We start from the raw sequence: 144179 nt of genomic DNA, 5'->3' as shown, positions 1-144179 counted from the left end.
CTGGGCTTAGGGATCAGACAGACCTGGGTTCAAATTCTACTTCTGATATTACTTGCTACATGATCATAAGCAAGTCACTAAACTTTTCTGAGCCTCTTTTGTTTGAAAAAATTTTTTTTTAAAAACCAGATCAGACTTTTATGTTTTTGAGTGACAGACTTAAATGAGGTGTGTTTTAAAAGCCTTATTTGTTTAGTGATGTCTCGTTTCTTTGTGATCCCATTTTGGGGTTTTCTTGGCATTTCCTTCTCCAGCTCATTTTATAGATGAGGAAACTGAGGCAAACAGGGTGAAGTGACTTGTCCAAGGTCACACAGCAGAAGAATCTGAGGCTGGATTCGAACCTAGGTCTTCCTAACTCTAGGCCCCACGTACTAATTACTATATAACATTAATCAGAGAACCACAGATTTAGAGCTAGAAGAAGACCTTGAGCCAATTCCCAGCTGAGGAAGGGTATCATGGCTCTGAGCTACCATTGCTTCAATACTATCACTAGCCTTCATTTAGAGCTTTTTTTCCTTCCTCCCTGCCCCAAGAGATCCAGTTCCCCTTTGATGACCAAGTCCCCACTCAATCCACAATCTTTCCTTCTCTGGTCTCTCTTTCCCACCAAAATCTTCTTCTCTGATCCACCTTTCTCTCCTTGCTTCAATAGTTAAACCATTTGGTAAATTAATGCTAAGGGGCTAATTAGTGATAAATGTAATTTTATTTCTTATGAAGCAGAACTGATGAAATGATGTTACGATAAGAGTATTTAGACTTAAGAGACCTTGGTTCTAATGGCTATGTGACCTTGAATGAGTCATTGAATCATAGATTTAGAGTTGGAAGGGACCTTAAAGGTCATTAAGTTCAAGCCTGTCATTTTACAGATGAGGAAACAGACCCAGAGAAATTTAGTGACTGATCCAGGACTTAACAAATTAACAAGTGTCTGAGACCAAATTCAAATATTAGATTTTCCTGATTTCAAGACCAACATTCTACCTACAACACCATCCTGCCTCTTCATTTCTTAGAGCCTCAGTTTCCTCATCTGTAAAGTGAATATGATAATAGTCACTATTCCCCATAAGGGTATTATGGAGGAAGGGAAGATACTTTATCAATCTTAAAAAAAAAAAACAACTATAGCAGGGGCAGCCAGGTGGCACAGTAGATAGAACACTGGCTCAGGAGTCAGGAGGACCTGAGTTCAAATATGGTCTCAGACACTTAATCATTGCCTAGTTGTGTGACCTTGGGCAAGTCATTTAACCCCATTGACTTAAATAGCTTAAAAAAATTTTTTTAAAAACTATAGAGGGCCCTAAAAAAAACTATAGAGGGGCAGCTAGGTGGTGTAGTGGATAAAGCACCAGCCTTGGAGTCAGGAGTACCTGGGTTCAAATCCAGTCTCAGACACTTAATAATTACCTAGCTGTGTGGCCTTGGGCAAGCCACTTAACCCCATTTGCCTTGCAAAAAAACCCTAAAAAAAAACTATAGAAATGGGAGCTATAATTATCCCTGAAAGTAACATGCATACATCATCCCATGAGCTGATCAGTGCCTTAACCCAAAGAGGTGACTAAAATAAAAATTAATGTAGAGAGAAGTTGAAACAGCTTGAAGAAGGGAAAAAAAGAACTGGAGGGATACAGGAAGAATGACTCGGTTCAGTTGTCCTTTGTTCTCCAGGAGGACTAATGACATTGCTATGTTAGAGGCAAGTCACAGTGTCCAACAGTGACTGATCAAACCAATACAAGCTCGGAATGCTCTCCCACAGATTGGGCACAAATAGGCCATGCAAACATTTGGGATGGATTCTCTAAATTTGCGCAAATGTTGATAGATGAGTAAAAACCCAGAAGGGGACACAGAATGAGCATTGCCTAGAGGAAAAGTTTAGATTTCTGGTCACCTCATTTTACTTTCCTAAAGCTCTGTTACCATTTATTAGAGTTTCTCCCCATTAACTCTCCATGGTTGGGCTTGGAGTTATCATCCTGCCTTATGGTAAAGGAATTTTGGAATCAGGAAGACTCATCTTACTAGCCTCAGATATGTAGTGGCTATGTGACCCTGAGGACGTCATTTAACTCTATTTGCCTCAATTTCCTCATCTGTAAAATGAACTGGAGAAGAAAATGGAAAATCAGTTCAGTATCTTTGCCAAGAAAACCAAAAAATGAGTTCACAAAGAGTTGGATATGACTAACAACAGCAAAAAAAAAGCCATAGGAGAGAAAACTTAGGAGGGGCATGAAGTAAGAAGAGATTTAAACTTGATATGAAGCTATCTGTATAAAAGAAACCTGTCTATAACTAAGAAAGCTGTGTGACTCTGGGCTAGCTTACCTCTCAATCTGTTTCCTTGCCTTTAACAATAATAATAACAAGCAGGAAGAGGAGGAGGAGGAAGAGAAGAAGAAAAGAAGGAAAAAGAGAGGAGAAAAAGGAGGAGGAGAGGAGCAGGAGGAAAAAGGAGGTGGAGGAAGAGAAAGAGGAGGAAGAGGAAGAGGAGAAGAAAAGAAGGAAAAGGAGAGAAGGAGGAAGAGGAGGGAGGAGGAAGGTGAAGGAGGAGGAGAAGAATAAGAACAAGAGAGGATTCTGGAAGAAGACAATCTAGCTTGTCCCAATACATTCAGGCTATTTGAAAGCATGTTCAATTAAAGAACCAGTGATGTTGAACCTAGAAGAGAGGACCTCGTACATGTCAGAGCTACCTTCAAATATTTGACAGATTAATAATAGCATGAATTTGTATAGCTCTTAAAGATTTGCAAAACTTTACAATTATCTCATTTGATCCACACAACCCTGGGAGGTAGGTGCTATTGCTGTCATCTCCATTTATAGATGAAGAAACTGTGACAGAGAGTAATTGAGTGATTTGCCCAGTATCACACAAATAATCAGTTTCTGAACCAGATTCCAGCAAAGATTTTTCTGAAGAGAAGACTTGGACTAACTTTTGGCCTATCAAACAGAAGAGGGATCAATTCTTTCTGCTTGGTCCCAAGGGGAAGAACTAAGGATAATGGAAATTTAAAAAAAAAAAAGTAAATTTTAGTCTTGGGGTCAGAAAAACTTTTCTAACTATAAGAGCTGTCCAGAATGAAGTAGGCTCCCCTTCCTTGGAAATTCCCAAGCAGAGGTTGAGGGTCTTACAGGAGAGATTCCTGCTCCAGTTGGGTCCATGGCTCTTGAGATCCTTCCTACCTTCAGCACTTGATGAAAACATTGGTGTTCTCTTATCATAGAAATTACAGATCCTAGGGAGAAGGAGAAGAGAAGAAGAGGATAGGGGAGCCCATGCAAGGCAACCTCATCTTAAAGAGGAAAATGAGGGGCAGCTAGGTGGCACAGTGGATAGAACACCAGCCCTGGAATCACAAGTAGCTGAGTTCAAATCCTGCCTCAGACACCTAATAATTACCTAGCTGTGTGGTCTTGGGTAAACCACTTAACCCCACTGCCTTGCAAAAAAATAAAAATAAAAATAAATAAAGAGGAAAATGAGGCTAAAGGAAGAAACTTACCCAGATAGTAAATGACAGATCTCAATTTGAATACAGGTCTTTGGACTGTCAAGTCCTGCAGGAAGGATTGTTGGGGCTTCTCATACCAAGCCCTATAAATGATCACCTATCCTGCCTACACCTAGGACCCATACTTTAACATCCAGGAAGGGTACAGTAAAAAGAGAACTGGGGGTCATTACCCATGTGAACTCAGGCAAGTCACTTAACCTCCCCCTGCCTCACTTTCCTCATCTGTAAAATGTGGAGGTTGAACCAGATGCCTTCAGAGGTACCATCCACATTCAGATCTGTGAGCCAACCTGTAATGACCTTATGGGCAAGCCACTTCAATGCCCTGTGCCTCAGTTTCCCCAATTGTAAAATGAGGGGTTTAGACTAGAGGGACTCTAAGGTCCTTTCCAACTTGTAAATCTAGGATTCTGGGGGCAGCTGGGTGGCACAGTGGATAAAGCACCAGCCCTGGAGTCAGGAGTACCTGGGTTCAAATCTGGTCTCAGACACTTAATAATTACCTAGCTGTGTGGCCTTGGGCAAGCCACTTAACTCTGTTTGCCTTGCAAAAACCTAAAATAAATAAAATAAAATAAAATAAAATAAAATAAAATAAAATAAAATAAAATAAAATAAAATAAGATAAGATAAAATAAAATAAAATCTAGGATTCTGAGTCTATGATTGCTACCCCCTTTAAGACCCTAGCAACACCCCAGCATGTAGTTTATCAGGAAAAGAAATCTTGAAGTCATACTGCCATCTTGTGGGCATTCCAGAGGAGGACAGTACATCCAATTTACAGTATAGGGAACTGAGGAGTCTGCCATATTTTTAAGTCTTTGAGAAACTATGGGTCACGTTTCTGATAATGACTAGATTGTGGTGATTTTTAGCCTCCTTCAACCAAAAATGGACTTTCCACTTGGGGAAAACAGTTTAAATCTTTTAAATCTAATAAAAAAGACTGCTGACTAAATGCCTTGACCAATGCTGTATGGTGCTGCCAGTCAGTCAGGTCTCCGCTGAAAGATGAGACCTCTAACCTAGCCCCAGCAGGCAACTGGTCAAGGGTTGAAGCAGATGTGTGACTGAAGCTAGCCCCAGACAATGCTTTGGGAATGAGTGGTCGGGGGCTCTGAGGGAGCCGGTGAAAGGGATAGAGGGCACTGTTAAGATGGGGAAAATTTATCAGTCTCAGAGTTAGGAAGAAAGATCTAGACCGGGGGCCTTAGCTGGTCACAAATGCTCACACCATGTTAACATTCAAGCTTAATGTACAACCCTACTTAGTCAATCAGCAAATAATGATTAAGTCTTCACTATGTGTTAGCCCTGTGCTAAGTCAAAGGGATAATAATAGCAACAGCAAGAACCAATTTATAGCCATTTCTATGAGCCAAGACCTGTAGGGCTAAGATTCAAAACCAAGAAGGGGAAAAAAACACTTCCTACCCTTAAGGAGTTTACAATCTAAGGGCTGTAGTTTATATTCTTTGAGTCAGAAATTCAATTCACTATCTATTAGATCTAATAAACATTGTTAAGTCTCCTATAGAATCAGAGCCAAAAAAGAAATGGTCCATGACTTTAGGAGCCTGGATTCTATTGCATGGAATACAAATAATTTCAGGGATAAGGAGAAGTGTTAAGAAGACAAGCTAGGTGAGGAAGGGTCTTATGCTCTTGGATCCAGCGCTGACTGGGATCTCAGAAGACCCCTCTTGTCTGGGCTCTCAATTTACAGATAGGAGAACCAAGCAGCACATAAATGAAGCTAAGGATCCTAGGGAAGGAGACAAGGAGAAGCATTTCTGGAATGTGGAATAGCCAGGGCAATAGCAAAAACTAGAAGGCAAGGGGGTGTAAGTGTGGAAAGATGGGTTTCAGGGCTTTGAATGTACTTTATCCAAAAAACAATAGAGAGGCATTGGAATTTCTTGAGAAGGGGAGTGACATGGTTACAGCCATGTTTGGCACCAAGATGATCACCTCAGGGTCCAAATGTACAGGTTCTATGATTTCACTTGCCCATGGCTACACACTACTAAATATCACAGGTCAAGATTTGAATTCAAGTCTTCCCAGCTACTCTTGGAAGATCAGTCCTCTTTTCCCATGCCACACTGCCTCTCAAGGATTTTATTAAAAGGGAGGAAGAAGGCCCCTTTGTGTTAAACCTTCGTTGTGACTTTATTTGCAGTAATGAAAAACTAGAAACCACACCCATGTACAATTATTAGAGAATGGCTGAATACACTGTGGTTTAGCAACCTAATGGAATATTATTGTGCCCTAAGGAATGCCAAAGGATCTAATGGAAAGCCCTCAAAACACTGGGGGAGGGGACCCCCCACTGAGGATTCATGGAAGGACAGCGACACAGTATACAAATTCACATTGTTTACTCTTTGTCCCATTAGAGAGGGTCCTAGGTCTGTGAAAAACCTGAAGGAAGCAATGATGGCTATTTCTCTAGTCCTTAAAGATTGTAAAGCACTTCTTTTGCAACAATCCTATGAAGCAAGGACTACAAATATGTTTATTTTTTCTTTTTACAGATAAAAATGCTGTTTCAGAGGGAGGATTTGCCCATGATCAAATTGCTAAGTATCAGAGATGATAAGTTTGGAAGCTCACTTTCTAAACTCAGTCTGATGCTAGGCCATGTCTCAGAGAATGATGTGGCACCCCCTTGTCAGAGAAGAAGGCAGGCCTCGAACTCTCCACCAAGAAAGTAGCAGCACCCCCACTTGTCTCTCCCACTGTCACTGACACTTCAGGAGTTTCTCTTTCACGGGCCCTCATGGGAATTGGATGCAGCATATGACTTAGTGCCATTAGAAAGCAAATATGACGGCCAGGGTCATTAAGAGACCGGAACAGGACTCAGAGGCCAGTCGTTTATATTTGATCTCCAGATGTGAAGCAGCTGAAAGCTAATTAGCTCGACTTAGATCCTTGAAGGTTCCTTCTTTTCCCCAGATGCTTCAACCCGGCGAGTGTGAAAATGTGTCGGCCTGCTCAAGAGTGTGCTTTGATTGGGAGCCCCTCCGGAATGAGGCCACACTCCAGAGGAGGAAAGAGCGCCAGCACATGGAGCATCTGGAAAAAGACTTCTCCAGTACTTGACCCCCCAGTGGGAAATTTAGTGGTATCCTTTAATGAGGGAGCCATTTCCATCCTCCCAAGGAAGCAAGGAACATTGTACAGGCCTTGTGCTTCTGAGGACCAGACCGTGATTAACTTCAAACCTCAGTGGTCAGGAGCTACTGAATGTGGATTCTGTGGCTACTAATGAAAAAGCAATTACAATGCATTATGTTGTCGAGCTGTTTATGAAGGAGAAGCAAGAAGAGAATTGAATAATCAGCCAGTGGAGTGGAAAGAACCAGTCCTTGTATCAGGAAAGCCGAGTTCGAATGCTGACCCTCTCAGCTTCAGTTTCATCAACTGGAAAATGGGAATAATAAATTTGTAACCTTGACCTCAAAGGTCATGGAAGGATCCTAGAAACCATTTAGTAAAACTTTCACATTTTATAGATGAGTAAATGAAAGTCCAGAATAGATATGGTGACTAACATGAGATGGGAAAGAAAGTCTTGGATTTGAAATAAGAGACATGCAGTCCATTCCACCCGTGTGTTACTGACCACCTTTTGTGGTCCCCTGCAAGTCTTAGTTTCCTCCCTGATAAAATAAGGAGTCTAGGAAAGTTTTGTAAAGTGATACAGAGCAAAGAAAACAGAGCCAAAGGAACAATATACACAATGACTGTGATAATGCACAGGATAACACTAGAAACAGTCTATTGGGCTCTGATGAATTGGAGTGAATGATATCCAACCTAGAGAGTTGAAAACGAAATACTAAGAGGAAGTTTTCTTAGTAGAGACCTGAGGGACTATAGATGCAGAATGTGAAATATATAATCACACAAGGGTGCTGGGTTAATTGAGTGTATTTGAAGGTCTTGTTCATTGCAAAAAAGGTTTTGCTGGGGTGGCTAGGTGGCACAGTGGATAGAGCACCAGCCCTGGAGTCAGGAAGACCTGGGTTCAAATCCAGCCTCTGACACTTAATAATTACCTAGCTGTGTGGCCTTGGGCAAGTCACTTAACCCCATTTGCCTTGCAAAAACCTTAAAAAAAAAGGTTTTGCTATAGGTGGTGTTAAGAAGAAAGTATTGTGATGATAAAACACAAAGTAACTGTAAATATTTTAAATAAAATAAAAATGAATGTTGGGCTAGATGATTCTAACTTCCTTCTAGCTCAAAATCTATGATCCTGTGTCATTGTTGAGCCCTTCTGGGGTCCCTTCCCTAATATTGTCTAGAAGGCACCTGACTGCTTTTATCCTTGGGGTTCTTTGGAATGTAGAGTTTCTAGTGCCTCTGTTCATGAACCCCCACTAGTGTACTTCCCATTTCAATTAGCCAGTAAATATCAATTAGAAAAGAAGATTCACTAAAGTGGGGATAGCTAGGTGGTACAGTGGATAGAGCACTGGCCTTGGAATCCAGAGGACATGAGTTTGAATCCAGTCTTAGACTCACTAGTTGTGTGACTGGGCAAGTCACTTAGCCCTGAGTGACTCCCCACCAGGACATCTCCAGTCATCCTGATTCATATTTGGCCACTGGATCCAGATGACTCCAGAGGAGCTTAGCACAGCCCCCCCCCCCCACCTCGCTCAAATCCTATTCACATGCTCGTCATGACATCACCTCCCTGATGTCATGGTCTTTTTCGAAAAAGAAGGAAAATGTCTATGAAAATGAACTGGAGAAGAAAATGCCAAGCCACTCCAAAAAAAAAACCCAAATGGGGTCATGAAGAGTCAGGCATGATGAAATACAACTGGGCAACTCCAGCAACATTTACTAAGGTGATATAGTAAAAACATTTGGTACAATACCTCCCCCCCCCAAAAAAGCATGGAGGATATTCTTCTAAAAGTACATAGGTCCTCTTTCTTGAAATTATAGTCAGCATTCCTCTTTGGTACATGAGATCACACACTTTGAAGCTGCTTCTTTATTTCTGTTCTTTTCATTATCTTTGTTTGTCCTCAGCATGTCTCCTTCTGCTAATGTGTATTCTCCTACTTCTCTCATCTTTCTAATACTATGGTTGGGAGAAAAGGAGGCAGGGAAGTAGAGAGGAAACTCTTCTCCCCACTTATGAGCATTTCCCTCTGAGCTTAGAGTCCTTTCCACTAGACTTTTTCATTGCTGGACTAAGTCAACTGCTGAATATTTTTCTATATTTACAGTCCTCCAAAGATGTCATTATCTTATTTGGTTAGTTAATCAATTATTCCCTTCTTGACCTAATTAAAAGATTCCCATTTCATAACAGAACAAACACAAGGTGCAAAATACTTTGTTTATGCATTTAAAATATCAATATGCTTGAATACTCATACTTAACATATTAAAATTACATTAATTGGGGAATAGAATCCCACACATACCATCATTGTGCCATCTCCTGCATTTGAAAATTCAAGAGTTTTTCCTCTATATGTATTCAAAATTCTCCAATGGATCTATGATCTCATTGATATGGCTATAACTCATCCATGCATCATGAAGATATAGTGGAGCACTCAGCTATCAGCTGCCACCCCCACTCCCAACTCCTGTCAAATAACCAGCCCATCCTCTTTTCCTATCATACATCTTCCTGATGATATCTGCCTCCTGCTCTTTTTCAAAATCCCTTCCTGGTTATGTGTTACAGACTGCTCATCTCCACCACTTGACTCTCCATTGCCCTCTGTGTGATATTCATTTTCAATTCTTCAGAGACTATTGTATTCTGTGTCTCACAGCCGTACAACAACACCGGTAGAATATTGATCTCTCCTATAATAGGTATTAAATGAACTTAAGAATCTAACTTGGCTATATTATGAAACACAAATAGGTTCATTTTTTTCATTAAGTAATGTCTATAGTACATTAAAACTTCAATATTAATTCAGTCTCCACTAACATTGTATAATGATGTCTCAATAGAAGGACTGCATGGTGAATTAGGGAGAGTGATAATTCCACCATCCTCATCAGGCCATGCCTGGCATGTTGCTTCCAGTTCTGGGAACCATGTTTTTAAAGGAGACATTGACAAACTGGTGCACATCTGGAATAGGATCATAGAATTTAGAGCTGGCAAGGACCTCACAGATCAGCTAGGACAACCCCTTGGATTTTACAGATGAAGAAACTGAAGCCCAGAAGGGGGATGGGTGGAAAAAATCAAGATGTTGGGCTTGAAGAGAAGATTTAGAGGGGGAATGCTCATTGTCACATAGAAAAGGGATGAAATTTGTTCTTCCTGGCTCCCTATGACATAAACAGAGCCAGTTGGGTGAAAGGCACATGAATTTTAGCTCCATAGTACAAAGAACATTCATACAATCAGAGTTGTCTAAGAAGAAGAAAAATGGGTCATATCATGTGTGAGTGAACTCCCCAACTTTGTAGGTGTTACAGCAGAGATAGGAAGACAATATTTTGTCAAAAGGATTTCTCTTTCAGATAAAAGTATGACTATGGCACCAGCCCTGGAGTCAGGAGTACCTGAGTTCAAATCCAGATTCAGATACTTAATAATTACCTAGCTGTGTGGCCTTGGGTAACCCCACTGCCTTGCCAAAAAACCTAAAAAAAAAAGTATGACCATGGCCTCTGAGGTCCCTGAAACTCAATTTAATTTCATAAGAAATTGTCCTGAGATAGACATCAGTTATATAAAACCAAAATGAAAACATCTTCTGCCCTGATTCATAACTGGCCACTGGACCCAGATGACTCTGGAGGAGAAAGTGAGGCAGCAACCCCTCACTCCAATCCAATTCACATGCTTGGCATCACCCCCTGATGTTATGGTCTTCTTCAAAAATGAAGGACACCTAAAAAAAAACTTGGGGGAAGCTAGGTGGTGCAGTGGCTAAAGCACCGGCCCTGGAGTCAGGAGTACCTGGGTTCAAATCCGGTCTCAGACACTTAATAATTACCTAGCTGTGTGGCCTTGGGCAAGCCACTTAACCCCTTTAACCTTGCAAAAACCTTTAAAAAAATGAAGGACAAACATTATTTCTTTGGGGAAAAGGGCAGAATACAACATATAACCAAGTTTGTATAAAGTGCACCAAAGTAGAAGGGAAAAGATTCTAGATATAGCAGGTTTACTTGGACAATGTCAGGGAGGAAGGAGAAGGGAATGACAGGTTTGGAGAATAACTAGCTGATAGCTTGAAGTGGAAATTCCATGAAGGAAAGTGATAGTACATAAAATTGGAAAAGCAGGTGGAAATCAGATTGTGGGAGGTTTTAAATGCCAGAATGAGGACTTTGTATTTCTTTCCAAAGGCAATGACATAGCTAGATAGATCATTTTGGAATATCAATTTAGCAGCCATATGGAGGAAGAATGGGAGAGGGGAACGTTTGGAAGCAGAAAGATCTCTTAGGGGGTGGTTCCAGACAAGAGGTGATGAAGACTAATATATAGTTCATATGAGTGGAGTGATGAAAATTTACTCAAGGGAATGTTATGGGAGAAAAACTGGCAAGACTTAAAAACTGTTTGGATATGGATACTGAGAAAGAGAAAGGGTCAAGGATGACTCCAAGGTTGCAAAACTGGGTGACTGTGAGTATGGTGATGCTGTCAACAGAAATGGGAAAGTTTGAAGGAGGGATGAGTTTTAGGGCAAATAAAACAAGTTACATTTTGAATGTGTTGAGTTTGAAATGTCTCTAGAGTATCAAAGTAGACCTATCTGGCAGGTACTGAACCCATCATACTGGCTTTAAAAGAGATTTGAGCTAGATGGATAGGTGGAACAGAGAGTGATGCCCCAATCCTTATAAACAAACATGGGGTGCTTTACCTGATTTGAATTCTCTCAGGGATTTTGAGTATACATCTGGTTACCACATAGTCAAGAAAAGACCTTTTGAATGGTTACTGAGCCAGAAATAAGTGAAACCTTCATAAGAAAGCTAACCAGTCAAAGAAATTTTTTTTTTCCTTCCCCTGCTGTGTTCAAGTGAGGAAGATGAATTGCTATAGGTCTCCAGGTGGTGGAGTGGACTCAGGCTCTTCTGATGTCATTCTTTCTAGGTTTTTTTGTTTTGTTTTGTTTTTTGTAAGTCAAACGGGGTTAAGTGGCTTGCCCAAGGCCACACAGCTAGGTAATTGTTAAGTGTCTGAGACCGGATTCGAACCTAGGTACTCCTGACTCCAGGGCTGGTGCTTTATCCACTACGCCACCTAGCGGCCCCAATCTCATTCTTTCTTAGGAGAATGAGTATTGACTATGAGATAGACAAGTACACAATTTTGTGAGAATTTAAACGGTTAAGGAACTGAAATCCAAAAACAGAGTTTGTTGGCCATTGAATAAGGAAGGCTCTAAGACAAACCTCAGGAGTGACCTACTTACTCTTGGACATCTTGGACATATTCTTCTGTAGTAAGCCAGGAAGGGTGTATAGCATAAGTTCATATAAGTCTTCACAGGTTTGTCTAAATTCCTTCATCATTTTTTATAACACAGTAGTATTCCAACTCAATCATATATCACAATTCATAGTCATTCCCCAGTTGAAGAGCATACCTTCAATTTCCAATTCTTTGACAAAAATGTGAGTGTTCAAAGTAGGACTGAATTTGCCCTGGATACCTCAGCTAGGAATAGTGGAACAGGACCCTGGTTCTATTTTGTTGGTTTTTCAGAACTGGAATCATGATTAAGAGGGGCAGCTTGGGGGCATTAGTATTATGACCAACACAAGATGGACTAGAGTGAAAGCATCTGCCAAGAATGCTTTCATTAATCGAGAACAAAAGTCAGAATTCAGACACTCAGATACCGTTGTAGTTCCAACCATAAACAATGTTGATTAGTGATCTGGTGGCGTTATTCCCATGACCCACCAAGCAACTTCTGGGAAACCAAAGTCTTTGGGGTCTGGGGAGATTATGGTTGCAGGCATGGGAGGAAAGGTCATTCTGACAATTAGACCATTGTGAATCAGATTTGGTTGTACCATGCTGTCACAGTCCAGCCTTGCTGGTGCACTGTAGAACCCACTGATACAGGAGGGATACTACATTCAAAAAGTCAAGGCTGGGCAGCTAGGTGGTACAATGAATAGAGCACTGGCCCTGGAGTCAAGAGGAACTGAGTTCAAATGAGGCCACAGACACTTACTAATTACCTAGCTGTACCACCCTGGTCAAGTCAATTAACCCCATTGCCTTGCCAAAAAAAAAAAGTCAAGGTCTCCCACAGCATCCAAACATCATCAGAAGTCAGAAGTCCTATTTCCTATCAATCAGACCATAGGATAATAACAGTTCTGGTAAAGGCAGTGAGAAGACTGTCTTTGCAAAACACTCTTCAAACACAAAGTACAACAACTACTATTCTTTAACACCACAAAAAAGAGCTGCTATCAATATTATAGAAACATAGATAGATAGATAGATAGATAGATAGATAGATAGATAGATGATAGATAGATAGATGATAGACAGATAATGCCTTTTTCCCTTTTCTTTGATATCTTTGGGACCTAGTATTGGCCTTGATGAATCAAAGTTTTATGCACTGTTTTATAACCTTTTGGGCATAATTTCAAATAATTCTCTAAAATAATTAGATAAGTTCACAATGCCAACAACAATGCATTAGTGTTCCAATTTTTCTACATCTCTTCCTGTATTTATCATTTTCCTTTTTCTATCATATTAGCTAATGTGATGGATTGGTACCTCAGAGTTGCTTTAATTTCTACTTCTCTAATAATTAGTAATTTAGGATATTTCTCATAAATCTATTGATAGTTTTGGTTCTTTCTTCTGAAAATTGCCTGTTTATATCCTTTGATCTTTTATCAATTGGGGAAAATGTCCCCTTACTAAAGGTTAATTGATATAACTGGTTAAGTGATAGATACTGATATTCTATCACCAAGTCAATCAGTTTTATTTGAGAAAGACTAACTTTAAATAGAAGTGGGTCTCAAATTGATGGCATTAGAAAGATTCTCCTGATTGTCTGGGTGCCCCTAGCATTCTGAGGGGTAAATAAACATACTATGAGGACCCAGCTTGCCAGTGGGAATAAGAGTTGGCATAAGGACCCCAAGAATTCATATGAACCATATAGCTTTAGGAGTTATCTGCCATAGGGAAAATAACTAAACCCTTAAGAGACAATAAGATCACCAAGAAATAGAATGAAAAAAAGAGAAAAGAAGACCCTGACAGATCCAGGAAGGGTCCTACAATTCTATGATGCTATGATGCAATGTAATGGGAACCCTCCAAAATGAACTTTGTGCAGATTTCCTTTAGATTAGAAGGTAATAAAAATACTGGAACATATGTAATACCATAGTCACAGACTTCATACCCAAGTGACCAACCTATTGGTTATAATACTCTCTCTATTCAATAAGGTTTATCCTCAATAAACAGATATTGTATGGACCTCAAACTGGCTAGTGCTTGTCCTCAGGTAGTATAGCCTTCAAGAACCCAGTGTCACTGGAACACAGAGGCATCCAAGTGGAATTTTCCAAAGGGTCCACATATATACACACACATATACACACACACATACATATATATAATATATATATATATATATATATATATATATATATATATATATCAAGAAGAAAAAAATTGCTTTCAGGGGTTTTTTAATGATGTTGACACCCCACAATAGTTTTTCATGTGGATTAAGATGAAAGTAGATTTAAATTAATGAAAAATCACAGTAACAGAATTTTTTAAACTCACCTTTCCAGGTTGAACTAATGGTGCTCTTTTTCAAACCTTCGTTCTAATAGAATGCTATAACTAGCTCTATTTTCTCCAAGCTGTCCCACCCCTGTGTCTCATACATGCTGTCCTCATGCTTTTCTTTTTTGATGAACAACAGCTCCTTAAGGAACAGGTCAGCTGTGGGTTTCAAAGGAGTTCCACTCAAAATTGCAATCCCAGCATTGAGGTATGTGTATGTGTTTATATGTCTATGTCTATGTGTGGGTCTATGTTTGTATGTCTATGTAACTGTGTGTGTCTGTGTGTTGTAAGGGGGGTTGTGGGAGGAAGATGGAGAGCAAGGTTAACACTACTCCTTGAGGGTCAGGCCAAAGAAGAGAGATAAGCCATATCATCTATGAAACAACTGCTGTTTCTGTCTGTTAGCCAGGTGCCTGAAGGTCTTGGAAGGGAGGAGCCTAGGAAGATGGAAGAACATGGTTCAGGTTTGAACAAAAGATGGTATATGGAGGTAATAGAGATGAGGAACTGGGAATGCCCCCTTGGGAAAAGGAAAGAGGATCTGGGAAGGACTGAGAATAGTTCTGCTTGGGCTCTCTGATGATTCCCTATCCATAATAGCAGCATGTTTCCTCTCAAACTGGGGGCAACTCCATTTTTTAAGAGCATGTCATGAAGCTTCTAGGTGGTTCAGTGGATAGAGCACCAGCCCTGGAGTCAGGAGGACCTGAGTTCAAATCCAGCCTCAGACACTTAATAATTACATAGCTGTGTGGCCTTGGGCAAACCACTTAACCCCATTGCCTTGCAAAAAAATCCTTAAAAAAAAAGAGCATGCCATGGAGTTTTCTTAAAGGTTTTTCAAAATTCTAAATAAATTAGTGTCTCCTGATTTCCTTTTTTTAAATCTCTGGTTAAAAAAATAAATAATAAACAAAAATTCTTAAGAGATGAATCAACATGACTAGAGACCAAACAGGCCTCTAAAAAGTTTATTTTAGAGCAAACCGTGTGCCAGGTCACTAGCATAGTAACTTCAGGTTACCCTGGAATTCATTCAGTCTTAACAAGCCTGAAGATACCTGCCAGGAGCCCTTTCATGTCTCCTCCACACCTGAAGGCCTTACTATACTTATACATATAAATATATATGGATACATATCCATATTCATATATCCATTTATATAATATATATATTATATAAACATATATATATATATATGTATCTTTATCAAAGCCAACCCTTCAGTTGGAGTATTATAAGTAGTTTAGGGATAGAAGGGAGCCCAGAGGCCATCACCCCCTATTTTTCCAATTGAGAAACTAGACACAGAAAAGTTAAGGGATTTGTCCAGGGTCTTCCAGCTACACAATGTCAAGGGCAGGATTTGAACACATAGTTTTTTCCTCCAAGTCTAGTAGTTGAACCTTAGACATGGTCTCAGTTCAAATCTTACTTCAAAACTAGCTGTGGGGCTATGAGTAAGGCATGCGTCCTCTTTGCTTCATGTATAGGTATATCATAATAGAATGCATTTCATAAGGTTGTTGGGAGAACAAATGAGGTCATGTATAGAAATCTCTTTCCTTTAATCACGGTGGCTACTAATGATCTATTATTTCCTAGGGACCTAGCTCTTATCAGTCATTACTTCTTTCTCTCTCATCTTCAGTCTTTCCCTTTCCACTGGCTGAGTCCCATCACACAGCCAGTTGTTAGGAGACTCTCTTAATTGATGGAGATAAATATCTTGGCCTTTTGTGAAGGATAGAACTGAGTTATTGAGAGGCTGGAGCTTCAATTCTCAGCCAGTCCCACTTTGGGACCCTCCAAGTAAGAATAGACAGTAAGGTGCTGTAGTGGATAGAGGGCCAGGCCTGGAAATCAGAATATCTGAGTTCAAATATAGTCTCAGACACTTCCCAGCTGTGTGACCCTGAGCAAGTCACTTCACCCTGTTTGCCTCAGCATCTTCGTCTGTAAAATGACCTAGAGAGGGGCAGCTAGGTGGCATAGTGGATAGAGCACTGCCCTGGAGTCAGGAGTACCTGAGTTCAAATCCGTCCTCAGACACTTAATAATTACCTAGCTGTGTGGCCTTAGGCAAGCCCCATTTACCTTGCAAAACTCTAAAAAAAAAAAAAAAATGACCTAGAGAATGAAATGGCAAACCACTCCAGTATCTTTGACAAGAAAATCCCAAGGTTTCCAGGTTTGATGCCAACTTCACATAAAATTACTGAAGAAAAAGTCCCTGGGAAGACATAAGAGGAGCCAACAGTCTCTAAGATGTCACTATTCCCAAGTTTGCCCTTGGGTGAAACCCAGGAACCTCTTCCTTGGCTGTGCTGATTTACCTTGCTCCCAAAGGGAAAGCTACATCATTCTGTATTGTCTGGTATATAGTTGCCTATGAATAACTTCTGTGACTTCTGTTCTGCTTTTTTGACTTGGATAAATGATTTTCTTTACTATTTTCTATCTGCGTTCAATATGGAACTGGCTCTTGGTCAAGCCTTGGATATAGAGCTTGAGGTTCCTCCTTCCCTCCAAAATGACAAAGTGATCACAAGTTAGTCTAAAGCTGATCATAGCCCTTTGAATAAGACTATTGAAAAGAACAGAAAGATTCTAATTCGGGTACTCCTTTCAGAGGAGAACAGAGTAGTGGCCTCCTATTTACCCTTTTTTACATGAACTAATTAGGGAAGAGTGAGGAAAGAAGATATTGGAGATGTATATTCTGCCTTCCTTTGAGCCACATAAAAGGCCAACTCCTCAAAACATACAGAACTTCACTATACACCTGGGGCCCCACTCCTCTTCCTTATTTAAAAAAAAAACTCCTTGACCCTTGATGCCCAGGGCTAGTTTAATGCTGGAACTACCTCTGACCTTCCAAAAGGACTAGTCTCTAAAGTCCCTTTGATCTCACTTCTGCCCCTACCCTTTTACTGAAATGCTCTCTCCAAGATCACCAATTTCCTTTCAATTGCCAAATCACAAAATCATAGAAATTCAAAATTCCATAGGAGCTCAGTGGTCACTTAGTTCAATTACCTGAAAAAAAATCAATCAATAAGCAAATATTTATCAAGAGCCTACAATGGATCAGAGGCTATTTGTCTTCTTTTTTTAGGAACTTTGAGAAAACAAATGTAAAAGGGAAAATGGTCCCTGCCCTTCAAGTATAGAAGATGCAAAGAATTCAATTTACATTTGATGTCAGAAAAAGCTTCCTAAATGTAAGAAATGTCAGAATAATAGATATGCTTATTAGTAACTGTGACTACAAAAAATAATTTAACCTTTTTGAGCCTCATGTTCTTCACCTATAAAGGAGTTGTACTAGATGAGGGGTTCTTAGTTATTTGAGGATCTTACACCCTTTTGGCAATCTGTTGAAGTTTGTGGATTTTTCAGAATGGATTTACATATATGTAAATATACTAGACATGTGTGTGTGTGTGTGTGTGTGGATGTAAATGTGAATAAAGCACTTAAGTGCCTACTATGTGAAAAGTCGGGATACAAATTAAAAAATTATATACATATGTTATATATAATATACACTCATACATGTCTATATATAAAAGTAAATAAAACACTTATGTACCTACTATGTGAAAAGTTGGGATACAAATTTAAAAATTATATACATATAATATGTTATATATAATATACACTCATACATGTCTATATATAAAAGTGAATAAAACACTTATTTGCCTACTATGTGAAAAGTTGGGATACAAATTAAAAAATTATATATATATACACATGTTATATATAATATACACTCATACATGTGTAATATGTGTGTGTGAATAAAACACCTAAGTGCTTACTATGTGAAAATCTAGGAATATAAATAAAAATATTATATAATGTATATATACATCTATTATATATACATATTCTATAACTAAATACACACTACATATTCACACACACACATACACACAGTCCCTGCTCTCAAGAAGCTCACATTCTGATGGAGGAGAAACATATATGAACAATTTCAGCTGAAAGTTAGAGGAAAACACCTATGATGCTAAGTAGATGGGAATGTCTCTTCTTGAATATCATCACTGCTAAGGTCCTATCAGTTTCTGATGTTGGACCATTTTGACAGTGTTAAGGACCTTACTTCCTTTTTGGAATCTTCAGTAGCAATAGTTGTATTTGGACTATAATTGTAGGAAATAATTTTAATTAAATGTTAATAAAGAGGGGTGGCTAGGTGGCACAGTGGATAGAGCACCAGTCCTGGAGTCAGGAGTACCTGGGTTCAAATCCAGTCTCAGACACTTAATAATTACCTAGCTGTGTGGCCTTGGGCCAGCCACTTAACCCCATTTGTCTTGCAAAAATCTAAAAAAAAAAGTTAATAAAGATAAAAATGTCAATTTTTTTCCTGTCCAGTATCATGGACCTTCTGAAATCTATCCAGAGGCCTATGAAGTTCAGAATGAGAACCCCTGGACTAGATAGAGGACCCCAAAGATTCCTCTCAGTTCTGCATCCATGACCTGGCATCTAACTAGAACTTGATTGATGCCCCCTGCTGTTGGCTGTTGGTTGTTGTCAATTTTTCCCAATCAAAGGAGAATTGGAGCTAGAGCTGAAAGGGGAGTCAGAGATCATCTGGTGCAGGCCCTTCATTTTCTGGTTGAAGAAACTGAGGTCCAGAGAGATGAAGAATGACTTACCCAAGATCACACAATCATGTCAAAGGTAGAATTTGGGCCCAGGCTTCTATCCCACTTTTTAGTTGCCACTCCTTTTGGTCCCTGAAGTTATTCAGAACCTTCCTCAAACTGGGACAATTAGAGCGCCTCCCTCAAAAAAAAAATCATCCCAACTATCCTTGACTATCTCATAGAATCAGCCTGTCAAAATGAACATTTTCTTTTTGGTTGAGGTCTGTGATTTCCATCAGTTTGGGAACACATGGTATAGAAAATATAGCATTGGTATAGATCAACAATTTGCCTGTAACCTACAGTGTTAGAGATCTGTCTTGGAGGGTAAGAAATTCAGTAACCTACACATTGTTTCATTGTCTTCTTGACTTTAAGTCCTCTCCGCCCACATGGGAAGGGCCCTTCCCATTTAGAATATTGGTGCTAGAAGGGATCTTAAAACTTCAAATGTCAGAGCTAGGCAGGATCTTGAAAGTCAGAATGGGGAAGAAACCTTAAAACATAGAATGTTAGAACACAAGATGCCAGAATTGAGAAGAATCTTGGAATAAAAGAGAGTTAAAGATGGAAAGGGTCTTAGAACATAAAATGTTAGATCATAAATGTCAGAGTTAGAGAGAACCCCAGGCAGAGAATGTAAGGAGCATTGAATTTTAGACTTGGGTGGGAATTCAGGGAGCTAGTTCAAATCACTTCCTTTATAGACAAGGAAGCTGCTGCTTAAAGTGTATTTTTCAAATAGGATCTTAAACTCAGGATGATGTGTATATTTACCTACATTTTTTTAAAAATTAGCACAGAGAAATCTTAGTGAGAAAAATGCCTATACCAATATAGATGAGTAGCTGCTATGCAACTTAGCTGCCTGGGGGTGATCATAATGATGATGATGATGATATTTGTCTTTCATTCTTGAGGAAGACCTCAAAGAGAGATGATGCCATGACATGCATGTGTATCGGATTTGAGTGAGAGGATGCTGTGCTAAGTCACCAGCCTCACTTTCTTCTCCAGAGTCATCTGCCCCAGTAGCCAAATATGAATCAAGATGACTGCAGATAGCCCTGAATATGAAGCAATCAGAGTGAAGTGATTTGCCCAAGGTCACACCGCTAGTAAATGTCTGAGGCCAGATTTGAACTCAGGTCCTCCTAACTTCAGGGCTGGCACATTGCCTAATTCACCCTAGAGAGCACAAATGACCTAAACAGGATCAAATAGCCAGTGTGTGTACAAAGGAGAATTTGAACCCAGGTGATCCTGAGCTCACAACTCTGTATGATATGCCAGAAAATTAAGTATGACTCATTACATTAGATTGTAAACTCTTTGAAGGTAAGGACTGTCTTTTGCCTCTTTTTGTATCCCCATTGCTTAGTAGATACATAGTAGACACTCAATAAATGTTTATTGATTGATTGATTGATTGATCTGATTACCACTCTGAAACCATCACCTATAAAATTGCAAGGAATTGTCTCCCTGTCTTCTCAATTTCCACTCTATCCCTTCCTCCTTGATGTATGAGGAGAGTCTCAAATAATATATGTCTGAAGGAATCCCAGGAGACTTTTTAAAAGAAAATCCCTTATGAAAGTATTTTTTCATAAAGAGCTATTTTTTGGATGCTTGAGTTATAAGTCTCTTCATTATATGAGCTTGTATTGTCTGAACTCAATTCTTTAAGATTTTCAAAGAGATTTAACATATATTATTTCATTTGATCTTCAAAGAGGGGAAGATAGTGTTACTGTGTCCCCATTTTACAAATGAAGAACTGATGCCCAGAGACATTAAGTGACTGGTCTGGGGCCACACAGCTAGCAAATGTTGTTGATGGAAGATTCACATTCAGGTCTTCCTGACTCCAACTCAGAGATCCATTCACTATACCACTCAGCTGCTAAGTGATGTTCCATCACTTAGGATCTAGGACCAAAATTTAAATTCTAGTGCTCTTCCAGAAGAGTACCACAAGGGGGCGTCAAACAGTTGCAATCCTACTACCTTCCATTTTTCCACAGAATCATTTTTACAGGTTATTTCTAACTCGTTTTTTCTCCCTAAACACTTAGTTCTCTGACACTCTTCCTACATCCACCCTGTCACAGAAGTCCCTGCTTCCTCACCCTCTGTGACCTTTGTTCACACAATTACCTGACTCTGGTACACACAGAATCATTCTAGTTTAACTCTTCTCTCAGGTTCAGGGATATAAAAGGTTTTCAGGTTTCAGCCTGAATAGTCACTCACCAGTGACGACTATTAGATCTCAGTCTCCTCTTTCTTCTTAAATTACCTATTAAAATACAATACCAAGAACATTCTAGTCTAAAATCAAGTCATCCTATTCTTTCATCTTTGAAAATTGTCTCTGTGGGACTAGGTCCCCTTGGAAAGTATGTTAATGGGGGTGATGGGGTGAGGAGAAGTGGTATAGAGACTGGCAAGAGGGTCCATGTGTGAAATCACTGCAGCTGAAAGGGGCTGAGATTGGCGGATCTCTTGAGTTAGGGAGTTCTGAGCGGAAGAAGGGCTAAAGCAAATTTGGATGCCCACACTTAATCTGTTACCAATATGGTGAGCCTCTAGGAGCAGAGTCCACCATGCTGCCTAAGGAGAGGGTCAATGTTTGAGCTGCTTGATTATTCCAACCTGTCTTGGTTTGCTATTCTTTTTTTCTTTTTTCTTTTTTCTTTTTGGGGTTGTTTTTTTTTTTTTTGGTTTTTGCTAGGCAATGGGGTTAAGTGACTTGCACAGGGCCTCACAGCTAGGTAATTATTAAGTGTCAGGCCAAATTTGAACTCAGGTTCTCCTGACTCCAGGGCTGGTGCTCTATCCACTGTGCCATCTGGTCACAATTCATTACTCTTTAGTCTATCTGATAGACCCCTGTACCAGATCAGGTTAGAAAAAAGAAACAGATCAAAGTTTCCAGGATAATAAATATTCATCTGTGAGTGACAACTGCAGTTCCAGGCTGGAAATGGGAAGAACCAGTCTCTATCAAAAAGAAAATGGGGGGATAAATGAAACATATAAAGGAAGGAAAGAAGGGAGAGAGGGAAGGAAGGAGAGAGAGAGAGGAAGAAAGGAAAGGATAAAGAAAGATAAGAGGGAGGAAGAAAGAGGGGCAGAGAGAGAGAGAGAGAGAGAGAGAGAGAGAGAGAGAGAGAAAGTATGGCCCAAACCAATGTGCTGGCTAGCAGTAAATACTGAGGTCTGTGTGTTTGTGTGTGTGTGTGTGTGTGTGTGTGTGTGTGTGAGAGAGAGAGAGAGAGAGAGAGAGAGAGAGAGAGAGAGAGAGAGAGAGAGAAAGTATGGCCCAAACCAATATGCTGGCTAGCAGTGAATACCAAAGACCAGTGGATGGACTATTATCTCAGAGACAGATTATGACATCCAGGTAGATACAGATTTCTAAGCCAATTTCTAAAATAGGATCAAGGGCACTTGCAGCTGATCTTTCTTACATGAGGCTTGACATATAGGGCAATCTCATGAAGAAGACAGTCATTACAGCCATAAAGGGAGATGGGAAATCATGAGTTCATTCAAATTCATTTGTAAATAGTAGCTAAATTCTATATAATAATTTGATATGATCATGTGATCATATATTTCATGTCAAGCTAATCTAACATTTATTAAGCACCTATTATGTCCCAGGACTGTACTTAACAATAGGGATACAAAGGGAGGTTATATGAACATTGGAATTTAACTGAGACTTGAAGGAAATAAAGAGTTGGAGAAGAAGAGGGAGATAGTTCTAGACAAAAGGAACTACCAATGGCAACGCCTAGAGGCAGAAGGTGGAGCTAGATGCCACCACATCCATATTCTCATTTATAATAGACTAATCTTCAAAACGTTAAGTTGCCCAAAGTCATACAGGTAATTACAGGCAGTATTTGAACAGGGTTCTCTGATTCTAGAACCAGTCTTCTTTCCACTATTAAGTATGTAGACCTTTACAATGGATAGTTTCTTTTCTAACTTTCATAATTTTATTCTTAATATTTTTCTCTATTCTTCTTCCATTGTAAATAAAAACTTTTGAAAAAACACACACTGGTCCTTGAATATAGCAACAGAGGAGAAAGGAAAGAAGCTATGGACATTAGAATCTGTCATCCCTGATGTGATGGGCTGAAAGCCAGTCAATCACCCAATTTATATTTGTTAAGCACCAACAATATATCAGGTCCTTTCCTAAGTGCTGAGGATACAAAGAATCCAAGAGTAAATTGAACTTTCTTGGAAAGGAGAGATTCTTCTTCATTAGAGGTCTGCAAACAAAAGCTAGAGGATGACTGTATATCTCAAGTCAAATCAATAATCATTTAGTAAGTGCCTACTATATGTGAGGCACTAAGTGTCAGCAATACAAAGAAAGGCAAAAGGTCATTCTGGCCCTCACAGAGTTCACAGTCTAATGGGGAGACCACAAGAAAACAACGGTATATGACTAATTTCTGAATGTAAGGAGACAACTATAAGGATCACAGAGAAAGAGACTCAGTAACGCCACCTACCATGGGTGAGAGATCAGCAAGTTTTAGAATATATTAAAAGAAAAAAGATTAGTTGATGTTTGCCTAGGACTTTAAAGTCAACAAACTATATTCCAGTCATCATCTCATTTGATCCTCACCATAAACTTGTGAGGCAAAAACTGTTATCCCTGTTTTATAGATGAGGAACCTGAGACTCCCAGAAATGATTGGACCTGCCCAAGGTCATAGAACTAAATAAATGTCAGAGGCAAAACTTGAACCCAGGGTATTCCTGGTTGAATCTAAGTCCAGTACTTGGCCCACCAGGCTACCCTTTACTCTCAGACTATGGGCCAGCTGCCTCTCCCTGCCTCTCCAGCTCTGCTAAGGAACTGAATTCTCAGGAAGCTATTGGGATTAGTTCAGAGTGGAGGGGGTAGGGAGACACCCCTTACTAGGGGGCTACAACCTTCATATAAACTAAGGAGAGAGAGAGAGAAGCTAGATGGCACAATAGATAGAGCACCAGCCCTGGAGTCAGGAGTACCTGAATTCAAATCCAGCCTCAGATACTTAATAATTGCCTAGCTGTGTGATCTTGAGCAAGTCATTTAACCACATTGCCTTAAATAAAATTTAAAAATAAATAAATAAACTAAGGAGTGGGGAGGGGAAAGGAAGTGGGAGGAGAGGAGGGATGGGGGGTTACACAACTGGCCAGCAATGGGCAGCTCCTAAGACTCAAAACAACCTTTGTGAGAAGTAGAAGCCACATAGGTGATCACTAAGTGGAAGGCTATTTTTATTTTCCTTATCATTATTTATCTATTGACTCCTCTGCTGTCATTTCTCAGAAAATGGATTTTGAATCTAACTCTTTTTGAATGGAGAAGAATTCCGGGGAGGGTATTGAATTAATCCAGGCATAACTCCTCAGGACAAACTATTCCCAGTGGGACAGGCCCATTGTACTATAATGCATCATGCAGCTGCTGATGTCTGATTGACTGCTATCCAGGGGCAACTTGGGTCTTGAATTCTCTAATAGGTTTAAAAGCTATAGGACTTAGTTCTCTTCAGAGGATCAGACTGACAGGTATAAAGACAGATGCTGTACTAAAACTCATGATGATACTTGTCCTTCTTGAAGAAGTCTATGCTGTCATGACAGCATGTTAACTTCCATGACAAGCACAAGAATTAGATTTGAGTTTGGGGGGGGGGGGCTGGCTACTCCAGAACCATCTGGGTCCAGTGGCCAGGAATGAATCAGGATGCCTGGAGATGGCCCTGGATGCAAGGCAATCAGGGTGAAAGTCACCTGCCCAATGTCATACAACTATGAGGCTGGATTCAAACTCCTGTCCTCTAGACTCCAAGATACTGTGTCACCTAAGTAATCTATACAAAGACTACTTACCAAAAAAATAAACTGGCAAAAATTTTGAACAGCACATGCTGCTGTGAAATATTACTTGACAGTGGCAACTTTAAAATCTGGGACCCAAATAGAAAGGAAACCCTTATCTTTTGGGGTGGGGTTAGGAGAAGGATATTTTTGAATGCAAGGAAGGATGGTTTAGAAAGGACTAAAACAGAAAGGAAACATTTAGTAGGCACAAACAAAATTAATGAAAGTAAAATTAGAAGAGAAACAGTGAACTGGGGACAAAATCTTTGAGGTAAATTTCTCTGATAAAAGATCTGATGTCCAAAATACATAGGAAATTAATACAAACAGAAAAGAACAAGGGTCATTCCCAATTAGAAAATATCCAAAGGATATGAATAGGTAGTTTTAAAAGAAGAAAAACATACTATCGATGACCATTTTAAAAATGCACCATTTGGGGGCAGCTGGGTGGCACAATGGATAGGAGCTCTGGCCCTGGAGTCAAGAGTACCTGAGTTCAAATCTGGCCTCAGACACTTAATAATTACCTAGCTGTGTGGCCTTGGGCAAGCCACTTAACCCCATTGCCTTGCAAAAAAAAAATGCACCATTGAATTAATCATTGAAGTGAAAATTAAAGTAACTCTGAGATTCCACTTCATATCTATCAGATCGACAAAGATGACAAAAAAGGGAAAGATAAGAGATGGGGGGGGTGCTATAGAAAGATAGACACTGTTGATGAAGCACTGATTTGATCCAACCATTATGGAAAATAATTTGGAATTATTCCAAAAGACGTTATTAAATTATATATGTCCTTTGACCCATGATGACATCATTAAGCATATACCCCAAAAGGACCATAGACAGGGAATGAATCTATGTATAAAAAATTTATAGCAGAGCTTTTTGTTGCAGCTAGAACCAGAAACAAAGTAAGTATTCACTAATTGGGGAATATCTGAGCAAATTGGAAATCCTTCCATAATAAATGTGGTTTTCCAATAAAAATTAGGTGATATTAATAGGGGCAGCTAGGTGTGCAGTGAATAGAGCACAGGCCCTGGAGTCAGGAATACCTGAGTTCAAATCTGACCTCAGATACGTAATAATTACCTAGCTGTGTGACCTTAAGCAAGTCACTTAACCCTACTGCCTTACAAAAAAAACTAAAAAAAAGAAAAACGATATTAATAAAAGCTGGCTGCCAAGTTGTTGCAGTGAATAGAGCTCTAGTCCTAGAGGTAGGAAGAGCTTAATTTAAATCTGGTCTCAGATATTTCCTAGCTATATGACCCTGAGCAAGTCACTTCAACCTGTGAGTCTCAGTTTCCTCATCTGAAGAAGGAAATGATAAATCATTCCAGTATCTTAGCCAAAAAAATTCTAAATTAGGTTATGAAGAATTGGAAATGAAATGACTGAGATTCTGTGATACTATAAGAACACTTTGAATTCTTCAACCCCTAGAAAGTCATCTAACACAAGACATTTGGCCAAGGTGGATGTGGTCATTGGCAAGAAGATCTTCACCAGAGTTTTTGGCTGATTCTAGAGCCAGCTCTTCAAACGTTAGCATGAAGATAGTATTACCAAATGTAAAAACCATATTTTAATTGTGCTTGCAACATGAGAAGGCAAAAAAAGGGACCAAGTGTTCCAAAGTATTCTATATGGTTTATAAGTTTAATATGCAGGAGCAAAGAAAAGCAGGATCTGTAGTTTGGAGAGAGCTGGGGTTAGATTCTACTTCTGATCCTAGAATCTATGTGTTCACAGTAAGGCAAGGCATATAATCCTTCTGAGTCTCAGTTTCTTCACCTATAAAATACAAGATGACTTGTTTCCACAATCATTGGGGAAGAACTATTAAGATAATGTGGTTATTTGTTTTTTTTTAATGCTTTTGAAAGTATCACTGCAAGTGCTATCTAATGTCAGTCATTATCATTACTGCTACAGTGGATAGAATCTTGGGTTTGGAGTCAGGAAGACCTGAATTCAAATCTGCCTTCAGACAATTACTAGCTGTGGGATCCTGAGCAAGTCATTTAACCTCTGTTCATTTTAGTTTCCTCATTCATAATTGTACTGCCTCTCTCCCAGGATTATTGTGGGGTTATTATAAAGGTTTTAGTGTCATATCTGGCACATAGGAAGCACTGTGTGTTTGCTATTATTATTTCTATGATTATTATTATTATTATTGAAATAGATACCAAAGGAAGGACCTCAGTACTCCCACATATTTCACCTTGGTAGCTTTCCCAAAGCTGCTTCTCTCAAGACAAGTAAGATTTAGAATATAAGAGCACATATTTTGAAGCTGAAGAGAACTTGGAGGTCATTGAATTCAGTCCCCTCATTTTACAGATGAGAAAACAGACCCAGAGAGGTTAAATGACTTGCCCAGAGTCACACAACCAGTGTATATATGAGGCAGGATCTGAACCCAGGTTTTACTGACTTAAAGTTCAGCCAGATACTCTACTTACTAGGTCAAAGAAGGATTTGGTCAGTCTCAAATCATCTGTAAAATAAATTATACTGGGGGGGCGGCTAGGCGGCATAGTAGATAAAGCACCAGCCTTGGAGTCAGGAGTACCTGGGTTCAAATCCGGTCTCAGACACTTAATAATTACCTAGCTGTATGGCCTTGGGCAAGCCACTTAACCCCATTTGCCTTGCCAAAAACCTAAAAAAAAAATAAAAAATAAAAAAATAAATTATACTGGTTAACATTTAGATAGTGATATAAAGTTTGCAAAACACTGTACATAGGTTATTTCATTTAATCCTCACTATAACTTTTTGAGGTAGGTATCATTATTATACACATTTTATGGAAGAGAAGACTGAGGCTGAGAGAAGTCTAGGGACTTACTCAGGGTCATACATCTAGGAAGTGATTGAGGCAGAAATTGAACTCAGGTCTTCCTGACTCCAAGTTCAGGGTTCTTACCCATGGATGATGATGATGATGATGATGATGATGATGAAGGAAGAAAAGTAAGTATAGGAAAAGAAGAATAAGAATGAGTACTTTTAGCTGGAAATGATCTGATTAAACTTATTTCTGATAAGGTGTGAATTACTGATAATGTGTTAACTCTTCCAAGAGTGTTGGCCTTATTTTTTCCCCTTTCAGTGCTAATCATTCTGAGTTTGTATTATCTTGAGGATTAAAACATGCAAAATACTTTCCATGTTTATCCTGAGGAGAAAAGTGGGAATACTCTTAAAATATCAGGTCCTTGTAGACAGTGTAAACAGCTAGTTTTGTATATAATGGTTAAAATATTAGACTTGGAGCTAGGAAGGGCAAGGTTCAAATATGCTCTCTGATATTTTCTGGTAGTGTGATCATGGAAAAATCATTTAAATCATCTTGACCCCAGTTTTCTCACCTTTAATAAGGAAATAATACCTATCATACCTACCTAATGCAGGTGACATGAGGTTTAATGAGATAACACATATAAGGTGCTTTGCAAATTCTAAATAGTGGTATAAAAAATAATTATTGTTAAAAAATGTCAATATTATCTCAATAATTACATTATTAAGAAAGAAAGCACAATCAAGATTCCAAAAATCTCTTGAGTCTCTATGTTGTTCTTCATTCCTACTGTTTAATATTGGCCCTTAACTTGTCCTAGAGATGATAGACAACTATTTAAGCATTCTAATCATGTTAGCATTAATTATGCTAAGATTAATTATACTGCCAATGCCTCAAGTCAACTAGCATTTATTGACTACCTACAATGTGCCAGGGATTCAAACCTCTAGGGATATAAAGAAAGAAAAAGACTTTCCCTGCTCCCAAGAAGTTCACAATCTAATGGAAACCCCATGCGAACAACTTGCACAAAGAAACCATAGACAGGATGAACTGGACATGATCAACTGGCATTGAGGGGATCCAGGGAAGGCTTCTTGCAGAAAATAGATTGAAAGTGGACTTAAAAGGAAGCCAGGGAGCCAGAAGATGAAGGCAGGACAGAATTCCAGATGAGGAAGTCAGCCAATGAAAATGCAAGGAATTGAGTGCCAGGTATAAAGACGAGCAAGGAGCCTAGTGCCACTGGATTACAGGTTAGATGGAGGGAAACTAAAATGCTGGAAGAATAGAAAGATAGGAAGGGTCCACTTTATGAAGGACTTGAAAAGTCAAATAGAAAACTTTTATATTTGATCCTGAATGTGACAGGGAGCCACTGGAATATACTGAATGAGAGGCAGGAGAGAGATGTGATATGGTCAGACCTGAAGGTTAAGATCATTTTGACATCTGAGTGAAGGATAGATTGGAATGGAGAGAAACTTGCCTCAAAGAACTGTTAGGAAAAAACTGAGTGTGACCCATACCCAAAATTCACCAGCATGGGATTGTCTCCTTATTGGTGGAAATGAACACTTTGTCCTGTATGAAAGGCTAACTGGAATTGGCAAGCACAGGGGGGCTGAAGCTCTCTTCAGCCTTCTTCAGAACTCTACAAGCATCAGATTGGTTCAGGCATTTCTGGCTTTCAACTTCAAGAGAGAAGATGGAAGATACCAACCCTACTTCAAGTCATTGACTCTGAGAAAACAGGAGAGGAACCTACAGTTTCTACCATATCTCACAATCCAGCCTTCTATACTAGAGACTTTGGGGAGTTTTCCCTTGGATGAAATCCAAGACTCTTTCTTGGTTGAACTGAGTTATCTCACCCCCAATGGGAGAGTTCCTTCATTTTGTATTGTCTGGTTTATATTCTCCTAAAGATTCTTTCTCTGATTTCTATTTTGCTTTGACTTGGATTAATGGTTTTATTTGCTATTCTTTATTTTTTTAGGTTTTTGCAAGGCAATGGGGTTAAGTGACTTGCCCAAGGTCACACAACTAGGTAATTAGTAAGTGACTGAGGTTGGATTTGAACTCAGGACCTCCTGACTCCAGGGCTGGAGTTCTATTCATTGTACCCACCTCGCTGCCCCCTCTTTATGTGTATTCATTGTGAATCAGGTATTTGGTGGGGAAAGGGTCAAGTCTTTGATAGATAGCTTAGGGTCCCCTTTCCCCCTAAAAAATAGAAATCAGAGGTTAGTCCAAACCTGGTCATATTCATTACACTAGAAATATTTGAGGGAGCAGATATATAGATATATATATAGATAGATAGATAGATATAGATATAGATATAGATATAGATAAATATTTTTTTTAACCTAGTTCCCCATCTCTGGCCTCCAGCCCCACCTCCCTGCTGAAAGGAATGGACATCTCTCTTAGAAAGGAGAGGGGATGAAGAAACTAGAGATGTCTACTCTGCCTTCCTTCATACAAGGATACCCCATGCTAGGGGACTAACTCTCACAACACCTGAGGCCTTGAAACACAACAGGGGAATCTCATTCCATTAGCACATTGTAAAGGCACTGTTAGTACTGAGAACCATTTTCCCCTGAATAGCCACACTAGACTCTTAAGAAGTATTAGTCCTTCCCATTCCTATATGTGCCTCATAACCATGACAGATAAAACTTCACATTACTTTCCTGCATAAAAATATACAATTTTATTAGCCTCAAATCCCAACATTTCTGCTTGGAAATTCAAGGCCTTACTTAACTAGCTTTTTCCTCTTCCTTCTCTCTAAACCCCCATCAATCTTATTTCCTTTACCATCTGGCAAGTCTAGAATGCCAGGTCTGGAGTCAAGTAGACTCATTTTTCTCAGTCCTAATCTGGTCTCAGACACTTACTAGACTCTATATAAGTCACTTAACCCTGTTTACCTCAGTTCCCTTATGTATAAAAAGAGCTGGAGAAGGAAGTGGCAAGCCATTCCAGTCTCTTTGCCAAGAGAACCCCAATTGGAGTCATGAAGAGTCAGATACAAGTGAAAAACGACTGAACAAAACATACTGGTTAGAAAACTCTACTTATAGCCGGAAAAATAAAACCTAGTCAATCATTTTATGCAGGAGTCTAGTTGAACAAAAGTCAAAGTGGTCTATGTAATTGAAAATTGTAATAAAGTAAGATAGAGGTTACAAGAGAGATAAGCCAGATGTTCAAACTTAAAAGTGAAATCACCAGTAAGAAGACCAAGATGATTATTCTGAACCACTTTGCAACATGAGTCTCAAAACCTAGCACTCAGTAGAATGGTTTCAACGCCACCCAATTGCCTGCTGGACCAGTCTGAGCTTACAATTGTCTCCAGACACCCTACCTTTTCCCCAAAACTCATTTACATTGCCCCTAGGCTTATGGTTTCTAAGCTTTTGCTGACACTAATCTCAGAACCTAAAGTGCCACTCTTCCCAAAGGGAACTTGAAGGACCCTTAGGAATCATTCATTCCAAAGCTCACTTTATGGAAGAGGAAACTGAGGCTTAGGGAGGAGATACCTTGCTGTAAGGATTTGAATTGAAATTTCAGATTAGGTCCTGTGAATCTTTCCACCACAAGTCCTCTTCTTCACTTGATAAATGCCTACTTATCCTTTATCAATCATATGTTAATGCAAAGAGACAAGTAAAATATCCCCTCAAGGAGCAGGGAAGCAGAGTTGGTCATAGATCTGGGCATGCATTTCAGGCTATTGCTGGTGGCCATTCAGAAGCAAGAGTTTATGGTCCACCCTCATGTGTAACTGTGATAAGGGACTGAGTTAAAGATAATTAATTCCTGATCCAGGGAAAAAAATTTGTTCCCTAGGTGGGTTATACAAACTGTAGAAAAAGCTCCATGGCTCTCTCTTGAGAGGTGTTTATTGTATAGCATTATATTTTATTTTACTGTATGTACAAAACACAAAGAAATAAACAATGAGCTGGTTGAAATTGTGGAATCAAATATTTGGAAGAGAAAAGAGAATAATTCAGTTAAACTCCTAAGAAGGAATGACACATCACACACACACACACACACACACACACACACACACACAGACAATCTCTCTCTCTCTCTCTCTCTCTCTCTCTCTCTCTCTCTCTCTCTCTCTCTCTCTCCCCCCAATGGAGCCTTGTAAACTTCAAAGAGAGATGGAGTATTTTGTGGTTCAATAGATAGCGCTCAGAACCTGAAGTCAGGAATAGCTAAATCCAATCTTGACCTCAGATATTTATTGGCTATGTGGCTCTGGCCAAGTCACTTCAGCTTTGTCTGCCTCAGTTTCCCCATTGTAAAATGGTGATAACTTTGACCTCAAAGGGTTGTTACTAGGATTAAATGAGATAATATTTATAAATCACATAGCCCAGGGGCTGCCACATAAAACACACTGAATAAATGCTTATTCCCTTCCCCTTTTTCCTGGACATCCTAATAAATGACAGCAGCGTTTGCATTGAGAGTCAAGGATGGATCAGATTGATGAGGAAAGTAGATTGAAGGTTCTAGAAAGAGTCTAGCAGACCTTATCTAAGGGATAATCTTAAAACTTCCAACAAATAAGCACCAACATGGCTTTACAACACGGCTCTCTAAGCTTGAGTCTACCTTGCCCTGAACTCTAGTTATGTGGGAGAGTGTAACCTGGACTTTTGGAGGGAATATTTATACCAACTACACCATCTTAGTAAAAAATGCTTTTGAGAAGCTAATTGAAAGTGGTTGACTAATCTCTATCACTAGTAGGGGCTTCTCAGTTATAGTATTAGAAAACCATCCCCAACTTCTCCAGAATGCTCTGGAGATTCAACTTGGGAGGGTAACTGAGGAATTGGAGAGTAATTTCAGAGAATATTACATTTGTTATTTTTATTTCTCTTCCCTTCCAGCAACAATGGCAACTGAAAATACATGGTGGAGAGAATATGTGCTTGTCTAGGCAAAGATGAAACAGTATCTCATGTCCCTAATTACCACTTCTGTTTGGTGATGGTGAACCCAGGTCACCATGCCATGATTGCCAAAGGAAAACTGGTGTACAGAGAGATTTCCCCTCCTTCTTTGTCAGAACTGCAAGACAGAACAGCCAGAGTTTGAGGTTTACACAAGAATTTTTCTATATTATCCTTTTAAATCCTTATGAGGGCAGCCCTGTTTGTGGTGGCAAAGAATTGGAAATCAAGTAAATGTCCTTCAATTGGGGAATGGCTTAGCAAACTGCGGTATATGTATGTCATGGAACACTATTATTCTATTAGAAACCAGGAGGGATGGGAATTCAGGGAAGCCTGGAAGGATCTGCATGAACTGATGCTGAGTGAGATGAGCAGAACCAGAAAAACATTATACACCCTAACAGCAATATAGAGGTGATGATCAACCTTGAAGGACTCACTCATTCCATCAGTGCAACAATCGGGAGTAATCTTGGGCTGTCTGCAAAAGAGAGTGCCATCTGTATCCAGATAAGGAGCTGTGGAGTTTGAACAAAGTTCAAGGACTATTCCCTTTAATTTAGAAAAAAACAGATATCTTATTGTCTGATCTTGTTACCTCTTAGAATTTTTGTCTCTTCTCTAAGGATATGATTTCTCTCTCATCACACCCAATTTGGATCAAGGTACAACATGGAAACAAAGTAAAGACTGACAGATTTCTTTCCATGGGGGGGGTGGGGGGAGGGAAGTAAGATTGGGGGGGAAATTTTAAAACTCAAATAATATCTTTAATAAAAATTAATTTTAAAAAAAGAAGCTATAAGACCTTACTCTGCAAAAAAAAAAATCCTTATGAGGGGATGGCTCTCCCTGGCTCACTGGACAATTATCTTTGACATTCTCAAGACATGGGGACAAATGGGAACCAATCAGAAGCAGTTGGTCAAACATGGCCTTTAGTAAGAATCCAGAATATACAGCTTACCAAAAGGGGCCAGAGGATAACCCTAGTTTGATTGGAAGTGTTCAAATCCAATCTCTGCTACACATTCTATAGGGGAGTCTGCCTTGTTCATATAAACACAAAAAAAAATAAATACAAATCATTTTGGGATAGAGACAGGAATGTTCTGGTAAATATTTAACAACCTGGTCTTTGAGGGGAACTGGACACACTTCTGAGTTTAATCTGCTGCATTAACAAATTCTACCTGACCAGAGATGGTGAAGTATAAAACTTGTGCCAAATGTACACAATTAAAAGCATCAACCACCCTTATTGCATTTTAGGATATTATAAGAACCAACATATCTGGGGAACTTGGATGTATCGACTTTCTAACTCTGGGAAAAGATGGTAAAACTATTTCATATCTTACTGATTGTCTATTTCATCAGAAACTAGAAATCAAAATGTTATAGGAAAATTTTTTCCAATATATGGATTTCATACTCAGAAAAGAGAACTGGAAATAAGCTATTCAAGCAAAACCTGGCATTGCAGGTATCAGAAAAGTCTAGAACTATTCCTTGCCATCCAATACAGTTGAACATTGCTATCACACACTATTTACTGAACATGACAATTAACCTAAGACAAGAATGACAAGCTCAGTAGGGTCAACATGTGTCATTTCGAATATATGCATACAATTCCAGCAGGAATGATGTTATAGGCTTGACACAATATTATCGATCATGTTTGGGCAAGATCACAACTATTATTGACTTGCATTTTGAAACTTTGGATAAAGGAAGTCATTACACTTAGGCTCAAACTCAATGCAGTTCTCACTTCAGAGAAAAACTGAAAGAAACCTTTTGTTACTACTCTGAGGTAGAAAGCACATACCTGGCAAGCAGCCTCACTAAACTTCCACATGGGTCCCCGGTGTATGCTCCCAGGACTGGGCTTTCATTGTATCAACCTCTAAGAGTTTGGCCTTAATAAAGACAAAGCAGAATTAGGCTAACATATATGTTTATTGAGTTCAACAGGCTTATGGTTCATTCATGAATGGGAGCCAATTAGAAAACTGGTCTCCAAGTAAGAAATTTGAGCAAAATTATTTATAGGAATTAGACAAAGTCCCATAAAATTATTTGCAGCAACGAATGAAGTTACAGCATAGTTTATAGCTTCCTTCCCTGATTTCAGGATGTCTGCTTCATGTCACAACTGCAGATTTCACTGAGGGAGAAAGAATTTTTTTATCTGGACTTGAGATATTCCTCCTCATCATAGATGTACATAAAACATGAGATTCTCTCTCTCCCCTTCCAAGATATCTGTGCTATCTTGTGATTATTTATGCAGTGGAAGGATTTATAGTTGTTATTACAAAGATAACCAGGCAAGTCTCTTGTTTTCTAAAGAGAAAGTTGGCATTTTCACATAGAAAGTTGACATCTCTACATCAGATTTATCATTCTTATTAGAGAGAAAAGCAGACGAAAATCTGTACTTTATGTTCTCGATTTTTGTGTGTCTCAGTTATTTCTCATAATAAAGTAAAAACTCTTAGAAGGGTGCACTCTTTTAATATGGAACATATTACTCATAAATATTAACTGAACAAAATTCATTTTAAAGCAACTTTAGCAATCAATGAGGTTAGGATAAAGCAAAGAAGCATGAAATTATGAAATTATAGAAAGAGCCTTGGATTTGAGTTCAGGAAGACCTAAGCTTAAATCTTAAAACTTGGAAACCATAGATAAAACACTCCCTCTCTTAGACCTTCAGTTTTGCCAACTATAAAATGAAGGGGTTCAACTGATAAACTCCCAGGTCCCTTTCAGCTCTTCTATGGTCTATATCCCTTTCAGTCCTGACATCTTGATACTAGAGCCTTTTTCGGCTCTGATATTCGAAGTTTGGGGATGACTCCACAGAGCAAAAAGATTGAAAAAAATAACAGATCCTGTCCTTAAGACACTTACAATGTAAGGGAGGAGCCGCTGCAAACAACTCTGAAAAACAAGGTCTACTATGATTGCTTTCATTTCACAGTGATTTCATTCATTTTCTATTCTGAGGTTCGTCCAACTCTGACGTTCTATGATCCTGTGACTTTTTTTTTTTGCTGATTTTAGGATTTTTTTCTAATATTCTTTATTTTTCTTTCTTGAACCTCGATCCTTCTCAAAACACCTCTGCTCACACAGCCTCGGTCGATTCCCTCCGCGCCTGCGCGAAGCCTACTCTTCCCCTCCCCCATCTCAGTTCTCGTTCTCTTCTCAGTGTAGGTTTGCCTCGGGGGCGGGGTCTCGGGCAGGGGCGGGCTTCCACTTCAGGAAATTGCGTCACTGACGTAAGAGCGTGAGACCGGATGTTGTCGAAGTCGTTTCCTTAAGTTTTCCGGAAGTCGGCGGAAGAGGAGGAAGATTCGCAGGGATGGCGTCGGGAGTGGAAACTGAGGTAGGGGGATGCTGACAGCGGGGTCGGGGGGAGTTAGGGGCGGAGGCCCAGAGGCTCGGGGTGGCGCCGCGGACGCGGGAGGGAGCCGAGTCCGGCTGACCGCCCCTTCCGCCGTGTAGGCCCGTGCGGAGACCCGGGAGGACGAAGAGGAAGAGGAGGAGGAGGACGAGGAGGAAGAAGAAGAAGAGGAGGAGGAGGAGCAGCAGCAGCAGCTGACCGCGGCCGAGGCGCGGGCCGCCCAGAAGCGAGAGGAGAGACTGAGGAAGTTCCGGGAGCTGCACATGAAGAGGGTAAGGGAGGCCCGGGCTCTGCTGGGGCGGCCTTTTATCGTGTAAGGGTCGCGATGGGCAGAGCCCTGGGCCTGGGGGCGCCCGGACACCTCGGCCTCAGTCTGCTCTGTAAAACGGGGGTGAACATGGAAACAATGTAGAGACTGACAAATTGCCTTCTGTGGGGGTGAGGGGAGGGAAACAAAATTAGGGGGAAAATTGTAAAACTCAAAATAAAAAAAAAGCGAGGGGTGAGCATCGTCCCCCCAGAGAACCTTTAAGTTACTATTGTTGTTATCATTATTTACGAGAATAATAAACCGTTTTTAAGTAGTTAATGCAGAGGCATTATTAGAGTCAAAAAGGCCTGAGCCCCTCAGTTTCCCCATCCGTCAGATGGAGAGATAGCGCAGAGGGTTGTTCAGACTTCAAATCTGTGATCCTCTTAAGCTTAGTCATCATGACTAGCATTTATGTAGCCATTTAAGATTTTCAAAGTAACGTGCATAGTACTGAATTTTATTTGTCCAACTACCCTGTGAGGGAGAGTGCTCTTTGTCCCCGGTTCATTGAGGAAGAAACAGGTTAAGTGAGGAATTTTTTAAGAAGCAAGGATGCTCTCTTAAGAGTGACCGTAGGGGCAGCTAGGTGGCACAGTGGATAAAGCAGGCCTTGGAGTCAGGAGTACCTGGGTTCAAATCTGGTCTCAGACAATAATTACCTAGTTGTGTGGCCTTGGGCAAGCCACTTAACCCCATTGCCTTGCAAAAAAAAACCAAAAAACCTAAAAACATTTTTTAAAAGGTGACCATAACTATCTCTTGTTCAATTTGCCATTTCTTTTTTTTTTTTGCAAGGCAATGGGGTTAGGTGGCTTGCTCAAGGCCACACAGCTAGGTAATTATTGAGTGTCTGAGGCCAGATTTGAATTCAGATGCTCCTGACTCCAGGGCCGGTGCTCTATCCACTGCGCCACCTAGCTGCCCTGCTTGCCATTTCTTTTTTGTTAGGAGATATCAAAATATCCTACTGTAGGGGCAGCTTAAAAGCAAAATGTCTCTTCTATATCTCCTTCCTAATTGATTTGGCTACAAAGGAGAAATCAGAGGACCTTGATAGTTCCAGAATGTTGTCACCTCTTTATCCTATCTGATAAAGCACATTGACTGCAGATGGACCAACTATAAAGAAAACATGTTTCCTTTGACTTGTGTAAATGACTATGCTAACAAAGACACCTGCCTTCCTTGTAATAAGGGATAACCATCCTCTTACTGTAGTAAGTACCTGCATAAGTGCACATGTAAGTAAATTAGAAATATATAAAATAAAAGTTTTATGTAGGAAAGGAAGGCACTGGGTGCTAGGAAATTAGAATAGGTCTCTTATTGTCCAGCACTTGGAAAGTGTTTAATAGATGCTTGATTGACATTTGAAATGTGCCTTGAAGAATTTAGGATATCAGGGAATATCTATAGTATCTTCATTTGGTAATCATTTACAAATGGCTGATTCCAGGGCGCAAAAAAAAAAAATAATAGGCTTAAGCATAAGCTTAGGTCTTAGTCTCTTTGCCAAAAAACTAAGAGATAGAGATGAGGTTAGTATGAAGTCTAATTCTAGGAGGGGCCAAGGAAAGAGGCAGCCAGGGCAAAGGTACTGAGAATGAAGAGATTGTATGGATGAGCTGCTGGGCCAATGAGGCTTGAAAATGAAAATGCAGAATTAGCTTGGAAAGGTAGGCTAAAGCCTGATTACAAAGAATTTTAACTGTCAAAGAAGATTGTATTGTGTCCTAAAGGCAGTAGGGAGCCTCTTATTCTGTTTTTTTTTTTTGTTTTTAGATTTTTGCAAGGCAGTGGGGTCAAGCAGCTTGCTCAAGGCCACACAGCTAGGCAGTCACTAAGTGTCTGAGGCCGGATCTGAACTTAGGTACTCCTGACTCCAGGGCTGATGCTCCATCCACTGTGCCACCCAGCCGTCCCACCTCTTCATTCTTTTTTGAGACTTTAAGAAGTAGGCTATTAAAGCTGGAAGAATGCTCACAAAATGCACTGTCAGAGCTGAGAAGGATCTGAGAACCCTGAAACATCTCAATGTCAGAATTGGGACCTTTGAGTGGTACATTCTAGTTTCCTCATTTTAAATGAGGTTCATGGAAAGGGGGTAGTGACATGTTCTGGATCATACAGCTATATAATGGCAGTAGAACTCAGGTCTAATGAGAAAGAGGACACATTGACCATTCACCTTAACATCAGCCCAGTCTTGTGTTTTTGTCAGGATAGTGATAGGAGCTACATCTACTGATGAAAGTTAAGAGTCTTAGAGAACTGCCCAAGGCCTTAAAAAGTTGTGACTGCCTCTGGATCACAAAGCCAGTGTGTGTCAGAAGTAGGATTTAAACCTAGGTCTCCAAAACTCAACTGCACCTCCTCTGCTTTAGAAATAGAGATAACACATCCTTGTTCCCAAAGAACTTAAAACTAATCTTATGTAATGGTGATACATTTTTGTTTTTAGAATGAGGCCCGAAAATTAAATCATCAAGAAGTTGTGGAGGAAGATAAAAGACTCAAGCTGCCAGCAAACTGGGAGGCTAAGAAGGCTCGTTTGGAATGGGAACTGCAAGTTGAAGAAAAGAAGAAGGTAAGTACATCATTCTATACTTCAAAATGAGGGAGTATGGTACCATGGAGAGGGTGCTGAATTCAGAGTCAGGGTGAGCAGCCTCTGTTAGGATAGTCAGAACCTCTCTGAGCTTCAGTTGTAAAATGATGATTTCCAGTCAAATGCCAGCTTTAAATCTGTGATTTTGTGTGGAAATCGGGTTTCTTTTTAAAGCTGATTCTTTAATCTTAAAACTTAGCCTACTGTAAGAAAGTACTATGGAAATGTATTGAAGTCATTGTTTTTAAACCAGGTCATTAAATCATAGGATTTAGATCTGTAAAGGAACTTGGAGGTGACCTCTTATTCTGATTATATAGAGAACACATTAGATCCAGGGATGGAGGTGACTAATGCTTCAAGACACCAAAAAACTGAGACCCCAGGTCAGGATCATGGGATCATAAGATATTTAGTTGAGAGGGACTTGGAGTGGAAGAAAGCAATCACCTGTTTAGAACTTCAATCTAGGAAAATCCCTTTGGTAGGTGTGTAGAGGATGTATTAGAATGGCAATAGGGTTGAAGTAGGAGATTATAGGAGATAGTTGTGGTTGTATGGTGTGTGTTAAGATAACAGATCTAGAATGTTAGATATGTGGCCTAAAGAAAAATGAAGAAGGGCAGCTGGGTGGCGCAATGGATAGAGCACTGGCCCTGGAGTCAGGAATACCTGAGTTCAAATCCAGACTCAGACACTTAATAATTACCTAGCTGTATGGTCCTGGGCAAGCCACTTAACCCCATTGCCTTGCAAAAATCTAAAAAGAAAAAAAAATGTCCAGAAGGCAGTTGATGATGTGGTACTGGAGTTCAGGAGAGACATGGAAAGATAATAATTGAACCCTTGAAAAAAAAAGGTTTGAGTCCCATCACCATCATTCAGTAACTCTAATATTAGCTCATTTCTCTGAACTTCACGTGCCTCGTGCAAAATGGGGTGATGATATTTGTCCAATGGAGAACCAGTTTGTTATAGTGGATCACTGAATCCAGAGTCAGTAATTTTTAAGTCGTGTGCAACTCTTCTTGAACTCATTTGTGATTTTTTTGCCAAAGATAGCTACTAGAGTGGTTTGTCATTTCCTTATCCAAAGAGAGATCATCATATTGCAGATGAGGAAACTAAGGGTCATATAGCTTATATATGTCTGAGGCCAGATTGCAACTCAGGAGGGTGATACTTTCCATCTCCTCCAGGTCTGTCACTATCCACTGGTGCCACCTAACTGCCCTGGAGTCAAGAAAACCCGAGATCAAATTCCACCTTAGACACTTCCTACCTGGTATAGGACAAATCACTGTATCTCTTGCTCTGAATTCCTCATCCTTCAAATGAGGAAGTTGGACTTCATAGTCTTTGTGGTCCCTCTCATCTCTCAGTCTCTGATCCTTTCATTTAATATCATGTGGGAAACCTTTTGTAGCCAAAACTATCAAACCACAATATAGTAAGCTATTAAATTATTTTTTAAACAGAACTTTGATCTTTTAGGAATGTGCTGCAAGGGGGGAAGACTATGAACGAGTAAAGCTACTAGAGATCAGTGCTGAAGATGCAGAAAGATGGGAGAGAAAGAAGAAGAGGAAGAACCCAGACCTGGGCTTTTCAGGTAAATCCTTTTCATTGAACAGCTTTGCTATAGAATGACATCCAGCAATTCCAGAGAAGAGTAGACCTTCAGAGAGTAAGTTGATAAGAACTTGTCCCGTCAGCAATATACTTAGAATGATGCATGAAGCTCATAGCTCATCCATGCTACTTGTCATGTACTCTATAAAGGATTTGACCAATTTGTTCAAGGCGTCCATCAAAGCTCTTCTCATTTCAGGACTGCCATTGCAGTGTGGAGGCTGGCTATCACTATGCAGTCTACTTGCTTCTCTTGGCAGGCAGACCCTTCCTTCTTCACTACCTTTCATGTGGGTCATCTTTAGTAACATGCCACAGCCAGTTTACTCTCATCTTATGTCTCTTCATTGACCTTCGGGTCAACCACAATTTTGTTTTTTTTTCAGATATAGTTATGTTCTATAGCAACACCAGGAGAATGTTGCCATTAAAAAGATGGATGTGTGTGTAAGAACAGCTTGTGGTGGTTGAAAAACCTTGTATAACTAAAATGTAATTCTGCCAGCAGTCAAAAATGGCAGCATTTTTGTACCCAAGAGGTAAAAGATAGGTCCTTAAAAGATGGGTGTTTTTCACTGTTTGAAACCAGAAACATTAAAGCTTATATCAGTTTCCCAATGATAGAAATGGTACCCAGAACCCTGTTGTTTTCAGATAATTCTTTCAAGAAAACTTTGGGTTTTTACTCGCCTAATGATTACCATCTCTACTCCATCCCTGCCTCCCTTCTTTCCGTCCCTCCCAAATTAAAGTCATCTTCATAGCATGGAGGTGGGCCTCGTTCTATACCAGCAGAGTTCAAATTGTTTGACATCTGCCAATCTGACTAGCTTAGGTAAGGATAGAAAAACCCATGAGCAGGGTAAACTAGTTCTTTGTCAGTGAATGGGGCTGTTGAAGGAGAACTCTTCATCCATAAAAGTAACTGGAGGGTTTTGCCACCTTTCAAGACTAGTCAGAACAGAATTCACAGGGTTTAAGTGTTGGAGGCAGGGTCTGAAAATTTCAAAGTTAAGAATGTCCAGACAGTAAGTCAAAAAACACTGACCTGAGCAGAATAATGCTTTAGCTGCTGTAGCTTCTCAGCTGTTTGCAGTATTTTTGAAAACCAAACTAGCCATTCTACCCCTTTCTTCTCTGAGCCTGTAAACTCTTCAAACGATCTCAGGTTTGGAAGGGATCTTAGAATACATCCAGTCCAACTTATACTATATCCTGTGCTTTCACCCTGACTCCTTATCTCCCCAAGTTGGGAGTGTTCAAGGCCTTAGAAAGCTTTTTTTCTTACATCCTACTGTAGGTATTTGGTCAAAGCAACTGATGAAGCAAATTTCCTAAAGCATGGAGGGGTTGCCATCTGTCATGGTGTGTGGTGCCCTTGCCTTGTTGATCTGCTCACTGTTGTTGCTTAAAGACTCTTAACAGATAAATTAATAATTACTGTCTCCATAATCAGTTTTCCATTTTATATAAAGACTATGCAGCTGCTCAGTTACGCCAATATCATCGGTTGACGAAGCAGATCAAACCTGATATGGAATCATATGAAAAACTCAGAGAAAAGCAGTAAGTATGGGACCCAGGATCAATCAGCCTTTGTTTCTTTTCCTTAAACACCATCTGTCCCATTACTACAATCTGTGTAGTCCCTAACACAGTACATGCCCAGAGCATGATTCCATGAGGAGGCTCACTCCCCCCACACACACCTGGAGCAGTTGAACTCAAAAGTACATGGTGGAGTGACTACACTTTACATGGTCTTTGGACAGGTGGGAGCAGAAGAGGAAATCCAGCTTAGGGCAGGGAGGAAGGGATCTTAAGCTAAAAGGATCATGTGAACCTGGGTGCAGACCCAGGGAGGCCTTGGCCCCAGAGCCAAAAACTAAGACTTGTAAGTGGAATTGGATGGGCAAAATTACCAATCAGAACTCTACAAAAAAAGGGGAAAAAGTAGGATCTCCAGCTTCTTAAGGTAATCTGACTCCCATCTACGGGAGTAGGCTACATGTGGGACATCTCTGCTCCAGCCCAGTTGTAAACCAGAATGGGAATCCCCTCTACAGGGTACTGACCAGGGGTCATCGAGCCTCTGCCAGAGCACCTTTGGAAATGCTTTCGGCAGACTGTTCACCTGGGGGTCTGTGAGGACTTGGTTCCTGCTGCACTAAGTGACAGAGGAGAGTGTGCCAACTTGGAATCAGGACCTTTACTAGCTTTGTGATCCTGGGCGAGTCGCCCTACTTCTCCCTGCCTCCATTTCTTAATCTGTAAATGAGGATAATGCTTCCTTCTTAGATGATATATGTATAGTGCTTAATATAGTGTCCAGCACACATAGGTCCTTAATAAATATTGAATCCCTTCATCCCCTCATACAGCATCTGCTGTGGAGAGTGGGCTGCCAGCAAGCATCATGGGAAGATGTACCTAACTTGGGGATTCTGGAATTTTGTGGCCTGCCTACTAATCTCCTTCAGGCTTTTTTTAAATCACACATCCCACTTTCTTAGATCTAAAATAGGGAGGGGGACACCTGGAGGAAAGTTGAGCTGGACAGTCTCTAAAGTCCCTTCAAGGTTTAACGTTTTGGGGGATTCTATTTAATGCTAAATTTAGTGCTTCAAAGGAAATCCTTTTATTCCTATCACTCAGCATTTGTGACAAAACGTGTTCATGTTATAATTTTGATCTCTTGCAGTGGAGAAGAATTCTACCCAACATCCAACAGTCTTCTTCATGGAACCCATGTACCTTCTTCAGAGGAAATTGATAGAATGGTTATAGATCTAGAAAAACAGTAAGTACTTAGCATAAGGCTTAGATTGTATTGATTTTCATGCAGACTACCATTAGTTATCCTAACTTCTTGCATTTTCTTAACTTGTTTTATTACATCAATGCATTTCTGATCTCTCAGAGGCAGCTACTTCTGCAGGGGTGCAAACTGTAACCCCCTCCATGCCTACTGTCCTTGTTCTCCTGTAATGGCTACACAGAGAGGGTCTACCTAACATGCTAAAAATCTTTAGCTCGGGCGGCTAGGTGGCCCAGTGGATAAAGCACTGGCCCTGGAGTCAGGAGTACAGTACCTGGGTTCAAATCGAGTCTCAGACACTTAATTACCTAGCTGTGTGGTCCTGGGTAAGCCACTTAACCCCATTTGCCTTGCAAAGGCCAAAAAAAAAAAATCTTTAGCTCTCTTAACTTTTCATGTCATATACAGATGTCTCATATAATAATTAATTTTGTACTTGTTATTTCCATCAGGGTTATATAAAGTTGAATTTCAGTAGTATTTTAAAGACATCTAAGCAAGGTGTGAATTGAAACTATTGTAATCATTGAAAGAGTAAGTTCTGAATTAAATTGTTCCCATTTTTACTTTGCAACATCATGGGTAAATTGTTGTATTTGAGTTTTTTGTGTTGCTTAATTTAATACACATAAGCAGTTGAGAAGTTAGAAGAGATTGGGAGTGAAAATTCACATTTTTTGTGTATGTGCAGGCATTGAGTCCCTGCCTTCAAGGAGCTTAGTGTCTAGTAAAGAAGAAAGGACTTGAATGTTGAGCAAACGTAGGACTTTTTCTACACTAGGGTCAGTAAACATTTAATTTGAGAGGTTGCAGGGTTTGGAGTGGTTGATTGGTCAATTAGACATTTATTAATCAATATATGCTAAGTCCTGGAGAGAAAAAGAAAGGCAAAAAACCAGTACCTGTTCTCAAAGTTCCAATGATTTAATAGGGAAGGCAGCATGCAAACAACTATGTACAAACAAGATGTGCATGTGGTAAACTTGGGATTGTTTCACTGGGTAGGCAACTCGTATTAAGGGAGATCAGGAAAAGCTACTTGTTGGAGCTGAAGAATGCCCAGAGGCAATGATGAGAAACTTTCAGTGGGGGATGAAGGCAGAGTACTCCCCATGTCAGGAGGATGGAGCATCTTGTAAAAGAAATACCAAGGAGACCAAAGTCTGTGTGAAGGGGAGGAAAGTATAAGCAGACTAGAGGATTAGGAGAGGACCAGGTTTTGAAGGACTTTAATCCTGGAGTTTAATGAATTGGGAAAGATGAATTTGAAAGCCAAGTGGAAAGTGGATTGTAGAGGGCAGAGATGAGGCAGGCACAGCCACCCACAGCTGTTGTTTTATGAGATAATGAAGACCTGCACTAAGGTGGAGGTAATGTCCAAGGGGAAAAGAGATAGTGAGTAATTGGATGGGGTGAGTGTTGCATCAGGAGTCCTAGTGAATGCTGAGATTTTAAACCTGAAGAACTGTGAGTGTGGAAATAGTAATAGAGATGTTAGAGAGTGTGGGAAGGTTTTGGAGAGAAAAAATGTTGTTAGACATGTTGAGTTTAAGACGTTTTGGGGATATCTAGTTCAAAATCAATAGGTCTTTGGAGTTTGAGGGAAATTAAGGTTGGACAAATGGATCTGAGAATCATCTGCATTGAGATAATTGAATCCATGGGGGCAAATTAGATCACCAAGTAAAACAGTCTAGAGGGAGTAGGAAAGAAGCAGCTTTAGGGGAATATTCTTAATAAGTACTAATTGTGGGCCTTATGTGAGGATCCTGCAAGAGTCTAAGGAGTGGTTAGACAGGTAGAAAGAGAAAAGAGAACCAAGAGAGTCCTCAAAAGAGAAATGAAAAGAGGAGGCTAGGTGGTGCAGTGGATAGAGCACCAGCCCTGGAATCAGGAGGACCTGAGTTCAAATCCGACCTCAGACACTTAATTATGACCTAGCTGTGTGGCTTTGGGCAAGCCACTTAACCCCAGTGCCTTGCAAAAACTTTAAAAAAGAGAGAGAAGAGGGTGATTGTATAGTTAAAAGAGGCTACAGATAGAAAAGAATGGTTGAGAAAAGACTATTAGATTTGGTGATTGAGAGTTCATTAGTTACCTTGGAGAGAATACTTTTGGAATAAAATGAAGTGGAAAACTAAAACACAGACTTAAGGAGAGTAAAAGGAAAAGAAATGGAGGCCTTTGAGGAGTTTAGCCTTGAAAGGGAAGAACAATATGCAAAGACAGCTAGCAGAAGGGCAGGCCAGTGCACAGGGAGAAATTGAAGATTGTGAGAATTGGGATAAGTGTCAGAGAAAATGAAATAAAATAGAATCACTTGGGCAAATAGACTTCAAGAAGGGCCATATCATTATGTGAGATAGAAGAGGATCTCTCAGAAAAAGATCTCAGAAGAGGATCTCTCAGAAAAAGATCTCAATTTTTTTTTTTTTTGGCTTTTGCAAGGCAAATGGGGTTAAAGTGGCTTGCCCAAGGCCACACAGCTAGGTCATTATTAAGTGTCTGAGGTCGGATTTGAAACCAGGTACTGACTCCTGGTCCCGTGCTTTATCCACTTTGCCACCTAGTTGCCCCTGATCTCAATTTTTTCAATGAAATAAAAGGCCAGGGTTCTCACCTGGGATGGGCTGGAATGTTTGAGGAAGGATGAATTAGAAAAGCCAATGTGGTAGGTGGAATAGTGAATTGATTAGGCCTAGATGAAATGATGCAAAAATATCAACTCATTTAGCACAATTTCATGATTTTCTTCAGCTTCATTCAGTAGTACATGAGTAGAAGTAAAGACAGATGACAGGAGTAATCCAAAGCTGAGAATTTTAAGCCCAAGTTTATCTTTTAACTCTCATAATTATGCATTCTAATTTCCAGAAGACCAAAAAATTTAATCTTTATAAACTTTTTTCAGAATTGAGAAACGAGAAAAATATAGTCGACGACGACCTTATAATGATGACTCTGATATTGACTACATTAATGAAAGAAATGCCAAATTCAACAAGAAAGCAGAGAGATTCTATGGAAAATATACAGCTGAAATCAAACAGAATTTGGAGAGAGGAACAGCTGTCTAAACTTCAATGGTATAGTCACAATTGCTATCAGTGAACTCTACAAATAAAAGATGATTTATACTCAACTGTTATTTAACACTCAGATGCATTTATAAGTTTGTGTATTTTCCTAATTCAAAGTAACTATTTTAGGAAAAAAATACAACTTGTAAAGATTTGATCTATCTTGGTAAGGAAACTTTTCCCTATGTCTTACCAGACTAGAACGCCATGGATAAAATCATTGAAGCCCACATTTCTAGTTGTAAAATGGGGATAAATGAACTAGTTCCTACTTGCAGGACTGTTGTGAGGTGAAAACAAGAATGTATCCGAGATGTTTTGTAAATTTTATACATAAAGTACTACAATCCAGTCATCATCTTTTAAGTGTTGAGTGTTACTAGGGGTGGGGACATAACTGCCTTTCTTGGGCTTAAGTGAATCAGTAGAAATCTTGAGGCCATCTCCTTCCTTCACCCTGAATCCCTTTCCAACATAGCCAGTAGTCATCCAGCCTTTGCTGCAAATTTGGCAGAACATTTATTTGGGTCCCAATATGTCTAGTGATCATTTTAGCAAGTAAGATTGTAAACCTTGGCTTTTTTTTGTTCCTACTCAGCTAATAGTTCAAAAATTGTTTTCTTCCTTTTTGTGAATGACCAAACATAGGAGTTTAAAGGCTGCTAAGTTAAAAATCACTTCTTAGTGGAAGATACTAGAACGAATAGGGCCAAGCTGTATTCCAGGTGTCAGTAAAGGTAGAAACCAGATCAAAGGAAAATTTGAAATTTTTGTGGTCTTCAATTGTTTGACTTTGTTAATAGAGTGGTTTGCCATTTCTTCAACTCATTTTACAGATGAGGAATTGAGGCAAACAGGGTAAGTGATTACAGTTATCTGGAGGCTGAACTTGAACCAGGTTTTCCTGAATCCTGGCACAGGGCTCTTATTCCCTGTGCCATTTAGTTGCCCAGAAAAGCTAAATTTAGCTTCGTTTTTATTTTTCCCATTTACAGTGGTGATTTAAGTAGATTAAAGGTGACATTATAAAGGTAGCATTGAGGACCTCAAAATAAAGGCCTTTTTAGGACATAATTATATGCAGGCCCACAAGAATTATTTCCAATACTAGAGTGAAGTCATCTCTAAGTGACTAAATTTTTTAAATGACTCAGTGCCATCTTGAATGACAAAAATATTCCCATAATTTGTTTTCAGTCTTGAGCTTATCCAGCTCAACTCTTCATTAACCTCTGCCTCCAATTAACCAAAAACAGGGCAACACTGAACCTGGCAAGAAAATTTAAATGTGAGAATTATGTCTGATATATCATACCCATGGTACCTGTCTAGAAAGAGAACTCTCTCTCCCTCCCCCAAAAAATGGGGAAAGGAGCTCTTTTATTTGTAATTATAACCAGCATAGAGAAATGTATAGAACCAGAAGAACATCATACACACTAACAATATGGGAAGTTGATCAGGGCAACAACTTGTGATGGAGAAAACCATCTGCCTCCAGAAAACGGTGGAGTTTAAACATTTCAAAGCTTGTTATCTTTAATTTTTAAAAGCTGTCTTATGTATTTTATAATTTTGCTACCTGTTTTTCTTCCTTGTTTTCCTGATTCTGAATGTCATTGTATCAAGTTTTGAGGGTGTTCTCAAGAATCAGTTTATGATGGGGCAGCTAGGTGGCACAGTGAATTAGAGACCCAGCCCCTGGAGTCAGGAGGACCTGAGTTCAAATGTGACTTAATGTACTTTACTATGTGACCTTGGACAAATCCCTTAACCCCACTGCCTTGCAAAAAAAAATCATTTGACTTCTCAAGAGAAACCTTCAAAAGACAGCTCTTTTCCACTGATCAATGCTCAGTTCACATTCACAGAATAGTGGAAATGCCATATTTAGATACAATGTAATGGGAAATTATACAAGCAGAGTAGCAAAGGAGGCTGTATATACATACTACACAGGACCTGGAAGATAGCTCTGCTCTGAAAAAAAATCCTTTTCACAAAATCCTGTGACAAGTTTTGGAATTTTTCAAAGTAAACAGTCAAGTCCCAGAACAAGAAATAGTCTTTTTATCTTCATTTACACATGCTACTTCAAACCAGTGTTCAAGGATTAGGCCTATGTTTCCAGTCTCTGAAGTATTTGTTAAAAAGAAGAGAGAGATAGAGAGAGCGCACAAGGACACTCAAAACTATTAACAATTTAGGCAGGCTCCACTTCTCTCAATCATTAATTCAGGCAGAAACTACAGAAAAATGAAAATTAGACTTTATTAACAAATCAAAATATATACAAACATCAACTTACAAATGTTTAGTTACTGTTTTAAAAGTTAGCACTGGCTATATTTAACCCCCTGTAACACCACAAATATTTACAATATCTACATATACAAAAAAATCCCACCTGTGATTTCTGGTCCATTTGTGTTCATTTCACTTATCTGGAAGAGAAATCTAAGATATGATACATTTTAAAATATGATACATCTTTTCATGCTACAATTTCAAACTGTCTTTATAGCTACTTCTGCTACTCATGGTTCATGAGAAAAGGGGATGTTCTTAGTACTAGAATTTGAAAGAGAGTGCCATTTTAGAACTTAAAAGTAAACTATTTTCCTCTTTCTTGACAGGAACCCACTGTCCATAGGTATTCTGGCTTTTCTCATCTTCTTTAGGGGATTCTGCAGTCTCTTTAGCTGTTTTTTGAAGTACTGAATTTGCTACAGAGTTCTGCAAAAAGAAAAATCAAGCACTGAGTTAATCTTTAATATTTAGTATATTTAAAGAGACAGTAGTAAATCCTAAAAACTTTTATCCAAAACAACTTTGAAATAACTATCAAATTCTTATGGTCTACTTATTTATGTCCAATTCTAAGTTAATTTTTTTTCATGTTATGTTTGAAAAGTGGCTGTCCAACCAACCTTTTTATGGAAAAAAAGGAAACCAACCCAGAGTGGGATATTAGCATTCCCAAGGTCACACTGCTAACAGGAAACTGGATCCTAGATAAAATGTCAGGAATGTGACCTAAATTTTCCAGCTCTTTAGTCCAATGTTCTTTACACTACCAAAGAACCAAAATGAAAATCACTCACACCATACTTACACTAGAGCTGAAAGGTAGGCTTCTCTGCTGAGCAGAACTTTCATTTGCGGTTTTAATTAAATCCTCATTTAATCTTCCTGACAGCTATAAAATGGATTGAAAAAAATAATTTTTTTAAGCTGAGAAAACTGATGACCACTCTATAAAACTTTATATGTATACCAATTTAGTTGGAAATATTTATAAACAAGTTTGATCTACTCAAAAAACTAGTAAGATCAGGCCCCAAGAAGAGCATGCTCTGTTGAGGATTAACCCTAAAAAAATAATTCAATATAAAGCTCAAAAATAGCAATCTTTTCCAAGTTAACCAAAAGGCTTCTTTTACTTACACCTCACTGAGGTAAAAACCAAATCTTTTTTAAATTCAAATTCATATGGATATATAAAACCTGTAAAACATACATACCAGGTTGAGTAAAAATCTCATGTTTAATTTCACTGTTTCCCATCCTTCATCAAAAGTTAAGGCTACTTGAAAAGCTTAAATTTTGTCACCTATGAAATCTGCATTAAGAGTCAAACTAGGGTAATTAAGTCACCAAATCATTAATACTTTTGTCTAAAACAAGTTTTAAGAAATTGGGTTCACCTGGATGGCATTTCTCATGTATACTATATAAACCTATTTACATATTAAAATATTGAATATTTTAAGTGTTTTTAAGAATATATTTTAAAATCTGACATGAATTAAAGGATTTAAATTAGCAACATATACTTTTATTCACTTACATAAAATAAACTAGACAATGACCAAGGTTTGTATTCAATAGATCCCAAAGTCTATCTATAAACCACCCATACTTTATTTTCTTGAATATAAAAACTAGATGTAAAAGTTTTGATTTTTATAATAATGTAATGAGAAATTAAAGCACATTGCATTTGACTGATTCAAGTGCACATTGTCCTGCAGAGCTCTGGAGAATGACAATAAACTTATCTGCAAGTGAAGCAGGCCTCTTCTTCTGTTATCTCTCAAACATCTGGAATATATTGCATACATTATGAAAGGGACATCTATAACACAGATGCCTCCCCAAACCACAAAGTGTACTTGTAGGGTTATTACTGAAATGCAATTTTAGGTACTTCCTCTGAAGTGCAGCTAAGTTTGCATCTGTCCAAGTTCTAACATGCAGATATTCTACCACCACAAAACTAAAATTTCCACTTTGTGAAAGTTAACTTTCAAGTTATGTAAACCTCTCTCACAGCAGCTTTAGCCCATGTATCAATTACCAAGAGATTTTCTTCATCAATGTCTGGAGACCACATTCATGATTTCTATAAGACAGAAATAAAGCAAGTGAACTATACTGAAAGATGGGAGTACAGAGTTTGTGGGAACAATTTGTTGAAAATGAAAGTTAATGAATAGTTTGTACAGAATTTAATAATCTAAATCAAGTTGGGTTTTTTTTAAGAAAAAAACCTTGAGAATTACATAGAAGTGCTTGAGGTATCAGCTACACTTTTTAAGAGTTTGGAGTTAAGATAAATTAGTATTCCTTGATATGTAGAGCACTTCACCCAAAACAATATCATTACTTTCCCATCTTCACTGTATGTTATAAATTTGACTTCCAATTCTCATAGAAAAGTAAACAAAGGCATTTTTGAAAACAAGTCTATATATTTTAGGTTCATCTTGAAAGTAGTTTATTTCTGAAGTGTTCTTTGTTTAAATGAAGAACTTAAAACACCTGGCCTGATAATACTTACCTCAAGTTTTGCAGTATCACCCTGTATTTGTCTTCCATAGTTTGTGTCTTTAGATAATGAACCAGTTCTGAGACTAGCTGGCAAGTCAATATTGGCTGTTCCTAAAGCTTTGGCTGCATTAGCCTTTGCTATTTCTAAAAGTTCCATCCTATCTGGAAAAGAAAAGAACAAAATAATTATTAATACTTAAAAGCTAATTTTCTATCAAGGAAATAACCATTGTTATTATGCAGGGATAAAAACATGCTTTAAAAAAAACTATTCTTTTCATGCACTGTGGCACAGAATTCTGATCCAGAGGAGAGAAACACCAATGGCATATGACTGAGTCAGTTCAGGATGACTATTTTTAATACCTGGCCTGACCAGGATATTTTCCTGGGGAGTAACAAATGTCTGGACATATCCAGAAGCAGGGTACATATATTCTGGACTGTACAACTTAAAGAGATAGGCGATCAATAAATAGATAATGTGAGATGTAATGATGGCACCTGGGGGTCTTGTTAAGGAAAAACTGAGTTAGCATGGACTTGCAAGGAAAGTACAGAAATGGCCATTTACAATAAGAAATTTAAAGAAACATCACTAGATGTATTAGCTATTCCTGGGGTTGGTCCAATGACACAAAATCAGGGATTTATTTTGATCAATTTTGGAGCCAGAAGACCTATCTAAAAACATTGGTATAAAAACTTGCCAGTGGGGGTTGCTAGGTGACACAGTAGATAGAGCACCAACCCTGGCCTCAGACATTTAATAATTGCCTACCTATGTGACCTTGGGCAAATCACTCCAACCCCACTGCCTTAAATAAAAATTTAAAAACTTGCCAGTAGAAGCAGTTACAGTAACTTTGGAAATGTTGTCATGATGATTATATGGCTTATTTAGAAAGGACACTTGAAAGTAAAGATAAATAGTATTATCTATTTGTTGGAAACCAGTTAACTAATGTTCCTGGAAGGCTAACCAGCACTAAAGGAACATTATTGGATTTGTGGGACTACTGCCTACACCCATTTGTCCAAAGGCTGGTCAGGGAGTTGCTATATAGGGTTGGTAAAGCCAAACCTTTTCTTTGCCTACAGAAGAAGAGCAGTTGAGGGTAAGGTTATATGATGACTTAAGTGAAGATTAAAGAAATGTGGAAACCTCATTAACTAAGACTGCAGATGCTAATGGATGGGGAGACGCATGGCCCCTAGAAAGAATTATCCAGACTTATGGACCTGCTACCTAGGCACAGGATGGGGGTTAGAGCTATGGAACCCCAATTTATATCCCGATTAGATTCTAAGCTGTAGTGGAAACAATTATCAATTAGACAGCTAGGGCCCTCGGACTTGCTGGCTGGCTAAACCATGCAACAAGTCTGTGGATTGGAGGAGGAGGAATTTGTGGTAAAGTGAAGCTATCAAGTTGCTAACTAAAGATAGATGACAATAGGCAAGTAGTAAAACAAAAAAAAAATCAGAAAGTTGACGTGCTCCTGCACAAATCTCCTATCAGAGACATGTAAAAATCTTGATAGAAGAAAAAGTCAGTTATGTCAATAACAAGGATTCAAGAAAGAAAACACTAATATGGTGTTGGAACCCCCAAATTATTCTTATAAAAGGGGGGGGAATTGTGAGGAATATGGGGGGGGGGTTGGGTTCCACAAATGTGAAGGGAGGATTGTTAGTTTACATTACAAAGACTGGGCTCTGCCTATATTGTTGCCTTATAGGCAGGTGACCTCAATCTGAACAAAAACTGATGAGATCAGGGCAGCTAGGTGGTGCAGTGAATAGAGCACCGGCCCTGGAGTCAGGAGTACCTGAGTTCAAATCCGAATTCAGACACTTAATAATTACCTAGCTGTGTGGCCTTGGGCAAGCCACTTAACCCCATTTGCCTTGCAAAAAAAAAAAACTGATGAGATTGTTTTTAAATTTTTAAATGAGCCTAATTTTGACCTCCTTTGTGCATGCTTAAGACAGATAGTTATCTCATTAGTATGAGCAGGGTGGGGAAAATGTATAGGAACCAATGCATCCAATTTAGATTGTGACCCATCTTACAACTGGCATGAGGGGGCAGGAATAAATGCTTTCTTCTAAGTGCATAAAAGACCTTGCATTATGGGATTTCCTCTAGCTTCTCTCTCTCTCTCTCTCTCTCTCTCTCTCTCTCTCTCTGAGGGAGGTGTGTTATTTTGTTAATCTGAACCAAAAAATAACTATCCATTTCTCCCAAAACTCCTTTAATAGATGACATTTATATAGTGTTTTTAAGTTGTACAAGAACCTTGTAATGTAGCTATTACACTATTACAGTCATTTTTTATTGTTGCTGTTCAGTTATGTCAGATTCTTCATGATCCCCTTTGGGTTTTCTTGACAAAGATATTGGAGTGGTTTGCCATTTCCTTTCTCCAGCTCATATAGATGAGGAAATAAGGCAGACAAAGGTGAAGTAACATGTCCAGTCACACAGCAGTGTCTGAGATGAGATTTGAACTCAGGAAGATGAGTCCAAGGTCCAGCATTCCATCCACTTCACACCTAACTACCCTACAGCCATTATTAGTCATCCCCATTTCATAGACAAATATATAAAGTGATCTTCTCTTTAAATGTCAAGCATCAGAGTTTGAGCCCAAGGCTCTTCTAAGGGAAGCAAGCCTTATGGTGTAATAGGAAGTACTGACTATTGCCAGACTGTCACTAACGCAACAACTGGAATTTAGATATACAATAAGTAACTTAAAGAAAAGTTACACATAGGTAAATTCTCTGTTCTATAACCAATTTGGTTTATTTATTGTCAAAAGTTCATGGGAGGAGCGGCTAGGTGGTACAGTGGATAAGAGTATTGGCCCCGGAGTCAAGAGTACCTGGGTTCAAATCTGGCCTCAGACACTTAATAATTACCTAGCTGCGTGGCCTTGGGCAAGCCACTTAACCCCACTGCCTAGCAAAAAAAAAAAAAAACCTTAAAAAAACTCAAAAGTTCATGAGATCAGCAAGGTGGCAGTGTAGAGCACTGGACTGAGTCAGGAGAACCTGAGTTCAAATCCAACCTCACACACTTAATTAAGCTGTGTGACCTTGGGCAAATCACTTAACCCTATTACCTTGCAAAAACAAAACAAATATTCTTTGGATCACTTGGGAGTTTAGGCATGACTGAACAATTCAAAAGATTAATTATGAATATAGAATTCCCTACAGCTACAAAAGTGAAGTATTTGGGTTTTCTTTTTTTCTTTGCAAAAAGCCAAAGATAAACTCTGTGTGTGTGTGTGTGTGTGTGTGTGTGTGTGTGCACTTATTTAAAAAAACCCTTGCTTGTTACTTTGTTCAATAAATCCAATTCAAATCAAAACATAATTGTTGATTTAAATTCAGTTTCAGTTAAGAGAAAAGAGGAAAAACCTGGGAGAGAAAATAAAGTAACCAGGAAGAGCAAGGTTAACAAACAGGAACTGAAGTGTTTGATAATTTGTTCCCATACCCAGCAATTAACGTAGTGGCTAAGTCCAGAGTTACTAGTCCCCACTGCAAGAATCTCAAGCGCTAATTAGCTAGCAAAGCTGTGGAGATGCCTTTTAAAGACTCCACACTGCACTCAACAGTCGTGAAGGAAAAAATTATTTTCTGAATGACCTAGAGTGGGTTCTGGAGCCCCAATGAGCAAGATCACTGTCTCCAAACTCTACCCACTGCCTCCACATGGGGTCCATTTCAAAAAGGTTCCAGTTCATTTGACTAACTCGTTCCTAGAACCACACAGGGATTCCCGCAAGCCTTCATCAAGCCTAAGGTAAACAAGAAGTACTTCCCTATTCGAAGTGTCATCGAACAAACCAGCCAGACTTCAATACTAACTTTGGAGAAAATTCGACTTCCCCGTCACTGGTTTCCATTCAATTTAGGAAAAAACCCGCTCCATAAAGTGGAGTTCTAGTCCCGAGAGATTCCGGCACCCACTTGAAGGGAGACCCTGGCACGGAGCTGGCGGCTTCCCGGGGCCCACCTACCCTTTTCACTGAGCCGCAGCGGCGTTCGGCTGCGGGATCTGGACCGAGACCGGTGCCTCCAGCTCTTGTGGGCCTCCGGATACACGGTTCTGCCGAAGCCGTAGTACCTGCGTTCCCGGGCTCCCAGGTAGGCCCTCCGGTAGTACGAGCGCCCGCGGGACCGGGACCTGCCCCGGGAGGGCGGTCGGTAACTCCTCCGGGGGCCCCGAGGCGGGAGCGTCTCCCGGGGCCGGCGGCCGCGGGACCTCGAGCGGCTCCGGGAGTAGGAGCGCGAGTAGCGGCGGAACTTGCGCTGGTGGCGCCGGCGGGAGCGGGGCCGAGAGGGGCTCCGCCGGGGCCCGCCGCGGCTGCGGGACGACGAGCGGCTCGAGGCGGAGGACGACGAGCTGCGCGACCGCGACGAGAGGCGGCTGGCGCGGCCCGGCCCCGGGCCCCGGGCGGCGCCGGGCCACAGGCCGCTCGCGTAGCTCGCCATGGCCGCGCCGCGCCGCGCCTGCAACGACAGGCCCCGGAAGCGCTCAGCCAGCCCGCCCTCCCGGAAGCGCCGGGCCCCGCCCGGGGCGGCCGGGCCGCGCTCGCCGCGAGGGGGCCGCCCCACCGCCGCTCCGGGCCCGCGCATGCGCGCGCCCCGCCCGGCCCCGACGGCCGGCCTCCTCTCCCGCTCCCGCCCGGCCGGCCGCGGGCCAGAGCCCTCCCGCACACGGGCCACTTACGCGAAACCGGCACTCGGGGCCGCGCGAGGAAGCAGCGGCCGCAGCCGGCGCCCTTTTCCAGCCGAGAAGCGGCTCCGAGGGCGCCCCGTCCACACCCAGCCGTCGGTTCCGCCTTCTGAAGGCGCCCACCGAAAGGACCCGAAGCCCGCCCCGTCGCGCATGCGCGGCGGCCGAAGGCGGGGCGAGGGGCGGCTCTGGCCGGGCTGCGCACGCGCATCCCCAACTCCCACATCCGGGCTTCAGGCCGGGCTCCTCAGGGCGGGGTCGGCGGAGCTGCGGCGGAGCGAGGACGGACTGCCGGGCGTGGGACTGACGGCCACCGGGTCCGCGCCGCTGCCAAGGGCCGAGGGCCGGTAAGTGCCGGGCTCCCGGAGCGCCCGCAGCCTGCCCTCCCCACTCCCGCTTCCGCTCCTGGGGCCGAGGGGGCAGGGGAGGGAGGAGCGCGAGCCCCGCCCTGGGTGGGCGGGCCCTGGGACCGGGACCGGGACCGGGACCCGGCCTTGCCCTTGACCTAGGCCTAGCAGGGGCGGGGCGGCCGGGAAGGAGCGCAGAGTTCTCGGTCTTCTTGTCTCGCCCGAATTCTCTCGGGATTCGCTCCCGCTCCGTTCCCGGGGAGCCGCGCCTCGGTCCCCCCGACTCGTGGCGCCGCGGGGCCGGGCTGCCTCCCCCGAGCGCGGCCCCGGGCCGAGCCAGCCCTGTTAGGAGCCCGGGCTGCCGGGCCCGTTGTAAACAGAGCCGCAGCCGTGACCGCGCTGGGGAAGAGAATAATCGAGACGCGGCTCCTCTGCCCGCCCTCCCTAGTGTGGACCCATCTTGTTTGCCTTGTTTTAGAGGCTTGTTCAAACTAAGCAGGGAAGGCAAGGTTAGATGTTGGAAAGAACTTCCAGTCAGAAGACCACTTTGAGGAGTGCCTCAGTTTACCCATCCGTAAAATAGGGATAATAACGCTTACCAAAGGGTTACAATAAAGAAAGCACTTTATTATAAAGAGCACTGTATAAATACAGGTTTCTTAGTAAAAATAGGAACCTAGCACCATTAGATGTATGAGAAATGTTAAAAAGAAAGCGAAAACATTTTTTTTAGATTTAATGTTTTTTCATGGATAGCCAAAATCATTAGGTGCTCTGCCTCATGTGTGAAAACCTAGACTCTGGGACAGCTAGGTGGCACAGTGGATAAAGCACCGGCCCTGGAGTCAGGAGTACCTGGGTTCCAATCTGGCCTCAGATACTTAATAATTACCTAAGCTGTGTGGCCTTGGGCAAACCATTAACCCCATTTGCCTTGCAAAAAGAAAAAAGAAAAGAAAAACCTAGACTCTGACCAGTAAAACCAGAGCAGCTGGTCCCCTGGATTAACAAATTACTACCTTTTTTTAGATACTAAAATACCATAAATGACTCATACTGAGACCAATAGAACTTGCTAGCTCAGGTCTGCCAGAGGCATCCTAACATAATAAACAAGCTCTACTCTATTGTTTGCCTCTGTGCAGACTGTTGAAACCTAGCTTGTTAAAGTCAGAGGTAAGTATAATAAAGTGATTAATAGTAATATTAACAATTAGCTTTTCAATAGCTTTACCTAAGTTATCTTATTTGCGCTTTACAACAATCCTGGGAGGTAAGTGCCAAAAGAGGAAGCTTGATGCTAAGAGGTTGAGCGACTTGCCCAGGGTCACATAACAACTAAGTGTTCAACTCAGTTCTTCCAAACTTCAGGTCCAGAATGTAATCCGCCATGCTCTTATTTCTAAATGTGAGAAAAGAAAGGAGGAAGCACAGAATGATGATACAGAATATTTAAGTGGAATGAGAAGCTAAAAATGGTTTGGGAGGAAATGAGAACAGAAAAAAGACATAACCCTTAAGAAATTAAGAAGTTTGAAGAAACAATGATTATAATGAAGATTTGAAAGAATGTAATAGCTATAAGAAAATATTTTCTGAAAAAAAAAATCCTCAAATACCTGAAATGTAGACACAATCTCCAAGGTGGAGGGGCCCTCTCAGGCTATCTGTTCTAACACAGGTGAAGAAAAATGCCATCTACATTTTACCTGACTAATCAGTCTAGCCATTGATGAAAGACTTCCAGCAAGGGCAATACAAGAGCCTCTTTTCCTCCCTCTGATTGTCAGGGAATATATTTTTACATCAAGCCAAAATTTTCTTTACTGCTACTTTTGCCCTTTCTTACTATGTCTTGGCCTTTGAGACCAAGAAAAAAATTTATTTTCTGTAGATAACAATCCTTCAGATGTTTGAAAGCAACTCTTCTGTTCTCCCAAACTAAATATCCCCTCCTTTGAATGATCCTCATATAACATAAATTCAAGGCTCTTCATTATCCTTCTTATCCCACTCTTGGTTATGTTTTTTTATTTTGGGGTAGCAGTGGGGTTGAGTGACTTGCCTAAGGTCACACAGCTATCAAGTGTCTGAGGCAGGATTGGAACTCGGGTCCTCCTAACTCTAGGACTGGTGCTCTATTGGGTCACCTAACTGCTCCCTGGATATCTTTCTAACTCGGGTTCTTCGGGGATCCGTGAACTTGTTATTTTTATATAATTGTATTTCAATATAATTGCTTTCCTTTGTAATTCAATGTATTTTATTTATTTAAAAACACTATCCTAAGTTGGCTCCATAGACTTCAGCAGACCTCCAGTTAGGTACATAACAAAAAAGACTGAGAATCCCTGCTCCAATTTATCAGTATTCTTCCTAAATGTGTGGCCCAAAGTCCAGATGTGCTCTGACCCTGACGGCACTCTCATCCTGGACATTATGTCATTCTTAATGTCAGCTTCATGAAGTGTTCCATTAGAGAGCTTCCAAACTAACATTGGACTATTAAGAACTATTTGAGGGAAGAGACTGTTTTTAACTTTCTTTTATCTCCAGCACTCAGCATAATGCCTGGCACATGGTAAGCTCTTATGAAATGCTGTTGACTGACCAACAACTCTTTGGATAATCACATGGGTCATGTCTTTGTATCTTATCCACATGATTAACATGAGAGACCATCATATGCTTGACTCAATCTGAGAAAACTACATTGTTTCTCCAATTTGCTTGTTTTGTAGATTGTTACTAAAGAAAATAAAGTTAATCAATCTTTCTCTCTCCCCTGCCCCCATACAAATGACACTGCCATATGGAAATATTTTTGTAATCTGATGTCCTGACTCTTAAAATTACCTAAATTCCTTGATATTTGTGTTAGAACAGACTATGATTAAAGTAAGCATTTAAAACTAAGCAGCTATCTAGATCCAGAACACTAACCATCAATTTCCAGGAAGTATCCAACTAGCAGGTTAAAATATTTTACTATTGGGAGCAAGAACCTAATTAAAACTATATCAAAACCATCCTTTAAATGACATATAGAAGATCATTGATTTAGAGCTAGAAGGACCCTCAGAAGCATGTATATATATATATATATATATATATATATATATATATACACATATATATACATATATAAATATACATATATAAATATACATATATATGCACATACATATATATAAATATGTATGTATATATGAATGTTTTGTTTCTCAGAATTAGAACTATTCAAACAATTCCTCAGTGTTTTTGTGCCTCTGTGATTTCATTGACATGGGATCTCTGCTTCCAGTTCTGCAGTTTGCAACCCATATGTGAATTGTCATCTTGTTCATATCCTCCCATAAACCTTTCTCTAGGTCTGGTAACTTTTTACAATAACCAGGCTATCTGTCTATCAACCCTATCTCTCTATGTGATCAGCACACCTGTTTTTCCAATGTTATAGTTTCCATATGATAACTTAAAACTACTTGCATAAAAATCATCACCATTGGGGCAGCTAGGTGGTATAGTGGATAAAGCACCAGCCCTGGAGTCAGGAGTACCTAGGTTCAAATCCGGTCTCAGACACTTAATAATTACCTAGCCGTGTGGCCTTGGGCAAGCCACTTAACCCCATTTGCTTTGCAAAAACCTAAAAAAAAAAATCATCACTGTTAATTTCCTGTAGTCTACTTATACACCAGTTATCTCTGCTGCCCTTAGATTCTTACCACAGCATGTAATTTGAAAGACCACCTGTGAAAGAGACCTATTACTCTCTTAAGATAATCTACCTTACTTTGGAGTAGCTCTACTTCTTGTGAAGTTTTTTCATTTGATATTAAAAAGTTATAGAAACTTTTATCAGATGTTTCATTTTTGCTATTTTTTTGACCATGAGTTTTATCTACAGAACTTCTTTGGAGAATCTAACTTAGTTGAGCCACTTAGCCAGGCTTTCTGCGTCCTTCTTTTCCCCTCCATCACTTTTCTCAGGCATTTCTGGACTTTCTTGGTCTCCTTTTTATGTCAATTACTTTATCTTGGTTAAGCTACCAGGGAAGTGGTGAAATCAGTGTCAGTGTCTTTTCCTTTGTTCCTCTTTCATAGCTTATTTGACTAGATAAGTAAGGCTCTGTGTCTGCTTGTTGTGTTGGGCCATCTTTATCTTTCTTTCATGATGTGGAATGCAAGGATTCCTTTGAGAGAAAGGCCCAGGAATCCAACAGAGGTGCCTATAGCCTCTTCCCCCTTCAAATCCAACACAGCTGCCAAAGTGGCATTCTTAAAACATGACTATGACTCTCACCACCCTGTTTAGGAAATTTTGACCCCTCCATTGCTGTGGGATGGCAAACAATCCCTCTTGGCAGTCAAAGCCTTTCCCAATCTAAGTCCTTTTCCAAGCTGATTCCAAGCACTCTACCTTAGGCCCTATAAACCAGTCAAACAAATCTGTCTGTTCCCCACAATTGTCATCCTCTGCTTCAGCTCTCGGAATCTAAATTTCAGGGCTTGATTCTCAAAACCATCTCCTTAAAGAGGCCCATTCTCCAGTTGTTAATCCCTTCCCCCCCAATTACTTAATATTTATCCTATATTTACTTTTACTTATCTGTGAATACAGCAGCACTTAAACACAGTACCTTGTACATCATAAGTGTTTCCCTAATGTCACTTGTTTGATTGGTAGATGGCATGTGTTGATTACAAACTGGGAATGATAGCTCCAGGATATGCGATATCCTAAAATTCAAAAAGCTCATGACAGGTCAGAACATGAAGGTAGACTACTAAAATGAAATTAAACGGGGATAAAAGTAAAATTTTATGCTTAGATTTAAAAATCCATTTTGCAAACATGAAATTGATCTGACTACATAGCCATTCAGTTAAAAAGATCTGAGGACCTTTGTGACCTGGAAACTAAACACAAGTCAGTGTTGTGATATTGCTGCCATGAAAGCTGTTGAAAGCTTAGGCTCCCATAAAATGAGCCTCATGTCCATCTTTGAGAGGTAATGATGCTCCTGCCAGGTCAGAGCACCTGGAACACAAGGCTTAGTGCTTGGGACACACTCAGCTTGTTTGACTTTCTCAACAGTCCAGTGTACACATTGACATGGTATTGGATTGCATCAAGCCCCAAGATCTCACGAGCTTCATATAGGTTCTATAATGACCTGGCCAACCACATAGGAAAGACCAAGTTATAAAGAACATCTGGGACAGACAAGTACAGCTGGACAATGAACTGTGGTGTGGGAACACAGGCTATTCTAACGAACCGCCACCTGGACGATCTCAGGAGCTGGCTTGCTGCCCTAAGAGATAAGATGCGCCAGAGTCCTTGGGAGCTGGACATTCTGCCCCACAGCCCAAGGGCATAAGACACAGCTGTGTTTTACCAACTCCCCCCCAACATACCCCCTTATCCTGTAACGCAAGATACTGCACGTACACCCGGCTTGTGCACCCCCATTACCTCATTTTCTTTGTTCTACCCTGGAAGACCTAACAGTATATATGTAGAAGCTAAGCAGTAATAAAATTGAGCTGGAGGCATAAGGCAGTGGTGGCTTGACTCCTTATTCTCAGCTCCCCTCCGGGAGGGTGGTCATCTCTGTGGGCCCCAAGGTGAAGCAAGCCACAACACTGTGGAAAAGGAGGAGGCAAGCAGATTTCATTCCTCGTGGGAAAATGCAAAGCATTCTTATCCTAAGTTTTCCATAATATCAGAAGTTCATTTTTGAATATTGACATTTTATTAGTATGATAGACCTAGAACATCACTACTTCTGAAGAACTCTTGAGTGGTTCACAGAGGGTCATGGAAAGGCAAAGAACATCATCAATAAGTTGTATGCCTGAGAAGCTTTACTGATCACATGGCAGGAGGGAAAGATAACATGCTCCACTAGTCCCCTCAAAAATAGACCAAAAATGACAGATAGAAATCTTATAGCTCACCTTGGGTGGCAGAGTTTGCAGAAAACATAGCAAGGGTCAGGCATAGTGGGGTTGTTATGTACATGGTTGGAAAAACTTCCATGTCAAGTGAATTCATAGATCTATTTACATATTGATAAGTTAGAGTAAGGTTGTCTGCTCAAGCCAAATGAGAATAAATGAAAGAAACTGAAGATGTTTAGCCTGAAGAAGAAAAAACTTATGGTAAATGATGAATATCTTCAAGTATTTGAAGGAGTGGGTAGAACCCTTGGGACCTAGAATTAGGAAGACCTGAATGAAATCCAGCTTCAGGAACTTAACTAGCTGTATGACCCTGGGCAAGTCATTTAACCTCTGTCTGCTTCAAGTTTCCTCATCTGTACTATGAGGATGATAATCATCCCTATCTCCAAGGGTTGTTGAGAGAATAAAATGGTATTTTTAAAGCGCTTTACAAATCTGAAAGAGCTTCATAAATGCTAGTCAACATTATCATAGTTCTCTTTTCAGAAAACAGAAAATGGGTAGAAGCAGAGAAGTAAATTTAGACTTGAGGGCAGGAATGTTTCTTAGTAAGTAGAACTCTCTGAAGGGGTGTGGGCTGCCTTTTTTTGCAGGTATATGACAGTCTCTTAGCAAGAGCTAGATTAACAATTGTTAGCTATATTCAAGACAATATTTTTGTTCAGGTGTGGGTTGATCTAGATGACCTCTAAGATTCTATAATGCTTTTCATTTCTTTGTTCTGAACCATATTTTCCAATTATTGTTTGCCTTGCTCCTTTTTGCCCACCTTTACCTTGGAATTACTATTAGGTTAAGCAATGTTTTGCTTTGGAAAATCTTATCAAGTTGGTATAATCTGCATTTCCTCAACCTTTGCTGTCAGATGTTGCTATATGAGCTCTCTCATGGTTTTTTGCTTATGCAGATCAAGTGCACTGCAAGTCCAAATGACCAAGTGTCTCAGGAAGAACTGTTTTTGATTTCCTTTAGGTGGAGGGGGAAGCCAGTTCTTTTACTTACCTCTCCAAGTAAAACCTTGGATTAAGCTTCCTTATGTCTTCTGGTTTGGTTTCCAGTGAAGATGTTAATATAAAAGTTTAACTTGTCCAACTGTCAACTCATTGGTCACTGCTCATTAAATTTTATCTATATTTAATAATAATGTTTGTCCTTCACTTGGGAAGAAGATCATGACATCAGGGAGGAGATATCATGCCAAGCACATGAATTGGATTTGAGTGAGGGGCTGCTAAGTCACCAGTCTCAGTTTCCTCTCCAGAGCCATCTGAGTCCAGTGACCAGATATGAATCAGGACAATTGGAGTTGACTTAGAATGTCAGGCAATCAAGTTAAGCGATCTGCCCAAGGTCACACAGCTAGTGGGAATCAAGTGTCTGAGGTCAGATTCGAACTCCTATCCTCCTGATTCCAAGGCCAGGTCTCTATCCACTCTGCTGCCTAGCTGCCCAAATCTGTATTCATGGTCTAAAAACTGATTTTTTTTAGTACCCTTTTCTGCTATTCTGCCCCTCAGAAGTAAAAAGGAACTGCATAGGACTGGATATAATTTTTTTTTTTAGGTTTTTACAAGGCAAATGGGGTTAAGTAGCTTGCCCAAGGCCACACAGCTAGGTAATTATTAAGTGTCTGAGACCGGATTTGAACCCAGGTACTCCTGACTCCAAGGCCAGTGCTTTATCCACTACGCCACCTAGCTTCCCCAATTGAATACAATTTTTAAATTGCCCTTTGTTTCATGGATTACTGTATCTAAACGATTATTTCATGGCCATAATGAACTCCATCACTCACTAGGCTAGTTCTCTTACAACAGGAATAGTCCATTATTGGCATTGAATTGTAGGCCTTTTAGTGTAATAGAACTTTCCAGAATTTATAGTTCATGGACTATTTCCATGCCATGATGAGACAGGAGTAGTCCTTTAGTGAAACCCCAAATCCTCCAGTTGTTCTGTTAATGGGATAGGTAGAACCAAAAGTATTCATAATTTTGTACTCAATTTCTAATTACTATTTTATATTTATTTGCCATGAATTGTCACTTTTTCACCAGGGACTTACAAATGTGGTTAAATAAAATAATTGAATGCTTTTTTTTTCTAGAGATCTGAAAAATGTCTGGATTTCTGGAAGGCCTTCGATGCTCAGAATGCATTGATTGGGGAGAAAAGCGTAATACTATTGCATCTATTGTAGCTGGAGTTCTGGTATGTATATTTCTATGATTTGAGCCTCCATTTTTTAATATACCTCTTTTCATGTGACTTGAATTTTCAAAATTATGTCTTTGTTTTTGTTAAATCTCTGTTTTGCATACCAGCAATAATATAATTTGTTCAACTCAAAAAAATTATTGCTATATCATGTTTTTGTGTCTTCATTTTTTTAATATATATATCCATACATAACCTCACCTCCTTCCCAGTGTTCCATGTGTTATAACAAGAAAAAAAAAAATCAATTCTGTAAAACTAACCCAACACATTTTTCAGTGTATTCAATGTCCATACCCATAGTTATCTCCTCTGCAAAGAAAGTTACAGAGAGCTACATTTTCTCATCTCTACTTCCCTTTGACAAACTTGATCATTGTACTTATACAACTTTCAGGTGGTGGTGTTGTTCTTGTTCTTTCTACTTATATTAAGTCCCTGTAGTAAACAGCACTTCATGCTATTTCCAGGACCTGAAGAAGATAAAGAACCTGTCATTCTTACTTCCAGGGATCTCACTGCTCTTTGTTTAATTTAAATTTTGCTTGTACTGACCCAAGAAAGTTATTAATAAGAAGAAAATACTCATCTACACCAAAATATTCATAACCTCACTTTTTGTGAAAGATAAATATTGGAAATGAAGTATATAGCCATCATTTGGGGAACAGCTAAACATTACATGAATTTAAAGGAATACCACTCTGCTGAAAGAAATTACATATATGTGAGGAATACAAAGAAACCTGGAAGAATTTATATTTACTGATACAGAGTAAAATGAGCAGAGCCAAGTGAACAAAGTGACTACAATAATATAAATGAAAAGAACAGCCACACACCAAAATAGCCAAAGTAAATGCAACAAAATTATAAAAATTAAGCAGGACATGAATGAAGAAATAGGAAAGGATCCTCCAATCCACATTTTAGTGAAAGTAATAGGTTTCCTTTGTAATAAGTTGCATATTTTGGGGGGGGGGTTTCCAATGAATTGATTAGTTGTGCTATTATTTTTAAAGAAATATTTATTGTTTGGGGTGGCATTCCAGAAGGAGAAGCAGGTAGTGAATATTGGGAATGACTGTTGTAATATAACACCAGTTACAGAAGACATCAATAAAAACTTATTCTTAAACTTAAGTTTTAAATTTTTATCTTGGCTTTTTGTAAGGCAGTGGGATTAAGTGATTTACTCAAGGTCACCCAAGTGTCTGAGGTCACATTTGAACTCAGGTCCTCCTAACTCCTAAGAGGCGGTGCTCTATCCACTGGACCCCCTAGCTGCCCCCGGGTTTTAAAAGTTTTATCAGAGTACCCTCTTAATTCCAAGAAGTGTTAGCTTTCTCAAAGTTCATGATGTGGCATACCATACATTAAATATAGATTTTTCTCTGTTGTATAGAATGTTAAGAATCTTTATGACTACTGTACATTTGGCTTCTAAGTAAATGACCTTAGATGAAAGAAGCTAAGCTATCTAAGAAACACAACAATAATGAGAATAAAAAATAAATTAAAAAAATAACTAAAAAAAAGAAAGAAAGAAACACAACAATATCATCAGGAGCTAAGTGACTTCATCTTCTTAGCCTTAATGCCTTAGTTACAGAGGGAATTTAGAGGATAAAATCCTTCTTTGTGTCACATGTCTTTTAGGCCAAAGGTCTCATTTTGGTTTTTTTGCTATGGTTTTGTTTGTGTGCCGTGCCCAAAGAATCTTTTTAAAAACAATAGTAAGACTTGACGACTTGAAATTGAGGAAAGTTCTCCCTTATTTTATAGAAAGAACCCAGGAATCAAAGAGGAAAAGGAATTTGACTGTGCTATAATTCCCAGCCACTCCCATAGTTAACTAAAAGCTCTTGAAGACAGGATCTTGGTGACTTTCATTTTATTTAGTTTTCTTGGTACTTTAGACATAGGATGTACTTTAAATGCCCATTCAGTTGGACTGAATTGGTCATACACCTTGTTAGCAGTTCTCCTATGACCCAATCCAGTGTTCTTGGCAGTATATCATGTAGCCTCCCTACAAAAAACTTGTTTAGACAATCTATATTTTTTGAATATATGTAATTAATAAAACCAATTAGCCTATTAATCCCAAAGAAATGACCCAAGGAAAACTTTTTGGCACTGTAAAAAAAATTAACACGTTCATAAATACACCAGAAAAGTTTTGTATTTTGGTCTCACTTGAAGTAGAATTATTGCCTACAGTGAGCTGAGAATACCAAAAAGGAAACTGTAATTATAGTAGCCAATGAAAAATTGCTACTCTATAGCAGTACTTACTGTAGATATATCTGAAACCTGACAAATGAGAATGATGAATTTTAGTCTGAAGTGCTTTTTATTTCTGAGCTGTTTTCAAATTGTGATTCAGTTTTAGAGTACAAAACAAAACAGTGCTAATTATAAACATGTAAATTTTGTGACTTGTGTATAATTTACATGATATATATTTGCAAATTTTGTTTTGTTTATATCACTTTACATCTACTATGTTCTCAAGTGTGTCAATGGAATATCAGAATAGGTACTCCCTCTACTGGTTCCAGTCATAATTCCTCCAAGCCTTAGATATGGTCTTCTTGAATTGCCAAAGGGAAAAAAATCACCACCGAGTTGCTAACCTATTTGTAAACCTCTCTGTGTTTAAATGAGTTGACCCTTGTCAGCAGATAAGAGTCTGTTCCTGAGGTCATATATGCATTGTATTTCCAGCTTGCCTGGTACCAGAAAGATCTTGTTCTCTGAGAGCTCTAATTCATCTCTATATTTAGGTGAACCATTAGAAGCAAGTAGTTAGTGGCTATATAGCAAAACGTATATATATGTTTAATAAAGAAAAGTATGGTTATAGATTCTTGAAAATTCTTACAACAATTTAATTAAAAATGTTTTTATGAGGAGCTTTTTGCTTTGATAATAGAAGAAGCTTCATGCAATACTGAACTTGTAGAATTTGGAGAATGTTTGTAGTAGTCATCTCACTGCTCTTAAAACTAAGTGTCTACATTAGAGGGTTTTGAAAAAGATTTTTCCTCCTCCCTTGTTTGTTTATCCTTAATAGTGTCCAGAATCAAATTCACAAAATGTAAAATTTTAAATTATGCTGAATCTAAGTATGTTATCATAGCTGAAACTATCTGTAAGATGAGATTGGACTAGAGATGATCCTGAAATCCATTCCAGCTCTCTATACTTTCTCAGATTTAGGGGTATAGTCTGTCTGGTACTTCCTGGGTGTATGACCAAGAATAGTCTACATTTAGCCTCCTAGAATCTCAGATAATTCTCTAAATTATAGTTTTGGGGGTTGTCAAATCACAGGCTTTGATGTCCTTAAATTAATATACTTCTATTCCATTCACTGCTTCATTGTGATGTAGTAGTAACCTAGATTTTCAAAGACTATGTTAGTGTAGTATAAGTTGTGTTTTCCTGGCCTTGCAAAGCTGGAAAGATCTCTGATAACAGCCTGGAGATGGACCAAGAACCAACCCAGCTCCCACTTCAGAAGAGAGCCTCTTCTCAGAAGATTGGCTTTCTGGGGGCAAATTTTACCTTGGCCACAGCAGCTCACAATGACAAACTATTTAAAGAGGTTATCCGCAGCAATGGAATCATTGGTCCTTTAGAGTCTGTTTAATAACTATGATTGTCTACTAAAATATTAATAAAATTGATGTGTTATATGCTATTTTACATTTTATAATATAACATATTTCACTGGTATAGTTAATGTTAGAACTATAATTAGAGTTAGCATGAATATAGAACAGAAGCCAAAAGTATTTATTGCAAACGTAGTATTTTGGAAAGAACCTTTAAAGATCATCTAGTCCTTCTTATTCATTCTAAAGATGAGAAAACCAAAACCCAAGGTTCCAGAGCGATTAAATGTTAGGACTAGGACTGGTTCCCGCATCTGTTAACCCTCAGTGCAGTTCACTTCCATTATACTGTAGCCAAACATATTTCATACCAGAAGGAAATTCATTCGACAGATCCATCTGATTGCTAGAAAGATGGGAGCAACTCCTGATTAGCTACTGTTGAAAGGAGCAGCTCACCATATGGCTACAAAGGAAACAGATTCACTCCCAGATCCCATTAGGGCCTTAAAAATAAAGAGGAGAAAACCAGAAGTACTAGTCTGCAAGAAAACTACTGGAAAGAGAAAAGTACCAGAGGTGCACCGAGGGAGAAAGGAGTAGAGAAAATGCATAAGTAAGGACACTGACTGGGAAACCACCAGGTTTGATTGGCTGTGTCTTTCCTCTGGAATATCGCTTTCTCTCCTCTCCTCCTTCCCTCCAGCCTTGTCGGTTTACCACCTTCCAAGAATGCCAAGACTTGTCTAATACTTTGGCCTGCTGGAGCTCTGGGATAGGGTTCCAGGCTTGAGCATGGGACCCTCAGCCAGTACCCAGTACTTTATGCTTGTGAGGACAGATGTCAAGCCCAGGCCAACACCCTCAATCACCCGCAATCACCAAGGTTTGAGGAGTTGACAGGAAGAAGAGAAGGGGTAGCCCTGTGCTACACAGCCCTTTTGTATTGTTCCAGTGGTTGAAGTATTGACCTGTAAAACTTTCTCTTCCAAAAGTATCTTCTGCTTTGATCTTTTTTTAAGGCCTGTAAGAAGATGAAATATCCATTATGGAAGTGCCCTTGGCCCCTTTTTTTTTCTTTCTTACCCCACTTCTGCCCTCCCATCCTTCACTGCCCCTTTTCAGCTTTTCTTCCTTGGACTTGAGCAACAGTTTGGTGGGGGGTAGGGAGGGTTAGTATATCCAGTATGTCCTATTTTGTATTGAAGTTTTAGTTAAACATTGTTGGACAAGTCCCCAACCATGGAAGTTCCATAAAATCAGGGACTCTGCTATGGTATCTGATCCTCCCAGGGGCCTTCCAGTGTGGGGTACATAAATACAATCTGTAAGTATTTGTCAAATTCTTCCTAAGGACTGCAACAATATCACTAATATGCTACTTTTTCAGGCCAGTGGTATGCTGAGTTGTTTCCCACCCTTTTCCCTTTTACATGGTTCTGTAATTATAACAGATTTTTACTAGATTTCACAGAGCCTTCAGGGTTTCATTATTATGACACTGAAAAATAGTAATTCAGATAGACTTGTTCATAATAATAATAACCATCATCATTTCTCTAACACTTCCCTTGAAAACCTCTAAGGATAATATATTCTTTTGGTTTGTTTTTTTTTTAAAGATAATGAAAATTGAGACTCCAGTGAGTCGAGCAACTGTCGTGAGGACTGAATAGGAACATTGTATATTATGATTTAAATCTAGCACTTACTACTCCAAGTTCATTTTAACATTGAAAATTTTCTACCCTCAAGTGTTTAACCAACAAAGATTTCTTTCTCCTTAAGGAAGCACACAAAGCTGAAATATTTAAGAAATTTCCCAGTTTAACTACTAATGAATATTATATCAACTTGAACAACAATCCTCTGGGCTTACCCACATTGCTTTAGTTAATATTTTATATTCAGTTTGAATTTTTTTAATGATTTCTGAGAATCTCATTTGGGTTAAGACTATAGCAGCCACTCTTAGGCCCAAACCCATTGTTAATCAATAAGGAAGTTCCTTTTATAGTCTGGTTCAGTTTGGTCCTCCTTAGATCACCACTCTTGGAAGGTTACTTTATTAATGATGTTAGCACAGTCTTAGATTTTCATCATCTTCTCACCCCTCTGATTGAAAGACTGGATTCGGGGCGGGAAGGGTACCAAACTCCTCTCAAATCTTTCCTTTAGAAATGGCTCCTGACTTTCCAGCTAATTCCACTTTCCATCTGTAGTCCTTCTTGGTTGGAACTCCACAGAATATGATTCCTCCACGACTTAACATCTGCTTCCCATTCCTTCCAAGTATCCTCTTGTGTGTTGTCTTCTCCAATTAATTCTAAGTTACTTGAAGGCAGAGACTGTCTTTGTTTTTCTTAATTGTATTTTCCAAACTTAGCACAGTATCTGGCACATGTGGACATGTGGTAGATAAATGTTTATCAAATTGAATTGATGTTGAACTTAGTATGGACATCTGATTGACTTTAGCCATGCTACAGCTAAGAACTCCCAAGATCAGGCAATCCACCAGTCTTAGCTATATGCAGCATCAGGGATTATGGGCATGCCCTCCCACATTTAAATGAAGTGTTCCATTTTTAGTCTTATTAAACTGAAAATTCCTTCCTTAGTCACCTAAGATAACATGTTGGTTTTTAATAGTTTTTTACAGGATGGTGGATCATCATAGATGCAGCTGTCATTTATCCCTCTATGGATGACTTCAACCACTCCTACCATGCCTGTGGAGTAATAGCAACTCTTGCCTTCCTCATGTAAGTATCACTCTCTTAGTACTAACTTCATGATTTAAATGACCAAACATTTTCTGAAGTCGTCCAGTTTGAATTTTAACAAAGAATGTCTATAGGCCTACATTTTTTATTGGTTCTAAATTTTAAATAATAATTTTTTCCATACATGTATGATTATAGACAAATCTACTTGTATCTTAAACTTAGGGACCCAAGGAAGGTTAAAGTCTGTTTGACTAGCACGGGCTGGAATGACCTTACTGATAGATCAATGGTAATTATTCTGTTGAAAAAAAAATAGCCATTTTTTAAAAACTGAGCAAAATATCCACATTATGCTACTTTTAGAAAGTCCAACAGTATCTCTAGTACTTAATACTCTGTAGATTGTTAGCTTCAGAATAGTGTCCAATCTGTATTGTGCACAGACAGATATCTCACCAAGAACATTTGTACATGGATGAAATCTGGTGTACTCTGGAAAAAAATTCATGTTTTTCTTAAGGGTTTTAATCTTTCCTTGCAGAAATATTTTTGTGTGACAATGATGACAATAGCAGCTAGCATTTATAATTCTTTATTAGTTATCGCATTTGATCCTCACAATAACCCTGCAAAGCAGATACTGCCATAGATAATGAATCTGAGGCTGAGAGAGTTGTTCGGAGTCACTTAGATAGTGTTACTAAGAAATGCTGTCTTATACCCATATCTTGGGCTGGTTGGTTTAATTAAACCATTCTGCCATGTTTCTGATGACCTGACACCTTTCTAGTGGATAAGCATGACATATTTAAATGTCAATGAGTGCCTGATCTGTTTCACTTGTCTCCCTCATTAACAGTTCATTATTCCTTTCCCAGTTTTGGGAATAATAAACCTTGAGCTCAGCTGTACCCATAATGAATTAGCTCTCTAAGACAGAAGAATTTATAGGATCCTGGGACTCAGATTAGACCTTAGAAACTTTTCTGGCCCAACTCCCCTCAGCTGACATCAAAGGAAACAGTCTCAGAGTAGTTAAGCAAGTTATTTATATTGTCTCATGCTCAGAGTTTTCACATAGCTTGTCACTGATCCCAGACTAGATCATAGTGACAGGAATGAGATGGTAACCCATTGTAGAATCTATGTCTAAAGAGCTTGTCTGCTCTAGCATGGCTCAAGTAGTGAATCCAGAGTTGAGATCACTTGTTTCTCCAGTATTAATTAGCAAAGGCAGAGTATACAATGGGAGCCTTAGATCTAAGGGCTAAAGATTCCATCCATAAACTGACTCTCCAGTGATAACCCAGTTATTCTGACTTTACTTCAGTTTTTCTTAGCCCTGAAATTCAGGGCTTTGGATTAGTAGTCTGCCTAGGTTTCTTCCAACCCTCAAACATCATTGTTTACTAAATATCCACTGTTTGCAGAGTATTGTGATAGGGGATAAAATAGACACTAAGCTTAAAAAAAAATCCCTGCCCCTGTGGAATTTATAATCTCATAAGGCATAAAACACAACACAGTTTCTATAAAAATATTACTTAAGTGCATTGGACTCACATACTGTGTGAGATCAGATAGCTTAATTTCAGTTCTTCAGAAGATCTTTGTCATTTTAGTGAAATTATTATGGTTTCACAAAACCTCAATTATCATTGAAATGTAAGTCCAGAAATACCTTTCAGAAATAAAGGACTGTGTTTATCACTTAGCTTCATTTATCTCCTTTAACACAAAGAAACACAAGCACATATGTGCACACACACACACACACACACACACACACACACACAGACACACACACAAATACACCCCTAATCAATACAAATTGTTGAGTGTACAATGATCTTGTCCCAAATGTAAAAACTGAATAAAGTCTTATAATTTTTGTTTAGCTATGCCAGACTGCATTATGTTAATTTTATTCACACAGGATTAATGCAGTGTCCAACGGACAAGTCCATGGTGATAGTTATAGTGAAGGATGCCTGGGTCAAACAGGTAAGTCATCTGGCCTTTTGAGTTAAAAAATCCAAGATAAAACCATGCACTCCTAGGCATAGAGGAAGATATAGGGATGAGTTAGTAAAGAGTGTCTGCCCTCCAGCATTCCCAGAAGAGTAGCGACATGAAGACATGGGCACATACAGATAGTTCAGAATAGAGGGGACCAAGTACTTTGGGTCAGTATTGTGAGAACCACACAGCCAGCAATAGTCCTGATTCTGAGAAGAGTTAAGACAATAGGAAGAGTCTGCAGCCATCCCAGATGGCAAATGCCATAATGCTGCTTTTTAAAAAGTAATTAATGGGCTTAAACAAACAGTTCCAGACTGATTTAGAAGTCAGGAGTCACAAGGCCAAAATTCAGAGCCTGGCTCTGCCCATGCCTCTCTGTGACCTGAGGCAAGATACCCCTCCTTTCTACTTTAGGGAAATAAGGGGCTTGAGAATGGAATTTCTGTATTGTCTTTCAGGTAGAAGTTGTGAAACAGCTGCTCTCTATGTCTCAGTTCACATTAGTTAAATCCTTTGTTATTTTTAATTAAATTGTAGCAGATAGTCTCTGCCTTTGGATTTCCCAAAAAGTAATTCTGCTGTGAATTTGTTTAGTATTTTACATTAAACTTTAAACAAAGAACCATCCCAGGCCTCAAGAAGTTCATTTATATATAGATATAAAGGTGATCAGTACCAATGCTTATTTATTATGAAGGTGAGGATTTAAATCATCAGTTATCTTAAATTTGTACATTTGGGAAATTTTTTTTCCCCCATAATTCCCACAATTCTACTTCTTGTTTATTGCTACCATAATTTATAAAATAACATGAAAATTGGCAATCACTGATTTATTCTTTGTACAGCCCACAAGTTGAAACCCACCCTAGGTCTCCTGATATGTTCCTTTGTAGAAACCAGGATGTCCCCTGGTCATTCCTGAAGGTTTTTCCCAGGGGGTCTCAGATAAAGTTTTATCTCCCCTCCTTTCTAATCCCTCCCCCACTTCGATTTTTATGTGGACAAGCCAAATGTAGGAATTTGAAATCTATTTGTATCAAGAGAAAGATACTGAATTTTAGGACACAAGTGTTTTCAGGTCTGAATAATGACTTATTAATTCACACCTAGAATTTTATATTTTGGGCAAAAAGCCAATCACTTCCTGTTATGCTTTATTGAGCTATGATACTCATGGCCACTACTTTTATTAAATGCTCAAGCTACTTAAGTCAAGAAACCCATTTATCTCAATTCATTTTAACTAGTCAAATGATTCAATTTATTTTATTTATTATTTATTTTAATTTATTTTACTTTACTTTATAATAAATGTTGATTGTCTTCATCTCTTAGCATAATTGTAATGCAGCATTCCTAAATGCCAACCAATACTATATAAATTGAATCCATTTCACTATCATAAAAGTAAAAGGTGATTGTCTTTACATTCACTCAACATTAAATATAGATTTATTATGGGAGAGGATGAAGGAAAGACTGCCTGCTAGATAGTTTCCTTACAAATGAAAGTTAAATTGTAATTCTACCACAGGGAGTTCCTAAAGGATATTATCTATTCACCAGCCTGAAAGAATGCCTGAGCCAGTATTTTTGGTGAAATGTTTTTGACATTTTACTTTCTATGACTAAGATTAGGATGGGGGGTTGGTTGAGTTTGGGAAAGTAAAGATACATTCAAACTTTCGAGTTGCCATGAAAGTAATGACAACTGACAGAATTGAGGGTTTAAAATCCTAAATCTAAGGTCTTACATTTTCTGCATCAATTTCAGATAGTTAATCTATCTCCTCATAGCCTTTGACAGCTATGGATTTCTTCCCTTCCCTTCTTTCCCTTTTCTGTTACACAGATCACAAACAAAATGTATAGTCAATATGTTAATTTTTTTTAAGGTGCTCGAATTTGGCTCTTCATTGGATTTATGTTGGCCTTTGGATCTCTGATTGCATCTATGTGGATTCTTTTTGGAGGCTATGTTGTTAAAGGTAAAAGGAAAATAGATTCTGGTTCAATTGATTCAGAAGCAGTACCTGGACCAAGTGTTTTATTATGTTTTGTTTTAATTCAAAAATTGCCCTTGGGCTCTTAGGGCTTTAGTATTCTTTCTGGAGGTTTTGTTTATGGGTGAATCTTCGAAAAGTCAGTTAAGCCCTTTTATCTGTAGGATCAATTTTACTCCTCATGTAGAACCAAAGATCTGCCCCCTTCCCCAGACCCTGCTTCCTCTTAAATCCTCCCACTCAACCTCTCTGCAGTATACCCCTACATACACATGTTACAGTTGGAGCTTCCTTTTGAATTGCTGATTGACTCTTTGTTCAACCCACTAGTTGAAATCCACCTTCTATCTCCTCTGTTCCTTTATAGGAACCAGGACATCCCCTAGTCATTTCTGAAGGTTTTTCACAGGAGGTCTCTAAGAAACAAAATTCAGTTTTGTTTCCCCCTCTTCTTTCTCCCTCCTTCCCCCGATTCCTTTTTGATTTTTATGTGTATACACCACAGATCTGTTAAAACTTTAACCCAGTGACTCTATAGTTACCCAGCACCTTCTAAAAGACTTAGTATCAGGGTGGCTAGGTGGCACAGTGGATAGAGCACTGGCCCTGGAGTCAGGAGTACCTGGGTTCAAATCCAATCTTAGATACTGAATAATAATTGCCTAGCTGTGTGGCCTTGGGCAAGCCACTCCTTGCCAAAAAAAAAAAAGACTTAGGATCTACACTGAGATGAAGGCTGACCAAGTTACCCAGCTGACTTGAACCCAGAGCTTTATGATTATATGGTGCTTGCCTCCCTTTCCCAGGACTGTCCATTTTTTTAAGGCCAGAAACAGCTTCTTTTTTCTTTTCTTTGAATCCTCAACACTTTGTACATGCCTGGAACTGTGCCTTTTGGCACTTGATTTTTTTTTTTAACTGAATGTGTTATATTTCTTGTTTGAGGATTAAAAGCCCAGGGTTTATATCCCTTTTACATCGTTTTCATATGAGAATTCCTTAAATACTGAACTTTGGATACCGTGTTTCATTTTCTATACCCTAGTCCTTATCTCCTCAGCTTAGGAGACTTAAGGACATTCATGAAAACAGTTTTAAAGCCAGGAAGCCTGGTGTTGTGTTTTCACAACTATTGATATCAAAGTGAACTCTGATGAGAGAGAGGTCAGCCAGCATAAAGATTTTGCTTTATCTGACTCTTTTACTATTCCGAACTGAATCTGGACTGTGAGTTGGACCCATCCTCCTACTGGTCTGGTAATCAAATGGGTTCCAGGCAGATACTGTGAAAATTATTCTGCAGGATAGATGGAGTATGACTTTCGTGTAGTCATTCTCTTTTCCTCTTTATGAGTATGTCAATTAGGAGATAATTATTGAAAGCATGTGGATTTGAAACTTTAGAAGATTTTAAACTGAAAAACTAGGACAAATCATGCTGCATGATTCCAAGAAATTTGGTATTTCCAATATATCAGAAACTAAAGATAGCTGAAAATTTAAACTACTAGGAATTTATTATAAATTATTTTCTTTTTAAATCAGAAAAACCAATAGTGTACCCTGGGATTGCTGTTTTTTTCCAGAATGCATTTATCTTTTTTGGGTAAGTCTGTGTCTAATTGTCTATTTCTTCCATCTTTTTAAATTGTCTATTATGTCATTTATTATAATTGTTCCTTAATTTACCCTCTTGAGAAAATGAGAGGCCTGAGGGAGGACAATGTTTTATGCATCCATTCCATTTGACAGACTTGGTGAGCCTGTCTTAGGCAGCATTTCCATAATATAAACTCCTGCAGGACAAGTTGGTTCATTCCTTGTAGCCTCAAGCACAGTTTTGCTTTTAGGGGGCTTCAGTAAATATTTGTCTTAACTTCATTCATGGAAAAGGGAATCAAGGTCACTTTTCAAGGTAGTCTAGTCTTATTTTGATGGCGCACTGCATCACAAAATATCTATATTTCCTGCTTATCTGAGACTCACTTTGTCCATCCAAATTGACCTGTTACCTTCAGAGTTAGCCAGAGGCTTTCATAGGAAGGGCAGGATTGGACAAGAAGGAAATCCCCTCCCCACCAGACTTCCCCAGTGGGAGCTAGAGAACATTTAAGCTCCTTTGATTGCAAGATTGTTAATCACATATAATGAAAGAATAGTTTCTGGGGATGTTTTGTATTTTGGTGTAATGATAATAGGCTCAAAATAGTAGGAAAAATTGGGGAAGAGCCCTGTTCTGGTATTTTTTTTTTGATTGACACATGAATTAGTAGGAGATAATAACATTTAATCCTCATAAAACACAGAATTTTTAATAAAAATGTCAGTGTGACTCAGTCAGTCCTGGAGTTGTTCATGTGCCCTCTTCATCAAAAATAAATTAAAAATCTTCTGTACAGCCTTTAGGTTTTAGAACCTTGAATGGGGAAAACTTCCAAAGGCATTTGGAGCCCTATTTAAAATTGCTAGTTGCTTGTTCTGGAATAGCCTGCCTCTAGGAGCTCACTCCTATTTAATTCATGCCCTCAGGCATTTGAGCATTTTTTGATACAATCTGCCTCTACCATTAAAGGCAGATTTAAGGCACCTAGATTGAGGTAATATGTGAAAATAGCTTTTTCAGAGATCTTTGCAGACAGAGATTCCACCTTCAGGATTTCCTGACACATGGAGAACTCTACCATGCTCCCACCTAAAAAGTAGCTATGGCTTTTATGCCTATGAAAGCTCTAGACCTGAAGGGAAATTATTGAAGTTCAACAATCATCATCTTCCTGACTGACATTTACACAGCAATTGAAATGCTTGATCTCTCTTCTTCCTCCCCAAGGACTGTGAGATTAAGCTCTGCAGGTATGGTTGCCCTCTTTTCTGCTCATGAGGAGATAACCAATCAGTGTGAGGGGCATGACTGAGTCCAGGTTTTCTGACTCCAGTCCAACTCACCCCTCGCTCAGTACTTCTGCTCAATTGATTAATACTAGCTGCTTTAGGGGCAGCTAGGTGGCGCAGTGGAGAGCACTAGTCCTGAAGTCAAGAGGACCCGAGTTCAAATGCCGCCTCAGACACTTAATAATTGCCTAGCTATGTGGCCTTGGGCAAGCCACTTAACCCCATTTGCCTTGCAAAAACCTAAAAAAAAAAAATTAGCTGATTTGAAGAGCTGTCACTCTGAGGCTGATAAAACATGATCTCCTTTGGAAGAATCTAAAAAGCATTATTTGTCAAATTTCTTGGCCATTTTGGAAACTTCATCTTTGGAAATTATTTTTGAAACTTTGATGCTTTGGGGTTATTTTCAGTCTTTCCCATAACTGGGGAGAGGGGCTGGGAGAGGGAGCTCACCAGGAATTAATTGATAGGTATTTAATGTATGACTTTTCATCATTAAAAATTATGGAGTAGAGGCTTAAAGTTTCTTGAGTTTTGAAGAAAGCATTTAAGGAAGCTATCATCTGACATTAGCTTAATGTTCTCAACCTCCTACCAGGTAACCAGGGGATGGTGGAAAAAGTACTGAATCTGGATTCAGAGAACCTTAGGATCTCTGCTGGATCCTGCAGCTTGATTGAAAAGAATCTAACCTTGGGAAAGGTAGAGGCAAGAGGCAGCAGGTTAAGGATAAAAAGCCAAACCTTTCTTCACTCCTTTCCTAGCAGCAATCTGCTTCTCTAATTCTAACTTAATCTGTACAAGAGTTCTAATTTTAAGGACCCTTACAGATCATCTAAAGAAAAATGAAGCCCTAATGAAAAGACATGAAATAAACTTGCTTGAAGTGGCAGAGCCAAGATTAAAACTCTCCTAATTCCCAGAACTATGGTCCCCTAAGCATTTGAAATAGTTGCTATCACTTGCTTTAGTTAGCTGAATAAATGGTTTGGAAACCACTTGGTTTTTTTCTTGTTAGCTACTGTTTTGCATGTGAACACCAGAGACTAAAAGCAGACTTTGGGAGCATGTCACTGGGTAATTGAAATAGGAGAGAGACATTACTTGTCATTGCTATCTTAATACTCTTCTATATTGCACATCTTCCTGAAATGTAAAAAGTTCAAAACAAGTTCAAAAATAACTTTGTAACTCCCTCTTTGTCAAAAATCTGAACTAATTAAACTACCAAAGTGACCATCTGAAAGAGACTCCAAAAAAAACACAAACTAGTAGTCACAAATTTCATCTGGCATGTTTCACTCTTAAAAGCTTTGAGTATTCTCTACCAGGTTACTCTTAAGGTCACTATCAAAATGTGACCTTGGTGTTTACAAAATGTCACCTTCAGGCCCACTTAGCAGAAGAGACAAGAACAAATCTTTTAGCTATCAAAGATGCCTTACTCTCTTACCCAAAGTGCCAGTATCACCCACTCACTGGTAGAACTCTTATCCTAACCAGAAATAAAATGCAAACTTGGTGATTTTTTCGTCTATGACTATAAGGTGTACATGTTGATATACATAACCATACCTCTTGTGAACTCATTTTCTATGTTGGGCTATGAGCCTCTTGTGGACAAGAACCGTTTTTCAGAGATCTTTGTGCTCCCAACCCCCCTCCCCAAACCTAGCATGAGGTTTGTATATAATAAACAAAAAGGCAGTCTCAACAGGGTAAATAAAGTTAGACTAAGTGAAACTTAGACTTAAGAGGTAATACTTTGGTTATTTTCATTAAATACCCTTTTAAAAGGGACTTGTGCCCACTTTGCTCATTGGGGGTGATAAATGTTACAACTGACCTAGTTTAAAAATTTGGATTAAAAGTAGAGAATCTCTGTGCCCTTAATATACTGACCTCTCAGAATCAAGTACTCAAATCATGTTTTTTTCCTTGTGTTAACAGAGGCCTGGTCTTTAAATTCGGTCGCACTGAAGACTTATGGCAATGAAGAAGCCTGATTTCCCTCAGCAAGCCTTGCTTGGCTTTTTTTGTTGTGTTTTGTTTTTATAGCTCATTCCCAATCTTTTATAATACCATTTTATAAACTTTGTTCAGTATCCTTGTGGGTGAAAAGTGACAAGTTGATAAAAAAAAAAGTGGTGAAAGTGATGTCATAAGAAACTCAGAAAGTTAAAGAGCATTCTAAAATCATGAAGTTAAGACATATATCTATAAATATTATTCTGTCAAGTTGAGTAAGTACTTGATTCAGTTATGAAGTGTTAATGGAAAATATTTAGCCAAAGCGACTTTGGTCAAGTTCTGTTATGATGTAACTCCTTTTAAAGTGTAAGTGAAAGAACAATCTAGGGAAGTAATTTTATGGGTTCATCTATATTTGGAATCATGTCTAAGATCCAAAATTGCAGTTATAAGTGTTTTAAAAGATTTAATATATTTATTTAAATGTGGTATTCTTCTGTGTCAAATATTAAACTAAATATATAAACATTTCCTTGTTTTATAAAACTATTTGGTGATCAGAACTCTTTCTCACTGTAGTTTGTCTTTCATTTATTCAGTTCTACAAAGACCTTGTGTAAAATATTAGAAGGGGAACATGGGAAGGGAACCTCACAATGTTCTAGTTACAGGAGCCTAGATTTAGTGCTAGAAGCACTTTCAAGGTCCATTATCTTCTCTACCCTTCTCCCATTTTTAGATGAGGGAATTGAGGCTCAGGGAGGATTTAAGAGATATACCCAATTAAGAAGAATCAGAAGTGGGATTTAAATCTAGGTCCTCTTTGCCTATGCTTCCATCTCCCTGCATCCCCACACACTCAACACACCCCCTTTCATTAGCGGAAACTATGGTCCCAAGACCATGCAAGGCTAGGAGTGTCCAGACTGGGATTTGACCCCATACTGGGCTTCTGAAGCCAAGAACTCCCCCTTTCTTCAATACCACACTAAGGGATTTTATATGACAGTAACATCTTATCAAGTCAGGTTTTCAGCGTCTAGATTAGTGGCCAAGGACAACTGTTTCCCTGCCACCCCTACTCCTCTCCTTCCTCCTTCACCCTTAGGATGACAAGGAATGGAAAGGGGAGAGGACAGCCACAGGCATCCACCATCTTGGCCTTTCGCAGTCCTGCTTTGCCACTGCAACTTTGTTGCCATTTTAATAAGTGAAATTAAAAATCTACGAGACCAATAAGTGAGGTTTCTATGATTCCAAATGCATTCCAGTGAAAAGGAGAACAAAAAAATAGAAGAAACTGGATCTTAGAGTCCTACCTCTGGTGAAACTGATTCTTGTTCAGCAATGGAATTAGATTATAAGATTTTATTTGCTTTTATGAAGACAGAATAACTCCAATACCAACTATAATTTATCAGATAGGTTTTACAGTCTGATCTTCTTGGGAACTACTCTTCAAAATCTCGAGTGGTATAACTGGAAGAGCCTCCAGAATCTAGAATGGCCTAGTGAAAGGGATCTGAGAACAGAAAGGGTTTTTCAAACATGGAATTTTAGAACTGGAGGGGGCCTCAGAGTACAATTTACTCAATTTACAACAAAGGTCATGCAGTGAGTAGGTGACAAGGCCAGGACTAGAATCCATAGTTGCTGCATCCTAGTAGAATGCTTTGGTTCTCAAAGCCATAAGAAAAGGACTACCTTATTAAGGTAACTTTTTGTGATTCAGATGCATATTTTTTTTTGTTTTTTTGTTTTTAGTTTTTGCAAGGCAAATGGGGTTAAGTGGCTTGCCCAAGGTCACACAGCTAGGTAATTTTTAAGTGTTTGAGGCCAGATTTGAACCCAGGTACTCCTGACTCCAGGGCCGGTGCTCTATCCACTGTGCCACCTAGCTGCCCCTAGATGCATATTTTTAAGTGGCAAATTTTTATCCTTCTACCCAGTAATCTCCCCTAGCCATCTTCTATCTTCCCACTGCCCTTTCCCCTCATCCCCAATTCTCCCCTTGGCCAAGGTAAACTCTTGGATTATAAATCAGTTTTAACAGACTAAATTATACCTAATTAGGTAAAATTAAGAACAAAATAATATAAAGGATTGTTGACTAATCCCCATTTTTCACTGTATGCTCTGATGAAAAACTATTGAATCCTTTTTTGGGCTTGTATATAGAAAAGGCCCTAGAGCACATCACACTAGTAAGTAGTTGAATTTACCAAATGCCTCAAATGATATAATGTGGCATTTCACATTCTGTGGAACAACACATTCTATCATCTTGAAAAAAACTATCCAGTTTTCATGAGCTATTTTGGCTTAAGCATACAAGAGTTTTTAGTTTTATATAAAAACCATGTCCAACCATGTTTCTTGTTAGAATATTTTTAACTTAAGGAGACTAAGAACTAAAGAGAGAAGGGTCTGAAGGGATGATCCAATCTTAACCCCCTTATTTTACAGAAGAAGAAATTTGAGGACCAAAATGACTGTAAGATCATGGAAAGGTCAAAACAAATGAAGAGGAAGAAATAATGGTGGTTTTCTTTGGCTCCCAAATGGCCTTCCATTTCTTGAGTTCATTAGCTTAAAATCCAACAGCCAAATGAGGAAACTGTAAAGGAAAAGAAAAAAAAATTAATGAGCATTTTCCTTGTCATGAATGTACATGATGCTGGCTGTTGGATCTATTTGGATATAGAATGACCTAAATGAAGTGTCTCAATCATATTTTCTGGTCAGATGTCCACTCTCTCAGCTCAGTATTATTATATGATGACTGTCTCTCTCCAACATGCACCCATAACTGCACCAGACAGACCCCTCACCAGTCTGAAATGACAGGATGTGAGGGTTATCAGATTGCAGAGAGGCAGCACCAGCATTATGCATGGTAACCTCAAGCTGCCAGAGCCAGCAGGCTCTTTAAAACATAGAACATTAAGCCTAGAAGTTGTGTAGAGTACAGAGTCAGGGCTACACAGAACCTTAACACCTATCAGACCCAGAGGTTCTGAGTCCTCTAGGACAATATCTGGTAATCCTATGATGATCAGTCATGTTTTAAATGTGTAAAAGAAAAAATTACAAAGAAAACCCAACTATAAAATATAATTTATCAAAAAAAATATCAACTCAGGTTAAAAGCACCCTGATCTAGATTGATCTCATTTTACATCATTATTTTCATTCATTTTTTTACTGATGAACAAAGTGAGATCTATGGAAAATGAACCAAAGATATATGGAGCCAGTTCATGGGAGAACCAGGTCTCTTGCCTCCTCTCTTCACCTATTCCTCCCCAGAACAATGGACTTTGCCCTGAATCTCACCCTGTTTTGCTTAGATGGCGGGGAGACAGTGTCAGTTTCCATTTCCTAGGTAATTTCCTGGGTCAACTTGTTTTGTCATCCTAGCATCCATGCTTTTCCCAGAAGCCATGTTGTGAGAGCTGGCAATTCACAGAAAAGCAACTAGAGCTTGGACACAGTCTGTTTTCATACCAGAGTAAGAGCAGTTATTTATATTCCTTAGCAAGAACATTGTTTCCAAATAGACTACAAATACATATTCAGAAGCTTTAGAATGTGTAATTGTTTGATAGAATTTCAAAATGGGATGTTGTGTTTCTGCCCTGTCCTGCTCTTTCTCAGCTTGGAAAGTTGAAGGGGGGCAGAGAGGAGGGAGGAAGTAAATGATGGAATGGATAAAAAACAATGGGCTTTGGAGTCTAGGAACTGGGTTTTGAATCTCAGCCACACAGCATAACTTTAGGGAGATAAACCCTCTGAGCCTCATTCTCCTCATCTATAATAACAGCTTAGAGTGGATTATTTTTTTTCAGATTTTTCAAGACAAATGGGGTTAAGTGACTTACCCAAGACCCCATAACTAGCTAATTATTAAGTGTCTGAGGTTGGATTTGAACCCAGGTACTCCTGACTCCAAGGCCAGTGCTCTATCCACTGCACCACCTAGCCTCCCCTGGAGTGGATTATTTCTAAGGGTCTTTCAGTTCTAGCCACCTGTCTGCTCCTTTATTTTGTCAAATCAACAAACACCATGCTCTGTGCTGAGCATTGAGGACTACAAGAGGCAAAAGAAAGTCCCTGCCCTCAAAGAACTCAAGGGGGAGACATCATGCAAAAACTATGTACAAGATGTATATAGGATAAATTGGAGATTAGGGGGATTAGGAAAGGCTTTTGCAGAAGATAGAATTTTAGTTGAATCTTGAAGGAAAGAAGATAGAAATGAGAGAGAATTCCAGGCCTGGGATCACTCAATGCATGTAATCAGAAGACGCAACCAGCAAAAAAAAGGCTACTGTTAAAGGATAGCAGAGTAGGTGGGTGAAGAGATAGGAACAGGGAGGACAGACTAGAAAGGAAGGGACCTGATCGTGAAGAGCTTTGAATACCAAAGATAGGATTTTGTGTTTGATCCTGGAGCCTCTAGTTTATTGAGATGCCATGGTCAACTATACCTTAGGATGGAGTAAAGAGAGACTTGAGTCAGAGAGACAAATAAGCAGACTATTATAATCGGAGACCGGGAAGAGAAGGGAATAAACATTTCTTATGTACCCACAACCAAGCTACATGCTTTACAGAATTCAGTTCTACCCTCAACTCTCACTATGTGACCCTGGGCAAGCCATGTAATTCCCACTTTATCTGTTTTCTCACTGTTAAATGGTGGTAATAATAGAACCTACCAGGATTACTCTAAGGATCAATATTTATAATAACTCATAGAGGTATATAATTAGGAGTTCTTGTAGGCACAGTCACCTATTGGGGAACTACTCTGCTGGGCAATCAAAGCAGGAAATGGTATCTTCCTATAGGGAGTGACTTCTCATACTTCTTGTCATTTGAAATGTTTCTTGTCTTTCGGAACATCTCAACTCTGCAGCAAGAGATGCTGCTTGGTGGGAAGTGCTGCCTAATATGGTCACATTTCAGAATGCAACTGGTTTTCTGGTTCTGTTTTAAAAGGAAAGATCAACTTCCTAAAGAGTACATCATGTGCTACCATCTCTCCCATTCTTCTCATTCTCTGCTCACCATTCATGGGCTGCCTACCTCATTTTATTGCATTTTTCAGAAATTGTACTTTTTTACAAATTGAAGGTTTGTGACAATCCTGCAAGGAGCAAATCTCTTGGTGCCATTTTTCCAACAGTAGGTGCTCACATCGTGTCACATTTTGCTAATTCTTTCAAACTTTTTCATTATTATGTCTGTTATAGTGATCTGTGATCACTGCTCTTTGATGATACTATTGTAATTGTTTTTGGAACATCACAAACTACTCATCAAGAATGGTGGACTTAATCGATAAATGTTGTATGTATTCTGACCACTCAAAACTACTTGTTTTGTCTCTTTCCCTCTCCTCATACTTCCCTTGTCCCCAAAACACAATATTGAAATTAGGCCAATTAATAACCTCTAAGTGTTCAAGTGAAAAAAGAGCTAAGGGGCAGCTAGGTGGCACAGTGGATAAAGCACCAGCCCTGGAGTCAGGAGTACCTGAGTTCAAATCCAGCCTCAGACACTTAATAATTACCTAGCTGTGTGGCCTTGGGCAAGCCACTTAACCCTATTTGCCTTGAAAAAACCTAAAAAACAAACAAAAAAAGAAAGAGCCAATCGGTGTGACAAGCTTTATATTTGTCTTTTTTTTTTAAGAAATTGCTACAGCTACCCAAAACCTTCAATGGCCCCCTCCCTGAACAGTCAGCGGCCATCAACATTAAGCCATCAGCATCAGCCAAAAAAATTATGATTCACTGAAGTCTCAGATACTTAGCATTTTTAGCCATAGAATATTTTTTGAATTAAGGTATACATGTTTTTTAGGCATAATACTACAGCTTACTTAGTAAACTATAGTATAATTTAAGCATAACTTGTATATACATTGGGAAATAAAAAAATTTGGGTGACTTGCTTTATTGCAATATTTCCTTTTTGTGGTGAACATACAGTATCTCTGAGGTATGCTTTTATTCCAGTAGTCTTATCAGTCTCCCAGCTTCCAGTGTTCCAACCTCACCCCGCAATTCATTCTCCAGATAGCTACCTATCTAATGCAATCCAATATTTATTAAGCTCCTGCTGTATGCTGAACATAGTACTAGATGCTGGGGACACAAAGTAAAAACAAACTAGGGCCTGTCTTCAGGAAGCTTTCATGAGTGCTGGGGTGGAACAGATACAGTATGTAAATGAAAGTGCAAAGAGCTATATACAAAGAAGACACCTACAGGATCAATTAGAGATAATCAACAGAGGGAAGCCACTAATTTTAAGGGGGATCAGAGAAATACTTGTTGATTGACTAATAAGAGGGAGACACATAAGAGGATTCAACAACTATTTGAACCCACAACTTGGCATGTGGTCCATAGTGCTTCTTGGGCAGCTAGGTTGTGCAATGGATAGAGCACTATCCCTGGAGTCAGAAGGTCCTGAGTTCAAATGTGGTCTCAGTTTACCAGCTGTGTGACCCTATGCAAGTCACTTAACCCTGATTGCCTCACATCCAAAGCCCTCTCCAGTTGTGCTAATTCATTTTCACTGGACCCAGGAAGAAAGCGAGGCTGGTGACTTTTCACAGCCCCTCTTCACTCAAATCCAATTCACATGCATGTCATGGCATCACCTCCCTGATGTCATGGTCTTCTTTGAGAATGAAGGACAACTTTTTGCCAACTAGGGCAGCAGTGGAATTGATATAGATTTTAACCCTTTCCCTCCCTACCTTTTTATTTACTCTTATGAACTTCATAAAAATGAATATTCCTAGAACTAAATCACTTGAGGTAGTAGGTAAAGCACCCAGACCTGGAATCTGGAAGACCTGAGTTCAAATTCAGTCTCAGTCACTTTCTAGCCATGTGACCCTGGGCAAGTCACTTTATTTACCTCAGTTTCCTCATCAACAAAATGAACTGGAGAAGGAATGGCAAACCATCCCAGTATCTTTGCCAAGATAACCCTAAATGGGATCATGAAGAGTCAGATCCAGCTCAAAAACAACAAGCAACATGCCCAGAACAACCAAACAACAGATCAGGGGACCTGAGTTCAGATATAACTTCAGACACGTATTTGCTGTGTGACCCTGGGCAAATCACCAAACCCTATTTGTCTTCCCCCCAAAAAGTGACTGGGTCTCCAAGATAGGAGATAGGGAGCCTCACCTGTTTGCAACTTTTACAATACGTACATTGAAGGACTTACCTCCCAAAAAGCCTGGTCATCAAAGTATTTAGCTGGTGGTGGTGGCTTCCACATGTTGAAACTTAAAATTAAACCTGTTTTAGAATACATACCAAAAAGTTAAGCATTGCATTTCATATCTGTCCTCTCTGGATCAATCAGAATATTTATGTCCCCTAGGTGGCGTCTTCACAGGGAGCTCCACTTCTTACCACCAGGTGTCCCCCAAAAAAGCCCTTACTTTCTTGGTTGGGACTAATTGCTTCTAAAAGGAACTGGCAAAGGCAGTTGTCTAAGAGGATTTATATTACACCAGGACTTTGAAAATCCTGTAGCTGACACCCTTCCAAGGACAAGCTACAAAAAGTTCTTTTTAGAGGATGGACCATTTACAAGTTGACCCATTTAAAAGACAAGACAAATTTAAATGAAGCCACTCTATCCGTAGCTTCTTTACTGGATCTGGTTGCTGCTCAGTATAGAGATGCCCAAACTTACCCCTAGGCCCAGTCCCAGCTCCCACACAGTTGTCTATAAATGCTTCATAGTGATCACCCCCACCTGCCCCCACCTAAGGCTTTCTCTGATCCTTTAAATTCCTCATGGACCTGCTGAAGCACCAGACCCTTTCCTTGTTGTCCTGGTAGGCCACCTCCTTTCAAGTCTATACATTATCTTTGATATCATTTGCTCTACTTCCCTACATCTTTCCATTGTTCAAGCATAGGATTTAGAGCTAGAAGGGACCTTCAGAGGACATAAGAGCATAGGCTTGGGCTTCCTTCAAGGCTCAGCTCAAAGTCCACCATCTACAAGAACCCTTCCTAAATCCTTAATCTCAGTGCCTTCTGTTGATTATCTCCAAATTGTCATGTCACATCTTCTTTGTACATAGCTGTTTGCAGGTAGTTTCCCCCATTAGACTACAAACTTTTTTTGAAAGCAGGGACTCTGTTTTGCTCTCATATCCTCAGTGTTTGGTACATAGATGCTTAATAAATGCTTGGGTTTAAACTGATCATAGAACTCAAGCTGGAAGGTTATTTTAGAAGTCTTTTAGTTCACTGGTTCCCAGTGAGTGGTTTTTGAACCCCCTGTAGATTCATGATGATGGTCTTAAAGGATTCACTCTATACTGTTACATTGTTGGTGGAGCTGTGAACTGATCCAACATTTCTGGAGAGCAATTTGGAATTACACCCAAAAGGCAATAAAAATGTGCATACCCTTTGATCCATCAATACCTATATTGGGTCTATTCTCCCTAAAGAGATCATGAAAAAGGGTAAAAACATCACTTGTACAAAAATATTAATAGCAGCTCTGTTTGTGGTAGCAAAGAACTGAATATCAAGGGAATGTCCATCAAATGGGGAATGGCTGAACAAACTGTGGTATATGTATGTCATGGAACAACTGTTGTTCTATTAGAAACCAGAAGGGATGGGATTTCAGAGAAGCCTGGAGGGACTTGCATGAACTGATGCTGAGTGAGATGCGGAGAGCCAGAAGAACATTGTACACCCTTAACAGCAACATGAGGTTGATGATCCCCTTAATGGACTTGCTCATTCCATCAGTGCAATAATCAGGGATAATTTTAGGGTATCTGCGATGGAGAATACCAACTGTATCCAGAGAAAGAACTATGGAGTTTAAACAAAGACTATTACCTTCAATTTAAAAAAAAAGTTATCTTATGTACTACATAATTTTGCTATCACTAATATTTTATTTTTTCCTTAAGGATATGATTTTTCTCTCAGCACATTCAGTTTTGATCAATGTATAGCATAGAAACAATGTAAAGACTCTCAGACTGCCTTTGCAGTGGTGGGGGGAAATGTGTCAAATTCAAAACCTTACCAAAAAACGATGGGTAGAAACTACTATTGTATATAATTAGAAAACAAATAAAATATTTAATATGATAAAAAAAGGATTAATTCTACACTTTTTCAATGGATGAAAGAAACAAATATTTATGATATATCAGCCAAATATCAGGATCTATACGGAGTGCTTTACAAATGTTTTCTCACCTGATCTTTACAATATTCCAGGATGTAGGTGATATTATTATCCCTACCTAAGAAAACTGAGCCAAACAGAGCAGAAATGATCATGTAGCCAATCTGAGTCTAGATTTGAACTCAGGTCTTCCCAACCCCTAGCCCAGTAATCTATATGTTGCACCACCTAATTGCTTCCATGTAAATCATTACTATGTCATGCCAAACCTTCTTGAATCCCATCACCTAGAGCAGCCTTTGGCCTTCTTGTTTTCAGTAACCTGAGTTACAGAGATTCCATTTAAACCTTATGTGAGGAGAGAAAAGAACTTGCTTCCTGCCCTGCCACTCCTAAGGTCTCAGGTTAGTTGGCCCTATTTCATTTCCCAGATTTCCAAAACCTGTTGATTTCCCCAGAAATTCAATGACCATTCTCACATGAATTGTCTCCATTGTGTGAATTGATGGGGTTCACCATGACAGCTGTGTCCTTGGTCTACTGGCATACTCTAGATTGGCTTAGGGACATATACCTTGAATGCATGGCAAGTATCCCACAACTGGCAAAGCATCTCATAGTTTCTATTCCATCACAAGTGAATTTGTCATACACAAACATTTATTAAGCACCTACCTCATGCAGAACATTGTACCAAACACTGGGGCAAATAAATTTCATACAAGGCACAAACCCTGCCCTCACTAGATTCACAATCTAGGCATCTAAAGCTTCAAATACTGTCTCCCTCCCTGTTCCCAAAGAGTGATCTTTGGACTGGAAATCTTTCTAAAATATATGGTCTCAAGTAACTGCTTAATTAAACAGAGGCCATCAGATAGAGTTTGAGTTTTTCCAGGGTGACTAATGGACAATGAATATTTATTTTATGAATATTAATTATTATGATGTCCTCTAAGGGAGAAGACCTGAGTTCTCAAGTTTTCTGGCTTTGACCTTAGGCTCGATGTCAGATTCTAGGATTTAGAACTGAAAGAGCTCTCCTACCTCCAACCTTCTCAGATCATCCTCAGTTATTAAGCTAGCTAGCTCTGCGTGTGTCTGTGTGTGTGTGTGTGTGTGTGTGTGTGTGTGTGTGTGTCTTTGTCTCTGTTTGTCTGTCTCTGACTCTCTGTCTGTCTCTGTCTCTCTCCTTTTTACCTGCTTCGAATGTGACTCCTTGAGGGTAGACTATTTCATTATTGTCTTTTGAATCCTCACCCACCTCCCCTTATCCCTAGACTTTTTCTGGACTATGCCTATGAATTAGTTGGCTTAAGGAACTCCCCTGGCTTGTAACCTATGATCTTAGAGTATTGCCAGGCACACAGTGGGCTGAATTGAATCTCAGAGATCATCTAAATCCAGTCCCCTTACTATATACAAATAAAGAAACTGAAGCCTCAAAATGTCCAGTGACTTGCTTAATCAAGATCACAGAAGTCAACAAGTCAAATGAACCTACCATGTGCCTGGCCCTATCCTAAGCACTGGGAGCAAATAACAGAAACAAAGCTAGAGCTCAGGTCCTCTAACTATAAATCCAAATTAAACTTCTAACTTCTAATTGCTGGAGGCAGCTAGGTACATAGTGGCTAGAGCAACAGGCCTGGAGACAGGAGGAATTGAGTTCAGATTCAGCCTCAGACTGTCTAACTGTGTGACCCTGGGGCAAGTCACCTAACCTCTGTTTGCCTCAGTTTCCTCATCTATAAAGTGATGATTGACAAATAAGCACCTGCCTTCCAGGGTTGTTGTTGTAAAGATCAAATGAAATATTTGTAAAACACTTCACAGTAAGGGCTTAATAAATAGTTTCTTTTCTTCTCTGGGTGTCATTTCCTTCCCATTTGAAAATGGGATAATATCAAATAAGCAAAGTGCTTTACAAGCCATGGATCTGTGATCTCATCACTGTTCCTTCCAGCAATACAGATCACAGCCTATCTTGGCCTGCCCATGCTGGGTAACTCTTGTCCAGACCTTCCCATAAGTTCCCCAGAAGAGGTTCCCCCACCATACTGGAGATCTTCTATACGTTCCTCAGACACTACAGAAGGACCAAAGGACCAGCCTTCCAGCTGTCCACCCTTCACCCTGACCAGCTCCTCTTCTCTTCCTATCATTCAATTCCTTGATGACACTTTAGACTCCTATTCTTCAGAATTTCCCCATTGGTTTTGTGTTATAGCCTGCTTGCCTCAACCACTCCATTGCCTCCAGTATATGATATTCATTGTTAATTTTTCAGAAACTGGTGTGTTCCGCGTTCCATAAATCAACCCCAGTAGAATGTTGGCATTAAAAAGATAGCCCCTTTCTTTCACAGGAGTCTTGGGGACATTTAAGAAATTTCTAAAAGACAAGCCATACTGCTCTCTTAGAGTGAATGTCAATGGCTGTTGTAGTATTGCTGCTGCTGTTGTTGTTTTGCTCCCTCCACCAAAGTTACAGGCTTATGTCAGTTGTTTTCTTGTTATTGTCTCACCAAGGTAGTCGGATGCTGATGCCACCTGTTGTTGGTTATCATAATTACTTTGTTGTTGCTATTAATGTCACCCCTCCAAGGAAGTTCTGTGTTCATGTCTCCATATGTTGTGAATGTACCCTTTTCCTCAGAGAATTCTTGAAGATTTTACAACTAAGTACAAGATCCTGGAGATCCTGCCAAGCTAGAAAGGTTCTCAGCTTGTGCCTGTTTTTCCTAAGACCAGTCTAACTAAGTTCCATAAAGTTCATCCCCAGAGGACTCGATTTTAAAGAAGTTGTCTCATGAAGTAATCTTCTAAGACATAAGACAGGTGGAATTTTCTAAGGTGGATAAAATGCCTACCCTGATTGAAATCATAGACCATTGAAAGAATTTTTTAATATTTTTAAAATATTTTTCTTTCTCCAAAGTCCTCCTCTAATATGTCTAGAACTTCCAGCAGTGGCCTCCTACTAGACAACCAGTACCTGTTTTCCCTTTACTGTCCAACAAGCTAGAAGATGTTGACAAGATGGTGGGTGTGGGACTCAGGAACCTGAATTGAGATGAGGGTTGGCAGAAGATGTGTATGACCAAGGGACTTTTTAAAAGGCAACAGTAATGCTCATCATCTCTTTCTGTCTATCAGAACTCTCATATTCCCCTCTTTCCAGAGTTAGCTTGCACTTAATAGGTGGTCAATCTTTTGGTTTGACCAACCTCATAACTCTGGGAGAAGACAAAGGAGAAGTAGCATTGAGGGAATTGAGCAGCAGGTCTCTCATGGACAGACAAGTTCATTGCCTCAGATTCCCAGATGGTGGGTCTAAACCTCCTAAGATGGCTCAGAGAAAGATATTTGCCACATTCTGTAGGGCACTGACTTTTGTGCCCAGTGGCAGACTTACCTAACAGATGGCTAGTTGCTGAGAACAGTTCCCAAGGGAGCCTAGTTGGTGAGACAAGTTTTCCTTCTACTGTGATTCTGATAACAAATGGATGCTTGGAAGACTGTACTCCTAATGTATCCCAAAAATCTTAGTGCAAGTTATAAGCTTAATAATCCTTTTAATGCTTACAATTTCACTAAGACTTTTGAGACACTCTATATATGTATGATATATAATAATATAAATATATTAAATACAATAACATAATATAATAATCTATAATATATAGCATTATGTTATAACATATAACATAATAATCTTTAATGTTTACAATTGCACTAAAACTTTTCCCCTCTTTCTTACTTGTATAGTATATAAATATATTAAATACAATAACATAATGTAATAATATATAAAATATAATAACATGTTATATTATAAAGCAATAAGTATATAGACACAAGGCAAATAAAATTGATCTTTTTGAAAATAAAAGAAAAAAAAAGTGAGGGTCATACTGACCTGTTAGGATACCTCCTGCCAAACCCATAGCTATGAACAGGCTGAGACAGCCAGCTGACAACAGGATTTGAAAGCCAACCCTGAACGGGGACAAAACAGATGCATTCACACTCGGGTTTTAGGCTGCCTCATGTTTCCCTCAATGACAAGCGAAACACTGTCTGAGTTTTGCTGTTGATGTATAGATGACCTGTCAGGATTATAGGTCGGGTGTGGGGTGAGTGGGGAACTGGCATCTTGACATTTCCCATTTATCCCAGAAGCCACCAGTAATCTGAACTTGGGGAATGGGGAAAAGAGGGGAAATTCTTTTTTTTTCTTCTTTTTTTTTTTTTTTTTTTTTTAGGTTTTTGCAAGGCAAACGGGGTTAAGTGGCTTGCCCAAGGCCACACAGCTAGGTAATTATTAAGTGGCTTGCCCAAGGCCACACAGCTAGGTAATTATTAAGTGGCTTGCCCAAGGCCACACAGCTAGGTAATTATTAAGTGTAGTGTCTGAGACTGGATTTGAACCCAGGTACTCCTGACTCCAGGGCCGGTGCTTTATCCACTGCGCCCTAGCTGCCCCAAGAGGGGAAATTCTTATCAGGGCAAACCACCAAACAGAATTTCTGATTTTGTTCTCCTATTGAGAAGTTCCTGTTTTTAGGTGAGGACTCTGTGTGTGTGTGTGTGTGTGTGTGTGTGTGTGTATTTTAAATTTTGTTCAGATTCTTAGTAATTCTATAACCTCAGAGCCTCAGTTTCTTTCTCTTTAAAATGGGATAATAATTCTTGCCTCACCTGCTCAGAAATTTTTATGAAGAAATCACTTGACAGTCCTTGGTGTTTGAATGAATCTTAATGATTACATAATCACTAGTTCAATTCTCTCATTTTACAGAGAAGAGGGGAAGTGATTTGTCCAAGGTCACACAGCTTGTACAGGTCTAAGGCAGGATTTGAACTCAGATCTTTCTGATTCCAAGTCTTCTCACTAAACTGGGCTGCCTCAAATAAATAAATAAATTTCCTCCCAATTCTCAGATCTAAGATTCTATAATCCTATGGATTTAAAAATCCACAGGACAGTTTGCATTCTTCGGGTCTAGCTGTGCTTTTTTTCTGAATGAAGCATCCCTGAGAAAGAACCAAGGGACCTACATGGATGAGTTGGTCCAACTAGCTTGCTCAGTCTCCAACAGAATGTAGGTTAGCCCTCCCAGCAGTCCTGGTAATCCGAAGGTAGAATGAACTTCACAGGTATCATGAAGCTCAATGACCCGGGTAAAACATCCCTAGGAAGAGAAAAATGATGAAGACCAGATCCCAGGTGGGGATGAAGAGTCCTGCTCTACCTGAGTCATATCTCCTCACACTCACAGATTCACTTTTCTCATTGTAAGGCTCCTATCTAAATTTAGCCTTCTCTCCCCTCAATCTATTCTGACCTTGGAGCCAGATTTTCTGAGGGCACAGGTGTGATCATGTCACTCATTCCTGGAACAAATAGCTTCAAGGGTTCCCCCTTTGCCTGTTTTATTAAAAAGGCAGACTCTTGATGTAAAGTAAAGTAAACAGAACTAAGAAAATGCAAGTGATGACTACAACAATGAAAATGGAGACAATGTAAAGGAAGCCATTGTTATTTCAATGTTTTAAAATTACCCTAATGTATAATCAATATCATATCACATGCCTCTCAAAGGGTGTGAGGGAGAGAATTTGAATCTCAAATTTTTAAAAAATGAATATTAAAAATATTTCCATGTAATTGGGAAGAATTTGACAAAATAAATATAAACATATTTTTAAAAGTATGATGACCAAGTTTGGTCCCAGAAAGCTATGGGAATGCAGCTTCCCCACACTATTTACAAAGGGAGGGTACCAATGGGTGCCTCTCATGTCAGATTTTTTCCACATATCAGTAGGTTTCACTAAAGCTGTTTATGCCTTTTTTATTCTTTGTCATAAAGAATAGCTCCCTGAGAAGGGGAAGAGAAATGTAGGTAGCAATAAAAATTCATTTAATTTAAAAGAAAAAACTTTGAAGATCCCCCCAAAATGAAAATGCAAGTTTCTCGCTCTGGCATTCAAAGCCTTTTCACAATCTCTATAAGCATACTTACCTATATTATCTTCAGTGAGGTAGTTTACCTCCCTGTGCCTGTTTCCCTATATATCAAACAAGATTATTGGATCTAGGGTCAACAAAATACTTCTTCCATGAGCATTCAACCTCAAGCTCATAAACCTGCTGTACCATTACCGACAAGTACTTGGATCCTAAGAAGGAGATCATGCCCCCAAGAAACCCCAGCACCATAGCAATCCAAGGCGTTTGGATGAGGTTGGTGGCGACCCCCACAGCGACCCCTCCGGCCAACATTGCTCTGTGGACATGGGTCTGTAGAAAAATAGTTCACACTTGAGGAAACTGAGACATAAAGAAACCCAACACCAACAGCAAAGGTACCCAATGTCTTCATTCATGCTGTCCAAGTCAACTGGCATTAAGACGGGGTTGAGAGCTGAGGGCAGCATTTGAAGAGCAAAAGCCCTGAAGTGGGTGGGTGGGTGGGTGGGTTTCCATGAGGTTTTACATGCCCTTGTCTTACCATACTGATTTTCCCATCTGAGTGCGTTGCAGCTGAAAATGACATCGCGACCACCGCACTAACAGCAAGGGCATAATAAGTATTATACACAGCAGCTTCCTTCTCACTGGAGTATTTTAGCAGGGCAGAATTGAAGGTTGGCCAGAAGATCCACATGAAAAGGATACCTGGGAGATATAGATGGCAATAGACAGAAAGTGTCTCTTGTTATAAATAAACTAGTCAGATTCAAATATGGAATGTTAGAGGTGCAAGGGGGTCACAGAACACAGGATATTAGAAAGCCTTAAGAAGCCTCGGAAAATCAAATACATATACAAACTCCCAAACTCCCTTCCTGCACCCCACCACTCAGCACCATCTTTTTTATGCCCTAGCAGTTCTCCTCAGGAAAGTTAGAGTTCAAACACCACATGGGCACATACAGTGGCAGCTACCCAGTTGCCATTAGGAAAATCGCTCCTTTACTCTCAAATTACCTGCTGTCTTCCAACTCCCAAATAATATCATGTTGGAAACAAGCTATCCAACTCACTGACCAGTGAGTGAGAGCCCCTTCCCTCTCCATCTTTGTTTTGGGTGGAACAGAGTGGGAGGTACATAGTGCTTATACATAATTTATAAATGAATACATAATTATACTTATGTTGGGAGTATGTGCTCAGATCATTTTTACTGACAGGGTATGTGATAAAAAAAAATGGGAGACCACTGTCAGGACTGGAAGGAGCCTTAAAATAAACAATATACAATCCAAGAGGGCCCCAGAGCTGGGAGGGAACCTTAGAACACAAAAAGTCAAAGCTTTAGAACCCTTAAAACACAGAATGTCAGAACTTGGAGGGCCCTTAGAACACAGGATGTCAGCTGGAAAAATAGAAAATAGAATGCTAGAGCTGGAGGGACCTTAGAACATGGAATGTCAAAGCTTTTGAGTCATCCAAGTGCAACTTCTGCATTTAACAGATGAAAAAAAGCACCAAAGCTATTCTATTCATAGAGATGAATATTCTAGGTTAAATTTCATGCACCTCACCTAGTCTGGGGTTCTTTTCATTATATTCTCTCTCTTTTTTTTTTTAGGTTTTTGCAAGGCAAATGGGGTTAAATGGCTTGCCCAAGGCCACACAGCTAGGCAATTATTACATGTCTGAGACCAGATTTGAACCCAGGTACTCCTGACTCCAAGGCTAGTGTTTTATCCATTACGCCACATTATATGCTCTTTTGCATTTGAAAAATATTTAAAAGTTTTTGATTCTTTCTCCTATTGATGCAGGGGAAAGATGAAGAGAATTGTAAATGTACAAATTGGGTAGAAATGTAAATTGACTACCACCTACTCTTGAGATATAAATCAACTATGATTGATTCATTGTTTATTGTAAAATTTGTAACCTGATCTCCTAAGGCTTCTACTGACATCTAATTGCAGATCCAGTAATGGGAAGTGAGTTCACCTTTTGCCCTCTGGATGAGAGGCAAGACATAAAAACCTGGGTTGATCTCCAACTCAGAGCCACAGTCTTCTGTGACCTGTGGTCCAGCCAGTGCTGCTTGGCGCTCTCTCTCTCTCTCTCTCCCTCCATCTGTTCCTATGTGTTGTAACTTCTTTTAATAAGTTTTTGTCTTATTTCTACCCTTGCTTTCCCCAGTCTGAATAATGATTCCTCATAGGCAGAACCTAACTCAAGTAGCCAGTGGCTACATAATGTCAAGACAACCAAGAGACTTTGCTCAGACTTGGGAAATTGGATTAAGCATAGGTGAGAAGCACACTCCTTTTTTTTAGATCCTAGAGTTTTAGAAAAGAAGGAAAACTATTGGACCCCTAAGCTTTCCTTCTGTGTTTTCCTTTTTCTGGAAAATGGAAAAAAGGTTGAGTTTTGTGGGGAGCCAGCTGATCCCATGTGGTGTTTTCGGCCACCCTTATGTGAGCCTGCCTTATTGTTTTCAGACTGACTAGTGCTGGCAGTTCTGAGGTGTGTTTGGTTTATACCCCACATTTGGCGTTTGTTCAGGTGACATGTTTGCCTACCTATAAATTGACAGAGAATTAAAATATGGGGAAAACTTGGTACCAAGGATTCCCCCCAGGTGTGTGCTTGTTACTTGAAAGGGATTAGATTTGATTGGCAAAACACCTGAGCTCCTGGAAATTCTCTTTGGGTGGAATTCTCTTTCTCTCTTTCTCTTTGAAATGCTCTCTCATTCTCTGCAGCCCCCACCCTCTGTAGGATGAGGGAGGAAGGAGAAGGAACATCTTCCTCTTTAGAACTTCAAAATTCAAACCTGTGTCTCAGATGGAATGCATGCTTCACTTCAGGAAGAGTAAGATCCCCAGAGCTTGTTTTAGCCCCATTGTGGGCAGGGACCATGTTTTTCCTTAGGCTACATGTGATTATCAATTCCAAGTCCCATCTAGCTGGGCTGAGAAAGTCCCACCCTTGGGAGGGGCAAGGTTGATTGAAATGGGCAGATTGATTGAGAAGCCTCATGGTTAAGAAAAAAAGAGAGGGGCAGAAGACAACTTTTTCTGGGACTAGGAAATTCAGATTTCCTCTTTTAATTAAGCCTGTGCTAATAACATAGCTCTGTAATAGAGTAACTGGATTTGAACTTTATGAAGTTACTTAAGAATGAATTCAATTTTAGGGGCAGCTAGGTGGCTCAGTCAATAGAGCATTAGCCCTGGAGTCAGGAGGACCTGAGTTCAAATCCAGCCTCAGACATTAATTACCTAGCTGTGTGACCTTCAGCAAGTCACTTAACCCCATTGCCTTGCAAAACCTAAAAGAATGCATTTGATTTTAACCATTGGTTGGCTACTTCAAAATCTTTTTTTGGGGGGGGTTCTTAACATTTTATTTTCCAATTATATATAATAGTAATATGTGCCTATCATTTTTTGTAAGGTTTTGAATTTTACAATTTTCCCCCCACCCTCCCTTCCCTCCTCCCCTCCACAGAAGGCTGATAGTCTTTACATTGTTTCCATGCTATACATTGATGTAAATTAAATGTTATAAAAGTAAATGTAACACCCCCCCCCCAAGAAGATGAGAAACCTCAATAATAGAGAGAGAAAAAAATGTACTTCAGTCTATGTTCAGATTCCAAGGGCTCTGTCTCTGGGGTGAGTTTTGTTTTCTTTGTCATAAGTCCACCAGAGAAGTTGCTTCAATATTTTTCCCATAGTTGCTATTACTAGCTGTACCTCCACTTCACTTCTCCTCACTCTCATTTATTCTATTCATCCTGGCGCTGTCCAAAAGTGTGTTGAATCTGAGTACCCTCTCCCTCGATCTTCCCTCTCTTCTATCACCTATTCTGCCCTTCCCTCCCCCCATTCCTCCTTATTCCATCCCTTTCTTCTCATTTTTCTCTAGGGTAAAATAGTTTTCCTCACCCTATTAAGTATGTGTGTTATTTCCTCTCTGAGCCATTTCTGATGAGAATGAAGGTTTGCTCACTCCCCCCTGCCTTCCCCCTTCCCACTCCATTGAAAAAGCTTTTTCTTGCCTCTTATGTGAAATTTCTTAGCTTCTTCTTCACCTCATTTTCCTTCTGCCCAGTACTTTCCTTCATCACCCATTGACTCCATCTCTTTACTATATTATACCATTATATTCCACTCCTTCCTGTGCCCTGTCTATATATGCTCCTTCTAACTGCTCTTAAAAATGAGAAAGTTCATATGAGTTATCAGTATCTTCTTCTCATGCAGTAATACAAACAGTTCAATATCATTAAATTCCTCATAGTTAGTCCTCTTCCATCTTTTCCATGGTTCACCAGAGTCCTGTACTTGGAGATCAAACTTTCTGTTCAGCTCTGGTTGTTTCAATAGGAAAGTTTGAAAGTCCCCTGTTTCATTGAAAATCCATCTTTTCCCCTGAAAGAGGATGTTCAGTTTTGCTGGGTGGTTGATTCTCAGTTGTAAACCAAGATCTTTTGCCTTCTGGAATATTGTACTCCAATCCCTACAAGCCCTTAATGTAGATGCTGCCAGATCCTGTGTAATCCTGACTATGGAGCCTTGGTAGTTGAATTGTTTATTTCTGGCAGCTTTTAGAATTTTCTCTTTGACTTGGGAGTTTTGGAATTTGGCTATAATATTCCTGGAGGTGACTAATGAATTCTCTCTATTTCTATTTTACCTTCTGCTTCTAGGATCTCAGGGCAATTTTGCTATATTATTTCTTGAAAAATGAAGTCTAGGTTCTTTTCCTGATCATGGCTTTCAGATAGCCCAATAATTTTTAAACTATTTCTTCTGGATCTGTTTTCGAGGTTGGTTGTTTTTCCAATGAGATATTTCACATTTTCATCTAATTTTTGGCTTTTTTGGAAGAGTTTTATTTCTTCCTGATTTCTTGCAAAGTCATCAGCTTCCTTTAGTTCCATTCTGCATTTGAAGGAGTTATTTTCTTCAGAGAGCTTTTTTATCTCCTTTTCCAGCTGGCCAATTCTGCTTTTTAAGACATTCTTCTCTTCATTTGCCTTTTGTTTTGCTCTTTGCATTAGGCCTAAACTGGGTTGTTTTTTTAAGCTTTTTTTTTTTTTTTTTTTTTTTTTTAGTTTTTGCAAGGCAGTGGGGTTAAGTGGCTTGCCCGAGGCCACACAGCTAGGTAATTATTAAGTGTCTGAGACCAGATTTGAACTCAGGTACTCCTGACTCCAGGGCTGGTGCTCTATCCACTGCACCACCCAGCTGCCACCTAAACTGGTTTTTAACATATTATTTTCTTCAGTATTGTTTTGTATATCTTTCACCAAGCTGTTGATTTGGTATTCATGATTTTTCTGCATCACTCTCATTTCTCTTCCCAATTTTTTCCTCCACCTCCTTTAATTGCTTTTCAAAGTCTTTTTGAGCTCATCCATAGTCTAAGCCCATTTTCTATTTCTCTTGGAGCTTTTGGATACAGAAGCTTCGATTTTGTCATCATCTGAGTATGCATTTTGATCTTCCATGGGAGTAAAGTAATTCTCCATGGTCAGATTCTTCTTTTTCTGTTGTTTACTCATTTCCTCAGCCCAAGACAGCACTTCCAAGGCTTTGGGGTTTTTTTTTGGGGGGGGGGGCAGGGTGACACCCCACTGAGACCTTTATTCCTCCAAGGTCTTATGCTCTCTTGCCTGTGCTTTGATATGTAGATGCCCCCCCCCAATTTCCCTCTTCCCTGGAGCTATAAGGAGGATCCTGCTATCTTCCTATGGAAGCCCGAACTGCAACCTGGATCTGAGTGTAGGCAAAACAGCAGTCCTGCCCCGAGGGAGAGCAGAGAAATCTCTGCAGTCTTCCCTGAACCCTGACTGTCTCTGGGGTGCGGGCTGCTTTCTCAGATTCTCACTGCAGATTCTACAGCCGGTGCTCTTCACTCCACACTCATTTTGGCGTAGCAGAGTTCTCTCCCCACCCCTTCAAGCTGCTGCCAGTGACCTCTGGTCTGGGCTGGGTTGGGTTGCGCTGCGGCTGCAGCTTTTTTCCAACCCCCGATCCTGGTGAAACATACCTTTTTTTTCTTTCTTTTTTTTTAATTTTTATTAAAGATATTATTTGAGTTTTACAATTTTCCCCATCTTTCTTCCCTCCCCCCACCCCCACCCCACAGATAGCACTCCGTCAGTCTTTACTTTGTTTCCATGCTGTACCTTGATCCAAATTGGGTGTGATGAGAGAGAAATCATATCCTTAAAGACAACAGAATTCTCAGAGGTAACCAAATCAAACAATAAGACATCTGGGTTGTTGTTTTTTCCCCCCCAATTAAAGGGAATAGTCCTTGTACTTTGTTCAAACTCCACAGCTCCTTATCTGGATACAGATGGCACTCTCCTTTGCAGACAGCCTAAAATTGTTCCCAATTATTGCGCTGATGGAATGAGCAAGTCCTTCAAGGTTGAACATCACTCCCATGTTGCTGTTAGGGTGGAAACATACCTTTCTCACAGAACTTCTAAGTTATCTTGGACTGGGAAAACATATTACTCTGTCTTTCTGTGGGTTCTGTCTACCCCCTCTAAATTTTGGCTAGAGTCATAATTTGTTGGTTTTTGGAGTTTGGGGGGGAAGGAGTTCCTGGTCAATGCTGCTTTCATCCTGCCATCTTGGCTCCACCCCCCCCCCAGCTTAATCTACTTCAAAATCTTAATGAATATATATAAGGTTCCTCAAGAAATTCTGACTGATTCTAAAAATGATTTTTTGACTGGTCTTAATCAGTACATTCAAAAAATAATATAAATATATGTGTGTATACATGTATGTTTAAACTTCAATGGACCAGTTTCACATCTCTCTACTGGCCTGGAGAGATGGAAAACCTTTGTACAAAAGAATTATTTCTGTGTCTTTGTGCCAGTGTCTGTGTCTGTGTGTAATTCAAATCTGAAATAGTTACAATTACCTGAGTAAATGTAACTCCTTTTAGTTTGGGTTTTGAATTTTATTGCTCATGAAAGGGTCTAATTTTAAGTAAATAATGAAGTTAGGATCTAAGCCTATCCCCTTATACCATTTGAAAGTTTGCGAAATGATTTTGGCTGTGAGCTAAGTTTTTTGTTAACCTAATATTGATTGGAGGCTGTATTCAGCTTAGGTTAATTGAGACTTTAAGGTTTAGTAAATGTAGACTTCAGGCCCTCAAAGAGGCTTTGAACAGAGGGTGGGAAGGCCTTTGATAGGAAAAGGTATTTTAAAAAAAAGAAACTATCTGAGAGCTAAACGAGAGTAATTTAGTCACTTTTGAAAGTTCTGTAACAAGTCTTGAGAATTTGTGTGTGTGTTATTAAGAAGGAAAATATAATTGGGATAATTGTATGTCAAGGAATTTGGGAATAATTGAATCATATATAATATACTTACTGATTTCTTTTGGGAAAGAGAAATATTGTACTAAATTTTGTAACCTGATCTGTTTTGATGTTAAATTGATAGACATTGTCAACACTCTCACAAGGACTTTTGTTGGTAAGGGAAGAATAATAATCTTTGTAATAATCTTTGTCTCTTATCACATGTTTATGGAAGGGAATATATATGTATATGTATTTATCAGTTATGTGATATTCTTTTGTAACTTCATAGAAATTATATTAAGAATGTTTGGTTCTCTTATGAACATGTAAGCTATTTGAATACTGTTATAGCAAAGCCTGGAAGTAGTATGTCATTGCTTTGAAGGGGTGTTAAGGGAACTATCACAAATTATGAACCCTTCTGGGATAAATCTGTGGATTCATGAATAATAATCACTCATGTTGTTAATTGACTTGAATGCCTGGTTGTTTTTACTATTGTTTAATTGCATTAGAATCTATAACACATGTTAGAAATTTAAGGTTGCCTAAGATGTTCTAATGGTTTTTTAAGAATTCTGAAAGTATGGGTGGCTAGGTGGCACAGTGGATAAAGCACCGGCACTGGAGTCAGGAGTACCTGGGTTCAAATCTGGTCTTAGACAGTTAATAATTACCTAGCTGTGTGGCCTTGGGCAAGACACTTAACCCCATTTGCCTTGCAAAAAAACCTAAAAGAAAAAAAGAATTCTGAAAGTAATTCAAAAAAGTTGCATTTTTGAAGATGGACAGTAGTTAAAAGTTTTCTGTATAGATATTTCTAGCTATATATGTAAACTGGGACTAAAGTGGTTATTTACTTTGAGGGGAAAAGCACCTATGTAACATGAAGAAGATAAAATAATGGTGATAATTTGAGATTTTGCTGTGGCAATCTAGTTAATTGTTATGTGAGAAATATAGAGATGATGGACAAACTCCTAGCCAGAAGGAGATGTTTAGTTATTTTAAACTGCTATATTAGTTATTATATTATATTAAATTGCCATATTAGTTAATAACAAAAGGGGTTCATTGTAAAAAATTGATTTTATAAAAAATATCAATTAGTTTTTGCATTTTACATTTCAATCTGTTTATTGAATTTCATTTATAGCACTATCCTTAGCTACATGAACAATTAAATTATGATCTTTTTCCCTGGCTCTCTTATACCAAATTACAGCCTGGCACAATCTTGGTTCTCCTTAGTGCTCAAGCCACCTGAAGCTCTGGTTATAGGCAATTGCTATATTGCAACATAGTGATAATTGATCTGCCTAATCAGGTATGTTCAAATAGAAAGATAATATGCCAATGACGTCATTTAGCTCTATGGGGTTTGATGTCAAATGCTGCAGATAAAGTGATCTTTGAAAGAACGACCCTAACCTCAACTGGGATAGGTTTCTCTTAAAGGAATCCCTCACCTGTCTCTCTGAAAAGGATTGTCTCTGTATGCCTTCATGAGGGAACATGTCCTCATGTCCCTCTCTACTCTGTAATAGCAAATTGCCATGATCATTCAGGTGCATCATAATTAAGTAATGACCGTGAGCCATTGGAATTCTATCTTCTAAATTTTAAATAATGGACCAGTATTTTTGTCTTGGCCTTTTAACATAGGATGTGACTTTTTGCCACAAGTTCACTTAAGGAAAAAACATATCAATATGGCTGTTTATATCAGGTTAATGCCTTATTGGTATATTTTTTAACTGCTTTAAAGAAGAGATCCATTCTTCAACTAGAATTTTTGTTCATTCAAAACATGGCCAAAACAAAATAGAAAATTTTTGCTGCAAGTTACCTTTTGGACATGTGCAGTTTTGTTTTTGTTGTTGTTTTTGTGTTTTGCAAGGCAAAGGAGTTAAATGACTTGCCCAAGGTCACACAGCTAGGTAATTATTAAATGTCTGAGGCAGGATTTGAACTCAGGTCCTCCTGACTCCAGGGCCAGTGCTCTATCTACTGCACTACCTAACTGCCCCAAAATGTGCAATTTTAAAATGTTTTTTCAGTATACTTGTTTATTCTATTTTTTGAGCTTTTGTTTATATCATATGTGGCATCCATCAACAAATCTGTGCTATATCAGAACCCATGTTCTTATAAAAAGGTATTTTGATCCTGGCTTAGGATCATGAAGTATAATTCTTGCCCCTTATAGACCTTCTAGTTTTTCCTAATATTGAACCTCTGTTAAATATCCTTCTCTGTTACAATATCTCTGGTTTCTGTTTGCTCAATTTTTTTCCCTTGAGTTTTGTTTCTCTAGCTGTATATCTCTGAGACTCTGCAGAATGCCAACCAGCTTTGCCAGCTGATTGTTCTCTGGACCCTGCCTCAATGAAGTCCTCTCTGTAATTCATTCATCTCCAAATGGACTCTGACAGGCCCAGAAGAATCTGGGTCCTAAATAATTTTGAGGGGGGGAATGATGCAGGGGAAATAGGAAGAGAATTGTGAATGTAGAAATTGGGTGGAGAGGTAAATTGACTACCAACCACTGATTCAGTGTTTAATATGAAATTTGTATCCTGGTCTCCTTAGGCTTTACCCTCTCTCTAATTCCAGATCCAGTAAGGGATCTGGGGAAGAGACTCACCTTTTGCCCTCTGGATGAGAAGCAAGGCATAAAAACCTGGCTTGGACTCCAGCTCAGGGCCACAGTCTTCTCTGACCTGTTGCCCTAGCCAATGTTGCTTGGCTGTGCTTTTCTCTCTCTCTCTCTTTCTCTCTCTCTCTCTCTCTCTCTCTCTCTCTCTCTCTCTCTCTCTCTCTATCTCTATCTCTATCTCCCTCCCCCTTATCCCTTCCTGTGTTGTAACTTATTTTAATAAATTTTTTGTTTTTTTTCCTGAGTCTGAATTCCTCATAGGCAGAACTGAACTCAAGTAGCCAGCAGCTACACTTTATGGATTTGTTCTAGAAGGAAAGACTGGCTTGGAAGATGGCCACAGTGAATGTTCCTTCCCACGTAGACATAAGTTCTTTAGAAAATTTCTCCCTCTATCTTGTTCCCATTATGAATTTCCCTCTCTCTAAGACTATCCAACATCTAAACACAATTAAATGGGAAATGTTTCTTTCCTCCCCATCCCCCAGTGGTATACTAAACTACTCAAGACCCCTCTAAAGCAATTGCTCCTTCCATAATAAAAGGAATTTCTCAGAAGGGGAAAGAAACAACTCTTCTTTCTGACATCAATTAATCAATCATTGATTCATAGGATGGACAGTTTTTAGAAGACACCATAGAGATATCAAGTCCAACACTCTCATTTTCAAGATGAAGTGAGGTCCAGCAAAAGAAAATGACTTAATCAAGTTGAATTGACAAGCACCTACTGTATGCTAGGTGATAAGCTAAACCTTGGAATAAAAAGAAAGACAAAAGATAGTCCCAGTCCTCAGGAACTCACAGTCAAAGGGAGGGGATGACCAGATGCAAACAACCATGTACATATAAGATATGTAAAGAATAAATTGAGGGTAGTCAATTGAGGGAAGGCATCATTATTCAGGGGTAATGGGAAGGGCTTCCAAACGAAGGTGGGATTTAAACTAGAATTTCAAGGAAGCCAGAAGGTAGAGGGAAGTAGCAAGGACATTCTAGACACTGGGGACAGCCAATGGAAAATGCTCAGAGTTTAGACAAAAATCTTGTTTGAGGAACTGCAAGACCTTGATGAGGATTTTCAAGATATCTTAATCAGTAACTTGTCCCAGTCAGTATTATAGGAAAAAACCTGCCTTCTGATTCAACCTCTGCCCTGTGTTTAGTGGGGTGACATTGGATAAGGACCTTCCTCTTAATGAACCTCAGGTTTCTCCTCTGTAAAATGGTAACAATAATTCCTGCCCTTGCTCATTTCACAAGGGACTAGATGAGAATATATGAGAAAGTACAGTTTAAACCATAAAACAGCATAGAGAGGACCATTATTATTTTTTCATTTTCCACATCTTTGCTTTGATGAAGTTCAGCTAAAAACAGTCCCAGGACAAGTTGCTATCCTGTTATTGTATGTATGGCCCTTCAAACTTTCACATTTGCACTCTTTATGATTGTACTACATAAATGTATGTACTACATACTTTAAGCTTATAATCCATATTTATCTATCTCTGAATCCATATGTATCTAGAAAAGATATTTTTAGGATGATTCCAGTAGCAAACAAAATAGAGATGATGATGATGATGATGAGATATATATATATATATATATATATATATATATATATATATATATATGTCATCTTCCTCCCATTCTCTTCTTATATTCCTACATGGGGGGGTGAGGGGGAAGATGGTGCAATGAGGAGAATGCCAGCGTGGAAATCAGGAAGAGTTCAAATCCTGCTTCAGACTAGATATTTGACCCTAGGCAAGTCATACAACCTCTCTGTGCTAATTTCTCCATCCTGAAAATAGGAATAATAGTAAAACAATACCACCTGTCTCAGAAATGTTTTGACAACAAAATGCAATGGTGTATGTAAAACACTTTGAGAACCTTAAAGCACTACAGAAATGCTTACTGGTATTATTAGCTTTTATTACTCTACATCATTTAGAGGTTATAAGTCTTTGATCTGGGGAAATCAATTAAAACCCTGTCTTTAAATTGTTATGAACCTTTCATTGTTTTGATTGACTAATTGTAGGCAATCGTTCTATCTTGATAGTCTGCGGAATTCTATCATTCTTATTACTGTTATGATTATTACCATATCTAAATTCCCCATTTTCTGCTTAGCTATGACTTTTTACTAACATACTTTTCCTTCCTATGGAAAAACATTGGCCTCTTGAGCTCTCTGCCCTGTTGAGTGCTTAATGTAGATAAGGCCCAGGCTAGAATGAAGGGACCATTTGTTATCAGAAGACAGAACATCTGGTGTCCTGGTTTCACATCAAAATTAATACAGAAGTAACCTACCTCCTTGTCTGTCTACTTGTGAATGTGCAAGGTTAAAAGACAAGGGCCCCTAAACCAGTCGGTGAAGCAGATTATCTGATGTTGTTGGCAGCCTCCAAGAGGCAAATGGATCTGTTTGTTTTTTTAATACAAGAGGCCAGGGATAAGGTCATTTACTTTAGGCCAGCCTCCTCAGGGCTCACAAACTGAAGAACGTGCATGAATTCCACCTTACAGTTCTCAGAAGCCTTCCTTCCCCCCCACCCCCAGCACACACACCCCTTGTAACATGGCCACTTCTTCAAGCTCCCTGCCCCATTGGTCTCAAGGAACACAAATGGGAACATCTCTACTTGTAGCTGCTGTAGTTAGAATTCCTTGTCCATGGACATCAAACCAAAAAATCCTGCCCAGGAATCTCTTTCTTGCCCAAACTATCATGGGTTGATCATGGAATCTAAGAATTGGAATGGATCTGAGAGTACAAAACGGAAGTCTAAACAAGGATCCCCATGACAGCATGCCCTGCAAGTGTTTGCCCAGCTTCCACCTGAAGACCTGCAATAATGGGAGCTCATTTGCTACTTCTTAAGGGATATTATCCCAATTTTGGACAGCTGGACTCATTAGAAAGGTTTTCTTTGTTAGATTAAATTTCCCTCTCTGCAAGTTTTACCCATTACCCAAGAAAGTAAGTTTTTTGAGGGTAAGAGACTGATTCAATTTTTTTTATCATGTTCCCAGAGCCTACACAGCATCTGGTATACAGTAGGTGCTTAATAAATGCTTGTTGACTTATTGATGGATTGCTTCTAATTAAGCCCTCTGGGCCCTGTGACTTCTTCCTTAGCTAAAACTCTTCTTTTTCTTTTTTTTTTAATTTTTTTTGGTTGGTTTTTTTTTTTTTTTTTTTTTAGTTTTTGCAAGGCAATGGGGTTAAGTAGCTTGCCCAAGGCCATGCAGCCAGGTAATTAAGTGTCTGAGACTGGATTTGAACCCAGGTACTCCTGACTCCAGGGCCGGTGCTTTATCCACTATGCCACCTAGCCACCCCCTTAGCTAAAACTCTTATAGAAATTATGAGCTGGGGGCGGCTAGGTGGCACAGTGGATAGAGCACCGGCCCTGGAGTCAGGAGTACCTAAGTTCAAATCCGGCCTCAGACACATAATAATTACCTAGCTGTGTGGCCTTGGCAAGCCACTTAACCCCATTGCCTTGCAAAAACTAAAAAAAAAAAGTGGTAGTGATGGTGATGGTTGTGGTTGTTATTGAGAGTCTGACTCTTTATGACCCCATTTGAAGTTTTCTTGGCAGAAATGCTGGAGTGGTTTGCCATTTCCTTCTCCAGCTCATTTTATGGATGAGGAAACTGAGGTAAAAAGGGTTAAATGATTTGCCCAAGGTCATACAACTAATAAGTATCTGAGACTGGATTTGAACTCAGGTTTTCCTGATTCCAGGCTTGACTCTTTATGCACTGAACCATCTGGTTATTCTGGACACTTAAAAAACTAATATTTTATAAATCTAGAGCTAGAAGGTATTTTAGAAACTATCTAGTTCCATGCCCTCATTTTACATAAAAGGAAAATGAGACCTGATAGAGTTAAGTGACTTGCCTAAGGTCACAAGGTAGTAAATAGCAGGGATGAGATTTGAAGACTTCAGACTCAAAAAAATCCATTGATCTTTCTCCTGTACCATACTGCTTCTCAGTAACCATTGATTGATTGGACCCTAATCTCATAATGCTTTCTCTTTTTAAAAACTTATTTAAAGGAATGAGGTTCCACAGGGTCATACAGCTAGGCAATTATTAAATATCTGAGACTGGATTTAAACTCAGGTCTTCTTGGTTCCAGGGCCTGTACTCTATCCACTGCACCACCTAGTTGCCCCTCACATGATGCTTTCAATGATCAGTTATATCAATCAATTGCCAAACACTTCTGACAACTGTGAGACAGGCTGAATGATCTACCTAGGGTCAAACATCTAGTCTGAGACAGGATTTGAACTTGGGTCTTCCTTATTTCAATGCTAGCATTCTCCAGATTGCACCATCCCCCCCCCCCATATAGAAATATATACCTCAGGGAACACAAATACATATACATACATATATATATATATATATATATATATATATATATATATATATATATAAAATCAATCAATCACAGCCAGATACTGTCCTAGACAATGGACATCCAAGGACAAAAAAGGAGTTTTGATATGCATATCTCATTTCTCTAAATGGATCATAAATTCCCAGAATGCGCCCCTACTGAGGCTTCTCTTCTTCTGTATCCCCCAGAGGAAGATAGCAACAGAGCTCTGTCCCCAAAAGGAAGGCATTCAGACTCCTTACTGCACCCCCCCACACTATATTGTCACGGATGGCATAACTGAACCCTATTTAACAGAACTCATAGCCACACACTTGAGAAAAAAACAGCCTGCATACATTTATCTGATGAGGTTAGACTGATAGCCAGTGGAGAGAGAAGGAAAAATTCTTGTTTGGAAACTAGGAGGTCACAGGTTCTAATCTGGATTCTGGGGGTAGATAACTTCCCCACTCTGACACTCAGTCAACTCATCTGTAAAATGAGATGGTTGGACGCATTCTATATTATTAAGGTAATTTCTCTATTCTGAGGCCCCTTCCAACTCTGACATCCCCTGTTCTAATCTGTGTTCAAAGGCCCTCTCAGCTCTGACATTCTATGTTCTAAGGTTTCTCCAGCTGTGATATTCTTGTTCTAAAACCCTTCCAATTCTGATATTCTATGTTCTAAGACCCTTTCAGTTGTGATCTTCTATGTTCTAAGGCCCCTCCCAGCTTTAACATCCCGTGTTCTAAGGGTCCTCCCAGCTCTGACATCCTGTGTTCTAAGGGTCCTCCCAGCTCTGACATCCTGTGTTCTAAAGACCCTCCCAGCTCTGACTTTCTATGTTCTAAGATCCTGTTCTAGCTTTAATTTATTGTCTAATATCTCTTTCAAAACTGAAGTCCTATGTGCTGATGTTCTAAGATTGCTTCCAGCATTGGGACACTCATGGTTCACCCTCCTGAGTAGCTGTAAAGATCAATGCTAGCTGAGGACTTACTCAGAACTTACTCCCTCCCTTCTGTATTTGCACCTTAGCACTTTTGCCCACACTGCCCAATGCTCAATGGGTGACAGGGCTACAATAATGGTTGAATTTCAGACTCCCAAGTGAGATATTTATAGACAGGATTTCCCCAAGTACTTCCGATCCCAGAATGTAGACCACCCACTGCCTTCCTCTTACCCAGTGTGGTAAACAGACTGGAAGTTGTGGTTGTCCGTTCCTTCTCCTTGGCTTCATTCGGTACTGACCAGGAGAGGCACCAGTTCGCAGCCATACCAAAATAGGCCCCAAACACGTGGATGTGCATCATGCTCATCTCTTCATGTCCCTGTAACTCAACCCAGGACATGCTTTGAGACCAAGGTTGGGAAACATGCGGCCAATTCTTGGCATGCCCAGGTTTCTTCCCCTCTGGATTCCTATGGCCCAACTGGTCTAATGCAAAGAGTTATTTTTCTATGTGGATGCCAAGGTTCTCCCATTCAACAAAGACTTGTTGAAGTAAAATTTTATTGGTACAGAGTGAAGGAAGGCCGTTATATTGAAAGAATGACCAGCCTAGACATCAACCAACATTCAAGCTCAGCCACGCTCTCTGTGTGAAACTGGCCAAATCACCTCTCCCCTCTTGGCCTCAGCTTCCCCTGTACAAAATCCTCATCTGTACAAAGGAGGTCATCTCCTACCTACCTAATAGAATTGTTAGAAAACAGTTTGTAAACCTTCCAACTCTAGAACATGAATTAGTCTGGTTGTGAAATTCTACTCTGATACTTTTCACCCATGTGACCGCACAACACGTCGAGCCTCAGTTTCTCCATTTGTCAAAGGAGATAATAATGACTGAGATCTCTACTCAGAGGCCTACTGTGAACCTCAATTGAACTTAATTATTATTAACCCCATTCAATTAGTTCAAATAACCTTTTATTATTACTATTTCCAATTTACAGATGAAGAAACTGAGACAGCATATTCTATGACATGTTCATGATCACATGGACTAGAAATAATTTAAGTACTTTGCAAACATATATATATGTAACAACTGTGTGTATATATATATATATATATATATATATATATATATATATGTAAATGTAACAACTGTACTTGAAAGAAACCAGACAAAGTAAACAGCAATGTCCATCTAACAATTTACCTAGCTGTGTAGCCTTGGGCAAGCCACTTAACCCCATTGCCTTGCAAAATCCTAAAAAAAATAAAATAAACTGACCCTAGAAACTATCTCTTCTTTATCCCCTCCTCCCTCCTTTGTCTTGTATTACTCTTTTCTTCCCTTCTATAGCATAGTATAGTAGGATAGCATTTGGCTCGGAACATCCGAGTTCAGATCTCACCCCTGACTAGCTGTATGACCATAGTCAAGTCATTTAATCTCTCTGAGACTACTTCCTCATCTATAAAATGTAGAGAGGAAAACCTTCAGCACCTTCTTCAAAGGGTTGTTTTGTTTTGAAATCAATATGAAAATGTTTTGTAAACTTAAAAGCATCATTATAAATATCACCATTATTTTTAATTTCTTTAATTTTTAATTTTTTTTTATGCAAGGCAATGGGGTTAAGTGACTTGCCCGAGGCCACACAACTAGGTAATTATTAAGTGTCTGAGACCGGATTTGAACCCAGGTACTCCTGACTCCAGGGCCGGTGCTTTATCCACTGTGCCACCTAGCCACCCCCAACTTTATTCTTAATTTTAAAATCAGGTTCATGGAATCTTTTAAATTTTATGGAATGTGAGAACTTAAAGTAATCTTAAAAGATAGAAAGGGCTAAAAAGGAGTCTTAGAATATTGACTGCCAGAACAAAGCATATTGGAACTGGGAGGAACTTTAGAACATAAAATATTGGAAATGGAATATCAGAGATTAATATAGACTTAGAATATAAATTACTAGAACAAAACATGATGGAGCTAGAAAGAACCTTAGAACATAAAATATTGGAAAAAGAATATCAAAGAGGGACATAAAATAGAACACAGAATGCTGGAATAGAAATGATTGGTTCTGGAAGAAACCTTAGAACATAAAATGTTGGAAATATAGCAAGATGACATAAACTTATAATATAGAATGCTAGATCAGAAAATATTGGTTCTGGGGAGTAGCTAGATGGCACAGTGAATAGAGCACCAGCCCTAGAGTCAGGAGGACCTGAGTTCAAATCCATCCTCAGGCACTTAATAATTACCTAGCTGTGTGACCTCGAGCAAGTTACTTAACCCCATTGCCTTGCAAAAAAACAAAAAAAGAAACCATTGTTTCTGGAAGGTAGCTGTCAGGGCTGTAAGGAAACATCACATAGGATGCCAGAATGGAAAGGGATTTTGTGACATTGAATATTGGGGCTTAGTTCGGACCATATTTTACATATGGGGAAACTGAGACTCTAAGGAAGGGATGTGACTTATCCAAGTTCACAGAATGAGTTAGGGACAGACTAGAAGACAGTTCTTCAAATTGCTAATAGATTTTTTTCTTTCACAGCAAAATCAATCCCTTAATGATGTATATCCTTCCTTCTCAAAGAGAACCGTGATATCAGGAAGGTGATGCCATGACAAGTACATGAATTGGATTTGAGTGAGGTGGGGCTGTGCTAAATCATCAGCTTCTCACTTTCTCCTCTGCAAACATTTGGATCCAGTAGCCAGATATGAATCAGGGTGACTGGATATGACCCTGAATGCCAGGCAATCAGGATTAAGTGATTTGCCCAAGGTCATGCAGCTAGCAAGTATCTAAGGCTGGATTTGAACTCCTATCCTCCTGACTCCAAGGCCAGTGCTCTATCCACTACATCACCTAGCTGCCCTATAAATCAATTCCCCTAACTGACCACTCCACACATATTTGCTGCCAAGTCATTTGATTTAAGAAGAAGCAAGTTAGCCATCAGAGGCAGCATGGTACCTGGACAAAATCCACTGATGGGAGCCAGAAGAGGATAAGTTCAGAATACACCCTGTTTCATTTTTAGCCCTATATCCCCAACACCTATCACAGTACCTATCAATAGGTATGTAATAAAAGCTTATCAAATTAAACTGAATAATCCCAATTCTCCACCATAGTCCTGGCATGACCTGGAGCAGATTTCTTAATAATAATTATAAGATGATATTTGTTATGTCATTTTGAAGTTTACAAAGGTACTTTACTTACACCATTTAATTTGAGTCTCATACCAACCTGATTAGGAGTATTATTATTATTATCCCCATTTTCGAGATGAGGAGACTGAAGCAAAGGAAAGTTAAGTGACTTGTCTTTGATCCCAGCCAGGAAGTTTGAGAGGTAGAATCTAAAACCAGGTCTCCACTGACTTACAGGTTCAGTGCTCTGACCAACTACATCAAATGGCATCTTCAGAACTCTTGGAGAGATGGACTAGAAGACCATAAAGGTCCTTTTCAGCTCTAATTTTCTGGGATTCAGCACCATACCTTAAGAAAGTATTGGTTGAACTTCTTGGTTCCTTGGAAAACTGTTATTTCCAACAAGGTCATGACTATCATCTGGAGCAAGTTGACTTTGCCCAGTGTAGCCCCAGATGAGATGAGGACAGACATAGCACTCATTGTACCCAGGATGAGACTGAGGAAAAGAAAGAGTGAGGATTAAGTTAGAGGAGGGGATAGGAAATAAGTGTTGGGTAGGAAGACACAACTTAAGACAAAGGATGGCCTATCCCAAGTGCCTCTGCCTTCATTCTCTGCCTCTATGCATCAGTCTATCCTTTGACAATCACCTGCACTTACCCTTTTGTCTCTTTGAAAGTGTTCTGAATCTCAGAGATTCTTAACCTTTTTTCAGTCCCCATTTCCCTTAGCTTTTTTTTTTTTAGGTTTTTGCAAGGCAAATGGGGTTAAGTGGCTTGCCCAAGGCCGCACAACTAGGTCATTATTAAGTGTCTGAGGTCAGATTTGAACTCAGGTACTCCTGACTCCAGGGCCAGTGCTTTATCCACTGCGCCACCTAGCCGCCCCCCCCCCTTAGCTTTTCAGTAAACTTTCACATATGTCCCATTCAACATGAAAGGAAACAACATCAAGAGTTTATGATAGGGGCTGCTAGGTGGTGCAGTGGATAAAGCACCGGCCCTGGAGTCAGGAGTACCTGGGTTCAAATCTGGTCTCAGACACATAATTACCTAGCTGTGTGGCCTTGGGCAAGCCACTTAATCCCATTGTCTTGCAAAAACTTAAAAAAATAAAAGAGTGTTTCATTTAAAAAAAAGAGTTTATGATACATGAAAAAGGGTAAAACCCTACATGTATAAAATATTCAAAGCAGCTCTGTTTGTAATGGCAAAGAATTGGAAATCAAGGGGCTGTACATCAATTGGTGAATGATTGAGCAAACCGTGGTATATGCACTATTGTTCTATTAGAAATCATGAGGGACAGGATTTCAGAAAAGCCTGAAAAGACTTCCATGAATTGATGCTGACTGAGATGAGCAGAACCAAAAAAACATTATACACCTTAAGAACAACATGGGGTGATGATCAACCTGGATGGACTTGCTCACTCCATCAGTGTATTGATCAGGGATAATTTTAGGTGATAGCAAATACAATCTGTATCCAGAGAAGGATCTATGGAGTTTAAAAGAAGACTGAAGATTATTATCTTCAGTTTTTTAAAAATAAGTTGTCATATATTACATAATTTTGCTATCTCTAATATTTTCTTCCTTCCTTTTGGATATGTTTTTTTTGTCTCACCAGATTCAATTTTGATCTATACATATCATAGAAACAAATGGAAAGACTATTTCAGATGGCCTTCTGTTGGGGGATAAGGGAGAGAGCGGGAAAATTGTAAAATTCAAAACCTTACAAAAAATGATGGGTAGAAGGTGGCTAGGGGGTGCAGTGGATAGAGCACCAGCCCTGGAATCAGGAGAACCTGAGTTCAAATATGACCTCAGACACTTAATAATGACCTAGCTGTGTGACCTTGGGCAAGTTACTTAACCCCATTGCCTTGCAAACAAACAAACAAAAAATGATGGGTAGAAGCTATTATTGTATATAATTGGAAACAAAATATATAATTTTTTAAAAACTGATTAAAATTTGGGGGGAAAAGAGTTTATGATACATATGCACATAAGAAATAAATCCATTTGTTTTTCCTCTCCAAGATATACAAAAGATTATAACTTTATTAACTGGAAATATTGTCTAAGTTTTAAAAAATATCTCAATAGCATAATATAAGCTATATATGCAATATTCTCCATTGATAAATCTAAGATTTACAGCTAGTATAAAACTTCATGGTTTCTAGTTTACTCCAACTCCAACTCCAACAACAACCATAATAATAATTACTTGCATTTTTTACATTTTAAAATATTACATAGATTATCTCATTTGACTTTCACAATAATCCTATATGAGATATTATTATTGCCATTTTACAGATGACAAAACTAAGGCATATAGAGGTTAAATGACTTGCCAGCTCTAGTAAGGTCTAAGAATTCAAATTCAGTTTCTCCCGATTCCAAGTCCAGAGCTCTATTCATTAAGGGATTCACATGCCTTACTTATGGACTATTATGAAGTGACATTTGATGAGGCAATGATTTACTGAACATTTCAGTGAGTCTAGATCAGATCATGAGAACTTGATGGTGAGTGAGCTGAGACTGAACCTTCCAACTATTAGTCCTGCACCCCACCCAACCCATTCTAGGAACACAAGAAGAAATCTCAAGGCAGACCCAGATCAGGTACCTGTGAATGTTGATGATGATCTTCTCACTGGAGAAAGAGAACAGAAAGCCTTCCAGGATTATGGCCCACTGCACTCCAAGGGCCAGGGTGAAGAAGTTGAAGGCCACACTGCTCCAAGCATATCTTCTCAAGAAGGCCTTGAAGAAGCCCAGGCCAAGCACCACCATAACATTGATATCCTGAAAAGCTGCTTAGGGAAGGATGCCAGAGGAGGAGATAGACAAGGCAGAATAAGGTCAAATGGAGGTACCACATTTCGGTCTAAAGGCATGACTCTTCCTTGCCCATTTCTCCTTATGCATCTCCCATGCCTAAAAGCACTATGGTGGTTTAAGTCTATTGTCCCCAAAACTCTGGAAGGCCAATTGAACTAGGTTAAAATGCAATTTATTAACAAAATAAATAAAAATACAATAATACAAATATAAGGTTAATTTGTGGGTTTTTAAAGCCAGTTGATCTGATCCTAATTAAGTTTGATACCAATGTCTGTGAGATGGACTGACAGACTTGGAATAGGGGTTGAGGCAGAGCAAGCAACATGCATTTATTAAATGTTTAATGTGTACCAGAATATGCTCTGAAGACTGAAAATATAAAGAAAAAAGGAAGAAATAGCCCTTGTTCTCAAGAAGCTTTATATTCTAGTGAGAGGAAATGGCAGTTCAAAGAGGTAGTGTAGAAGACAGAAGGTCATCTCAGAAGCCAAGTCTCCTATAGCTGGGGGTGACCAGGAAAAGCCTCCTACTTAAGGTATCACTGAGTCCTGAAGGAAGCCAAGGATACTAAAAACTAGAGATAAGGAGGTAGAGCCCAAGAAAGGCTAAAACAAAAAGACAGAGAGAGTGTGAGGCAGGAGGAATGGCAAGTAGACCTATGAGACTAGACTGCAGAGTTCTTGCAGGGTCAAAATTCTCCCTCTTAAACAATGTGACCCTGAGCCTTCTTTCTGAGGCTATTGGCCTCAGGTTTGATTGGACTATGAGAAAGAGTTAGAGCTATAGCCAAGGTTGGTGTCAGATTAGGGGAAAAGTCCAAATAGCTATGAATGACATAAGGGCTATAGTTTCCAGCAGTGGAGACAAGGGTGGTCATTGAAAGATGGAAGTGGACACTGTCAAAATATTTTGAAAATACCCTGTTTCCTAGAGCTAAAGCCCAGCAAGTTATACCTTGAGCTTGGCAAAACAATAATCTTTTGCTCTCTTTATGATCTCATCTTCTGACAGTGTATTGCATGGGCCAGCATTGGGTATTCATTGAGAGATTTAACTCCCCTTATTTTTGCAGGATGTTCCATCATATGTTCACAACACCTGTTCCTTGTAACTACCAGATACTACATCCCTGTCCCTACCACAGAACTCTGGTTCTATACCCCACAGAGTCATCATGACTCTCAAGATCTGAGATGATTGTTCCCACAGGACAAAGGAATGCCAACCATGAGAACTGTTTCAAAACCCAAGAATGGTTGCGCTGTGAGCCAACCCTTTCATACACATAAGTGGTCCTAGCATCAGTTATGTTAAGCCTTCCTTCTTCGGAGGTGGGGCTTCCAACTGCAGGCATCATCATCCTTATTCTGAAATTAATTATATTTCTGATTGTGTCCTGACTCTCCTGTCTCTAACCTACTCTGGCTGAGGTCAATTCTTGTCCAGTTGACAAGACAAATGAATTTAGGCCTCACTTAACTCCTCCTAGGAGCAATAGCCGTGTACTAGAAGCCATTTTTTTTATAGGATTTTGCAAGGCAATGGAGTTAAGTGGCTTGCCCAAGGCCACACAGCTGGGTAATTATTGTCTAAGGTCGAATTTGAACTCAGGTACTCCTGGGCCAGTGCTCTATGCACTGCACTACCCAGCTGCCCCCATAATTTTTCTTTTGAATGTTATTTTATTTTTCCAATTACAGGAAAAGATAGTTTTCAATGTTCATCTTTTTGTGGCTTTTGAGTTCCACATTTTTCTATCTTACTCCCTTAATCTGATATAGGATATACATGTATAATCATGTTTAACATATTTCCATATAAGTCATGTTGTGAAAGAAAAATCAGAACAAAAGGGAAAAAAAAAACATGAGAAGAAAAACCAAACAAGTTTAAAAAGTGAAAATAATTTGCTTTGTTCTGCATTCAGACTTCATAGTTTATTCTTTGGATGTGATTGACATGATTTTTCTGTGGAGTCTAATAATAATATGTGGGGGAATGAAGAACAAGATGTTGGGAGTATAAACTTCTCAAACTGACTATCCCTTTAGAAGTGAAAAGATAATGGATAGGAGAACTAAAGTGACCTCTCTGGATCTGTTTCCTCATCTGTGAAATGAGATTTAACCAAATGGTCTCTAATATCCTTCCTAGGCTGTCAACAATTTATTAAGTACCATAAGTAAGAGATGTAGATACAAAGGACAAATAAAAAAAACAAACAATAAAACAGGGCATATTCTCAAGGACCTAACAGGTAAATGACCACTGTGACAATGCATATTCTTAGAGCCTTTCCATCTCTGAATGAAAAGTTCATGGTCTTAGGTTCCTTCCAGTTCTGCCATTCTAATGGTTAAGTCCCCTCCCTGCTCTGATCTTCTACATGCTACAAACCTTCTCAGCTCTGGCATTCTGTTTCTTAAGAGGCGTTCCCGCTCTGCCATTCTATGTTCTAAGCCCCCCTCCTTTTTTTTTTTTTGGTGTTTGCAAGGCAATGGGGTTAAGTGACTTGCCCAAGGTTACACAGCTAGTAAGTATCAAGTGACTGAGCTCATATTTGAACTCAAGTCTTCCTCCTGACTCCAGGGCCATGTTCTATCCACTGCACTACCTAGTTGCCCTCGTTCTGTTTTTGATATTTTATATTCCAACATTCCTTCTAGATCTAACATTCAATGCTCTGAGATTCCTAACAAACTTTAACTATAATTCTATTAGAAATGTGCCCACTTCAGAGGAAGCACATTAATATGTTAGCCCCCATCCCTACCCTTGCACCCATTTGAGTCCCTATTTTGGTACCCCTTTGGGGATATAAAAATTGTAAAAGGGAAGAAATAACTTTGAAAGTTATTTTACAGGTTCATATAAATTCCAGGGAACAACTAAATTGCAGAGGGAATTACAGGAATAATTCTGGGTAGGACAATAAAGTAGGCAGACCCAGCCTGGGAAAGGACCTTATCAGCCTCTGCAGCTGTCCCTGCTCTCAGCTGTTTGCAGGAACGCCCTGCAAAATAAGGGGAGCTAAATTTCTCAATGAATACCCAGTGCTGGTCCATGCAATACACTGTCAGAAGATGAGAGCATACAAAGAGCAAAGAATTATTGTTTTGCCAAGCTCAAGGTATAAACCACGGGGTATTTTCAAAATATTTTGACAGTGTCTACTTCCCTCTTTCAATGACCACCCTTGCCTCCACTTGAATTGAAGCTCTTCAATTCTTGAGGGCTTAACTTTCCTCATTGGAGCCTTAACTTTTGGCTCAGTCCCTGACTGACATCACTGTAAGACTCAGCCTGGCAAAAATCAGGGATGGGGGGGGGTATGGGAGGAGAGGCCTGACTGGGAGGGTCATCCAAGTTTGGTAGGTCCCTTAGGTTTCCAAGAGCATCAACCCTCTGGGAACTCAGGAAGGAGGACTTATTCCAGTGCCTTCTTCAGTCTCCCTTCCTGGACCCTCAGAGTCCTCAGGTCACCCCCTGGCTAACTGGGTCTTCTCTGTCTCCTGGCATTGGCCAAGCCACCTGACCTCCCCTGCCTTTCTGTCCCTTAATTAAATTGGACTTAACCTGGTCTCCTCCTTTAGCAATGTGCCCTGCTTTCCAAGCAGATAGGACACTAGACTGATAATAGGTTTGGCTCCAAGGTGTTCCAGAGTGATAATGGGCATTGAAGGCAACAGGAGGCTGAAGTGAAAACGGCAAGCAAGGGTCAAAGAAGCAAGAGACCTGGGAAATTTCTGTAGTTTAACTTGGTATGTAAGCTTCCACTCCTCTGTCTGGGCCTCAGTTTAAAAAGCCCCCTTTGGGGAGTGGGTAAAGAACTATCAAGAAGTCAAAAAGACTTGAATTCAAATCCCACCAGAGACTAACTATGATTCTGAGCAAGTCACTTCATTTCTTGGCTCTCTGAATAATTTTCTTCTATGAAAAGTTAAAAAGTGTCACCCAACATTGGACAGAATGAATTTCTTCATGTGGAGTTCTCCGCATCATGAGTGATATGCACTTAAATGAGGGCTTCTGATATCTAAATTCAAACAATAATGGGATTTCCAGTGGTTGCTTTAGGAGCACTGGATTTTAGATCTGGGGATTATATTCAACAGGAAGCTTTCTACTTTGTATGCAAGGATAGTTTCCCTCACTGTCCTCCCCGCACCTTCCCCAAGCTTAATAGAATAGCTGCTTCCTCTGGGATACCTAATTCCTCTTTTGCTTCACTTCCACTTCACTTCCCTCTACTCTTCCTAGGTGGAGGGGGAGAAGGGATGGACTTTTCTCAGAGCAGAAAAAAACCACACAAATACAGAATTCTGCAGAACATTTGATTCCCTGTCCTAGATCTTCCACAAGCCACTGATTATTCTTGGGTTAGAACTTCAATTCTTGGAGCCTTAACTCATCTATTAAATGGATAATTAAAAGAGATGAGCTCTAAATATTCTAAAATATTCTAATGATCTATGTTTTTAGGTCTTTTCCAGTTCTGGTATTTTATGCTTTATTTTTAATAAAGGTCAATGGACCACAAATTTCTAGATAAAAAAGACATTAGAGAATGTTCAGCCAATAACATTATATTATATCATATCACCTTTTAGCTCTTACATCCTACAATCTAAGTTCTCTCTCTGGTCTGAATTTTTTGGTCTGAGGTCCTTTCTAAACTCTAATGTCCTATGGTTTCAAGTTCCTTCATTCTGTGTTCTAACATTCTATATTCTAATGGCTCTTTCAGTTCTGGCATTCTAGGTTTTAGAATTCCTTCTAATTCTATTATTCTTACATTCTAAGGTCAGTATCAGCTCTGATGTTCTATGTTTTAACCTTCAATATTCCAACATTATATGTTCTGGTAGTCTGGATTCCAAGGTCTTTCCCATCTCTGACATTCCATGTCCTAAAGCATTTTCTAATTCTACTGTTATGTTCTGAAGTTTCTCTGAGGCTTGACATTTTATATTTTAAACTTCTAAGTTATAAGATCATCTCCACCTTTGAAATTCTGTTTTAACATTTTATTTTTTTCTTTTGTTTTAACATTTTAAATTGTTATGTTCTAAAGTCCCTTCCAATTCTGACATTCTATGTTCTAAGGCACCTTTCAGATCTAATGTTCTTTTTTAAGGTTTTTCCTTCTTCCATTTCACTCCCAATCCTGTATTTTAACCTTGTAAGCTACAAAGTCAATTCTTTCTTTGAAATTCTATGTTTTAACATTTTATATTATAAAATTCTACGTTTCCTTCTAAGGCTCCTTCCAAATTTGATATTCTATTTTCTAATATATCTTCCAGATCTAATGTTGATTTTTTTTTGTTTTTTTATAAGGCAATGGGGTTAAGTGACTTGCCCAAGGTCACACAATTAATTAAGTATTAAGGGTCTGAGGCCAAATTTGAACTCAGGTCCTCCTGACTCCAGAGCCAGTGCTCTATTCACTGCACTACCTAATTGCCCCCCATGTTGACTTTGTTAAGGTTCCCCCTTTTCTCATCCCACCCCCAGTTCTGTATTTTAACCTTGTAAGTTATAAGGTCCCCTCCACCTATGAAATTTTAAACTTTAATATTTTACATTATAAAAGTCTGTTCTAAAATTCTATGATCTAAGGTCTTTCCAAATCTAACATTCTACATTCTAATATTCTGTGATCCAAGGCCTTTTCCAGTGCTGACATTCTTTTTTCTAATGTTCTACTTTCTAACATTCTATGTTCTAAAGCCTCTACCAATTCAAATAATGTCTGAATCCAGATACTGCAAGTTCTAAAACCCCTTCCATCTCAAAATATTCTAAGAACTATTCAGAGGCCCTAATTATTCCTAGGCCTCTCACCATCTGGGTCCAGGTGCCCTATCTCTGGAACCTGTCCAAATTAGTAAAGCATGCAGATTTTCTGTGAAACCAATTCTTTTCCCTCACACCACCTGCTGCAAACACTTTGCATGCCTGCAGCTGAGTCCTGGAAATGGTGGCTAATTATGTTTCCCTCCCCAACCCTCCCTTCCAGCGTGACTGAGGTAACAAATGGGCTCCATCGTCAACTCTGCAGCAATTGAATTAATATCACTTTTGTATAAACATTTAACCAAATTCATTTTTGGTTTTTCTTTCCCCGAAGAGTGGAGAATGACTCCTTCCTTTTCATAAACAACTGATAAATATAGGGAGAATCTGAAATTCATCTCAATAAAGAAAAGCATAGCTATCCATCTTGTTTACTTTGCTTCTCTTACACTCAGAGGAGTATTTTTTGCTGGTAATAACACGGTGCTTCAGAGAGGCTCAGCTCAGGAGGGGAGAGTATTGGACTGAGTAAGAAAGCCAGGTCTGGACTACTCATTTGGCCACTTACTGACTGCACAATGATGGGCAGCTTGCATAACATCTCTCTGTGCCTCAGTTTCCACTTCTGTAAAATGGGAGTGATGATTCCTATTCTACCTCCCTTCCAAGGTTGAGAATGTGAGACTCAAATGAAATACAGAATTTCTTTTTAAATTATTAAGGACCTCAAAGTAGGGATGCACTTCAGAGGATCATCTAGTTCAATCAACCAAGCAGTGGGGAAAGCTTGGGCTCTGACTCTGATCACCTCCCTTAACCTCCTTTCACTTTCCTCATTTGAGAAAGCCTAATGGCAGCTTCATGATTCTTTGTCTTCACACCTGGGAAGGATTTTTCTAAAAAAAAAAGAATAGAGGGGCGGCTAGGTGGCATAGTGAATAAAACACCGGCCTTGGAGTCAGGAGTACCTGGGTTCAAATCCGACCTCAGACACTTAATAATTACCTAGTTGTGTGGCCTTGGGCAAGCCACTTAACCCCATTGCTTTGCAAAAACCAAAAAAAAAAAAAGAGAGAGAGAGAGAATAGAGGGGCAGCTAGTAGCACAGTAGATAGAGCAATGACCCTGGAGTCAGGAGGACCTGAGTTCAAATCTGGTCTTAGACACTTTAAAATTGTCTAGCTGTATCACCTTGGGCAAGTCACTTAACCCCATTACCATAAATAAATTTAAAAAAATTTAAAAAGGAGAATAGATGGGTTCTTTTGGGGGGGGAATGGACCACCATGAGGGAGTAGGACAGATATCAAGTCAGATCAGTAAGGTAGGAGGGGCCTTAGAGCACAGAACATCAGAGCTGGGAAGACTTTAGAACAGAGAATGTCAGAATTGGGAGGGTCTTTAGAACACAGAATGTCAGAGCCAGAAGGCCCTAAGACCCCAATATGTTAGAGCTGGGAGGGCCCTTAGAACACAGGAAACCAGAGTTGTTGAGAGGATCCCTAGAACACAGGTCAGAGCTAGGAGAGCTCTTAGAACAAAGACTGTGAGAGCTGGGAGGGCCCTTGAACACAGAATGTAAGAACTAGGAAGACCCTTAGAACACAAAAGGTCAAAGATGGCAGGGCCCCTAGCAAATAGAATGTCAGAGCTGAGAGGACTCCTAGAACACTGAAAGTCAGAGCTGGAAGGAGCCTTAGAACACAGAATGTCAGAGTTGGGAGGGCCCCTAGAACACAGGAGGTCAAAGCTAGGAGGTTCCTTAGAACACAGAATGTCAGAACTGGGAGGGGTCTTAGAACACAGGATGGGAGAGCTAAGTGTGTTCTTGAATCACAGAATGTGAGATGTGGGAGGAACCTTTGAACATGGACAGTACTCAAGATTTAGGGTATCTGGGGCGGCTAGGTGGTGCAGTGGATAGAGCACTGGCCTTGGAGTCCAGAGTACCTGAGTTCAAACCCGGCCTCAGACATTTAATAATTACCTAGCTATGTGGCCTTGGGCAAGCCACTTAACCCCACTGCCTTGAAAAAAAAATCTAAAAAAAATATTTAGGATATCTGCATCTACTCTCCTTTACTAGCTTTCTGATCTATGACAAATTATACTCCTCTATTTGTCAAATGAAAGGTTTAAAGCAGATGACCCCTGAGGTTCCTTCTAGATCCAACATTCTATGATCTAAGTTCTTTTACTAGTTCAATCATTTTTCTGTGTTCTAATCTATATTCTGAGATACTTTCCAACTCTAGTATGCTACTTCATGGTCTATGAACCTTCAGATAAACTTTGAAGGAAGGAGAAGTCAGAGTATTTCCCTCCCTTGAGACTTTTAAGATGAAAATAGACATTCATTCATCTGGGTGATGTAAAGAGACTAGGGCTGGACAGTGGGCTGGGGAGGGGAAGGGGTAGGCAAAAGCCCTTGGAACTGTCCAGATTTGTCAACAAAAGTCAACAAAAACCAATAATGCTTACCTGGATATAGCTTCAGAAGTTCCAACTTCTTTGAGGGTGTCTCATAAGATGTGAAAAAGAAGAAAACCAGAATGAAAGCACCTTCCAAAATCAAGGCCCAAAAAGGCAACGATATCCTGAGGGATTCTGGGTACTTTGAACCCATCCTGCCCCCAGGGAGATCACTGGCAGATCCAAGGAACTTTTCTTGAGTATAACTTTTGCCCTGTCTCCTCTGTTTATCCCTGCCTTTCAAAAGGCCGTAATTTCGTGGAGCAGATGAGGCTAGAGATCTGAGGAGGTGCTGAGCTCCCTTAGCTGTTATCTCAGTTCAGCAACAAGTCTGTGTCTCCTGAGTTAAGATGGCAAACTAGACTGTACGCCAGTGTCTTCAGAGGCCAGAGTTGAGCCTATAATAGACTGAGTGGGAGCTGCAATGAGTTGGAAGAAAGAGAGAACCATAGATCTTCCAAATAGCTTTTGGAGAATCTACCAGATGCAACATTCTGGTCAAGATGGGCCAAGAAAGATGGATTCAGGGGGGCAATTTTGATAGTTTTATTTCTTCTGAAGTAAGATGATATGGGATATTAGCTTTAGTTCCTTCTTTCAGAAGCATTTTTTTTTTGGAGCTCTGGAGAAAGGACTGGTTGTTCTGTCTTGGCTGGTGTCTTCTTTTATTTTTTTCTATTTTATTGTGAACTTTAAAATCATCCACCAATGTGAATATTTTAGAACAAAAAGCAAAAAAGAGTATTGTATATGGAATTGTGAGTTTTTGTTATGCATGGCTCATATTTAAAGTTTATATTAAATTTTACATAGTAATAAAATTGCCCTGTCTCCTGAATTTATTTTTGTTTATATACTTTTTTTTTAGGTTTTTTGCAAGGCAAATGGAGTTAAGTGGCTTGCCCAAGGCCACACAACTAGGTAATTATTAAGCGTCTGAGGCTGGATTTGAACTCAGGTACTCCTGACTCCAGGGCCAGTGTTCTATCCACTGTGCCATCTAGCCTCCCTTATATACTTTTAAAATGTATTATTTATGTCACTTTCTTTTTTCCTTCCTTCCTCCTTTTTTCTTTCTTTATATTTCTTCTCCCCTCTTCTTCTTCTTCTTTTTTTTTTTAGATTTTTCAAGGCAATGGGGCAATGGCTTGCCCAAGGCCACACAGCTAGGTAATTACTAAGTGTCTGAGGTCAGATTTGAATCCCCTCTTCTTTCTTTCCTTATTTATTCTTTTCCTTCTCTTCTTTTTTTACCTTTTACAGGTGTATTACTACTCACTAATTGCCCACAAATGAAAACCTTTCCTTATGACAAGTAAGCATGGTCCACAGAATAATAATAAAATATTAACAATTAGAATATAACATATTAAGGTAGCTAGGTGGTACAGTGGATAGAGCACTGACCCTGGAGTTAAGAAGACCTGAGTTCAAATACAGCCTCAGACGCTTAATAATTACCTAGCTATGTGACCTAGGGGAAAGTCACTTAACCCATAGCCTTGCAAAAAAATAAGCACAAGAATCAATTCAAATTTATAAGTCTAGGAGGCATTTCCCAGTAGACAAGTGCTATCATTAAGTATTTTTCAAGGGAAGAAATCTAAACTATCAACAAACATACAAAAAAGATAATCCAAATTACTAATAATTAGAAAAATTAAAATGAACCAACTCTGAGATTTCTCTTCACATTCATCAGTTGGCAAAAATGACAAAAGAAAAGAAAGAAAATGAAAAATGTTGGAGCAGCTTTGGAAAATAAGGCATACTGATACATTATTGGTGGAGCTATAAAATGATCCAGCCATTCTAGAAAACAATTTGGAACTATGCCCCAAAATATTATTAAATTGTGCATATCCTTTGGCCCAGTAGTAAGGTTAAATCTCAAAGAGATCAAAGAAAAAAGAAAAGGACTCATATGTACAAAAATATTTCTATCATCAATTTTTTTTTAGATTTTTTCAAGGCAAATGGGGTTAAGTGGCTTGCCCAAGGCCACACAACTACTTAATTATTAAGTGTCTGAGACCAGATTTGAACCCAGGTACTCCTGACTCCAAGGGCAGTGTTTTATCCACTATGCCAACTACCCGATTCTTTCTATCATCAATTCTTGTAGAAACAGCAAACTGGGAATTAAAGTAGTACTCACTTGTTGGGGAACAACAAATTACTGAGCAAATTGCAGCATATGAAAGTGATAGAGTATATCACATTGTAAGAAATAGTAAAATGGATGGTTTCAGAGGAAAATGGGAAGTCCTCTGTCATCTGAGACAGAATGAAGTGAGCATAAGTAGAACATTATTTACATAATGACAGTAATATTATAGAGAAAAACAACTTTGAAAGGCTTTAAAACTCTGATTAATGCAATCATAAACCAAAAGTCCAGAGGATTTAAGATGAATCACAACACCCACCTTCTGCCAATGTGCTGATGAACTTAGCCATAAGAATGAGGCATCTATTTTTGGACATAACTGATGCCAAGCATTTGTTTTGCAGGACTCATGTGTTTGTTGGGAGGGTATTGTTTTTTATTTTTATTTTTTAATTCTTCCTTTGAGGAAGGAAGATGTTTTAAAAAGCAAATAAGCATAATCAAAAAAAACATGAATATATTGGTTGTGTCAAAAATATATATGCCCTATTCTACTGCTTTAGTCTATAACTTTGATTTCAAGAAGTAAGCAGCATGCTTCATGATCAGTTTTCTGAAGTTGGTCCCTGAATTTCTCAGTTACTAAGACTTTCAAGATTGCTTTCCTTTGCATTATTGTGATTATTGTGCAATTTGTTCTTTTGGTTCTGTAATACTTCATACAAGACTTGCCAGATTTCTCTGAATTCATCATATTCATCATTTCTTATGGTGCAATAATAATCCCTTATCTTCCTATGTTGTAACTTATCTCCTAATTTATGTGTCTGATTCTTTTTTTTAATAAGAAAAACTCCCCTAAAATATTTTTGAATAGATGGGTTCTTTTCCTTGATCTTTCATCTTTTCAGGGGTGGGGTGGGGTGGGGTATATGCCTTATAGTGATTTTGCAAGTTCAAAGGATTTGCACCATTCATTGGCTCTTTGATTATGGTTTCAAATTGCTTTCCAAAGTGGATAGACTAGAAAACCAACGAATTTCAAAGCCCTGATTAAATTTCAAAATAGAAATCCTGCAAATCAAAAACAAAAGACTAACAAAATTGAAAAAATAACTGAATTAATAAATAAAAATATCAACAACAATAAAATAGATAAACTACTAGTCAACTTAACCTAGGAAACTAAATTGCCAGTATTGAAAATGAAAATGTAAAGTTTACAATAAGTGAAGTAAAATAAATACTGCCTAATTATATGACAATAAAACTAACAATTAAAAGGAAAGGGATAAATATTTACAAAAATATAATATGCCTGAATTGACAGATAAAGAATTTAAATAATTCAATCCCCGAAAAGAAGAAATTTAACAAGATATAAAAGAAAGGGGAAAAAAACTAACACTAGATGGATTCACAAGTAAATTCCATCAACAATTCAAAGAATTACATAGACTATTTGAAAAACTAATAAAATGAATCTTAATAAATTCTTTCTATGATATAAATACTGTTCACACCAAACAAGGAAGATCAAAACAGAAGGGGAGGGAGCAAAATTATAAACCAATGTTATTGACATTGAGCATTTATGCAAAAATTTTAAATAAAACTTTAACAAAGAGATTACAACAAATCACAAAATTTATATACTAGAACTAAGTTAGATTTATATTAGAAATACAGGTTTGGTTTAAGATTAGGAAAGTTAGAAATATAATAACCATATGAATAATAATCAATGAAAAAGTCATGATTATATAAAAAATAAAAAATATTTATAAAAATGTAATACTTAGGTTTTAAAACTAAAAAAATAAGAACAAATGAATATTTTCTCAACAGAAAATTGTGTGTATACATATACATACATAATACATATACCCACACATATATACATATGATCATATATATACATATATATGTATATTGAATATGAACTAAATTCTTCCCAATAAGAATAGGGGTACAGTATTATCATATCATCATTATTATTTGATGTGGTTTTAAAAAATACTAGCTATAGTAAGAGGAAATTGAAAGAAAAATTCCATTTAAAAATAAGTTGTAAAACTCCTCTAAATTCTATTGTCTTCCTTTTGTTAATTATCTCCTATTTTTCTTTTCTTTTTTTTTTGATAAGGCAAATGGGGTTAAGTGACTTGCCCAAGGCCACACAGCTAGGTAATTATTAATTGTCTGAGGTTGGATTTGAACTCAGGTACCCCTAACTCTAGGGCTGGTGCTCTTTCCACTGCATCACCTGGCCGCCCCCGTCTCCTATTTTTCTGGTTTATAGTTTGCTTTGTAATATATTTATGCATTGCCTACTTCATTAAACTCTAAGCTCCTGGAGACCAGGCACTGTTTTGCCTTTTTTTAAATATCCCTAACAGTACAGTGTCTGGAAAAAATTGGTAGTCAATGAATGTTTATTGATTGATTAATTGAAATATCTTCTATTATACATCAAGGAATTATATGAATCCAACTAAAAACATTCTTTGCAGAAATAAAGACTAAATAGTGGGATAAACATTAATTGCTCATGAGTAGGTGAAGCCAACAAAATTAAAAATAACCATACTACCTGCCACTACCTGCCACACCAGTTAAATTACCAAAGGATTGCTTTTTAGAACTTGGAAAAAAATACTAACAAAAATCCATCTGAGGGAAAAAAAATAAAAAATCTCAAGGGAAATAATTTTTTAAAAAAAAGTAGGATGGAAAGGGGCCAATGCAGTAGTAGCTCTCAAACTATACTACAACAAAAGAATCATATAAACAATTTGATACTTGCTTAAAAAAATAGAAAATGTGCTCATTGGGATAGACTAGGCTCATAACATATAGAAGTAAATGAACCTAGTAACTAACCTAGTGTTTGAGAAATCTAAAGTCCCCACCTACTGGGGTAAGGACTCACTCTTAAAAATTACTGTGAAAGCTGAACAGCAGTTTGGGAGAAATTAGGTTTAGATTAATACCTTATAACAAGGTTAGAACTAAATGGATACATTGACAGATATAAAGGGTGAGTTTTGAAAACATGTTAGAGAAGAAGGATGAAATTACCTTTCAAACCTATAGGTAGGAGGAAAGAGTTCATGACCCAACAAGAGAGTGGATCACAGAAGATGAAATAGACAATTTTTATTACATAAGATAAAAGTTTTTCCTATGCAGTTAATATTAAAAGAAAAACTGTTACCTGGGTAAAAATTTTTCAACAAGTTTTTCTGATAAGGGTATCTTTTCCAAGACAAATAAAAAACTGGTTCAAATGTATAGGAATAAATGTCATATCCCAGTTGATTGATAAAAGAATACCAAAGGTAGCTTCCACAGAAAGAAGTTCTTTATAGCCATATTAAAAATGCTCCTAATTACTAATAATTAGAGAACTGCGAATTAAGGTAACTCTGAAATCTCATTATATATCTACCCGATTGGCAAAATGGACCAAAAAAAAAAGGTAAATGATAAATGTTGGAAGGACTGTGAGAAAAGAATCTCACTCAGGAACGATTGATGAACCCATGATTTGGTTCATCTATTCTAGAAAGCAACTTGGAATTATGCCCCAAAATGATAAGACTACATATATTTTGATCCACAATACCACAACTAGGTCTATATCCCAAACACATCAAAGAAAGAGGAAAAGAGAATTCTCCCTCCCCTTAATTTTTTCCCTTCAAGATTTCTTTCCATTCACATTGAGAATATCTTCTTTGTGGGAGGCAGCTAGATGGCACAGTGAATAGAGCACCTGACCTGGAGTCAGGAAGATTCTTCTTGAGTTCAAATCTGGCCTCAGACACCTAATCTGTGTAATCCTGGTGCAAATCATTTCAACATGTTTGCTTCAGGTTCCTCATCTGTAAAATAAACTAGAGAGGGAAATAGCAAAGCACTCCAGTACCTTTGCCAAGAAAAATATAAAATAGATTTACAAAGAATCAGACACAACAGAAATAACTGAATCTATCTTATATGTACAGAATTGTTTTCTATTGTCTTCCCCATTAAACTGTGAAGTCAGGGCTGCAAGGTGGTGCAGTGGGGTAGCTCGGTGGTATAGTAGATAGAGCAACAGCCCTGGAGTAAGGAAAACCTAACTTCAAATCCAGCTTCAGACATTTAATAATTACCTAGCTGTATGACCTTGGACAAGTCACTTAACCCCACTGCCTTGCCAAAAAACCCAAAACTGTGAGCTCTTTGAGAGCAAGACACAATCACTAGAAGTCTGTTGTAAGACATGAGAGATGTGAAGAATTCAGAGAAACTTGGGAAGATTCATATGAATCAATTCAGAGAAAAGTAAGCTAAAACCAGAGAACAATTTGCAGAATTACTCAAGAAGAATTGGTTAAGGACTTACTATATATCAGTTACTGTGCTAAGATCTGGAAGAAATAAATACTAACAAAAAGAAAAGCAGTCCCTGCTCTTGAGGACTTTATATTCTAATGAGGGAATAAAACATATAAAAGCAATGTAAAAACCAGTGTGGGGGAGGGGCAAGATACTTGAGGTGAGGGCATGGTGGAAAAGTCAAGGTAATGGAAAACATCATTGAAAGTACTTCTGAACTCTGACCAATACAATGATTAATTATGATTGCTAAAGGGGCGGCTAGGTGGCACAGTGGATAGAGTGCCGACCCTGGAGTAAGGAGTACCTGAGTTCAAATCCAACCTCAGACACTTGATAATTACCCAGCTGTGTGGCCTTGGGCAAGCCACTTAACCCCATTACCTTGCAAAAACAACCTAAAAAAAAAAAAAGAATTATGACTACTAAAGACTGACAGAGAAGCACCTCTCAGAAGAAAAAAAGTAGTTTCCCACAGGAAGGAAATAAGATGTGAATGTTTAAACACGGCAAATGGATTGGGTTTTGTTTATTTATTTAATTCACCATACTCATTGCAAATGAAAATAGTCTAGCTTCTTTTGAGATAGGAATTGTTTCATTCTTTGTATGTGGGTCTCCAAAATCTAATATGGTATCTGAAAAATTATAGATGCTCAATAAATGCTCCTGATTGGTAAATGAAAGTGAAGTTTTTAAAATGAGAGAAAGTATCAATAAAAATATCTTTTAAAAGTACTACCGGGGGCGGCTAGGTGGCATAGTGGATAAAGCACCGGCCTTGGAGTCGGGAGGACCAGGGTTCAAATCCGGTCTCAGACACTTAATAATTACCTAACTGTGTGGCCTTGGGCAAGCCACTTAACCCCATCTGCCTTACAAAAATCTAAAAAAAAAAAAAAGTACTACCGAATCTGAAGACAAAAGGTCTGAGTTTAAACACTGAATTTGTTCTTATTATTGGATACTTTTTCTCCTCCCCTCCTCTCCCCTCCCCTTCCCTTCCCAAAAAATGACTTGGACAAATCACTTATAACTCAAATGTTCTGGACTTGAATTTTTATAGCTGTAAAATCTCTGAGGTATATTCTCTTTCTAAATCTATGATTTTTTTTCCATACAGCTATGATTCTATTACAAATTGGGGGGGGTGTAAGTGGGGAGGTAGAGAAGGGGCAAGATACTGTCCATGGTGCTAGTGATAGAGGATGGCATGCACTCTATCTAAATAGCTAAAGATTTGATGTTGAAAAACCTGCCCTTTCTTGTGACTACTTGTCTGAGGTTTCCAGGAACCATTCTGATCTGAGTCCATCTCACTCCAGACCTGGGAGAAGTCCAGCTCCTGGGACCAATGCTAGCCTTGTACTGAATTTCCCCTCACCATTCCACTTCTGCCCCTATATCCCTGCTGTCATTTCCATAAAAGAGAGAGAGAGAGAGAGAGAGAGAGAGAGAGAGAGAGAGAGAGAAGCCCTCTCTCCCCTCCACCCTAGACAGCTTCCTGAATCAGAGTCCCAGAGTTTGCATCTCACAGAACCATTGAGGGTTGGTTTGAAAGAGAGTATTGAAATCACCATCTGGTGTGATGGAAAGGGCCTTCCTTTGGGTTCTATACCTGCTGGCTGCCTTAGGTACCCTGGCCAAGTTATTTCATTTTTATGAGCTTGTTTTCCTGTAAAATGTGAGAGATGGTCTCTGACCATGCTCCCTCATAGAGCTTTTATGGGGATCTCAGGATTTAGAGTGGAGGGGGGGCGCCTTAAGAGTTCATCTATTCTTAAAAATGAGAAAAATTATAGCAAAGAGCTTTGTTAAGCTACAAAGTTTCCAATATATATTGGAAGACCTACTTGTTTCTTAAACATGATGTGTCCAAGAAAAGATGTGTCAAAGAGGCAAAATTATTCAGAACTGTTCCTCTTAAGAGGCTGATCCAACAGAACCAGGAATCAAGAAATGCAGGGGTCCTCAGAGGTCATCTAATCTGTTCCCTCCATTTTTACAGATGAGGAAATTGGAACCCACAGAGACTTGTCTAAGGTCACATAGAGAATAAATGTCAGCAATGTGATTTGAACCCAGGTCCTCCGACTCTATCTTTAAAAAAAAATAGAATGATCTACAAGTGGACTGATTTGGCTTAAGTGACAATGGTTGAATTTGTTATTGAATCACGTCCATATCTTTGTGATCCCATTTGGGATTTTCTTGGCAAAGGCACTGCAGTAGTTTTCTATTTCCTTCTCCAGTTCATTTGACAAATGAGGAAACTGAAGCAAATGGGATTAAGTGACTTGCCCAGGATCACAGAGCTAATAGTTTGGAACTCATGAAAATGAGTCTTCCTGATGCTAGGCCCTGTGCTCTATCCACTGCACCATCTAGCTGCCCAAGTAGCAAAGGGTTACCCTTTAACTGGATGTCCTCAAGCAAAGGTGGGATGACAAATAGTAAGGCATTGTAGAGGGGGATTGTGTTCATGTTTGGATGAGTTCTGTGATTCTCACATAACCAACACCTAATTCAGGCCTTCATTATTATTGTAATGCTCTTAAATCATCTCTCTTCTCCCTTACCCATTCTGAACACAGCTACAAAAACTATCTTCTAAAGTTCAGGCCTGATGCTACCATTCCCCTGCTCAAAAACTTTTGGTAGCTCCCTATTACTTTAGGGATCAATTACAAAATGTTTAACCTGACATTTATGACCCTTTATCATCTGATTCCAATCTGCTCTCTCAGCCATATATTATATTATTCCCTTCTACATTCAGTTTATAACAGAGCCTGTCAAATACTTGCATTTTGACTGACTCATTGATGATCTCTGCAGTCTAGCTATGTGGTTGTTTTTCAGGCATTTTTCAATTGAGTTCAACTCTTCATGACCCCATTTGGGGTTTTCTTGACAAAGATACAGGTGTGATTTGCCATTTTTTTTCTCCAGCTTATTTTACGATAAGGATCTGAGGCAAACAGGGGGAAGTGACTAGTTCAGGGTCATAGCTAGTAATCATGAAGATGACTCTGCCTGACTCAAGGCCTGGCACTTAATATTTCCCAGATTTCATTCTACCATGTCTGTCCTCCTTTCTAATGCTGCCACGCCTTTGCTGAAGTTGTCTTCCCTCAAACACCCATTGCTACACCTAGAATGTGTTGCAATTTCTCTCTTTTTTTCCCTTGGCAATTCAGCTCCAGTATTACCTTCTCTATAAAGCCTTCCCTGACCCCTTTCCCACCAAGCTGAAACTAGCATCTGCCTCCTCTCTTTTTCTGAAATACATCTCTCATTTGTCCTCACCACACTTTCCTGTATTATACTTTTATATATGTTTTATTTCTCCTCCCACTCCCTTGAACACACTAGGATTTTAAGCTTCTAAAGAGCAAAGACCAGCTGGTTTTTCATTATTGCATCTCCAGCATCAACACAAGTATACCAAAAAACATCTTGTTTCTTAGATCTGGTGGTCTTTATGAAGCACGTTGTCTCTCCTGTTGATTTATCTCTGCATGAGACCCCCTTCCTTGTTGGGAATCTTTTCAAAACCTTTAGGACAAAAAACTCTCAACTCTTTTGCCCCCCCTTAATAATTAGCATCTCCTTGTCTGTAACATCAGAGGTAAGAAGCTAATCAGATGTGTCAGAGAGCCCCTGTCTCTGGAGGTAAAACACTTAATCTTCCAAGGGTTGGTTGATGCTCTAGGACATGAATTGCCCAAGGCTGTTCTAGTTGGTGGCCTCTTCCCATAGTTCCTGCTCCTGATATAGGGGTGACAGAAAAACTGAATCATTCCATCGAACCATTTTGGAAGACTCTTCCCTACCAGCTATGGTTTGAAGGTAAATTCCATCAAGACCCCATATCTTGGATATCTTTTACTACTCTTGATTTTGCTTATATCATTTATTTCACTCCCTTGAATTAAGCCACCAGACTTCCATTGGGCATTAAAATGTTCCCATATTAAGCCTCATACTTTGTATTACTGGCCCATCTAATTCTTTGGTTAAGTCCCAGCAACACACTAGATCAAAGAAAGCAACCAGCATTTATTAACCACCCATGATGTGCCAGAAATTGTGTCAAGAGTTGGGAATATAAAGAGAGGTAAAAAAAAAAAGCAATGTCTGTTGTCAAAAAGATCACAGCCTAATCAATGACTACTTTAATCAATAATTATTGGATGTATGATAGATGGATGGACTGATGAATGAATGAATGAATGAATGAATGGAGAGGTTTTTTCTGACTTTGGGAAAGTTTAACCACTCTAAACCACAGCTTCCTCTTGGGTAAAATGGCAATAACACACTACCTGTCTTTCAGGGTTATTGTGAAGAAAATACCTTGCAAAGCTGTAAAAAATGTGAATGGACTAGAAATGCAAGGTACTATGATTAAGTGTTATTGAATAGTCATTAGTGAATAATTAATATGATGATTGATTTTAGAATAATAACAATACAATAGAAACAAAATCCTGTAGTTGAAAGTGACTTCAGAGGCTATCTGGTCCCCCATTCCTACCTGAACAGATGTCTTCCCTACTCCCTCCCCAAGAAGTAGCTATCTAGTCTTTGCTTGTGAAGACTTCTAGTGAGGGAGAACTCATTACCTCCTAAATAGGCACTTTGGAACAGTTAGGGTTGTTGGGGAATCTCCCCAGTTTATCTCACCAAAATTTCTACCCTCTGAAACTAGTGTTTTACTCTGGGGAGTCAAGCAAAATAAGTGGAAAACCTCTTTTAAGCAACAGTCCTTCAAATACTTGAAGGGAACTATCATGTTTCCCCTAAGCCTCCTCACACTATTTCTTTCAATCTATCTTCATTTGCTGTGGTATCTGAATCTCTCACCAAACTGGAGGCTTTCCAGTTTACTAATGAATGAATGAACAAAAAGGTATTGATTAAGGACTTATTATGTGCTAGATACTATCTAAAGTTTGTAGATATACTTCCTTCCCTTAAGAAGCTTACATAGAGGCACCTAGGTGGCTCAGTAGATAGAACCCTATACATAGTGAGTCAGGAAAACATTATGTTCCAATCCAATTTCACATGGGACCCTGGGTAAGTCACTGACCCTCTCTTTGTCCTAGCTTTCTCTTTTTAAAAATGGGGATAATAATACTACCTACCTGCCAGGGTTGTTATGAGAATCAGATGAGCTAATATTTGTAAAAAGTTTCACACACTTGTAGGTGCGCAATAAAGACATTAAATCTGAAACTAAAGTTTTATTAGAAATAACACACAAAGGAGTGGTGATCAAGGAATGATTTTATTTTTTATTTTTATTTATTTTATTTTATTTTTATTTTATTTTTCCAATTACATGTTATGAAAGTTTTTCAACATTCATCTACATGCATATGCATATTTTTAAGTTGCATAATTTCCTTTCACCCTCCTTTCCCATACCCTTCCCCTCAGCGGTGAACAGTCAGGTGAATATTGTACATACACATTTGTGTTTATCATGTTCCGTATGAGGAATTAGGATTAAGGGAAGAGAAAAAAAAATGAGATAGAAAAGAAATACATAAGAGAAAATTTTTAAAAAGTGAATGTAGTGTTCATTCAAATCCTAAAGGGTTTTTTTTTTTTTTTTGGTTTTCTTTTGCTTTCTTTTGTTATTCAGGAATGATGTTCAAATCATGTTCAAAACCTGGGAGTCACAGAGCTGGTGAACTGATGTAGATGGCATCCCCTTCTCAGAAATAATTGCAGTCAGTGAAATGAATAAAACAAGGAAAATATTTTACACAGTTACAGAAACATTGTATGATGATCAGCTGTGAATGACTTACAATACAATGATCCAAGTCAGTTCCCAAGGACTCATGACTTAACATACTATCACTTCCAGAAAGAGAATTAGTGGCATCTGAATGTAGAAGGAAGGATACTATTTTTCACTTTCTTTTTGTGTGTGTGTGTGTTTTCTTTTGGTCTGTTTCTCCTTTCACAACATGACTAAAATGGAAATATGATTTTTAGATAATTGCCTATATCCTTCCCTACAGAGGAAAGGGAGGAGGGAGAAAATTTAGAACTAAGAAATTTTTTTAAATATATGTTTAAATTGTCTTTACATGTAATTAGGAAAAAATTAAGTTAAAAATAATGAATTGCACTCTTGATTTGATTATGGTGCCAAAAGCAAAAGGTAGAAATCTAGGGGATTGTGGGATAGGGAGAGACTACAAAGTGGGCAGATGGTGAGATAATTTGACCAGATAGAATACTTAGGTAAAGTATGGTCTGATACCTAGGGGCAGTCAGTAGGTATTTGAGGTAGAAGAATTTCTTTGTACTTAATTTCCAATACCTTTCTAAACTGTGGTGCTCAAAATTGAACAGAGTCCCAAATGTGGTCCAACCAGGGAAGAGCACTGTGGGACTATCAGCTCCCTAATGATGGACATTTTGTCTTTTTTTTTAAGACAGTTGAATATCTTATTAGCTTTTGCAGCTGGCATATCACATTGCTGACTCATAATGAGCTTGCAGTCTCCTTAAAGTCCCAGTTCTTTTTCACACAAATCATTATTAGCTATCCCTCTGCCATCCTGTCACATTATCATCATCATCATTAATGATAATGATGTCTTACTATTTCAATCATTCTATAACCTAATCAATGTGTATATTCCTGCCAATGATAGAGAGGATGCATATACTATTCTTACCTGCTATCCCAGTGGAAATCTGGCTCATGTCCTTCCATGTGTTCTACACTGGAGGTCCATCTCTTTGGACATAATTCCAGATTGCTCTCCAAAATGTTTGAATCAGCTTACTGTTCTGACAATAGGATCTTCCTGATTCTTAAGTGCCACACTTAGCCACGTAACCCCCCCAAAAATTCATACAGTACAATAACACAGATTCCATCACCTTAAGGGAACTATGAAAAGATTAATACTTCTAATGTCCCAGGAGCCTTTTGAGATTTCTGGATATCACAAAGATACCAGTGAAGTACCTGGTCTGCCATGTCATTCATAATAATGACAAAATAATTATGTGACTTTGACTTCAACACTTTAGAGATCTGTAATCTCTATGTTAGTATTGATATCCATTGTAGCCTTTCTCTGACTTGGTTGAACATCTCTGAGAGTGGATGTAGCCTCCAAATTAATCACCCTATAGCTAAACTGTAGATGAGCTTCTCCAAACTTAGGTTAGCTAGCTGGTCCTTCAAGAATGGACACACTAGGGACAGCTAGGTGGCGCAGTGGATAAAGCACTGGTCCTGAAGTCAGGAGTACCTGAGTTCAAATCCAGCCTCAGACACTTAATAATTACCTAGCTGTGTGGCCTTGGGCAAGTCACTTAACCCCATTGCCTTGCAAAAAAACTTAAAAAAAAAAAGAGAATGTACACACTACTGGATATCACTGGGACCAAACTCTAAACTGTTCTAATTCACTAAGACTTACTGCAGACTGTCCTCTGATTCTAGAGCCAATTCCATACCACAATGAGGTATCAGAGGACAATTTTTGTGGGAGCCGGGAGGTAAGACATTTAATGGGGGTTCATATAAATACCTTCACTTAGGTTCAAAAATCTACAACCCAAGGACACAATTAGAAGGCAGCAGGGTGCTGTGTGAAGAAGGCTGCTGCTGATGTTTGTCCTTCATTCTTGAATTAGACCATGACTTCAGGAGATGATGCCACAACAAACACATGAATTGGATTTGAGTGAGGGGATGCTATGCTAAGTCACCAACCTCATTTTCTCTTCTGGAGCCATTTGGGTCCAGTGACCAGATAATGATCAGGATGATTGGAGATGGCCCTGGATGTGAGGCAGTCAGGGTTAAGTGACTCACCCAAGGTCACACAGTTAGAAAACACTAGTGTCTGAGGTCATATTTGAACTCAGATCCTCCTGACTCCAGGGCTAGTGCTTTATCCACTGTACCACCTAGCCGCCCCAATCTGAACTGTAACTGGAGGACCTGGATTTGAATCTTGGTTCTGCCATTTACTACCCATGTGACCTTGCATCAGTCACTTAACTTCCAAGGGCCTCAGTTTCTCAATTTATAAATGGAAGAGATTGAACAAGACAACTTCTAATGTCCCTTTCAGTTTAAATCTATCAGCCTGTGAAAAAGATGAACTTTTTCATCACTGGAAAATTTGGAAGTTATGAAGTCAGTATGACAAAGTAACCCCTAAAATGTTATAGAAATCTGGCATGGGAGAAGGAAGGATGAGATCAAGCTGTCTTTTGCCCTAATCAAACCCAATCCAGAGTATTGTATACAGGTTCTGACCTGGTCCAGGCTTCACTTGACAGGTGTTTGAACAGCAATTTGGATAATTTGCACATTTTAGGAAGGCCTTTGACAAACTGGGGAGTAATTATAGGCAATCCACTGGGATGGTGAAGAGACTGAAAATCATGTCAGAAGGGTCTGTTGGGAGGACTAGAATACTTGTTTAGAGTGGATATGATAACTGTCTTCCAATATCTGAAGGGCTATCCTATTGTTCCATTTTAAAGAATAGTAGACTTGGTGTTAGGAGGACCTGGGTTTAAATCTCACCTCTTATACATACCAGCAATATAAGTCTCAGTTTCCTCTCCTAAAAAATGGGAATGATGATACTTGTGCTACCACCTTCATAGGGTTATTGGGAGGATTAAAGTGCTTTTTTTAAACACCATCTTTGAAAGAGATGTGTTTGTGTGTGTGTGTGTGTGTGTGTGTGTGTGTGTGTGTGTTCAGCTCTCTGATTTCAGTGAGTAAGAAACTCCTGGAAAAGAGTCTTCTATTCTTAGAGAATTGCCTGGGGCACTAGGAAGTTAAGTGACTTGCCCAAGGTCACACAGTGTCAGAGGCCTTCCTGACTCCAAGACTATCCCTCTCTCGCCATTATCATTAATTACTGTCATCATCATTCTTCTGCTTGGACCCCAGAAGGCCATAAGGTGAAAGTTATAGACAGATCAATTTTAGATCAACTTAAATATAAATTTTCCAACAATTAGAAATATCTTCAAAAGGAGGTCTTTGGCAGATCCATGTATTAGGCTGGAGATGGATCAAGTGACTTTCCAGGTCCTTCTCAGCCCTGACATTCAAGGATCCTATTTTAGGTATTAGACATAGGATCTTCCTTACTTATCTGTGAAATACTTTCCAGCAGTTCACTGTGATTGGATCTGGAGTCATGGAGATCCCCACTTGAAAATACTTGCAATAGTTACAGAGTAATCACTCAAGAACCTGAAATTAGTACTATTATTAGTTTGGCTGAAATGGGCCTAATGAGTAACCACAAATTGTTGGTCTTTGGGTTCAAATCTCTATATTTTGTTTCCAAGTTGAACCAAAGGGTTGAATATCCTAGAGGTGGATGTGTGGGCCACTTCGCCAATTTAGCTGAGTCAAAAGTCATCAGCATGGCTGATATAGTCCATGACTGTGTCAACATCTCAGAGCAGGCCAGAGGGCAAGAGAACAGCTGCTAAATATGTAAAAGGGCCAAGGTTTAGGGAGATATTTTGTACACACATACAGCTTGAAATCTCTTTGCCCCTAGCTTCTCTCATCCAATATCTTTGGATTTGAGAATTTTGAATTACCTTGCGCACTGATCTGGGCCTGGCTTCTGGTTTTCACTTGTTTGAAAAGTGATTTGGACTTGGACTACCTAAATCAGTTGCTTGTTTCAGCCTACTGTGTTGGATTGAATCTGAGTGGAAAGGGCTGGGGGATGGATGGGGGGGGGGGAGGAAATAATGAGAAAGATGAGTCAGGATTGAAGATTCTTCAGGTTTTACCAGACTCTTGGCAAATAGGCCAGCTAGTAAACTGTAAGATTTTACTAAGCAGGTTTTATGTTAAACATTGGGGATATAAAGTCAAAAAATAGTTCCTACCCTCAAAGAGTTACAATTTAATTCAGGAGACAACATAAAACTACCCACAAAAAGGATATAATTAATAGAGATATTAATGGAGAAATAGAGAAATTAATGGAGATAATTAATAGAGCTTATTAGAGATAATTAATAGTGGCTTTTCTGTATTCCTATTTATTCTGTACAGGGCTTATTTGCATATTTTCTTCCCCATTAGATTGTAAACTCCTTGAGGGCAGGGACTATCCTTGGCCTCTTTTTGTATACCCAGGGTAAGATAAGTACCTGATAAATAAAATATTTTTCCTTCATTTTTCGAAGATCCACAGCTTCAGAGAGGTAATAACATGATAAACACATGAATTGGATTTGAGTGTGGAGGGGTGGACTTTCTTCTTCAGAGCCATCTGGGTCCAGTGGCCAGATCTGAATCCAGATGACTGGAAATGGTCCTGGATGAGAGGCATTTAGGGTTAAGTGACTTGTCCAAGATCACACATTAAGAATCAAGTACCTGAGGTTGAATTTGAACTCCAGTCCTCCTGACTCCAAGGCTACTATCTATCCACTGTACCACCTAGCTGCCCTTATAATTGATGAACTGATCAGTAAATTTAAGACTCATCAGTTTAGAGATGTTCATTGAAATCATGGAAGCTGATGAGGTCATCAAATGAAATAGCATATTGGGAGAAGACAAAGTCCTGGGGGACACTTCCCTTTAGTGAGCATGACATGGATGAAGATCCAGCAAATGAGGCGGAGTCATCCAACATGTAGGGGAGACCCAAGATACAGCAGCATCATGACCATTTCCAGAAAGGAAGTTACCAAGGAGACAATGGTGATGGTCAACCCTATCCTTCTTGAAAAACAAGGTCATTTGATTTAGCAATTGAGTTCATTCCCTGGATATACTGGGATGAATAAACTGTGCAATGAATAAATCAACCAAATGACTCATATAACATCCAAGCTAAGAAGGAGTCTTACAAATCATCTCATCTTACCCCACCCCACCCTCATTTTGTAGATGAAACTTAGAGAAGGGAAGGTATTTTGCCAGAGGGGGAGGTATTTTGCCAGTGTTCATGAAGCCAAGTGGAATTTGACCATCCCCCAGTTGAATATCATTTCTTCTGTTTTACAGTCTAACTTTCAGTATCTGACTCTTCATGACCCCATTTGAGATTTTTCTTGGCAAAGATACTGCAGTGATTTGCCATTTTCTTTAGTTCATTTTACAGTTGAGAAAACTAAGGCAAGAAAGGTTAAGTGACTTGCCCAGGATCACACAGGTAGTAAGTATCTGAGGTCAGATTGGAACTCACATAGATGCATCTTTCCTACTCAAGGTCATGTATTTCTACTATCTAGCACACCTACATCCTAACACACTTCAGAAAGGGAATGTCGCTATTCATTACAGGGGCTCAGCATGGGTCAATTATCAGGACAATTCCTAAGTATTGGAAGAGAAAGTGATTCTCCTCCTGGGGGAAGGATAGATGGTATCCAAATAGGGATCCAAACCATCCCAGGCCAGTATCCAGGTCAAGTAGAAAAGAGGTCTCTCTAGAGAGCTAAAATTCAAATGATTGAGATGAGCAGGAATATAAGTACAGGAGTACATTCAAGCTGGGGAGTTAGTTCTGGATCAGAAGGCAGCAAATGAGTGTTGGCAAGCCAACTCTTTGTCTGAGTCAACCTTCCTCCCTAGAGCTTTGCCTTTTTGTGGTTACTGTGTGTTCCCCACCCTCTCCCTATACTGATGTATCTGCATAGTCATTGGCCTGCTCCAGTCTTTCCATCAGTGATTCAGCCCTGTCTAGGAAGTCAAAGGCTCAGAGACAATCCACTCTGGAGATCTAACAGGTAAACTATTAAGATATACACACAGATCCCAATCTACTGATTGGAGGCTCCACCTTGAAGTTTTTCCATTCCCAGAGAGATTGCCATTTTAACTGGCATCCAAACCCAGGGGAATTTGCTATGTGGTATGGGCAATTGGCCTAGTTGATCTTCCTGGTTCACAGAAATCTCATCATAAACTGGACTCTTTGACCTACCAGGCCAGCCTGCCTGGTTAGGTCTGATTTGTCTTTTTGCAATGACCTCTGCTCACAGGACTGAATTTCCTTTAAGTTTTTCTCCACTTTATTCTATCTATATTTTATTTGTATCTGATTATTTGCCTGTTGCCTCCATATAACTGTAAGCTCCTTGAGAACAGGGACTGGGTTAGATAGGAATCCCAACCCCTCCCCCCCTTCAGTATTCCCCAGCACTTAACACACATTGTAGGGACTTAATACTTATTGGCTTGACTTGACTGACCCTGTGTATGATTGGTCTGTTTCCTTGTGATAGGAAAAGACTGTGGAATGAAGATGTACTATTCAGGGTCAAGCAATGTGTAGTTTCTTTTATTTTTTGCTTGTAAGTTCTAGAAGTACAGGAGCTGCATGACTTTTATATTTGTATGGCAAGTTCAAGCCTTACATATACTTAAACATACACACTTATACATACACACAATTACTGGCCTTACTTTTTAAAAAGTATACCATTACTAGGGTTTTCTGAAACTTAAAGGCAATGAAGATAGGGAAGTTTCAACAAACCATACTGGAATCTTTCCAATTGCAGAAGAGTAACCAGCTCCTTTCCTTGAGGATTGGCTGAGTAGGGGCAGCTAGGTGACCCAGTGGATACAGAATTGATTCTGGAGTCAGTAGGACCTGAGTTCAAATATCGCCTCAGACACATAATACTTACTTAGCTATGTGACCTTGGGCAAGTCACTTAACCCCATTGCCTTGCCTCCCCCCCCCCAAAAAAAACCAGGAAATGAGAATTG

General features: G+C 39.2%; 4 protein-coding genes across 6 annotated transcripts; 2 read left to right on the top strand and 2 right to left on the bottom strand.

The window, feature by feature from the left end:
- The first annotated feature begins 36095 nt into the window (after positions 1-36095).
- Positions 36096-50731, top strand: SYF2 (SYF2 pre-mRNA splicing factor). Its single transcript, XM_074218092.1, has 7 exons — positions 36096-36190; positions 36310-36480; positions 38983-39108; positions 40624-40741; positions 42237-42327; positions 43463-43561; positions 46491-50731. Exons 1-7 carry the CDS (start codon positions 36167-36169, stop codon positions 46654-46656), a joined length of 795 nt encoding a protein of 264 aa, XP_074074193.1. The 5' UTR covers positions 36096-36166; the 3' UTR covers positions 46657-50731.
- Positions 48907-56321, bottom strand: RSRP1 (arginine and serine rich protein 1). Its single transcript, XM_074218091.1, has 5 exons — positions 56243-56321; positions 55530-56022; positions 51503-51654; positions 49775-49858; positions 48907-49395 (listed from the first exon to the last, which is right to left on the bottom strand). The coding sequence occupies exons 2-5, from the start codon at positions 56002-56004 to the stop codon at positions 49231-49233; spliced, it is 876 nt and encodes a 291-aa protein (XP_074074192.1). The 5' UTR covers positions 56005-56022; positions 56243-56321; the 3' UTR covers positions 48907-49230.
- A 178-nt stretch (positions 56322-56499) lies between these two features.
- TMEM50A (transmembrane protein 50A) lies at positions 56500-80556 on the top strand. The gene is made up of 7 exons (XM_074218093.1): positions 56500-56595; positions 64676-64779; positions 71061-71173; positions 73074-73141; positions 75058-75150; positions 76711-76771; positions 80008-80556. The coding sequence occupies exons 2-7, from the start codon at positions 64687-64689 to the stop codon at positions 80051-80053; spliced, it is 474 nt and encodes a 157-aa protein (XP_074074194.1). The 5' UTR covers positions 56500-56595; positions 64676-64686; the 3' UTR covers positions 80054-80556.
- LOC141508961 (RH-like protein) lies at positions 80007-125233 on the bottom strand. 3 transcript variants are annotated; one of them, XM_074218088.1, is made up of 10 exons: positions 124924-125228; positions 116426-116612; positions 114123-114273; positions 110828-110975; positions 95756-95922; positions 95407-95544; positions 94299-94432; positions 93157-93236; positions 87286-87359; positions 80007-82645 (listed from the first exon to the last, which is right to left on the bottom strand). In XM_074218088.1, the coding sequence occupies exons 1-10, from the start codon at positions 125066-125068 to the stop codon at positions 82619-82621; spliced, it is 1251 nt and encodes a 416-aa protein (XP_074074189.1). In that variant the 5' UTR covers positions 125069-125228; the 3' UTR covers positions 80007-82618. The 3 variants fall into 3 exon arrangements, with proteins under 3 accessions (XP_074074189.1, XP_074074191.1, XP_074074190.1); XM_074218090.1 differs by having other exon boundaries at positions 116426-116615; positions 124924-125198; XM_074218089.1 differs by lacking the exon at positions 95407-95544 and having other exon boundaries at positions 116426-116615; positions 124924-125233.
- Positions 125234-144179: the final 18946 nt, after the last annotated feature.

Source organism: Macrotis lagotis, chromosome 1 (genome assembly GCF_037893015.1).
Source record: "Macrotis lagotis isolate mMagLag1 chromosome 1, bilby.v1.9.chrom.fasta, whole genome shotgun sequence".
In the NCBI taxonomy this organism is placed as follows: domain Eukaryota; kingdom Metazoa; phylum Chordata; class Mammalia; order Peramelemorphia; family Peramelidae; genus Macrotis; species Macrotis lagotis.
This window is presented reverse-complemented; position numbering and strand designations above follow the sequence as displayed.

Coding starts and splice junctions, on each gene's coding strand:
- SYF2 (XM_074218092.1), top strand. CDS start 36,167: ATGGCGTCGGGAGTGGAAACTGAG. Junction 36,191..36,309: donor CGTCGGGAGTGGAAACTGAG/GTAGGGGGATGC, acceptor TCCGCCGTGTAG/GCCCGTGCGGAGACCCGGGA. Junction 43,562..46,490: donor GTTATAGATCTAGAAAAACA/GTAAGTACTTAG, acceptor AACTTTTTTCAG/AATTGAGAAACGAGAAAAAT.
- RSRP1 (XM_074218091.1), bottom strand. CDS start 56,004: ATGGCGAGCTACGCGAGCGGCCTGTGGCCCGGCGCCGCCCGGGGCCCG. Junction 49,859..51,502: donor GTGATACTGCAAAACTTGAG/GTAAGTATTATC, acceptor TCCATTTTATAG/CTGTCAGGAAGATTAAATGA. Junction 49,396..49,774: donor GCCTACCTTTCAGCTCTAGT/GTAAGTATGGTG, acceptor TTCTTTTTGCAG/AACTCTGTAGCAAATTCAGT.
- TMEM50A (XM_074218093.1), top strand. CDS start 64,687: ATGTCTGGATTTCTGGAAGGCCTTCGATGCTCAGAATGCATTGATTGG. Junction 64,780..71,060: donor CTATTGTAGCTGGAGTTCTG/GTATGTATATTT, acceptor GGTTTTTAATAG/TTTTTTACAGGATGGTGGAT. Junction 73,142..75,057: donor AGGATGCCTGGGTCAAACAG/GTAAGTCATCTG, acceptor ATTTTTTTTAAG/GTGCTCGAATTTGGCTCTTC.
- LOC141508961 (XM_074218090.1), bottom strand. CDS start 125,068: ATGGGTTCAAAGTACCCAGAATCCCTCAGGATATCGTTGCCTTTTTGG. Junction 116,616..124,923: donor ACTTCTGAAGCTATATCCAG/GTAAGCATTATT, acceptor TCCTTCCCTAAG/CAGCTTTTCAGGATATCAAT. Junction 114,274..116,425: donor ATCATCATCAACATTCACAG/GTACCTGATCTG, acceptor TCTTTTCCTCAG/TCTCATCCTGGGTACAATGA.